The 143251-nt window shown below is 39.4% G+C and overlaps 8 protein-coding genes across 14 annotated transcripts in view; 4 read left to right on the forward strand and 4 right to left on the reverse strand.

Annotated features, from left to right (window-relative positions):
- Positions 1-3943: 3943 nt before the first annotated feature.
- Positions 3944-16989, reverse strand: baz1b (bromodomain adjacent to zinc finger domain, 1B). The gene is made up of 21 exons (XM_077565981.1): positions 16245-16989; positions 15322-15438; positions 13562-13706; positions 13197-13389; positions 12841-12962; positions 12515-12712; positions 12250-12438; positions 10849-12148; positions 10558-10701; positions 10327-10465; positions 10101-10234; positions 9510-9621; positions 9311-9409; positions 8967-9144; positions 8613-8795; positions 8027-8174; positions 7703-7850; positions 7499-7617; positions 6922-7052; positions 6681-6787; positions 3944-6064 (listed from the first exon to the last, which is right to left on the reverse strand). Exons 1-21 carry the CDS (start codon positions 16361-16363, stop codon positions 5392-5394), a joined length of 4698 nt encoding a protein of 1565 aa, XP_077422107.1. The 5' UTR covers positions 16364-16989; the 3' UTR covers positions 3944-5391.
- Positions 16990-17255: 266 nt separating this feature from the next.
- bcl7bb (BAF chromatin remodeling complex subunit BCL7B b) lies at positions 17256-20627 on the reverse strand. The gene is made up of 6 exons (XM_077566908.1): positions 20471-20627; positions 19970-20045; positions 19795-19882; positions 19548-19706; positions 19279-19382; positions 17256-19172 (listed from the first exon to the last, which is right to left on the reverse strand). Exons 1-6 carry the CDS (start codon positions 20581-20583, stop codon positions 19101-19103), a joined length of 612 nt encoding a protein of 203 aa, XP_077423034.1. The 5' UTR covers positions 20584-20627; the 3' UTR covers positions 17256-19100.
- Positions 20628-29555: 8928 nt separating this feature from the next.
- hip1 (huntingtin interacting protein 1) lies at positions 29556-75027 on the forward strand. 3 transcript variants are annotated; one of them, XM_077566112.1, is made up of 32 exons: positions 29556-29844; positions 46803-46866; positions 49002-49144; positions 49300-49356; positions 52006-52086; positions 52964-53040; positions 54174-54235; positions 55537-55677; positions 56201-56258; positions 56350-56425; positions 57455-57598; positions 57941-58038; positions 58251-58323; positions 58451-58634; positions 59559-59647; positions 60507-60623; positions 60817-60918; positions 64636-64830; positions 65065-65212; positions 65297-65383; positions 65479-65586; positions 67099-67235; positions 67333-67443; positions 67580-67638; positions 68483-68576; positions 70195-70295; positions 70466-70571; positions 70667-70790; positions 70922-70983; positions 71820-71937; positions 73273-73321; positions 73436-75027. In XM_077566112.1, the coding sequence occupies exons 1-31, from the start codon at positions 29728-29730 to the stop codon at positions 73281-73283; spliced, it is 3144 nt and encodes a 1047-aa protein (XP_077422238.1). In that variant the 5' UTR covers positions 29556-29727; the 3' UTR covers positions 73284-73321; positions 73436-75027. The 3 variants fall into 3 exon arrangements, with proteins under 3 accessions (XP_077422238.1, XP_077422237.1, XP_077422239.1); XM_077566111.1 differs by having other exon boundaries at positions 73273-75027; XM_077566113.1 differs by lacking the exon at positions 29556-29844 and adding an exon at positions 37721-38158 and having other exon boundaries at positions 73273-75027.
- An 8862-nt stretch (positions 75028-83889) lies between these two features.
- On the reverse strand, positions 83890-102765 carry ypel2b (yippee-like 2b). The gene is made up of 5 exons (XM_077566488.1): positions 102540-102765; positions 94737-94968; positions 93730-93773; positions 93190-93298; positions 83890-86029 (listed from the first exon to the last, which is right to left on the reverse strand). The coding sequence occupies exons 2-5, from the start codon at positions 94851-94853 to the stop codon at positions 85940-85942; spliced, it is 360 nt and encodes a 119-aa protein (XP_077422614.1). The 5' UTR covers positions 94854-94968; positions 102540-102765; the 3' UTR covers positions 83890-85939.
- Positions 102766-103841: 1076 nt separating this feature from the next.
- On the reverse strand, positions 103842-111276 carry gdpd1 (glycerophosphodiester phosphodiesterase domain containing 1). The gene is made up of 10 exons (XM_077566879.1): positions 110796-111276; positions 110487-110529; positions 110275-110410; positions 107819-107864; positions 107496-107617; positions 107275-107364; positions 107042-107175; positions 105330-105389; positions 105146-105197; positions 103842-105008 (listed from the first exon to the last, which is right to left on the reverse strand). The coding sequence occupies exons 1-10, from the start codon at positions 110929-110931 to the stop codon at positions 104874-104876; spliced, it is 954 nt and encodes a 317-aa protein (XP_077423005.1). The 5' UTR covers positions 110932-111276; the 3' UTR covers positions 103842-104873.
- An 841-nt stretch (positions 111277-112117) lies between these two features.
- tmem120ab (transmembrane protein 120Ab) lies at positions 112118-115314 on the forward strand. Its single transcript, XM_077566191.1, has 12 exons — positions 112118-112282; positions 112355-112473; positions 112598-112705; positions 112836-112895; positions 112986-113081; positions 113163-113252; positions 113340-113405; positions 113516-113577; positions 113659-113751; positions 113866-113930; positions 114168-114236; positions 114565-115314. The coding sequence occupies exons 1-12, from the start codon at positions 112202-112204 to the stop codon at positions 114676-114678; spliced, it is 1023 nt and encodes a 340-aa protein (XP_077422317.1). The 5' UTR covers positions 112118-112201; the 3' UTR covers positions 114679-115314.
- Positions 115315-116672: 1358 nt separating this feature from the next.
- On the forward strand, positions 116673-135480 carry porb (P450 (cytochrome) oxidoreductase b). Of its 4 annotated transcripts, none has more exons than XM_077566322.1 (16): positions 116673-116788; positions 119912-120092; positions 127367-127415; positions 128093-128221; positions 128546-128698; positions 130097-130221; positions 130415-130504; positions 130698-130796; positions 131053-131169; positions 131268-131386; positions 131728-131909; positions 132494-132643; positions 132720-132987; positions 133195-133340; positions 133622-133707; positions 133822-135480. In XM_077566322.1, the coding sequence occupies exons 2-16, from the start codon at positions 119920-119922 to the stop codon at positions 133964-133966; spliced, it is 2031 nt and encodes a 676-aa protein (XP_077422448.1). In that variant the 5' UTR covers positions 116673-116788; positions 119912-119919; the 3' UTR covers positions 133967-135480. The 4 variants fall into 4 exon arrangements, with proteins under 4 accessions (XP_077422448.1, XP_077422449.1, XP_077422447.1 ...); XM_077566323.1 differs by having other exon boundaries at positions 116781-116800; XM_077566321.1 differs by lacking the exon at positions 116673-116788 and adding an exon at positions 117802-117850.
- A 1785-nt stretch (positions 135481-137265) lies between these two features.
- The window catches only part of taf15 (TAF15 RNA polymerase II, TATA box binding protein (TBP)-associated factor), a 7521-nt gene continuing 1535 nt past the window's right edge, over positions 137266-143251 (forward strand). Inside the window, exons 1-11 of one of the 2 annotated variants that reach the window (XM_077565040.1) lie at positions 137268-137410; positions 138066-138090; positions 138179-138212; positions 138306-138405; positions 138483-138555; positions 138687-138823; positions 138900-139083; positions 141622-141656; positions 142163-142195; positions 142353-142462; positions 143113-143242. In XM_077565040.1, the coding sequence (XP_077421166.1) occupies positions 137401-137410; positions 138066-138090; positions 138179-138212; positions 138306-138405; positions 138483-138555; positions 138687-138823; positions 138900-139083; positions 141622-141656; positions 142163-142195; positions 142353-142462; positions 143113-143242 (871 nt within the window). In that variant the 5' untranslated portion in view covers positions 137268-137400. Of the gene's footprint in view, positions 137411-138065; positions 138091-138178; positions 138213-138305; positions 138406-138482; positions 138556-138686; positions 138824-138899; positions 139084-141621; positions 141657-142162; positions 142196-142352; positions 142463-143112; positions 143243-143251 lie in introns of both variants that reach the window. The other variant, XM_077565041.1, reaches the window with a different exon arrangement.

Raw genomic sequence — 143251 nt, forward strand, 5'->3', positions numbered from 1 at the left:
AACATATATGTCTTGTATTTACCTTTGCCTCGAACGCTTTGAGGTTGAAACTGACAGAATTTGAGAGGGATCGATCTGATTTCCCACTTTCCTCAAATGCAGCATTTTTCCTAGGTGAAACTACGCTCGTTGAATTATTGGACTTTGGGTCCTTGTAATTTGATTTATGAGGATTATTTTGATTTCAAAATTGTGATATGTTGTTAGACTACTATAACAATATGCCAAGTTTGTACGCTAGTCACAGGCAAAAGTAATACCTACGATACGCCATGGAAATGAAGCATTGCATTGTGGAAATAGCAGAAATGTCAGAATGTTCGGAATTATCAATTGCTAAAAACAAGCCAAACATTAAATCAATGGGTTTCTCTTAATTATCTATGCTTGGAGCTGTACCGAAATCTCAAATAGACACTGTCACACATGACTGGTATCAAGCTGAATTGTTGTACCTCCAAAATCACTTTTCAGGAGACCCCAAAACGACATGTTTGCTCAACCATAAACAATGCATAAACATAACAAGCCATTTTCAACACTTAAGAGTGGTCAATAACTTGTAAATATAACAACATCCACACATATGGACTGACCATTAGTGTAGATTTATGAAAAAATATGAAACTATATCAAATTGTGACATAGGAGCTGGTTTTGGCTAGATGCCAGCGATATTCTAGCTATTAGCTAGCAAAACTAAGCTAAGCTAGTTTATCCACCAAAATACAAATGAAAATAGAGAAGTCTGCTAACTAAATAAACATAAATATACTGTAGAGCTTTAAATTTACAATCCAAATATGAATCTTTTTATCATATGTCAATAATGATGTGACCCCATCCTCCATGTACTACAAACTAGATGATTGGTATTGAGGTAGTTCTAGCTGGTAGGTGGATAGTGAGCCATAATTTCGCGTCACTTTTTTCATGCTAAGCTAATCGACTTAAGTCTACAGAGGCCTATTTATTATTCCTTTCTCTTACATCAAACATCCATATAGTTCCTAATTGCAAAAAATAAATAAAAAATGTGAATCAAAAAGAATAAAAGCGTGATCTGTCTGAAAGGCACGTGTTGTGAAAGGGAACTGAAGCACACAACCGTTGGAGAAAGTTAATTACATTTTTGCTAAGCTTTACAATGAATTGCGAGATATATTTTGGAGCTTGACTGAGCAGGAAGATGAAGCCTTAGTATGAATCATAAAAGGCCTCATCCCACTTATTACATCGACAAGTCTGACTGCCTTTCATCTCCCCCACAGCACGCTCATCCAATTGTTTCCGCCACCGTATCTGGATCCCTGAGTTCAAAGAAATCCTCGGGTGACTGGGTTTATTCTCCCAGTTCCTTTTGCTTATGTGCTTATTTTATCAACATGTTTCAGGAGGACTGGTGAAGATGTGAACAGCAATACCTTACACATACACTAGTTGTTTGATGAGAGGCCAGACATGGCATATCAAGGAGCGCGCATCGTACTGTTGATGTGTGTGGTTGAGAGGATAAATGACTGATATGCAAATATTCTGTTTGGGGGAGTTCAGTCTATGAGAAGGCTTCTTTCAGATGAGTGCCGGATCCCTTTTGGGAAGAAAACTCCCGAGAGAAAATGGCATCCTCAGAACTCCTCCGTTGCTGCGTTCACCCACTTTTCGTCCCTCATATTTTGGTTATATCATCAAAGCGAGAGGAAGCACATCAGTGGAGAAAATTGAGAGAGAAGACTGTGATTTTTTTTCTCTTCATAATGCATTAATAATAACTCGCGCTTGCAAGCAAAAAGGGAGAGAAATTTAGAGCATTTCACTTCTCAGTCATGTAAGATGACACATGATTTTCAGGGCACCTTTAAGCTCTGCAAGGGAATGTGTGACTTCTTTTTTTGGCACAGTTGACTGAGCTCATTCTGTAGTGTGCCTTGATATGACATAAATCACATTTACGCTCACAGCTCCATGGTTCCATCATGTGTTGCTTTTTGAAATGGGATCGGTGGGACAGGTGTCAAGATGCATCAAAAAGGCCACGTTGTCACCCTGGTTTGTATTTTACTATATAGCTACTCATGCGTGGTTATTTCAAAAAGGGAAAACAGGATGCTCTTGTTTAATGATTAGATTGGTGCGATAGAAAGTGTCCATGTCTGATGATCACATACTGTAGTGAGATCGGGGCAGCACGGTGGCTGACTGGTTAGCACGTCCGCCTCCCAGTGCAGAGGACGTGAGATCGAGTCCGGGCTTCGGCCTTCCTGGGTGGAGTTTGCATGTTCTCCCCGTGCTTGCGTGGGTTTTCACCGGGTACTCCGGTTTCCTCCCACATTCCAAAAACATGCATGGCAGGTTAATTGAACTCTCCAAATTGTCCCTAGGTGTGAATGTGAGTGTGGTTGTTCGTCTCTGTGTGCCCTGCGATTGGCTGGCAACCAGTTCAGGGTGTACCCCGCCTACTGCCCGAAGCCAGCTGGGATAGGCTCCAGCACCCCCGCGACCCTAGTGAGGAAAAGCGGCCAAGAAAATGGATGGATGGATGGATGTAGTGAGATCACAAAGTGTTGACCAAAGCTTTCACTATAATGGATTTATTAACCAAATAGGTTAAACTTGAAGTGAATCATTACAGATAGGAACTTTGTGACGTCTGATGCTGGAAACCACAGAGATAAGAGATGCCTGTAAACTGAGGTTAAATTGGACTTGAGTATGAAACACAGTCACATCCCCAGTTATAAAGGGTGTGAGCAATTGTGCAACCACACTTCCCCTCTATAAAGGATTTGTGAAAAAAATGGCATTTGAACTGGGGAGTGGAGACATTTTACATCCACTGTAGACACCAAGCAGCCACAACTATATGACCAGATCTGATTGTCAGCTGCATCAAAAGTGATTCCTTTGCAAAGGTAATGACGCTGACTTCTGATTGACAGATGTCATATTTTTATTAATTAAATCCTTTGTTTATTCTTATTATTATGGCTGTAGCTGTGTAGCTTGGTGCCGCAGTGGTCCGCCTATAATACCTTGCATATAAATATAACATCTGTGTCAATTAAAATGAGGCATTATCTTTGAAAATAGATTTTTGATACCACTGCTGTATTAGATTTTAGAGTGTCAAGTTGCGTACATCATGCTGCGTGTCTATTATATACAGAAGCTAGACTGGACTGCAATGCATTTGGCATCATGCCTGGCAAGTCAACACACTTGTTCCCTCCTCTCCATTCGCACCCCCACGACTGACTTTGACCTCAGGTAAATATTTGCTGGGTGACTTGCTCCTCCACAACCACACGCCCCACTTGTCAGTTTGTGTAGAGTTCAAAGGTCAATCTGCGCACGACCTGTTTTTTTTTTTTTAAGAGCTGCTGCTGATTTGAAACCTTAAATTTGCACTCATTGCTGTCAATGCCTTCAAATGAATTGGAAAATGTCAATATTTCACTAATTTCTAATCACATTTGAACAAATGTGTGTGCCTTCTCCACTATTGTGATTCACTCGAAGAATTTAAACCGAAGCAAAATGACTGAAATTAAGTTCAGTCAAGTGAACATGATTTTTCTGCCTCCATTTGTTTTTCACCATAGAAAGGAACTTGACTGAAATGTGGTTTTAGAGGGATGACGCTGTGTCACCCATCACGTACATGTCTAGTAATTTCCCTTTCACACATCTTTCGCTCCATTGCAACCTTATTCACATGTTAACAAATAAAGATGGCTTTCTGAATCAAAATGTCATTTATTATGGCTGGACACATGTCCAGTGTCATCTTCTCCTAAAATTGTTTAACTTGCACAAAGCCATACTCATATATAACTTAATTCATTTTAATGAAATAATCATTAATATGCTACCACTATAAGCAGCAATTAATGATTTGACAAAAAGTACAACCAGAATGGTGACGATACAAAACAAGGAAAACTCTTGCTCATAGCCTTTATTGGAAAATCTTTACACGTAAATTACTCCTTAAACCTGCCTAAACTATACATATACATAGAAAAGGGGTTGTGTAAAATACAGTCAAGTCACATCTTGAGACGGTCAGTCCAATTTCACTCATTGGTTGTGGAGTAAAGCAGAAACTAACATCCAAACATTAAGGCATGAGAAAAGAACACTATGATGAAATTACATAACAGGACGAACACAAGGAGGCTATCTAGGCTGGTCGTGTGACAGAAAATCTACGCAGAAGAATATTCAAGTGAGGTGAGAGTTTTCCTTCCCTGTATGACCTTAAGAACAAAAAGTGGCTTGCTACAAAGGTATGAGCAGAGCTGTCACTGGGTCCGATATAGGAATAATAGTAAGAAAAATATAGGAGAGGAGCGCCACCTGGTGACTCAGTGAAGACATCCACCGAGGAGCTGCTTTTTTTGATTGTAAATCGTTCTTGAGGTGTTCTTTACAAAAACGCACGACAAAACCGGCCATTTCTGCCAGGGCAGATGACTTTTAAAAACAACAACCCAAAACCCTAAACACGTTTTCTGCACAACTAGAGAAGTCCTGATTAAACATTTATGCAGACGTGACTTACAAAACCCAAATGAAATGTGCAAAAAATATTAACTCTTTAAAAATATCCATATTGATAATAAACAGTTATTGTTGTACAAATGCTTATGCACATTATTTTAACAAAGTGGTCCTGCAGCTGCTGGCTTGTTTGGTACATTTTACACAAAGTAGTGCACTTGACAGAACCTTGAGGTACCGCTTTGTTTAAAGTGGCAGGCCACTATAGAACAGAAAATCCAAATGATGACACTTATGGGTTAGCTTGCTGGTTCAATACTCACATTAGGGCAGTAACGCACATCACAGCATGTGACCAAATGAAGAAAACAAGTTTACTGTACAAAACTTGCATTTGACAGGGGCCTCCTGCAGAGATACCTAAAATGTTGTCGTCCTTCATACTGTACATTATTTAAAGTGTGCATGGTATGCATAGCTGCATGAACACCGAATTGGGACTATTAGCCCCCCCCCCCCCCAAAAAAAAACACAAAAATCGGTACACTGCTGTGACACTGTTGAACAAGCCCCAAGAACGTGGCAAGGATTCATGTGTTTCAAGTCCAGCCGATTCCGTTCCAGCGGTATTTGAGAGGAACGCACTCATTTAGAGAAAGAAAAAAAAGTTGAAGGGCTGTGAGGCCCTTTCTAAAGTGTGTCTATTTTTTCAACAACAACAAAAAAGCAAATCAAAAATAAAACACCAATAAATGTTACAAATATAAATCCTTTTTGAAAAATATGAACAGAAATTCAATAAGACAAAGAGTCATTGTGAGGTTTGATTCCCTGCTGGCTTGGAACTAAGAAATCAAAAGGATGACAAAATCCAAAGCTTCCTGCGCTTCACGAGCGTTTCTGTCTCTTGGAATGTCGCTGCCGGCCTGGCCTCTCGTCATCGCTGCTCTCCCCGTCGCCCTCAGTCCGGCCCCGCCGTTGCCGAGTTCTACGAGTGTCGCGCTCATCGTCGCAATCCTGCTCCCTGTAATCCTTCCCGGCTGCTTTGGAAGAGGTCCTCTTACTTCTCCGCTTGCCGCTGTCCTCTTCCTCCTCACTCTCCTCATCCTGTGCTCCCCGTCTGTTTCTGCTTTTCTTTGCGTTTGACTTGCCATTCTGAATTCTTTTCTGCGGTGGTGTCTGATCCTCCTCCTCCTCTTCTTCTTCTTCTTCCTCCTCCTCCTCCTCCTCCTCCCCTTCCTCCGCTTCTTCATCCTCCTCTGATGAGGCAGGAGCTCGAGTGACACGCTTGCGTGAGCGTCGCCGCAGGTAGCTGAGGCCGGGTAGCAGCTTCTGGATCAGCTCCATGAAGACCGTCTCGGTCTTGATCATGCAGGAGAGCACGGTGCTGCCCTGCTCATTATACTCCTCCGCATTGGAGAAGACTAGCTTCATGTCCTCCATGAAGTCGTTGGCGTGGCGATACGAGCTTTGGCTGAACTTGCTTTGCATGGTCTGGAAATCCATGGGCTGCGAAATGATGTCCAGATAGTCCTCTGCTTCCTCTGTGGACACGGGTTCCCTGAGGGGAGTAAGAGCATTCAAGATTAGACACAGCAAAGTCAGTATGAAATCACCATTAATGCCTTTTATGGAATCTATGTACTATGGGTAGGATCGATTGGAAAGACATTAAGACTAGGGCAAGACAAATTGATGTTAATTAGAATGGATTTAGACTGCCGGTCAAAGTACCAATTCCAATTTAATGCCGATATCGGCAGTGACATATATCCATTTTGACTGTGTTTACATTGACGGGACACATGAAACAACTGCGTGCACAAACGCCCACGCAAATAATTTCACAGACAATGACTTCTGTGCTCTATTTTGCATTGAGGTGAGTCAGATCGGGTCGCTTGGGCATGTTGCTGCCCCTGTGACTTGACCACGGATAAGCACAAGAAAATGGATGGATGGATGGATGGATAAATAATGTTTTTGATATACTTTTCTCACATCTGAAGGTAAGGTTTTGTAGTACTGTAGTCTAATTCTAAAATCAATGTAGGCCTGATGACTGAAGCTAATTTGGTTCCTTTGTGGACATCTTATGAATTGTGACAAAATATATACCGGTAGTAAAAAGGTCAATGCGTGAAGCTCCATTCACATCGGTAACAATGCCCTCTCACCTAAAGGGCCAGCTGTATCGGAACTTGGTCACTTTTTTAAGGATTTCCTCACACTTCTCCAGCTCCAGTATTTGTCTGCGCACTCCTGTCTGGGAGCTCTGACGCACCTTCAGAAACGACACATTGGCAACATTTTTAGAACATCCCGCTAATACCAAATGAATATTTTGACAGTGTCTACAATTTTGTAAAAAACACAATTCAGTTGACAGCGAGTATCAGGATTGATCTGTTTTCTCACCAATTCATCGATGTCAGCGGGGTTACTGGGGCCAGTCCTCTGCTTAGCACTCTGACTAGAAGAGGACGACTTCTTTTTGGGTTTACTTTTCTGCACGGCTGAAGACTGCTTAGCTTTTTTTCTTGGCCTCACTGTCAAACAAAAATAAGAGACAATTGAAGACATGGAACACTATTGAGAAAATGGTGCGGATAATGTAATCTCTTTGACTATGCCTTCTAGATTCTTGGTTGAGAATTAGGATGGAAAATGTACACCCTAAAAAACAAAACCTCCGTTCGCTGTGAAATGGGGGAGGAGGGCCAGGAAACTGTGTGCCACTCACTGCTGTCTCTAATAACTTTTACTCTCAACAAAAATAAATAAATAACTCACAAAACTAAATTTTTGGTGCTGGGGGATGTTTTGGAACTAGGCCGAAACGGATTCAATTGAAAGTCCAACTGCTGTACAGAGCAACATGACAGGGCAAAAAGTACTAAGGTAGATTTCCAAAAATGGTCGCTTTAATTGGCTGCCTTTTTACTCCACACTCAGTTTGTAACAAAGATAAAGTGTTGCTCTTTGTGACACTCACAGCTGTGGCCCATGGCCTTGTATTCAGACTCTTCCTCATCATCTTCATCCCCATCAGAGTCTTCCTCTTCAGATTCCTCCTCATCCTCATCATCTTCGTCGCTGTCTTGTTTGTAGTTCCTGAAGAACACAACTTTATTGCCGACATTTTCACTGCAGCATTTAAGGGCTACTAGTCTCACCACTCACTGATATGAACACTTACCTCGAGCGCGTGCCCCGTCTGGCCACTGTGGGCTGACAGGCCGTGCACAACCACTCGCCTTCGGGAATGCGGTGCAGCACGGGTCTCAGGCAGAAAAGATGGAAGGCCTTGTTGCATTCGTCACAGAGGATAAGTTTCTCATCATCGCCTGAGCAGGATTGAAAGTTTTGTCATTTAAATAAGACTGCCTTAATAATTCATTCACAATTTCGTACTGTTATGTGATCCATTGCTAATGACCGTGGTTTATCATCACCTTAAAGCTTACACCATACTGTGCGCATTTACAATAAACAATTTTTAAAGACCGGTTATTGTGTTTACCTTTTTTCCGACAAACTTTGCAACGGGCATTCTCGGCAGACATATCCCACTTTATGCAGGCATCCAACATTCCCAGGAGCACATGCATGCGGGAGAAGGTTTGGGCCTCACGGATAGCTGTCCTCCACTTCTCTATTGCTGTTGCCACCTGAGGAGATGCATTTAAAATAAAATAATGGTAGACCAATCCTGGTATTATACTGTACTTGCTGGCTGCGGTTTTTGCTTTCGCCAACACAACATCCTGTTTCAGCCATATTTTTTTCAGTTTTAATTGTCTTTAAGCCGAAAAGCGGAAATACAATTTTTTTGTGGCCAAAATTTTGGTGCATGCCTAGTTAATATATACGTGCAAAATGTAATTTACAGCTTTTATATAAATATGTAACATTTATATTAAACCCATTGGGGAGATTGATGGAATGACAACTGCTGCCGTTTTTTTTTTGTGGCATTATATGAGCCCTGACTCATTGTGGGGTAGCACAACAACAAAGAGCCGTAGGCAATGCTCATCTTAGGTGGTGACACTTGACAACAGCCAGGTTCATCCATAGTCACGTTTTTCTTCCTTCCTTTCACTTACCTTGGCCTCCTCTGCCAGTTTCTTTTCTTCATCCACCTCTTCAACTTTGTTTTCTTCCCCGCCAGACTTTTTCTTTATTTTTTGCTTGGGGGCCATGAATCCTTGCAAGAACTTCTTGATCACACATGCCTGAATGCTGATGATCGACTCGCCTAATTCTTTCAAGTTGTCATTTTTTTCCAGCTGTGTACAGATAGTGAAACAGACAGACAAATCAATGACAGGCAGTTTGTGCAAAATTTTAGGACCACAAAGGGAAAAAAATGTTTTTCCATAAATAGCATAGTTATGTCAGTCTTCAGTAAAAGCCAATACAAACTGTTGCAAGTTACCAGACACAGATAGCCTGCTCACCTGGTCTTCTATGTCCATGTCATCATCAAAGTACCCCAAGCCACCCTTTAGGAGGCGTGAGGCTATTTCCTGAATATCACTGCGTAGAAATTTCAGCAGATCTGTGTCCTCGTCAGGGACTCCGAGGCCAACTTTGTCCTTCCGGGTTAAATTGATGGAGTGTAAGATGTCCTGGTAACTGTACAAGAACAACGGGAACATATTTGCTGTTACTTTTGAGTTGCAATCGAAAATGGTAAATGGTTTGAACTGATATAGAAATAAGGGAAACGAAAGGGCCAAAGCAGATACAAATGGAATAGAAATAAAATATGTAACTATCCATCTCTTGAGCATTCATTCACCTGCTTTCTATCTTTGCTTTCAGTTCACTTTCTCTTACTCCATGAGGATGAAGACTGTCCACCAATTCCTCTAGTTCAGCAGGACTGTCGCATATAAACCTGGAAATATTAGGAGGTTAGAAAGCAGATATGGCCGTGAAAACAGCGTACAAATACTCAAACCAAAAAGCAAAGAGAAAGATAAATGTAAAACACGAACCAGAGATTCTGCCCCTGCTTAGGAGATGTAGTTTCTATACAGACGTCTGTTGTTGCCCCCAGCAGGGCTCCTTCATTATTAGTACCATCAGTACTTCCATTATCATCCGCATCTACAAAAGCATTTTGATCAAACAAGTTTCATAACGTCAAAACATATTTTTTCTTATTTGCGCAATAAATGTTTTCAAAACGTTACGGTAGATATGATCTTTTTTTTTTTTAACAATTTCTGTCTGAAACATTTTTTGTATCCCCTATTTAGATTCATAAATAAACATTTGCAAAAAAATATGTCAGTGGTTACCTCACCTGTTTTGTGAACATTTTATAATTTTATATAGCAGCCCTACTGAATGCATTTGTCTTTTGATGCAGATCTGTTTAATCATTTAAAAATAAAACAAGAAAATAAACAGTCATAGTGCGTTGTATTTTTTTTTTATATATAGAAAACCTGAAAATATATCGCCGCATATCGTTATATAACATAGCCTATATCGTGACAGTTTTTTTTCCCATATCGCCCAGCACTACGTTACTTGCCTATGGCTACGAAAATATTTTCTTCTTTGTGCCACGGCAATCTTACCATCGTCTTCGTCGTCCACATCAGGCTCAGTTGCTTTTTCTTCAAGGGGAGGTGTCCAGCTGTAGTCTATGCTGTCATGCACCCAGCCTTTCTCCACGTACAGCCCAGGGATAACATCAGAGAAAAACCAATATCTGGACAAACAAACATGTATTAATATTTTTGCCTTATTTTTTTCAAGTTAATTGACACGCCTTTATTTTATGGTTAGACCAGTTTCTCTGACCTGTTATGATTTCTGTCTGTACCCAGAGGAGTTCTACGCAGGACCAGTTTGGCTTTTGTTATACCCTCTTGAAAATTCTTTTCCGCAGTCACTCTTTGTCTGCGTAGTCGCTCTTCTTCAGCTGCCTCTTCCATGCGTTCTATGGGATGATAATTTAGAAACAAATAAGTCCCCAAAGCCAATTGCCTACTTGACTGATTTAAAGCGTATCTAGCAAGAAGCAAGAATCACCTTTGTTCTGTTTGTCCAACTCCTCTCTTTCTCTCTTGGCCTGCATGCTCATCAGCCGCCTGCTCTTGACTGAGCTGATCAAGTCCACCAGCTCTACTTTTACTTCTTTCTTGATCTCTTTCTTTGGATCTTTTTTCTTCTCATCTGTGGCCATGAAAAAAAATACATTGGGGTGTGTCAAAAGCCATACCATTATTTTTACTGAATGCACAATAAATAAACAAAATACATTTTAGAATAATTTATGGAATTTTCAGCTCACATTTAATTTGTTAGATAATTTCAAATTACCTTTGCCCTCAACTTCTTTTTGCTTCTTCTTCTCAGCCTTCTTACGATTGACCTCTTTCAGCATTGCGACGCGCTCCTTCCACAGTTCAGCGGTTCGTTGCTGCATGCCATCAACATGGTCTTCCACCGAGTATGTCATGAGAATGCGGTGGCACAATGCTACCAGCAGGCTGACTTTTTCTTCTGGGTCAAGCTCAAAGACCTCGACAGTTTCAAGCTTCTCCAGGAACTCGCTAGTCACCACATCATCAAAGTCACTCATGGCCAAGTCCACAGACCCCTGACCACTCTCCTCACCTTGAGCATCAAAAGGACGCAAACACAGCCTGGCCAGCTCTGATACAGAGTGCAAAGTAAGGGGGATCTCAGATAAGGGGATATCAAGCTCACTGTAGCCCTCTGCGAGCTCATCTTGCAGCAGCGTTTGAAGTAGCACTACCAGCACACGGTTCAGGTAGTGGAAACCCGAGCGCACTCCGGCCAACGATTCCATCAGAGCAATAGATGTGATGGGATATTTGTCATCTGGCATTAGCAGGCCAGCATAGCAGTGAAGAAACTCCACAACCATAGCAACATCCCCAAACAGGGTGTTGGGCAGTCCCTCGGGCATGTCAACAAGCTTAAATGTCGGCAAAGCCTTGCCCCCTTGGATTTCCTGGTCCTCGTATCTACGCGACTGTTCAAGACGGAGTTGCATCTCCTTCTCGCGACGTTCCTTTGCTTTTTCTCGAAGTTTCTCTTTGAGATCATTACGCCGCTTCTTCATTTCTTCTTGCTTTTCCTCCTCACTCATGGCCGCCCAGCGTCTCTTTTGCTCCAATCTCTCCCAGCGTTTCTCAACCAGCTCTTTCAGTTCATCGGGTAGTCTGTCGCGGTCATCTGGTGGCAAGGCCTTTGCAGCCTTGGAGAGGAGGACAGACAGGAAATTCTTTTTGTCCTCTTTGCCCTTGTTCTCCTTATAGTAACGAAGAAGGTGGAGAGCCATTGGATGTAATGGCTTCCCTAGTTTGGGAGTGCCCGTGCTACTACTGCGGGCTCGTTTTTTGGGGCTGCCTGCAGCAGGGCTCTTGGCAAGATGCAGCAGGGTCATCTGCTTCATCTTTGGTGACTTGGCATTTGCTTTTGCATCTTTTCTAAAAGCTTTAAGAATATCCTTATCACCAGGTGTCTTTCCATCCTTCTTGTCGCCAGATTTTTTAACAGATTTTTGACTGGAAAGACCTGAGCTTGTACCTTCTCCTTTCTTGGGTGTTCCAGAGTTCTTTACTTTTAATGGCGAACCATTCATTTTTATTTTCTATGTGGGAGGTGGGGGGAGCAGAGAAGACAAGTCCATTATGCTTCAACAACACCACAACTGATTACACAGTATCAATGTTTGCATGCAACTGAGTTTACCTGCACATGGCCCCAGATGGTGGGACTAAGGGGCTTCCCGAGAGCATCTTTCTGGCTTTTCCTCTTCTTTTCCCCTTTTTCATTTCCCAAGGTCTCTCCCGGCGTACCGGGTATCTTCTGCCTCTTTCTAGCTTTACCTTCAGGAGAAGTCAAGCTCTTGCGCTTGGCAGAAGGATTCTCAGCTAAAAACTTCAGTCAAACAAGAGCGTGAGCTGATATAATTCACAATTATAAGCATATAAAAAAGAAATGACCAGTGCCGTACCTTGTGTGGGTCGAGAAGAAAGTCACTGAATTTACTGGGCAGATTAAACTTTTTCACCAATTCATCTTCAACCACCCAGGGTGCACTCTCGCCCATGCCCAGCCTCTGTGCATAGTGTCTGATGAAGTAACGGATGATCTCTTTGGTTGGCGGGCGCTCTGTTCTGAAAAGACTGTCTGCTGGCACATCACTGATTACCTGTGGTACAGGTCATAAAGGTTTGTCGTCATTTTGTGTTTAAGTAAGCAACAAAACAGTTCTAAGACCAATAATTGCATAGTAAAAAAAACAAAAAATGTCAACAAGAAAAAAACAACCATACATACCTTGTCCTCACTGACGAGCTTGACGTCGTACTTATGAGGAAGGAACTTGGGAATTACCCACCTCTTCCTTTCTTCCTTCATGGCAGTGGGAAGTTTTCTTGGTGAACGCCGTGCTCTGTCACCTGAAAAAGGAGAGAACAATGCCACTGACATTAAAGTATCAAGTAAAAACACAACGAGCTGTAAAACATGCACTGCAATGCATGGATGTGCATGTTATACCACACATTAATTTACTATGTGGATTAGAATCGCTTTTTTACATACCGAACACAGACCGCGGAATACTTGCAACTCCAAAACAATCCTTTTCAATGAACAAAAAAAAAGAAGAAGCTGTTATTGCACAAACTTACTGAGACTCTCTCTCCTGCTCTCCTCCTCTCTGTGAACAGGTTCTTTCCTCTGGTTTTCTTGACTGGCATTCTCTTTGTCACTGGATGGAGAATCACAGGCACCTTCAAGCTTCTTTTCTCCAGCTTCACCCTCAGGGTTCTCAAGGGCATGAATCTTTACCACCTTCACTTGTAAGCTTTTGCCTTGGCTCACCTGAATTAAAATGTTTGTGAGTATCTTAACTAAGCATCAAGATTTTGATCACACTTTTCCTTATTGAATTTAAACAGACGGATTGAATAGTAATCAAGCATTGAATACTGACCAATGCTTAAGAGGTACTATCTTACAAAACAGACAAGAAATAACTGCAGATTAAACTGACCGTGAAGTCACACTCTTCGCCGACAGCATACTTTGTGAGGATTTCTACCCAGGCCATTTCAACCAGCTTGTCTAAAGACACTGTGTTGTGGTGGACCATCTCCAGGATGGGCTTCTCAAACCAGTGAGGATATTCCTCCTGAAGCCTGCACAGATACAATAGTTAGTCCTTTTTGTAGTTAGAAATAAACTAAAAAAATAAGTATATGTACTTTTCACACATATTACATAGGTAGAAAAAGTGCTCCTAAAAGGCACCATTTAGTGAAATATTTTAATAAACACTATTGATCAATTTATGTGTTTTCTATCACATTGTAGGCATTATACAACCTTACCCTCAATACTGAATTTAGCCTCTAGAGGCAGCAAAATGCATTCACAGATACAATGGACAAGGCTTAACAGAACAGTGAGAAATAATTGCATCTTACAAATCCTTTTGATGCCATGTTGTTTTGTAAGACAGCAAGGGAAAATATATTTACAGTATACTGTGACCCAGACCACCCATTGTATTAGTGTGCAATATCGGAGAACAATCATGTAGTATTTATGCAAACACAATGACATAAGATGCTTCGATGTGGATGTGTTTATCACACTTTCCTCGCCTAAGCTTGTGACTGCCACATGTTTCATTTCCGTTGGCCCAAAGATCCTGTTCAATTAAACAAACTCGTTTTTGTTTTTTTAATATGAAGGCTAAGGAGGGGGGTGTTTTGGTCACTCGTTTGTATAACAATACAATTTAACTAGAGTATTAGCTATGGCCTAACTTTTTAAAAGGGCCATTGGAACGGAAGCTTTTTTTAAATGCTGATGATAACATCATGTAATAAAAAAACATTTGGGTGAATAGTGACCTAACTGGCTAAGATGATGTGTGAAAGAAGCTAGTTCCCTTCTGATGTTTCTCAGGCTTACAACTGTCACATGTACTGTAAGCAGAAGTTTTGTAGTTTTTAACAACATTATTCTTATCAGAGCATCGCCTAAGTTGAACAATTAATGTACAACCTACATTTGCTGTAGTGGGGGAGTCTTTAAACAGCCATTAAAATTAGCAACTTACTTGCCTCTCATTAAACTATGGCCTCCGAACACTTCAGTTTTTCAACAAATGCATATAACAATAGTCTATTTTTATGCACAACTGTGGCTTACAATTAAAATATAGTTCCCAACAATTACGGAAGCTTGAGAGCAGAAAGAAGCATCACAATGTAGTTTTAAATACGGCTCGTAATCTGGAGCAACTTCTACATCACTGCATAATTCTGTGCTTTGTCATGACACATATCTGCTGCACATGTGGTTCTTGTGACAACGCCATACTGTGAATTTTGTCCTTTTTTTTTTTTTACATTTCCATTTCACTGATTGCAATAAGCGAGCTTTTCTAAGACCACAGCAGTGTTAAGATGACTCGATCACACGCACATCCTCCAAAATAGAAAGAGAGGTGGAGCGCTAGCGTTATCCAATCACAGCACAGCTGAAAGCCTCACGACCTTCACTAGTCTGGGAGCACGGCTTTGTCTTCACACTTGTGAGATACTGCCACAACATTGATTTTAAAATTACAGACAACTGGAGATTGTGGCTAAAAAGTGAAACACTGCTTGCAAGTCATTTACACTTTGGTTTCATTATGACATCTCCATGAACAATCCGTATGATCATATTTGTACCACTACCACTCAGAATGTTACCATTGTACCTTTAAACACACACACAAGCGCAAGAATCAATACTTACAATTCTGTGACTTCTTGTTCCTCCTCCCATGCTTCTTTGTGTGTCAGCTGAATGCTTCCAGTGCTCTTGCACGTCCAGATGCGCTCTTCATACCTCTTCAAGCGGGCCTCATACTCACTATTGTCATTTTGTCAAGGACAACTTTTATATACACGAGCCATCTAGGATTCATGTGGTCACAAAACATCAGTCAAAAAAGAATCATGAACTTCATTAACACTTGGATTAATGTGGGGTTCAGTTTATGAACAAATACATTAGGACAATCCTAAAAGGAAGAATTCTGACTTAAGTCTATCAGACTGATACTGAATTGTAAATAAGTAATTGTTTTACCGTGTCTGTGAATATTACAAGTGCTATACATGTGCTCATCTGTAGTATCACCGCAGACTGTGCCAAAAACTACTCTAAATGGGAAAGTAACGGGCTGTGTCCTTCATGCAGGTATTCTGTACTATCTTCAGTCATCATAACTACACCTCGAGTTGTAACTTAGAGTTGCAAAATCACACTTGAGACTTTGCGTTAACTGATATGAACAGGCTATGGTGACATAACACCAACATTAGCATTGTGCTAGCGCACCCGGTTCGCCATTATCTTTGACAGCCGATTCACAGAAGCTACGTAATAGGGGCGCTTTCGGAATATATTCGATATTGAACTGATGAATCCAGCTTTTAGTAATTTGTTGTTTTTAGCAAACGCGTACAGAAACTAACACGGTCGCCAACGAGAAGTAACAGTGCACGGGGAGCAGCTAAAACGATGGAAAATGTCAGATCATAACAAATTATTATACGCAGCTGCGCACATTTGTACACGGGAATGTGTGATCTAACACCCTCATCAAGGGACCAAAGGCTGATGACGTACGGTTCCAAATTGATAAGATTACCAGCATCTAGTTTAGAGGATACTCTTTGTTCCTGAAGGCCTCCTTGGTGTGCTCGATGATGTAGACCTCCTCTCCTGGGCCTGGCGGCTCAGCTAACGGCTTAGCTAATGGATAAGGCTTCCGGCCCAAAAGCGGCGCCATTGTAAATCAAATGGCGGCTGTGCAATAAAATAATCACTTTAACACTCTGGTGTAAAATAATATGACGTTAGTTTGTATCACAGCGCCTGATAGCATGTATCACGTTTTCACCGGTAGGCCTGGAACTCAACGTGCAGCAGCTCGCGGGCTAGTTAGTAGCCAGGTTTGCTATCGCGTTGCAAAACAAAACAGTGTCCCTTCTTCCTCGCCTCCTCATCGAATTCTTCTTCTCTGCTTCAGCAGTGATGCCATAGCTGTTCCGAGGACATTCCCAAACACACACAAGCGTTTTATTCTTGTGTCGAGGTATTTGGCGAACTTTTATCTTTTCGCTTGACCTGTCAGGATGCGATCCAAGCCGAAGTCAAATTCGCGGCAACAGCACACAGTCCAGCAGGAGGTCTGGCGCGAAGAACAATTCACTCGACTGTACAAGCCGAGGTCTCGGTCTTTCTTCAACTTCCCGACTGGTCCTTCTTCGTTTTACGAAAGAAAAAAAAGCCTAATGTTGGTAGCTCTTAAAAATGATGTCGTGAAGAGGTTAATTCCTTGTCCAAATGGCGGGAGTTTCACGAACACCGGCACTATTCCGCACACCCTTGACTCGTTTCCCCGGCAGCAACCAGCGTAGCAACAGAGAACCGCCCTCTCTTGGCAGCCATTGGCTCTCTTTGCGAGGCGGCGTTGTCAAACTGGCCTGAAGTGGCGTCCTATTGGCTGTCATTGAATGTTCATTGTTAGTCAAGAACAACCCAACATTTGGAACATTGCAAGACAAGCATTTCGATTATTTTATCAGTATCACAAATACACAAAACGGTAACAGCCTCATAAAGCAATGCTATAATTAATTCAGTGATTGTCTCAGCGTCTGATTAAGAACAAATTCAAATTAAATTTAAATTAAAACATGTTTATTATGGTTAAAGCATCCATTATAAACAAGTGCAGAATTGGAAAAAAATAAAATAACAGCATTTTAATTGTGTTTAGCTAAAAAAAAAAAAAAGATATGCTCATCAATGGTATCACGATTGTCTCTCAAAGCATGAGCTACACATTTAACTCATTTTCAAAGCGTACTGCAATTAAAATCAATAATGCACAATGATTGGTAAATATGCGAAGGCAAACGTCAACAGCATAAAGACACACTTACATGTAGTCTTGTACAATATGTAAATGGAGAGCACAGCACACTGTCCATATTCATCAGTTTAAAAATACGTCAACAAGCTTAACGTTTAGCAGGGAATGTTGCGTTGTCAGTTATAGTATATCAATGAATAGAACATTTGTCGTATGTACACTCAACGGCCACAAGATTAAGTGTTCCACAATCTTATAATAACCAAAAATTCCACCCCCCTTCCCCCAAAAAAAAAATCTTCGTTTTTGACAGTGCCCAATACATATTTAACAATTGCTGACACCAGTGGTTGTAATTTACAGTGTAAAGCTGCACTCATCACAAAGAGGTATCTCTAATATTAATTTTGTGCAGTTTACATGACAAAAATAACACAATGGATTTTTTTTTAATGATGTAATTCAGCTCACTGCTGCAAACTACAACAATAATACTGTACTATTACGGTAAATTAATACTATAGATTTGACATGATGGGTAACGTAGCAGCTTATCACACTATAAAAACGCTAAGCTCTTCAACTGGGCTGCATTACTTTCGTATTAAGCCATAGTCAGCTATTATCCCTTCTCAAACTAACATCTGCATTATCCATCCATCCATTTTCTTAACCGCTTTTCCTCACAAGGGTCGCGGTGGGCGCTGGAGCCTATCCCAGCTGACTTCAGGCAATAGGCGGCGTACACCCTGAACTGGTTTCCAGCCAATCACAGGGCACACAGAGACAAACAACCATACTCACAATCACACCTATGGACAATTTGGAGCGTTCAATTAACCTGCCATGCATGTCTTTGGAATGTGGGAGGAAACCGGAGTACCCGGAGAAAACCATCTGCATTATGTGTTTCAGTAAATGGACAGACAGGCAAAACAAAGATGTTGTTGTGAAACTCCTCTACAAAAGTTATTTCATGTTTCCAAGGTGTTATTCCAACTGCGGCATGTTCGTTTCACAGCAACAACGCAAACACTTACTGGTGTCCAAATATCCAAAATGTGGTCTAACAAAGTAATTTGTGGTTCCTTTTAATCTAAGCACTTTTATCTTTGAGTGTATCACTGCATGTTAGAACCAGACAGTCAAAGATTCCATTTATGTTGTGGCCCCAAAATTTGGAAGTTGGGAGTATTTGATGAAGAGATACTTGCCCATTTCCAGATAATTATCAAGGTACTCATGCACAAAACACTAAACTAAGGGGTGGGACACTGTTGCATAAAATCTTCTTGCTTGACATACAATTTGTGCATACTGTATGTGTGCATTGGCTCTGTGCGCAGGCAATAAGATATGACAGTTTACAGAGACGCTATCTTGTAGTAATTAATATAAGTATATTCAATTTAGAAAAAAGCCCAAATATGTATGTGTATACATAGATAATAAAAGTACAAGGTCAAATTACAGATTACTAACTGTGGACCTCTGATACAGAACAGATTAGGTTGTGCAGGTGTACCAAGTGAAGTGCAAGGTGAATGCATGTGAAACAAACAACAGAGCCTTAAAACCTGAAAGTTCAACATTCAGCTGAAGTGAAAATAACTGTGGACAGGTTATGTGTACATCTTCACATAGAAAACTATCTTAAGACAGCATTTTCTCTTGTGCAAATCTTCTTTAAAGGAGGTGCTCCTGATTCGTCTGATTCTTCCTGTGGAATAGAAAAAAATAGACACTTAGCATCACCTTTACATAATGTCACTGAGACAAATGCTGTTTTTAATCAGTTAAACCGCTTAAGGAAAGTGGTATGAAACCTGTGTGTGTATGGCACTTCGTCTGGCACTTCCTGACGACAGAAGATCCTCCTTGATCAGAGTTGGAGGCTCATCTGCTCCATCCTGTCCAGAGTGAACTGGATCTGGAGTCATTAGGGGACATCAGCATCAATTATGTGCTGACAGTGTCAAAATGTGTATTTCTGCTTTTGATTAATATTAACACATAGATCAAGAAAATCCCAGCAAACGTCCCTTTCACATAAACACTTTAAAGTAGGAGAATTGTGAGAAGGTCATTAACCTACCATCCACGCTCTCCTGTCCAAGCATTGGTGGTTGGGAGTCTTCAGTTCGAAGACTGGAAGTATGCGGAGGGCTGACCTGCTGCGAGCTAGAGTTGCTGCTGCTGTTATCCATTTTAGGGTGGTAAACATCAGACAGAAAGCTCTGGTTGCTGTTTTCATCTGATGTAAAGAACACAATATTCACACTGTGCATTAAATCAACTCGTGTTTGGTCATACTGTACTTCTCATCACACCATTAGACTCACCAGTCAAATCTGGCAAAGAGTTAGTGTTTTCAAGGACCACGTCTTTTAACCCTCTGGTTTCTCCACCAGTAGATTTGGCGCGATAGATCTGATATTAGAAATGACAATGATGAAGTCAAACACACAAATAATATAGAACAGGGAATCCTCAAATAATATATAATTGAAACGCCACCTGCTTTGTTTCTGTCACGGGCACCCACTTGAATATGCGCAAGGACGTGTCGCCAACAGTCACCCATTTTTTCTCCCTGGGGATTAAAGTAGTTTGTCTATATTTAGACAAAAGCTAACAATGATCTCCTCTAATCGGTTCAATTTGATCCTCGACAGATATAGATGGTCACGTTTTTTGTGTACCCAGATAAAGTACTTATCTCTAGAATGAATGTCACGCTGTCATATACAAATGATCGTGTTTATTATTATCATTGTGAAACGTCAACTGAATCGAGGTCGTAATTAGTTGTGCAGAGCTGCAGCCATATTGACAGCTCCTGGCGGAAAAAAGAATCCGATAGCCCCGCCCTTTTTCACAAACAGGGACACCGATTGGCTAGACGCTATGTCAATTATCTAACTTTTCCGACTGAAGTTAGTTGAGCGACGTAGCAGCTAACGACTGACGGTCCGCTGAAGCATTTCCTCTATATTGTAAACTAGACAGCCTACGTACCATTTGCGAACTTTCTCGATTGCGGCCAGAACCTTTTTAATGTCGTCCTTGGCGCGACTCCGGGTCTCAGCGCGGCCTGAACGTCCCGACATCTTGACGCTGATATGAATCATCTAATGATGCATGAGGAAAACTTCAGGCCTAGCCCCCGCTTCTTCTATACTGTGGTAGTCTCGCGAGAATCTCCTATGAACTCTTTATTCCCCCAGCCCCCCTCCCCCCTCCTTTTCTCGCATATGTGCTTATATGCTAGTACAGTACAGTACTTTACACTGTACTGTACTACCCACAGTATTTAAGTAGTAAAGATAGATAGATGGATGAATTGAAGTACACATACTATGCTTCATTATTATCAGAAAGCGGCAGTGGTGATGGCGTCACATTTGAGTTCGCGTAGCGCCATAAATGCGTATATTTATTTGAAATATTTATATTACAAATAATGTTATTGGATTGGTATTAGCTAAACAAGTGCTACGGAATTTTTCCAAAAAGAAATTTGAAATATGTATATCTCTTTTTGGAAGTACACTTAAAATATATATTTTATATAAATTCCAGAGATGTTACACACACACACACTCTCACACACACACACGCACACGCACACACACGTATATATATATATGTATATATATAATGTGTGTGTACAATATTCATATTATTTCAAAGGAAATGTATTAAAAGAAGTATCACGTTGTTTGTTTAACTGTAGCATTCCTTATCTTAAGTACACCCAAAACAACAACAAAAACAGCCTGTATTGTCCGTTTATAGATATCACAGGACCAAAAATAATTTTTCCGTGACCAAAAATGTACAGTGCTTAAGTAAGTGTGTGGAAGAGACAGCCCACAAAAATTAGCTCACATGAAAGAGTAAAGAAGAAAGAAGATTTGACAGTGCAACTGTTCAGCTTAAAATTTAAAAGAAAATAAAAAGACAGATGCAGGGTTTGTACCATCGTTGCTTCGCCCAGCTTGAAAGTGGAGGTAGGCCTAAAGTACGTTGTCACATACATATAATTCTCTTAAAATAACATTAGATTTTAGAGCATTTGGGTATCGACAGTCAGGTTGCAGGCATTATGTTATCCGTTTTTGGCTACAAACCCTGCAGTCATCCGTTGGGGGATAGAGTCTGGAAGCACTACTATGACCCTTATTGATATGCAGAAAATATCCAGCAGATAAAAAATGTTTGTTAAAATAATACTTAAAAAAATAATAAATGACAGACTGGATGTAGTACTACTAGGAGCACGATCTGGGAAGTTAAGATTCTGGGGCGCGTACAATTATGTGTACGTTATGTTTTTTTTGTTTTGTTTAACGTAGTGCATGTGTCTATTTATCAGTAACCATTATAATATAGACGTATACGTTCAACATATTTTAAATAGCGTGTGTTTCAAGTCCACAACTTGGTCTATTTATCACATTGCCGTCTTTGTCCTGGTGGGGGTAGTATTGAGCCATGCAGAGCAGAGCCGTATGTGGCGAGAGTTTTGCCAACTCTGCTTCGGCAGGGTAACAAGATGGCGTCCATATGTAATGAGACCAGCAGTTGACCAATCACGCTGTGATTGGTCACGCTGTTATTGGTCAACTGCTGGTCACATGACATAAGAACGCCATCTTGTTACCCTGCCGAAACCGAGTTGGTCAAACTCTCTCTATATACGGCTCTGATGTAGAGTGTACATAGACAAATAACAACTTTATCTTGTAATTGAAATATGCCATAAAAATAGGCAATAGACAGTTTATTTATCCCTGAAGAGTAGACCTTACAATACGAGAAGTGCTTTATTCAACAAATATTCAACCAAATGTCAGCCCTTAAAATTAGTTTGAGATGCATTTCATACCTTGGTGTAGCTGTTTTTGAGCCTTGTGGCTCTAGACCAGAGGTGGGCAATCTCGGTCCTCGAGGGCCGGAGTCCTGCAGGTTTTGGGAGGTTTCTCACTTCCAACACAAGCTGATTCCAATCAACAGGATCACTATCAGGCTTAGGCAGAGCTTGATGATGAGCTAATGATATATCAGCTGTGTTGGAGAAGGGCAGCATGCAAAACCTGCAGGACTCCGGCCCTCGACTAAGGTTCACCAACCTTTTTGAAGCTGAGAGCTATTCTCCTCTTTGTACTGATTATGTGTAGGACTACCAGTTTGAGAAACACTACTGTATGCAATAATTTGCTCTAATTAACTATTTAATGTCATTATATGATATTAGTAATTATTATATTAATTTATTTGAAGACACTGCTCATGTTTATGAATTGTCAAAAATAATTAGGAAACAGAGAATATTAATGCTGCACTACACTATTATTGCCAGTGTTTACATTTTCAAATGGTCACTTCAACAACATTCCTAGGAAATCGCGGAATGTCCCATCACTGTTTAGCTATTTTTAGAACAGGCCTACGAGATACTCATGTGGTCTTTGGGGGCTACCTGGTGCCCACAAGCACCACATCAGTGAGGTAACCCCTGCCTAGAGTTTAGTGTGCTGTGTCGATTTCTAGAAGGAAGGGAGGAGAAAACTGAGTGTCTGGTGTGGCAGGCGTGCCACTGGCTTTCTGCAGTAGTCTGCCAGCGTAGCTGTCTCTGAGGATGTGCATCCACTCTGCTTCTTTCACCACCAACTGCAAGTCCATTCTTTCCTTGGCAGTACAGCTGCTAAACCAATTTGTGATAGTATCAGAAGGCCCTCCTTGGTAACTGTTTAGAAGTATATCAGCAGCTGTTGGGGTAGCTGCGCTTGGCATAGTTTCCCAAGAAAGTACTTTAAAGTTCTTTACTACCACATAAAGTACTTTCAAGTACTTTAGCAACTTTGGCGTGCTTTCCTCACCTAATGGAAAATGTTGGTTAGGTCTGTAGATATATAGACTCTGAGGCAGACCTTACCTTGTCTACCAACATCTCCCATCAGGTGAAGAAAGCATAGCAAAGTCAGGAGTGACGGACTCAATGTCCGTTGGTCCGTCACCGACGGACCCCAGTTTTGCTGACGAATGACGCGAAACTTGAAAAAATTGGCGGACTACGTAATCATGGACGTGTTTGCGTCCGTCAGTGTAAACAAATCACAGACTTATACACACACAAATGGACTAAAATGTCGCTTACTCACATCGGAGAAAGTGAAACCACCGGCGACCATCTTGCGTAGCCACTCGCCAAGCGAGTCTAACTTTACTCCACAGAATTTAGCTCAAGACTTGTTCTAAAGCACATGTGTCAAGATCCGGTCCTCAAAGGACTGAGTACTGCATGTTTTCGAGGTTTCTCTATTTCAACGCATCTGAGTCAATGATCAGGGCAAATATCAGGCTCCTGCAAAGCTTTCTGATGAGCTTAAATATGAATCAGCTGTGTTGAACATGTGAAACCTCTAAAACATGCAGGACTCAGGCCCTCGAGGACGGGACTTTGACACCACTGTTCTAAAGCCTTGATTTGGCGGAATGCCGTTTTAAACATTGATCAAATTGTTTTCAAATTGTCCTTGTGACAAGGAATACTGTTTGCAAGTATAAAAACGGTTTGCATTCAAGGCTCAAGGCTCAAGGCTTGTGACCTTGGGGTCTACTCGTGGCCAAAATAGATCTACTTCAAGTGGCATTCATCAACAAGCCACCAACGGACAAACAAACCACTTGAAAGATACTCAACGCTTTCAGTCTTGTTCATTTCATTCCCTCGTTTGTTTACATGGGCACTTTCCAGTTTCACTTTATTGATTTTATTCAGACATGTTCACAAACCATTTACTCAAAAAACATCATACATGTTGGCTGAAACGGAAACGTGACAAAAAGCTTCAAAACCCTTTATGTCAAATTTCTTGAAAATGTTTTTCTTCAATTACAGAAATTGTGCTTACGCTTCACATTGCTGGCACTTACACACTTGTGGACTGAATGGCGTGAAGATGTCTCACGCTGACATTGTCATACAGTTGCATGGCTAATGTAAACAGTGGACAAGGAACAAAATGTGGCAGCACCAAACGCTCAAAGAAACAAACTAAAGTAGCAGCGGTCAGACGGCGACGTCATCACATCAGCTTGACACTGTCAATGATGCGCTCCACACCTCCAGCCACCTAACGCTTCGCTGGTAGCTAGATATCATTGAAGGTCAGGTGGAAAGCGTTATGATCACACCGAATGACAATATGGACAGTGACGAAACAGCGCTCACGTCAAAAACAGAAAGCTCAGACATCTCCACTTGTTCCCACATCAACCATTGCAAATGTTGCAAGGGGATTTTTTGGATTTGACCAATGTCGAGCCTTTTTCCTGCTTCCTGGACGATTGGAAGAACTTGGCAGGTTGGAGTGAGTACAAGTGCCGACGTGCGCATTTATTTGCGTCAAGATGGGACGCCGACGTGACCTTGTGAAGTCGATCCCGGGTCCAAAGGGGCGCATTCTGGGAAAGGCCTCAGTCCGCGGCTGGCCTCACAAGTTGCTCTCTTTGGAAGTTAGCATGATGCTTGCAAAGATCAACTTGAGGCACAGCGCCACAGCATCGTTCTTGTCGTTGTCGAGCTTACGCACCAGAAGGTTGACCGTGAGAGTGCCGCACAAACACGCCAAGATAACACAGGTTTCTTTGCTGGGGGCAAGGGGCGCCGCCCATTACCCATCCACAACATTGAAATTAGCTTGTCCTCTGATGAGGAAGGCTCCGGTTGACGCTAAGACCGCCGTTTGAGCGCCACTCGAAATCCACCGAGGTACGCAACAGAGGAAGATGACAAGCGCACAAACATTTCCACACATGTCCTTAATCAGGTCCTCTTTTGGACGTAGCTGATCACTTTGCAGTTTTTGTCGCAGGAACGCTGACGTTCTCATAGCTCAAAATGTACGGTTGGTTGTGGGGAACATCCCAAGTGGTGGACGGATGATGTGCTTGAAATTTGAAGGTGTTCAAAAAGCGGGAGAGTAAAAATGCTTTCCAGGGTTCACAGCGCAAAACCGTTGACTCACCGAGGTGGCAAACATGACCAGCAGGCACAAGCAGGTGACGTCGTGGGAGGAGCACAATCTCTGACTGGTGGTTGTTGAGCACATCTCTGGCTCCCGATTGGTCGGAGTCAGCAGGTGGGAGGAGGGATTGGGCTCAGGACAAGTGGGGCAGTTACAAGGAGCAGGATTACAGGTGCAAGGAGCAGGTTCAGGACAAGGAGCAGGTTTACAGCTACAAGCAGGACATGGGCCCTGATCTGAAAGGAAACATTTATGAGAGAGCACTTTAGAAGACATGCAAATGTTTTTGTTGTTCATGCACTTCGACATTTGGCCATGAAGTGGCCAATGGACGCTTTTGGATGGGATAGGACCTGGTTTTACTGCGCCAGTCACGAAACTCTTCTCAATATCCAAAGCGTCAAAGAAAACAAACCGAGCCCGACTTTGCTGTGACGTCTTTCACCATCACTTGCTCGCATGCTGGCGGGCGACTGTGACTAATCCTAGACGCATCCCTGAATCTCAGCATCGTAGCAACAAGGTGTGGACTCACCCAAGGCAAGCTCGCAGATGAACCTCTTATCACGTTTGCATGGGAACTTGTTCCAGCTATTCTCCACTGTTGATGATTTGGACATTGCAACGCAGTCTCTGCCATTCTTGCGAGTATCCTACCTGGGCCTGAAACAGTCTTTGACCCAGAGCCGGTGGTGCCAAAAAGCCGTGGCAGACAAGAGCTCGCCAGCCAGCGGCTTTTCCCTTCGGCCACAAGGAATCCCAGGGACGAGCCGCCAGCCTGTGCACACGATTCAACCACGTCAAGTGACACTTGCTTCCCAAGACATACCGGCAAAAAGCGGACAAATACTCAATATGAAGAACATAGAGTACGGTCTTGTGAAACCGCCAGGTACGGTCTTGCTCAGAACGTAGTCGAGAACATTCTTCCTAAGAATGTGATTTTTTTTGTAAATTGGAACAGCTGCATGTGTTACCCTACTTGTTAACTCCCAAAAATCAAAGGCATGCACATCCTTGCAAGCCCATATCCACACTCACTCACAACAAATAGGCCAGGATGTGTTCACGGCACGCAACGCACTTTGTAGTGCTCAATGGCAGTCATTTAGTTGCCACCGGAAAACTATCGTAATTGCACTAAAATACAATAAATGACACTTCAAACCTCGACGATAGATTTACACTCTGACAATTCAACTCCACTTTACTTTTGGCGAACGCAAAGTCAAGCCAAAAAAAAACAAAAAAGGCCACTTCCATCCCAAGTGAATATTTGCTCACCTGCACAGGTCATACACAGGTCCAAGATGACGAGCAGCGTCGCGGGGAGTGATGTTCTCATGCTAACTGGACTCGCCTGTGGCTGCCAAGCTCAGTCAAAAAAGCAGCAGATGATCCAAGTGATGATGATGCGGCTGTTGTGTTCGAACTCTACCTCCAGTTCCTCCCGTCCCCTGGACACGAGGCAAGTCAATAAGAATTGATGATGCCGTTCGTGTGATCTACTGGGCTGAGGAGAAGGAGAAGGCTGCGACCGCATGCATGGTAACATTAAAGCATCCATCCATTGTCCGAACAAGGGTCGCGGGAGTGCTGGAGCCTCTCCCAGCAAATAAGTCAAAATAACATCAAGTAAATAATGGCAGCTCAAGCCAACTCATCAAAGCTTCAACACGTCAGGAGGAAATGATGACACTTGAGTTTTAGAACCATTCGATGACTGAATGGATCTTCTATGAGTCACAAAGTCCATTTGACTTAACCGACTTCAAAAGTCTTTCAGGGTGAGCTAATCAATCAATCAGCATGCAATTGATTGGCGATGAGAAAATGACAGAAAGGAGAAGGAATGATGATCCCGATCAAAAAAAAGTGTGCACACCCCATCTTAACGATTCACCCCGAGAATAATTGAGGGGAGAAAAACAACCCAAAGTCAAATCACGTTAAATTTATTTCTATAGTCCTTAATCGTAAAAGAGTCTCAAAGGGTTTCACACACCCACAATTGACAAATATTAACAACATCCCCTGATCTTAACCCCAAGAGGGTAAGGAAAAACTCCAAAAAGCCCATCAGGGGAAAAATAAGAAACCTTGAGAAGGGACTGCAAATGTGGGAATCCCCCTTCCAGGCTGAACAGGCTTGCATGGATGCCAAGTGGGCAATATGCTTTACAACGTGAACTAGAATAGTGCACACATACAAAGCACACATGATAATGTTGTGCACGCCCATCTTTTTTTCAACCTTTCACTCAACATCATTTACTTCCAATTAAAAATGCCCAAAGTGTCATTGGCGTGTTTTGCTCGCCGCGGGTCAAAAATCATTTCTCAGGAGGCCTTCGTTTTATTGAACACTTTTTGGAACCTTTAGTGAAAAGCAAAAGGAAGCTTCACTTTCCAACCAGGTGTCTTGGACTGTGATGCCAGCATACTTTGCATTTGGGTCCTGTCTATGCTCCAGACTTTGGCAAGATCAGTTGGACAAAAGCTCTGGTCTCTCCCCGTTGCTGATTCGAGGCCTCCATTGATCTGCGGACGCTTCCTTCCCCCTATTTGGCTAATGAGTGCATTTGAACTTTGATCTATTTGCTCTCTCTTAACTTAGAGAACACACAACTCTGGAAGGGTACGAACGTGGAGTCCTCGGGTCATGTGATCATGGGGGCTCAAAAAGGGAAGCTGGCATGAGGCACCTCCTGGAAATCGCAGCAATGTTTCTTCAACAACAATACATTTCACAGACACATAAATACAAATACTTCTGATTAAAAACAACAACAGGATCCATTTGGACAGTGTTGGCAACTTGGCGACTTACTCACTAAATCGAGCGACTTTCCAAAGTCTCTTGGCGACTTTTTGTGTCAAAAGCGACTAGCGACAAATCTAGTGACTTTTTCTGGTAGACAAAGCATTTATAGCTATTAAATTTTTAATAGCTACTGCCATTTGTGACCGAAAAATAAAACTGCACACTCTCCTCTCACGTACACAATAAGCACATGACGTCACATCAGTCATCTGCAAACAGAGGGTGGGAAATTCAAACCCGAATCCAGTCTGAAAACTATTGGCCAGAGGCTTGCAGGAGTACACTTTGTGAGCAGCTAAGTTGTTAATCTATTTAATGCGAAGATGTCTCATAAATGATCAAATAAAAAGGAAATTCTAAAGATATTTTTGGGTAATTGTTGTCACCTGTTGATGAAAAATTAAACTGCACACACCCAGTCATAAATATTACAATGAGCAGTTTTAAGTCATGAAGATATTTTGAGAAGTAATAAGATGGCCTATTTCAAAGGCAAAATATTTTTTTTTATAAACGTAAAAAAATAAAATTAAATAAAAAAGAAGAAAGTTAATTTGTAGTTCTAAATATATTTACGGTGTTTTGTTGTTTTTAAACCTAACTTTTTGCCTCTCCCACTATGTTTCCCCCCTCTTCAAGCAATCGGCTTGATGATACCATAAAATACCGACCAATGAGAGGAGCCTGTGGGCGGGAATGGTTGGTCCTCCAGCTGGTGGCTGCCAACGCTGGGACTGGGAGGAGTTTTTGCCCGTTGCTAGAGGGAAAAATTCCAAGAGCGACCCTGGTCAATAAATACATAAGCTGCCTTTGGTGTTTATTTATAAAGTGTTGTATTTTCCATCGTATTCTTATTAGTACATTTACATTGTTGTTTCTTTTCTTGAAACGGTCAGAGGTCGTACACATGTGTTTGGCTGCAGGCAGCAATGCGCATGTGGGAATTTGTTAAGTCACAAGAAGAAGGATACACACACTATTTCCGTTATGTCGGTTTGGCCTCACAAAATAAAATCGTTTAAAAATAGCATCATTCAAATTATAGACCCCCTCTGACGAAAATTGACATTTTAGTTTTCTTTGGCTATGATCATGTATCATATTGTATTTACTACTTTTGTGCTAACTGTAAAACAATGGGCGGGGAGTGTTTACTTAAGGGAACTAATGTGTGTTGTTTTTATTTTGAAATAATAGAAGGTAGAAGAAGCTTTCAATCTTGTGAAGATGCACTTCAACTGCTGCTGTCATTGACTGGGGTGTTTTTTACAGAGGCCAATGGTCCGTTGAACGGAACGACGAGTCCAGTACAGCAATGGACTGCTCCCCGCCATAGTTAATGTAGTTTTCTTGTTTTTACACTCGAGTTTCTCAACGATCGCCTTTTTCTTGGCGTGTTTTATCAGCCTGAGACGATGGATCGAGTGAAAAACTCCATGCAGCAAGTACCCAACGCCATCCCTAAAGTGATTCGACGCACTGGAGGCGCCAACAGTCTGGAGCTGGAGAAAGAAAACTTTGAGAGAGGACAGGTGTGTAACACAACAGACAACACATTTTCATGACAGCTAGATTAGTCGTATTGTAAAGTGGGGATGTACGATGGTAATGAAGGCAAAACAAACGTGTCCGAAATGATAGAGAATATATATAAAAATAACCCCATGTTTTAGATGTGTGACAGTGACACATTATGCAGATTTTCTGCACCAAGCATGTCGGTGCTGTGTTCATTGTCAGTCACTGTTTGTGATCAGCAGATACCAATGAGTACCCACAACAAAAGAGCTGTTGAAATGTAGGTCAGTGGCCTTTCGAATTCAGATAATTGTACTGTTTAGCCTACCAGCTGGATACAAACCGTGCATGAGCGTTGTGTATGACTTTCTACCCTCACTACACAAGGATCCATGCCAAGCCAGACCTGCATTGTCATAAGGGCAATGAATGAACATGTGCTGTTGGGATGAAGATGCATAGCAACAACAAAGATATGACTTGATCACTCATGCTCCCATTGAGCATGCATGCTGCTGTTGTGTTATGGATCCTTCTGTTTCCTGCCTGGTAGTCTTACTCTTACCCTCTCCCGCTGACCAGGCACAAGGGGGGTGGGGGTTAAGTAGGTCAAATGAATCAAGGCAGCCAAACTGCTGCTGCTGTCCCGTTTATAGACACTATTAGACATTGCGTTTGAATGTGAACAGCATCGATCTGACCCGCCTGCGAATAGTCTGTGTCATGCAGTTGACAACCCCCTTGCACCTCACACACTTCTCTCAGGCAAGACAGCAGCAGCCAGGATTAGAAGGATTGTTCCAAGCCACGCGTGGTCACTAGGTCACTGTCAGGCTCCTACGTCATATTCCTTGGAAGTATATCCATCCATTCATTTTCTACCATTCTTTAGGGTCATTGGTGAAGGTGTAGTCCATCCTCGCAATTTTGGGTGAGAGACAGGATGCACTGACCACTCACCAATCACAGGGCACATGCTGTATAGACGAACATTCACAACAGTGGGCGGTTTTGAGTCTTTAATCAACCTAACAGAGACACATGCAAGCAGCAATGTTAGAGGAGTGATTTGAACCCAGAAAATGACTGTGCGACAAATACGACACTAGTCACATATAATGACCAATCATGGCTCAGCTTTAGAAAACAGGTGAGCCGTGATTGGTCGTTACTTGAGCCCTGAGCAACTGTGATGTCATTTTCAGTCGACAGCAAGTGGCAAAATGGCCACTCCTGAGATGGATTAAAAATGGCTGGACACACACAAGATTAATCAGAATACCGTCTTTAGAGTAGTCGGGCTGCATTGAACATATTATTTAAAGAATATTTTGGGTTGACTTCAACTTTAAGCTGCCTAAATAACAAGTACCGTTAAGTGCACCCTGCTGAGTCACAGTGAGAGAAGAAAGTACAGCACAAATTGGAGATGAGGAGCATTATGGTGAGGAGCCTGTGCTTCGAAAAGGGATCAGCATCCATTGTCTGCACTTGTTTCAGATTCAGGGCGAGTGCTGCTAAATAAGATAATAGCATCTTTATTCAGTTAACCCTTTGTAAATTTGAATTTCCTGGGTAAATTGTAGCTTGAATCATTTATCCTAAAATGATAATCCCTTCATTGCGTGAAAACTGTACATATTCTTTGTTGGAAAATAGTGCTTTAAAAATGCAGATGTTTACCCTAACATGAGAAATATATTGATCAAAATGATCGTGATTATGATCGTGATTGTTTACTTTTTTGCCTCCTGGCTGATTTTTGACTGGAGCCGAGTCAAGTGATGGCAGAAATCAATGAATCCTCTTTTTTTCGTGGCAGGGGATCAACGAGAGATAATCCATCTGATCTGTTTTGTTCTAAAGCCGCCTAAATCTGTTGTGTAGTCGATTTCACCTCTTTTGTTGTAAACCAAATTAATCTCTGTGTGGTTTAGATCTCTGCGTTGCCTGTCATCAAGTACAATCAGAGGAAGCATTACACATTCTCCACATGGAAGAAACATAAACAAATATACTGTAACAAGTCTAAATCACAACTATTGTTTGATACGCAGTCATAGGCATTTGGACTGTAGTTGACATGATTTGAGAGAGAATGGTGAACAATAGCTTCTTGTGTCCATCAATTTAAATACAAAACTGTTCTGCATTGTTTGTGCAAGCCCACACTGGGATTGGCATTGTCATGACTGGCTGTCAGTTGGACTCGTCGTTAATCATTTCCTTTTCGACTTGCATGCTTTGTCACATAGGCTAGATTAATTGGTTATTGTTTAGCTTTTCTGGCAAAGAAGGATAAAACAGTTTGACTTACATTAACTATCTTAACTAACTTGATTTAACCTTCTCAAAATAAAAATGCTCAAACTTGCTTTAGGTATGCAGCAAAAAGTTTTCTTATTTAACTTAAATACAATATTACAAACGCGCACACCGGCCGGGCTACAGGTTTGTGTATACAGCTTTGTATGTCATTTTGCAATTTTGGAGCCACTTTCCTGTCACTTAGATTAAGCGGGGTAAACTACCAGGGAGTGCTTTAAATCCTCTCTGTCACTGTGTTCTGTGTCCACATGGGATATAAGAATGGATGAGGGTGGCAAGATGGCGCATAGTGCTTGATTTTAACAACCTGTTTGGCCTCATTATGGCAGCTGACTCTTCCCTTTAGTTTAGTATTTGGATGTTAACCGCAAATAGGTTTGTTTCAGACATGTTTTTATGTTCTTTGTGGATTCACTATTGTGCCTGTGAGTGTGTAAGTAGAAGCATGTGTTGTTACTGCTTTATGTTTGTTGTTTATGCTGAAGATATCTAGTCACTCCTACATTGCTCCACGGGCTGTTTTTTTATTTTTATTTGAGAACTAGTGAAGGTAGTAATCTTTGGATACATGAACCATAATTAAAGCTTGTGAAAGGCTTCTGGGGCATGAGTTCCGCTGCTGGGGTATGCAGTGTGAACCGCTAACTGACATCACATTGTGTGTTGCCAAATCAAGGCCTTAAAATTAGACTACCAGCCTCCTCAGTCTCATTATTCAAACAGTTACTCACTTGCTGTTGTAAATAAGCATGTGTGTTTAGGCTGGTTGTGATATCTACATACCGTTCCTTCTTTAGCACAGTTATGCTATGTTATTGCTGTGAGGGCATGGGAGCAATTTTAGGTCTCCAAATTTCTTGGCTGTCCCCAGCTCTCATTGGACCTCATTCACAACAATGCAAACATATGACACTACATCAATATAAAAATTGTAACGATAATAGTAACTGAAACGGGGAATTTGCTAACGAATTGACTAAATAACCATGAAATGGGCAGTTCTGAGCTGTTCACCTACTTACAGTATTGAATCTTCAATTTAACACAAGACAAAATATGAACATGTAAGTGAAATAAAACACTCATCTTCACAAGTTTACCGCAAGATATTAAGAAATAAATACATCTACATTGATGGGCTGAGTAAGAACATTTCCACATATTAGTTCATGTCTGGACTGTACTTCTTCATATGTTTACGTTTGGTAAATCAAAATCCAGTAAGGTAACACATGGATTACCCATATACACGCAGAAAGCGAGCGTGAAAGAACAAGCCCTGAATGTACTGAGACAGCAGAAACTGCAGGCTGTGATGGTGGCCTCATTGCACTGACTGGACACAGAATAAAAGCGTTGGGCAGTGGCAGGCCAGTTTGTGCAACAAAGTGCACTGATGAGTCCCTGGTTGACAGTACCAATGACTTTGCCTTGCTTCATTGAAGTTTGTACTTGTCATCTTCTGCTCAGGACTACTGTGAAGCAGAAAACTAGAAAGTCGCTCCCAAGTGTTTTCCCTGCATGCACAGTGGTCAAAGGTTACATTACATCTCTGATGTTCTATCCAGTCAAAGTTGAATCCAGTTTGTATAGACCAGTGGTGTCCAAGCTATGGCCTGCAGCCCACCATCTATTTTCAACAGCATGTAACATATACAAATATTAAACATTTGACCCGGCCTGTGTCATTTGCCTGCAATGTACTTACTTAATTTCTGGCAAAGGCAGAATAAGAGAAAAAAAAGGTCTGATCTTAACTCTCACATCCTTGTTTTCATCCAATCACAGATCATTTGGTAAAATCATACACCAGGGTCTGCCGAGCATAGAATTCTCTTGTTTTGGCTCAGAATTTGGAGGTAGGATTGTGTGGTTTTTCAGTGCAGCCGCATCTATTGCAGTGGGCTGCTGGCCGCCTCAAAATCGTGAAAAATCCTTAGCTTTTTGCTTATTATTTACTGGCAGCCTTTACATTTTTTTTTTAAATAATTTATTTATTTTAATCAGCCTTTTAAAAAAAAAAAAAAAAAAAATCTATTTATACCAAAAAATAATATATAATTATTTAGCAGCTTTTTACCTTAATGGATTGATTTTAGCATGGTGAGGTGAAGTATTTAACAAAAATCCGTTAACATTTTCTGAAAGAGGCTCTTTCAAGGTAAAGTTTGGAAGCCACTGGTACAGACAATTATGAATTCATTCATTCTATGTATTTAAAAAAAAAAAAAAGGAAACTGTGATGCTCTGTCTGATATTGTTTATTGGATTAGTTGTTATTTGGCTTTTAGAAGTTTTTTTTAAAATTATTATTATTATTACAATCCTGATATCCAAACGCGTCAGTATTCAACCACATCATAATACTCTTCTATTACCTACTTGCAGATACAGTGAATTTAACTTTAATAGTTTACTTATTGCCAAGTACGTCTTTGTCAGAGGACTTTAATCACAGTCCACTGGGTTTATTGTAGGCAGGCATGACACATGCTATTTTAGTTTGTCAGCTTGGCTAAAAACATGTAAGTATTTTTATTTTATTTGATCAAAGACACTTTTTATTTTGTTCTTTATTTCTTCCTCGTGGATCATGCCATCTTTAAAAAAAATAAAAATAAAAAATCAGTCATCAACAATAATATTCTTGGACAGCTTGTCTTATTTTTTCTTCTGTGGATTATTATGCCCTGATACCTTTTGACTGTAATGCTATAAACATATTACTATTTAGTGTTTGTTGTCACTATTGTTGGACTTTGCTTCAGTGCTGATAGGGAGCAATAGTTGAGGGAAATGATCTCGCTGTGTAGTAATATACAGTGTATTTAAAAAGTCTACACACCCCTGCTCAAATGCCAGGTAGACCACAGTTAGACTAAAATAAATAATTTCAAAACTGTTCCACCATGAGAATTATAACTTGTACAATACAGTTGAAAAATAATTAAACTTTTCAAGAGGGTAAATACAAATATCTGGGAAAATATGGGTGCACAAGTGTGCTTTCCTATAACTAGGGATGTGGTTATATTAAGGAATAAAAATTCACATTCAAATCTAGAAAAAAAACTACTTTGGTTCAACTTTGTATGCTGGCCTTTGCGTTTTTTTTTTTTTTTTTAAATATTAAAAATATTGTATTGCGTTATGTGATATTTTTTTTTTATTAAACATTAGAACGGGTCACATTGACCCATGAACATTGTTAAGAAACCAACACAACAGGAAGGTTAAAGTGTGCCTCTGATTAACCCCCAAGTAAAGTTCAGATGTTCTCCTATGCTTTTTCGGATGTTTTTACAGTCTCATCGCACTTATGGCCTGCAGAAGAGCCCCCCACAGCATCAATGGCTTCTTATTGTTCAAAGGTCAGGAGAAGGGTAGAAACTAATTTCCAAGACATTAAACAAAATATGTAATGAAGTGAATAGTGTCATTATTAAGTGGAGAAAGTATAGCACAATGTTGAGACCCTAACAAAAACTGGATGTCCCTCCAAAACTGATGAAAGGATGGGGGGTCGGGGTGGGGGTGAGGGGTAGGTGAATGGTTATGAAGACTGCCAAAAGGCAGACAGCAACATTGAAGTAGCTGCAAGAATTACTGCTTTTTTGGACACGTGAAAACAATCTCCTGCCTTTTTAATATGGCTAGGCTATGGGGTTTGGTGGCAAAATGGGCTCCAATCTCAAAAAGAAAATATGCAAGTCTGGCTGTATTTAGCAAAATCATACTTGAAATATCCCAGGCCAATGTGGCAAAACGTTTTGCAATCCGATGAACCCAAGGTTGAACTTGTAGGCCCTTATTCTAAAAATCATGTCTGGCACAAACAACATTGCTTATCGCCAAAAGAACATCATACCTACAGTGTTTTGGTGGATTTGGGGCTGTTTTTATGTGAGATGGAGGGAATAATGAACAGTTTGAAGTACCAGTCAGTATTAGTACAAAACCTTCAGGGAGACAAGAAAGCAAAAAAAAAAAAAAGTGTCAGGAAAAGCCTACTAACATGATCTTTTCGGGTCTTAATCAGAGGTGTTTAAATAGTGGCAGCTTGTGTGCTAACTCCCATTTAACATGAGTCGAATTAATTCTGGACACAGCCACGTCACCAGTTATAACCACTTGTACAACCACATCATCTCAGTTGTTTAGTTTTTTTCACAGGGTAGATCACATTAATGATAATAGAAAGGCGTTGTAAATTATAGTCGTATTTAATGCATGTCACAAAAACCTGGCAATTTAACAGGGGTGTTTGTGTGCGGGTTTAAAAAAAATATATATATATTTTAAATATCCACCGCGTATTACAGTGGCACCAGGGAGATGCAGTCTATTTCTAAAATGGCTGACGTCTGAGCATTTTTTTCCCATATTAAATCCTGTTTTTTTGGCTGTGTAACTAACTAGCTGTAATGAAACATTTATTGTCTATAAAGGCATGTTTTAAATAATATTTTAACATTTATCGACTAAGCAAATGAGGATGGGGTTACTAATTGTGTTGCAGATCCGTGGAACAAATCTACCGGGAATCGTTTAACTGTTAACTGTCAAGTTGTAAAGCAAACAAATGTGTACCCCTTGTCAAGGCTTGTCCTTTTTGCGTCATATAAAAAAAAAAGCCAAAGGAAAACATAAGTTAATTTTGTCTAATGGCTGAACTGACCTGACCTCAATAGATTATGTACTTTATATGCCAAAAATGGTCAGTGTAAATGCCCTTGGTGAAGGCCCCTCGTCGTACCAGGAAGTGAAAAGAGACAGTGGAAAAGAAGCTGCATTGTCTTGAACCAGTGTGTTCATTTGTGTGGCTTAGAGATACTGTGCATCACATACTATGGATCATCTGATGGGTAGTAAAAATGTATCAAAAACAAAGTAACGTCCTCAATGAGTGTGACTGTGATGAACTGGCATGGTGCGCGGCTGCATGAATGTGCAAGCTTGCTAGTGAGCAAACCTGAAAATGTATTCAAAGTCTCATCGTTATTTAAAACAATGTGGAAATTCCGAATTTTTGTGAGTTGACCAGGTTAAAATGGAGTTTGAAAATTTGCTTTAAGTAGAATTTTTGTTAAACCAATTAGTGCCCAACAAACAGAGATTATGCACTTATTTTCCCTGGGAAAAAAATACCATTGCACGTTTTCCAAGTTGAGGATCTCAGAGAATCCAGATGGGGGCATCAGTTACCAAGAGTTGCTCTAGATTGATGCTATGAATTGAGTTTTTGTTCTCAAAGCTTGTTCTTCTACACAAACAACTATCCAACAGACAGACAGAAATGTCTTATAAAACACTTCTGCATGTGTACAGAAATCATATTTCTACTCAACAACAGCTTTTGAGGTAACATTTTTGTGAGGTTTAAGAGATGTTGAACATCTTTCTGGGACAGTTTACAGTCTACAGGTAAGCAGGAGAAAGCGGATCATTCTTTCTCCGGAAGCTTGTTTTGGAAGGAATCACCCCCCCCCCCCCCCCTCCCTCCCAATTCTTTGCAGGACCCCTGGTGGGCCCCGGAACACAGTTTGAGAACCTCCGGGGTTTGAGCCATCCTACTATGCAGTATCCCGTGCTGCTATTGTCTCAAATAGAAGCGGACTATTTGCAAAATAAAGCTAGCACGAGAGTCTCGCTCCAAGCTGTGTAGAGACGTGTTGGCGGGCGGGATGTGAAATGTGCTTGTTTTAGCGGCGGTCCTCGAGTCGCGGACACTTCAGTTTCTCCGCGGTCGCATGTTGTATGGAGCTCGCGGAGAGAGAGAGCGAGCAGGAACGCCAAAGGAAGGAAGGAAGGAAGTGGGGACAGGGAGGCATTTTAATACCAAAACGGGACACATGTTGAGCTAGCGTCGCGCTCCTCCACCTCCCCCTTCTTCTACCGAACACATTTGTTGCCTCCCCGCTCCTCGCGTTTGGATCAAGCCAGCGGATCTTCGACCCACCGCTGTAGGGGAGGGAAAGGACCATGGATCTCAGTAAAATTGTAAGTGCTCAAAGGTAGCATACATGTATTTTCATGACATTAACGGCGTTGTTTTAGGTCCTGGTGGTGTGTAAGAAGTCGTAGAAGGTATTCTCACTGCAAGTATGGACCTGTTGTCTACGTGTGGCTAAATGTGCCAATGAGAAGTTGTGTATTTTGATTGTGGGGGGTAAGGCATGGGGGTGCTTTTCATAGAAAGTTGCTTCAGTTCAATGCAAAAATCATTAAAATTACTACCATCATGAGCCAAACAACAGCACAGAGCATCCTGTGTTTTTAACATATATTAACATGATCTTCTTTTGCTTCTTGAACTGTTTTTGGGGAACAAGAGTAAAATGTATTTGCTTAAAGTGTCCAGCTCAACTACAAAGTAATGAACTAACAGTAGTACAGCAAATGCTAATAAAAAAATAAAAAAATCTATATACACATATATTTTTTGAGTATGTGATTAGGAAAATCAACTTTGTAAGTGCCGGCAAGTTATAACTTGTTTCAAGACTAATTTCAAACTATTATGCTGTATGTGTTGGTTTAAATATTCTACTATGATAACCCACCCACCCAGATAGATTCAAGATGTTTAACTGCAGAAATAGCGGCTTTATTAAGCAATCAAATTCTTTGAGTTGCCTACAGCAGTTCAAAATAGTATTTCACTGTAAGCTTAAGAAAAATAAAGCATGTTATTGCGTACAAAAGAATGCATTGTAATTTGAAGATGTGGTGCAGTAGGGCTCACAAAAAGAGACTGACTTGCATCACCCGTGGCAGCAAATGATGGGATGGAGACAAGCGGGCCGTGTCCTGAATGCACTGGAAGCAGGTGCATGTAAGAAACAAGACCAGGCTTTCATTGGAAGCATGTCTGGGATATGCACTTGTAGGAGTGGGGAGGTGAAACGTACACCTAGAACACACCTTCTTTATCCTTGTCAACAAGCGGTACTGCTAATGTGGCTGAGCAGATGATATGAGTTAAAATTTTAGTACCATGATGCTTAATTTGATAACCAACTTTATATATATATATATATATATATATATATATATATATATATATATATATATATATATATATATATAAAATTTTTAGTAGACTAAATCTTTAGTGACAATATGAACTGACGTCTCTTGTGATAGCAATTGGAGTTATTGGGAAAAAGTGTAGTCAGTATACTGTAATTCTCAAGGTTGTTCCTTGTGATTATCTTTGTTTAGGTTGTTGAGCTTGTCTAGAGACGGTGTGGAATGAAAACAAGCCCAACAAATAGTTGATGCTACAAGCTGGGTTCACAACTCCCATTATAATGCTGATATTAGTTGTGAGTTTGGCGCAGGGGTCATCAATATGATGCCCTGGGGAACCAGGTAGCCCCCAAGGACCACCTGAGTAACCGGTGGGCCTATTCTAAAATAGCTCACCAACAATGAGACAGGGTTTTTCCTATGTACAAAATTCAGAGGCGGCTACCTCATTTATTTGCCACCTCTTGCCCGAGCCACTGATATCGCTCAACACAGCTGTGTTGATTGAGCTCAGCAGCAACACATTTTAACTGCAGTTGCAGTGTTGCGCAATTATGAGGCGCTATATCAGCAGCAGTTCACCGATAAGACCTGAAGCAACAATCAAAGAAAAAACGGCTTTCATTTTTATTTTTTTAAACTTTAATGTACCAAAGAAGAAACAGATCATGTAGCAACAGTTGCACACACCTATTTCCAGCGCTCGAGCCATCGGCAAAGTCATAAAAATAGGGTGAACAAACGTTCTCTTTTGGGAGGAATGACCATTTTCTTACTTCCTGTTCGGGCGTCCGGGGTCTTTATAAATTCATGAAAATGTCCGGTTGGCATTGCATGACTAATAGGAGGTGAAGTACACTGTGTAACTGCAACTGTTACCACAATTTCAAGGCCGGGGCAAGTAGCCTTTTTTTGGGGGGGTGGGGAATGGGAATGTGGTCACCCTAAATAAAAACAAAGTATAAACATAATAGTATTTTACAACAACGCTGAACTGTATTTACAATTTAATATGTACTAGTGGATGAATTTTTAATGTGTGTAGTTAAAAAATGGCAAAAATTAATGGCAACTTTGTATTCATAGAATTTCTCATTTCTAGTCCCTGATCGTAAAATGGCTGCAGGAGGGCGGCCGATGATAGTATAGGTGACCGCCATGAGTACTGATACCTTAAAATAAGACCGGTATTGGCACCGATATCAATACCTGGTATCGGTAGTCACCCGTCATAGTCAGGATGATACCACCTCTACCTCATGTTGAGGCAGGAAAACCCCTGTTCAATTAGTTAATATTCATATTAATCTGTTTCCTAACCTACTTATTAAATCGTTGTTCATAATTTTTGTGAAAAATCATTAACTTGGTCAATGTCTTCACATGGATGAATATACAGTAATTTAATAACATATGGATAAAGGTAATTTAAGAAAATTTAGTATTTCAGTGGTGTTAATCAGCACCCAAGAAGTTGCTCTTAGTTTCAAAGACATTTGTGATCCCTGGTTTAGAGAATGAGAAACAATAGAACATGGAACACATCATCTGCGGCAACGCCAAGTACGAGGTGTCAGAAAGGTTCCGGAACTGGTGTTACAAAAGATTTATATCCAAAGTACAAGTATTCCCCTTTGTAGTAATCCACCTGGAGTTGAACTTTCTCAGCCGTCTCTGCCACGTCACCAGGGTCCAATGCAGCACCATCATCACGACAGGCTTTTTCCCAGTATTTTATTAGTCCGGCCGTCCACTAGGCTTTCCTTGCTCCCTACCATGCTGTACCATGGGCTGTTGGGAGTTTTCTTCCTAACAAACTCAGCTGGTGAATCTACACATTAGTATTCCGAAATCGTATTTTCACAGACGAGCTAATTCATTCCAGGTTTTATCGACGTAACATCATATCTTTCACACTTGTTGTGTGGTAGTTGGTCACAACATAATTCCAATCATTTCCTGCGGGAAAACACACCCACACTGGGAGTCTGTAATGGATGGCCACACGTGATGAATGGTGGGTGCATTGACAAAGTGGCCTGAGCAGCTTCATTGAGCTGCACAGATGTTCATTTTTATGATGTGTCCACATGACATCAGCAGTCCTCCCAGAAGTAGAGCTTTAAGAGCTGAGGCTTCACGCGAGGCTGAGGAATGACATCCCGTTAGGAGGGGCTCATAAACATGCCACGGGGGTGTCGGTTTAAGAGTTTAATTATGCTGGATTCCGGCCTTCTGCACGTTTATCTATCTTTAACTAGCTTCTGCTTCTGTTTTTAACTTCTGTTACCCACATTTGACTTACTAATGTTTTCATGAAGCCTTTTGAATAGGCTCTTTAAGAGACATTTGTAATCCACCGTGCCCCTGCATAACCAAAACACTTTTAAACAAGTTACATGATTTACAGTAGATACCTCCCTTCAGACTTCATGTGTGAGCCAGGCTACAATTTACCTTGTGATTAGATCTAAATCAACATAGCATGTTCTCAAAGTGGTGATATTATTTCTGTGTTGGATGATGTATACAGACTTTCCTCCTGTTAATAATGACCTCAGACTTTTTGTAAGCTAAATTCAGTTTGGTGAAGCGGACTGTTTTCCACTACCTTCCTCTCCTCAGTGCCAGCCTTTCAAGAGGTGTGGAGTGACGTTCGAGGGGAACGGATGTTTGTGTCTGATGCAACAAGTAAAATGGTCCTTACACAAGCAGCACAGGGGACTCTTGTTCAGAGGAATGACTTTTAAATGGAGTGGTGTTGCATTTGGAAATGCACCTTAGTTCCACATTGATTTTTGTATTTATTTTAACTTATTTTTTTGTAAACTTTTTTTAGTTGCTGTTGTAAACGTTTGATGATGGCGTGTGTGTTTGAGAAGCATGTTCTGCGAGATTTTAGTGTTCGTAATGGCCATGCATGTTTTAACAGGAAGATGGGTGTGTTATATTTCAAAAAGAATGGCCGTAATTTTAACTCAGCCTGCCAAATTTAGTTTTGATCTTATTTGATTGTAGTATAAAGGAGATACCGAATTGCTCATGTTGTTTTATGAAACAAATCTTTGTGCTGTTTTGCAAACTTATTCACCCCTTTTTTTTATGATATATTTGTTCAATTAAAAGTTTGGTACCCACCTGAAGTATTTGCAAGCAATGTGAGAGGGATAGAATGAATAAAATGTTTCACTTTTGTGTTCCTGCCACTTTCTGGGGGCATTTAACACGCTTTTTTATCTTGGGAAGTGGAGCCGTATATTTTTCAGCAGAAGCTGTGCAGGAAATGGGCAGTGCTGGGTGTGCCAAGACAGGAAGCATGACAAAGCACTTGCAAACATTTTGACTACCATTTGGTTGTTTCAAGATCTAAAACAGCTGATTTGGCAAGAATGAGAATTGGTGTAGTTCATTGAAGATGTAATCAGCTCATGTTCACCTTGGCGCTTATGCATGAATGGGATGACATGAAAGAGGTGCAAAATGGTTCTAACTTAAATATTGAAACAATATCTCATTTAAATATTTTTTTTCTTGACCATCAATGTGTATAAAAAATACTTTATTTGACTATTGGAATTGCCACTCTTGTGAGGTACCCACACTCAAAAAAATGTAGGCTAACTGATGATACAGTCAGGATTGGGAATGGTCAATTCACTGATTGTGGTTAATTCAGCTGGGATAAACTCCAGCACACCTGTGACCATAATGAGGATAAGCAATATAGAAAATGATATGCTGATTGAGTCGTTTGGAGATCATTCCAGTATAAAAAAATGGCGGGAAAGTTTGCAGACTGCCATTATGACACTTCCATAGGCAAAATAATTCTGCTCAATACGACGCTGGCATCAAAATATATATTTTTTTATACCAAGCCGACTTTGGGTGAGAAGCACGGTACACCCTGGGCTGAGCGCCAACCAATCACAAGGTGCATGTAGACAAACCTAAAATATTCACATGTAAGGAATACATCGGATAACAATGTTTATGGAATGTGTGAGAAGGCTGTAGTACTTAGCAGAAACTGTAGTAGTATTTTGTAATAAACTGAGTCGTGTAAGCAAGGTCCAGTGGTTAGCACACCGCCTCACAGTTCAGAGGTCCTGGGTTTGAATCCATGCTCTGTGTGAATTTTTGCATGGTCTCTCCTTGCCTGTGTGGGTTTTCTCCATGTGAACGGTTGTTCATCCATTTGTGTCCTGCGATTGGCTGGCGACCAGTTTAGGGTGTACCCTGCCTCTCGCCCGAAGACAACTGGGTAGGCTGCAGCACACCAGTGACTCTCGTGAGGATAAGCAGTACAGTTAATGAATGCTGTTGAGGGGTGTGGCAAATGTGCCATGTTCTGTTACGGTACTTGGAGTACTCCTGTTTTAGAGTTCATGAACGCACCACGCTGTTTGACAGCGAGGGAGTGAGCGTGTGTGTCCTCCTCCAGTTTCAGTGTCACTGTATGTTCTGTGAATGTTCTTTATGATAATTCGATAAATGTGCTCAGTCTATCTTGACTGCCTCTCATTCTCTAGCATTAGCACTATAGTTTCATTCCTGCATTTACACAATATATTAGTCTGAATCACTCAAGAATGCAGCCTGCACATTCATAATCATTTATCTACTGTATATCGATTCATTTTTTATACCTCTTATCCTCATTAGGGTTGCGGGTGAGTTGGGTTTTTGTTAATCACATGGTTCTAATCTAGGATTGCCAAATTTTCATTTTCATTTAATTTGCCACTCTCACTAAACTTCTAGTGTTTTTTTAGATTGAATATCAACTAAAGTATTCAAGTGAGCTGTTATTTTTCCACAATTATTATTAGTACTGGAGAGTATCAATTTCCCATGGTAGTTGCAATTGCACAATACACTGACTGAGTCTGAGGGGAAAATAGAGACTTTTGAACATATTAACTGCATTTATTTATCTTTGTTCTTATCTAGATTCTAGAGGACAATTGTCCACACTCAAAGTCAGGAGTGGCACTCATTTTTAGACTGGAGTTTCAAGGCTCATACCGGCCCACATTAGTTCACAATGTTTTAATTAAGATATTATAATTTAATCCATATTAGTATATCCGTCTAAAATATATCGTATTTGATCACAAATCTAAATTCAATGTGCATACAACATCATGTTTAGTGTTTATTTAAACAATTATCAGAAAAAGAATATTTGAAATGCAGTGTTTCCCACACCATGTTAATACTTAAACGGGCCACCCAAATAAATTGGCCACCACCCAAGAAGTTTTCAAGAAAATTTATAAAAAAATATATTTAAAAAGAAGAAAAAAACGTGTCGCGACAAGATATTGACCGCTTGCAACGTTAGTTCGCCGTCACTCACCTGTGGATCGTGAGGTTAGAGGAGACGTAGTAACAGGACTGAGACCCACCTCCTCTCCGACCCACCTCCCATCAATACCACCGGAGTTCACCCACCCAAGTAGATTTCAAATCTTTGGGAAACACTGAAATGGACAAAACAAGACCGATTGGCAAGTGTACGCAACGTGGGATTAGACATTTTACACTAAACAAGGCAGTTTTGGCAAATGCTGTAAAGGCAGCAAGCAGCTAACACTCCATCTCCTTTTTGTGCTCTTATTTTGAAACCTATTCACACCGCTTCCAGTGCACTACTTAGCGGACTCATGCTAACTTTATGAATATGATCGCCACACCGCAGCAGTAATCGGAGGAGGCTTTCCCATCATGCTTTGTTGTCATGACAAGTAACACTTCTCTTTTATGCCTCTGATGTGTTATTTTGTGCAGACGTGGTATAATGTCGATACAGTATTGTTGTTTGTAGTCATGTATTAAATTATTGCGGCTTGGTGACACCTTTAGTAACAAACATTGTGCAATCAGTGCCATATTTTTTATCATAGCGTGCCCATGTGTTATTAGGGTATTTGTACGAGAAGGTGATAGTTGGATTCAAGTGTCGTGAATGCACTATATTTGCTGATTTTAAAGCGGGAAGTTGCCAGAATGTCTAGATTACTCACTCCGGGCCTGCATACAGTATTTAACTAGTCTCTGAATTGTATAAATGTATGCAATATGATATCCTAATGCTCATAATGTCAGATGAGTTCATGATCGCTGTGTCTTTCCAGGATGTGCTAGAAATGGATGGAGAATTGGTCAATAATATCATCAAACAGTGTAAAAGACTTATCACTTGACTAAACACCCTTTTGTTTTTCATGCCAAAAAAAACCCGTAACATCCTTTTGAAATTCTAAAAAAAATATTCTGTGGTCTTCATATGACTACTGAGTAGTTTCGTTAAGTAGGCACTAGCAGAAGATGCTTCCTTCCAGTACAGCTAGCCTACCATCAGCATATCAATGCCCTGCTTTTTTTATGCTCAATCAGGCCTGCCAGGGCCAAGTTAACATGCCTTAAAGTACCGTTGGTTTTACAACTGTGGTTTGGAAGAAAAAAAATGTTGTGACGGCACTTAGAAAGTCATTTGTGTATCATTTCTGTAATTCTTGAGTTACTTTTTCAAATGTGTAAGGTAAAAATATAGGCTTGCTGGAGTCTTAAAAGAAAGTAGATAAACTAGTTAACCGGAGTAAATCCTCTCTCTTCTTCACCAAAAAAACCTCACCTCTGACTGTGTTTTTCTCTCTCTCTTCACTTGGATTCGTCAGTCGGTTTCAATGTGAGGAGCTAATTGACTATTGATGCCAGTTAGCCTCCTCAGCCAATTCAAGGAGTCCTGGGCAGCTGCCCCTCTCTTTCAACCCAAAGTACAAAGTGTCACTGTGGACTAACTGGGTCATCCTCTTGTGGGAAGCAGTTGCAGTGGAATACTGTGGCATTTTAAATGGGGAAAAATGGGGGGTGAAAATGTATTCAGAATTGTAACATGCAAAATGCACGCAATCTCAAGTAATAACAGAAGGTATTTGTGTAAAAGCTGATGGTGCAGTGGTACTGAGCTCGCTCCTCCCCTTGTGATCATTGTGGTTTACTTCCTGATCTTGACTGCTTGCATACTGGCACAAGTAGACTCGGGTCATCTGTGGGAAGCGAGATTATGAAACAAGCCTCCCGTGCTCTCCTAACTCCAACTAAATGTAAATTGACAGAATGCCATTTGTGATTTATTTTCTTTTGTCGTTTTGCAGTCTTTAAAAGAAAAGAAAAAATCATGTCTGGATACCAGGAACTTGCATGGAATATATGTGTGGGCTAACCAAATTAAATTGAGTGCTTTTTAATAAGATGCTAAGGTACTGGAGCTTATATGTTATTTTAGACAGGTACTGTACAGTATGATTGAGTCGGGTTAACTGTCTCATATGTTCAGACTGTTTGCTGTCAGCCTCCCATAATCATCAAATACAGAGAAGAGCTCAGTCGGGCCTCTCAGCTGCTCCCTTGAATACCAACTCGACTGAAAATAGGTCAATCACCTTCACTCAAACTTGACTGACTCTCATTCTCCGGGCGGCCTGAAAAGGGAAAGCACTTTTGTGAAAGATAAAAGTGTGTCAAGTTGTGAAATAAAACACTTGAAAGGTTTGGAAAATATATATCTTGGCTGATTTTTCATTTCCTTTCCTCTTCCTCACAGGCAGTGAGCATCAACAAGGCCATCAACACACAGGAGGTTGCTGTCAAAGAGAAGCATGCTAGGAATATCCTTATATTTTGTCTGTATACACAAAAGTGTGTGTGTGTGTGTGTGTGTGTGTTTTTGTGTGTGAAATTGCCATTCCCATGTGACGCGTGTTCTCCGGTTGAGGTTATGTTAGTGCAAGATCAAAACAAGTAACTGAGGGTAGCCTCATCTGTGCTGAAGCTAATTTAATCCTTTGGGATACAAAATAGAAGGCGAGACAGTCGGTGCAGTTCTGTATTTCGTTTACAGCAATGTAGAGCTGCTTAAGATTAATGTTACTGGAATTGATTCTAATATTATTGTCTGTTTGGGTGGACAGACGGACAAAATGAAAGTTCTTGGATTTTTTTCCCGGGAGTTGTTTTCTGCTTTTTGTGTGTGTTGTGTCCCAAACAAATAACAGAACAAAGTCATCATCAATCAGTAGAGTGGACCCCCGCTATTTGCAGGGGACATAAACTAACTGGCCGGAATAGCAAATTCCTATGAATAATTGACGCTCCCCTAAAACTGATTATAATTGCCTATATTGATAGTTTACACACAAACTGACCTCAAAACAATTTAATAGCATTTCAATCACTTATAAAGATTGCTATATCTTAAAAATACAGTACAGTAAACAGCCTACAGCTAAGCTAAGTTACTGTATCAATGCAGTCTGTGAAACGACAAATATTTATTTGCACTGCAGAGCAGAAGAGGGGCAGTACATGACGCCTATACTCCATGGGGTGACCTGTGCTGACGGGGAAACTGCTGCTTAGTGGGCCACTGAGTCTGACCAACATAACAATAGTAGGGGTGGATTTTGGAAAAAAAATCGAATAACCGATATTGAATCGATTTTTCTTTTCGAGCCTAATATCGCTTCATAAAACCACAAATTATTAATTAATTAGAGATTATTTTAATCTCTTTTTTCCCATAAATTCGTAAGAAAATTGAATTTTAAAAGTCTTTTTTGGGGGTATTTTACTGTTTTCTTGAAATTTGCTGTTCACATGAATTTAAAGTATTTTCTTACATTTATGAAAGACCTGAATTAATGCACTTTAGAGCAATGCAGAATATTTGAAATTTATATTTACAATGATTGAATTAGAATTATGAAAATATTTTCATCTCATCCTTGATGATGCCAATGTTTGTGTAACACTTGTGATTATAACATGCTACTTTCATTAATAAACCCAATAACTTAATCAGTTACTGCATCCTAAAAAATTTAATTTGGAATTGAACGTTTGTGGAGTTTTTTATCATGTCCTTGATATTGAAGAAGAATTGATGTTCCATAATTAATTAGTATCTGATTGAATTGAAAGAAATCTAAATCAAACTGAACTCTTGTGAATCGAAATTGAATCAATTGAGGAAATTAGAATGTATACAATTAGTACTACAATTTGTCGCACTTCATTGTTTACTGACCCAAAAGCCATGACAACACAAACTGCCGGTCTCAGATAAGTTGGGCCAGGGATAGGCAAGTTCGGTCCCAGAGAGCCGCAGTCCTGCATGGTTTCGGTGTCTCCTGCCTCCAACCCAGGTGTTTCAAATCATCAGCTCATAATTACGTTCAGCAGGAGCCTCTCAGCTGTGTTCGAGGAGGGAGACATCAAAAACATGCCGGAGGAACGAACTTGCCTACCCCTGGGTTAAGCAATGTTCGACTGAGCAGTTGTTAGAGGTCCCACTGGTTTTGATGCTGTGTTTATCCTAGTTTGGAAAAACTATCATAAGCCAAAGTAGCCGCTTTATATATGGCACCGTCATACAGTACATGTATCATCACCAACACCACTACAATTGAATACTGAAATAATGATTATCTTGGCTCAATCTATTCACAAATGTATTCATTTATGCAGTATGAAATATGAGCGTGTTTGTTTGAACACACAACTTGGAGGAAGCCATTTTATTGCATCTTCTGCCATCTAATGGAAGAACACATAAATTGTTCTTCCTGTTACTATAACTCGTAGAGAAATAAACAAAGATATGTTTTTAATAAGTAATAATTTTCAGACAAATTATGTGCAATTAGATAATTTTCTGCAACATCCCTGATGATCTCTTGGTTGGGAATCAAAGGTTTAGAGAAATAAATCTGCAGTTTAAGTGATTGATCCTTGACTGTGTCACCCTGCATTTTGGGGACTCATCATGAGAAAGGCGCCCACACTTTCTGGGCAGCGGTCAACCGGCTTCCGCTCTCCAGCAATGCAGTCCTCTGCTGGAAGTTCTGTCACGTCTTCCACAAACTACTACGAGATGGACATCCAAACGTACGTAAAGACTACATGTTCCATTATGAATTTAACTATTAATGCCCGCAATTTCCTCTCCATTTATACATTGGGTAATAACCCTTTTTATTTGTATAAACTCCGTTTTTTTTTTCCTTTCTTCATTTCCTCTGTGGCTGTTGCCACCATCCCAGGTGATAAAGGACTCTATGAGGAATAAGGCGGATTTGACGGATATGAGCAGGATGTGGGTAAGCAAGGACACACGACTGTCTGTTCACATCATCACATCTGGTGACTTTGTAAAATCAATATTAATACATGATCAAATCGTAGGTGGTGTTGTGAATGTGAAATTGTTTGCATCTTTTAAGGTCCCTTTCTTTTAGCTTTTAATTTTGTTTTATGATATTTAATTGTGTTGGAAATGAGCAGGATGCCCGTTTTTGAAGGTATTTTCGTTGGTCAGAATATGAGTGTGATTTTGAATGGTCCGCTTTCTCATTAACGTTCACAAAATAGGTAGGGAATGAGCAGCACGAACCGGCTGCTTGAAAAAAAACAGCAGAATCAGATTTATTAATTTGTCTTCACAGTTACAAGCTGTCTGAGAAACATGGAAAAAATAACGGTTATCGGTAATGACGTTAGACTTTTTTTTTTTTCTTCTTGTTTTTACAATGATTTGTAAAATAACTGACCAACAAAGGGAGACAAAACGGGAAGCCTTGCGGTTCGCTTCTTAGCGCCCCGAGTTTCTTACATGGAAAAAGGAAATTGGAGGAATAGGAAAAAAAAAAACAAGGCCTAATCTGTGTTGCTTTACAGGAGAGCACCGTATGGACTTGGAAAAAAAAAATGGGACGCCATGCATCCTGGGCTGACCAATATGTGTGGCTTTGTCGCCTAAAACTTGGAAATGTATTTGTTTAAGGGCTTACGTTTACAAAGCCATCCTTCATGAAATATGCCAGAAAAGCACAATTCTGGTTCCAAATTGAACGTTTCATAGTTTATCCCCAAAAATAAGTTCAAGTGATTTATTTCTCTACTCCACTGAAATAGGCAACTGATTTAAAGTTTTAGACAAAACAAAAAAAAAGTGCAGTTTTTGTCACCATCGGTCATTTTTCCTGAATTGAGTGCGCACGTAGCAACCATGAATTGGGAAAATACTTGACTAATGAGCCGCAAACCTACGATTTGCTTGTTTTTGCCTTTTTATTGATGTCAACCTTAAACCATATCACAGGCCCATTTTGACATGACTCTGACACGAGATTGACACGAGTTTGGCAGTCATGATGTTGTGCATAAAACATTGGAAAACATTGAATTATGATGGAAGTGGACATTTTTCAAAGGTCAATGAAAAGTCTGAAACCACAAATACATGGAAATGTCTCCAGTTTTGCAGTGCTGACACTTCCTGGCTTGTGACCACAAGAACGACATGTGAAAGATCGAAGTAAAACAGAATGCCTGCAGGGTGTGATTCACTTGACTGCTCCAAAAATCAAATGAACTGTGTAGTATCTACAGTACTTGAGGTGCAAAGTGACAGACTTGGCAGCATGTGTCCGCACTCAGATCTCACGCACACAATCATCGCAATGGCTTATTTGGAGGACACTCGCTATAGCATTATTTTGAGTGGATAACATCACACCGCTTTGTAAAAATGGGATTTGGGGTCAATACAGCAGTTGAACCTCCTATGTGATATTATAATAAAGTACATTTGCGCTGAGATTTTTTTTATCGTCTTTGTTATTGTTAGCTACCAATAGAGGTGTTAGAAAAAATCGATTCTGCAATATATCGCGATATTACAGCACGCAATTCTCAAATCGATTCGATATGAGGCCGAATTGATTTTTAACCATCAATGTTTTATGGAAATATTCAACAAAACGTCTTACTTAGGATTAGGATTCACACATTAAGCATGGAAGAATGTTATATTAATAGAACATTAAGCCTTCATATTTTATTTCAGTGCTGTTTAAACATGAAACAGACTGCAAGCTGTTTGTTAAATGCAGTGGCTCAGTTATAAGCCTGAATTTTCAGATAAATAAATACATTTTCATACAAATCTTACAGTGTACATGTACAAGTTTGCTGATTAGTATTTTCAAAATTTGAGTTTAAAAAAATCTCAATTATCAATTTATAGATTTGTATCGGGATTAATCGGTATCGAATCGAATCGTGACCTATGAATCGTGATACGCATCGAATCGCCAGGCAATTCACAACCCCCAGCTACCAATCAAACCAATTTCGACAAAACTTTACAGAGAGGAGTTTGCAAGGGACATGAAGGAAGGTTTTTCATTTTGTTTATTTTTTTCCGCATTTGCAAAATTTGAAATCTCATTAGATTTAGGCCAAATAAAGGTGTACAGTTTGGTTTGGTGCTGATCCTACTGATCATGAATAGGCAGAACTGTTGAATTATGATACTGATACTTTTATGATACTGTTCTACTTTATTTTACAGTAAGCGTTTATTACATCGCTCAGGGAAATACGGAATCTCTTCTTCCTGTTGTGTAACCACCACCGACTGGTGAAGTAATGTGTAGTTGTAGTACAGTACTTCAACTTTGTCCCCATTCTCAGAGTGAACTTATGCTCTTGCATATGAGAAGCTACTGCAAGGTTAACTGATCCTTTTTCGACTCCACTCCACAAAGCAGGCAGATGGAATATTTTGTCTTAACTACGGCTGTAGTTGGGCTCCACCAGACGAAGTTGCTCACACTTGGAATCTTAATTAAACGCCGCCTCGGGCCAACGTGTCATCTCGAATTTCCCAGTGTTCCTTAAGCAGCCAACTTTCTACCCTTCTCCAAATGTTTGCCTCCGTTTGATTCAGTCTTTTGTGCCTGCAGGGTCACCTGAGTGAAGGCTACGGGAAGCTCTGCAGCGTCTACCTCAAACTGCTCATCACCAAAATGGAGTTTCACATCAAAGTGAGTCGTCATGGCCTATGAAACCCAGCAAGACTCCCTCATCACTTATTATCTGTGCCTGAAGTCTCTTTTTATTGCCATCGTTTCTCTGCGGGGGTCACGGGTGGGTCCTCATAGAACATTCCGGCTGTGATGCTAATGGCTTCTCAAGCATCTTAAATGAAGCTTCTTTTAATGGGACGATTGAGGCCAGTCGTAGATAAACAGAAAGTCATGATGATAGCCTTATTTTCCTTCTTTCAAATTTTTTTTTGCAGTACTCTATACCAAAAGGCTTAATTGGCAACATACAGTAGAATGATTCAATTCAGTAATCTAAACATTTATTAACTCATTCACTGCCATTGACGGCTATAGACGTCAAAAATTCATTTGAACTATTTCTATTAGTTTAACATTTTTTTCCACTTTTGCTAACAAGAGTATGAAAACCTAGATTTTTTTTTATTGTACATTCAGAACAGATATACAATTTGTGATTAATCGTGAGTTAACTAGTGAAGTCATGTGATTAATTTCAATTTAAAAATGTCATCGCCTGACGCCCCTCATTTTAAAATGAGGGGCGTCAGACGATTAAAATTTCTAATCGTAATTAATTGCATGACTTCAATAGTTGACTCACGATTAATCACAAATTTTATATCTGTTATAAATGTACAATACAAAAAAAATTCTAGGTTTTCATAAAAATGAAAAAAAAAAGTTAAATTAATAGAAATAGTTCACATGAATTTTTGACGTCTATAGTCGTCAATGGCAGTGAATGAGTTAAATGTCATTGTATTAGTAACATGTACAACCTATTGTATCACAGGTAGAGCATGTTGTAGCACTCATGTTATTTGAGCCTTTCTTGTGTCGTCTTCTCTTTCAGAACCCTCGGTTCCCCGGCAACCTGCAGATGTCAAACAGACAGCTTGAAGAGGCAGGCGAGAATGACGTCAACAACTTGTAAGTAAGGCAAGCTGCCACTTCATTTACACACTGGACCCCGAAAGATGCAAGTTGCAAGGCAGTTTGACGTTTGAATAATCTTCCCCATTTGAATGAATGCAATGCTGTTGGCAGGGGCGATGTTGACGAGAAGAGTGGAGGTTGAGCCATGGGTGGAGTCCGTTTTGAATTATTTGTTTACAATCACAAACGGTCAAAACTTAAGACCCCACCTTTAAAACATTTTTTTCAAAGCAGCATTCATGCAAACATCTTTTAAAAATAATTATTATATTATGTACTGTAAATATTTTAGGAGAATCTAAGTTAATAAAACAAATTTTATATTCAGTAGGCTATTTCATTTTCATTGTTCTAAAAACCCAGTCTCCTCAAGCCAGAATAGTTTGACCCAAACTGTCATATGCCATCTAGGATCACCTGTCAATCATATGAAAATGTTATTTAAATTTAAGTTAATGATTTATTTTTGAGAACAGATCTGTATTTTGATCTGAAACGAGGACACTTAATGGTGATAAATTATTTTCATGTACAATTTATGTAATTTTATTTTATTATTTTTTCATTTGTAATTAAGTTAATTCTTTTATTTTTTTAAGTTTGTTTTAGTCTTTTGATTTTCAAATAGTTCAAGAGAGACCAAATTAATTTCCAAAGTTTAATAAATCAGAAAATTATGGCACAGCACTTGTTTTTCAACCAAAAATGTTTTTCACTGGTTAGAGGGTACTTGGCTGAAAAAATATTACACAGGGGGTACATCACTGGAAAAAGGTTGAGAACCACTGCCCTGGGGGTAGGTAAACTTTCAAGCGCAATTGGACAATGATAAAAATCTCCAGTGAAACGGAGGACTAAAGTTAATTTTCCATTGAGATGGGCACAGAGCCTACATAGCATATGTTGTGCTGCAACTACTGATGTGTACGATTGTTTTTTTTTTACTTGAATCCAAAACTTCTGATTCCGTATTCATTTTGTAATATAGCATCAATTCTTGCACAGTCCTAGTTTTAGCCATCAGTGTTGTATGTGGTACATATATTTTGCATAAAAATAGCAAAACGGAAACATTTGATATACGCTAAAGAAGTGTGAAATGTGCTTCTCTTTGTGTCTGCCCCCAGCTTTCAGTTAACAGTGGAGATGTTTGATTACCTGGAGTGTGAACTCAACCTCTTCCTTGGCGGTGAGCTTTTTTGCACTGATGGGAAAATCTGCTGTGAACACACATTCACTCTGGTGCAAAGTTCCTACTTGGGCAGACGGGAGGGTTGAGTGGTAGAGTTCTAATGCTGTACAAAAATAGACACTTTTACCATCGGAGCAGTGATGCCTCTGATTGAGTGGTTACAGACTCTGTTGTTGTCGGGGTGAGTCATCGAAGGTGCATGTGTCTCACAGTATATGGACATGGCTAAAAATAGGCTGCTGGGATGTGATGTGTGCTGAGAGGAAATGCTGCAAAAGCTGCTCTCATCTACTCATAAATGAATCGAAGGAAATTACATTCTCGTTTCTTTTTATCATGGCCTTCAATCTGTATCCTGTGCTTAGTATTTTCATACGATTCACTCTTTTGGGGGGCCGTTTTCTCCGATAACTCGACGTGGATATTCACTCCAAAAATTGCCTTGAGAGCGAGAGGTGTTTCTAAAACATTTTCACCCTTTTCTGGCAGCTTTTTTAATGGCAGACTTATTCAGGCATATGGCTTAATTAGCATTAACATTAAGCATTACCATTGTGAAAAGAGAATTTTGACATTAATGTTCTCTACAAATCAACAACAGTCAAATTAGTCACTTCTGATCCATTTCCAAAATGTTTCATCATTCAGGGTTTAAGAGGCAGCCTAATATGTCTGTGTTTTTGTAAAATAAAATACAAATAATAATAATAATAATAATTCTGTGAGTGTTTTTGAGTCTGAGGAAACCACACCTCTGGGCAAGGGAGGTTTAACGATCGGGAGAGAGTGACAAACCTGTTAGTGTCGACATTGCAAATACCTCTCGTTTAGAGTATTTTTCCTACCTTTTTCAGAGGTGGGACTCTGTAATGAGTCAAATTAAACAGGGATGCCTGGCACCTCCTTAGAAAAGTAGCATAATGTAATGGCCTTTACTTTATGAAAGAAAGAAAAAAGTCTCAGTAGTCCGTTTTATACTAATCAAATGACATTCATACAGAAAATATTCTCTGTATATTAAGCAAGCTCCATACTAATCTAATTATGAAGAGAGAAAAAATCTCACATTCAGTCATCATTCTTGAAATGCACTCCTTTATTTACATTAAGCTTGTATTCTGGATCAAATGCACAACTCATAAGATTCGAATCCATCCATTTGTTATGATAGCAAAAGTATTGGAACATGTGACTGACGTGTGCTTTGTTGTCAATGTGGGATGTAATGAACGTGAAAACAAGAGATGCCTTGTAAAATGAATTGTGTGTGTGTGTGCGTGTGTGTCCCTCTCTCCCAGTATTCAGCTCGCTGGATATGTCTCGGTCGGTGTCAGTGACTGCTGCTGGCCAATGTCGTCTGGCTCCGCTCATCCAAGTCATCTTGGACTGCAGCCACCTGTACGACTACACAGTCAAGCTGCTATTTAAGCTGCACTCATGTGAGTAACACACAACTCTGTTGCTCCATTAAAAATTAACTCCAATTATTCATTCATTTATTTTTGTAGTTCTCTATAGATTTCATACTTTTTATTTACAACAATCATGGTGATTTAGAAGCAAAGTTTTAAGATCCAAAAGTTATTGTGAAACAAATATGAAGTCGATCAAACTCACCAAACATGAGTGTATGTATATTTGGTGAAGGAGCCAGCGAGGCCAGTTGATGCACATGGACGGAAAAGCAAAATGTGGAAATGCTGTTGTGCAAAACGATTTGAACAAATGAGAAAACAAATCCATCTGCCACCAGAGTGTAAGCAACAGTGAGCTGACAAAAAGCCTATAAGATGTTTGTGGAAAATGTGGAATGTTTTTAATTACATTCAAACTTTCCACTCAATCAGCTCATTTAAATTCTCCCAATATTTTCTGAAAGTCTTCTAATCTGAAAACATGAAGGTAATCTCATTTGTGATTTGAAGGTTTGATGTGTTCTCTCTCTTGTATTTTTTAATGCAGGTCTTCCAGCAGACACTCTCCAAGGCCACCGAGATCGCTTCCAGGAACAGTTTAAGAAGTATGAATGGGCACTGGTGCCGAAACCCAAACGTTGTCGATCGCCCTGTTCAAATGTCATTCTTCAACTCCTTGATTTTGCCTTATTGCAGGTTGAAGAGTCTGTTTTATCGCTCCAGTAACTTGCAATACTTCAAGCGGTTGATTCAGATCCCACAGTTGCCAGAGGTGATGATTGACCCAAATCTCTCCATTAACTGTATGGACAGAAATATTGGAAAACATGACAATTACACGACTACAGTACAGTCAAATGTCCCCTTGTAGTCATGCTGGATCAGAAAAGGACTTTCCAAACTGTTGTCATTTTAGGCATAGAATTGTTAAAGACTGATTCAGCGGGAGTTAATGGGTCTAGTTCCACTCAGACTGATTTGTAAATTAACTCATTCAAACCCAATAACGTGTAAATAAGTTTTTAATACTTTGCCCTTTGCTCCCCAAAAAATATTTATATGTTGTTGTTTTTTATGCAAGAGCATACAGAAGGCTTTGATGCAGCTTTCTGACACAAAGCAATGGTAGGTATTTAAAAAAAAAAAAAAAAAAAAAAAAGGGCCAGCAGGTGGCAGCAGAGTATTAGAGATCAGCCAAGGCCATGTTGCAACAAGCTCTTTTTGTCAGTGTTTTCAAAAGGAATGTCAATAATGATGAAACTTAGCTATATTGTAATGCTGTAAAACGGAGACAGATACAAGTATACTTTTTTCCCCCTGATGTAAGGAGAGACTCTAATCTTTCTTTTGGTAGGTTCCATGTTTTTATAGCAATAGAACACAATATTGTGTGGGCCTTGCAAAATCAGTCAAAATCCAGTAAAACAGCCAGGAGCGAAGGGGGTTGCATCAGTAAAAATGGCTGGGAGTAAATGAGTTAAAAGGTCTGTCCAAAAAGTCTATTAAACACATCCAGATTTTATCCCTAGTCTATACTTATGTAACGGTCGTATCAGAAATGCTAAAGAGTTTAATCCATTTCCAGCCTAAAGTCTATTGATAGTTTACTTATATAAAAACAAATTAAAAAGCCTGTTCTTTTTGGTCTTTATGTTGAAAAGTGCTGGATCATTCTGCTAAGGCCATGGAATGTGAAATGCTTAATGTTTGCCAATGGCAATGTGCAATTTGCTTTCTCTCTTTTCTTGAATACTACACATTCAAAACAACACTTTTAAATGAATGAAATGTTTCCTCGCAGAATCCTCCAAACTTCTTGCGTGCATCTGCCCTGTCGGAGCACATCAGCCCTGTGGTCGTGATCCCCGCCGAGTCGTCTTCTCCGGAATTGGAACACATGGTGGAAACTGACGACCTGGTGGACACCGACCTGCCCGTCCTTCCGGTAAATTCAGGACAAGTGTCTCAATTAAGATGACTGGACAGAGTTTACAATTATGCAATTAACCTAATAACATTGGCTAGTGAAGTAATCGATCACATTTTGAACACACAGCTCTGAATTTTGTTTTTAGATGTGAATTTAAAATGAGATTTAATATAAATATTTCGTCTGAAAATTGATTATCCTCATAGCAGAATTTATTCACATTTTACTTCTTAGTTATATCGCCAATCCAAAGGAATCAAAAATCCCAGGCTTAAAGAAATTATTTTAATAAATTATGTTTGAAATTAAGTACTTTGGATCTTTACCTTTTCATATGTTGTGGTTTTGACTGCTTAGGCGCCAGTGGAGACAAAATTTGATGACCTGTTTGGCAACTCCGCTGCAATTGACCCCTTCAACTTCAACAATCAGAATGGGATGCGTAAGGACGAAAAGTACGTCTTGAAGAAATTGTATAAAAAGTGGAAAAATAATTTCATTTGGTTGCTCACTTGTCATTAGCACAGCATAAGATAAGTCATGTTTATCGAAATGCTCTTTTTTACATTAATTAATGATAAATATGTTCTCAATGTAAAACTTGAATTTCAGAAGAAATATGGTTGGAGCTTTTGATTGACAGGCGCTGCCTTTCTCTATCCACCAGAGACCGACTGATTGAACAGCTGACAAGGGAGATCCAGGCCCTTAAGGACGAGTTGGAATCATTCCGATTGGAGGTAAAAAGGGATACAATCCTCCCCGATCCATAATTTAATCCAAGTACACGATAAATGAATCTGCTCATAATTTCCTTGATTAAGCAAATGTAATTTCATTTTTTTCCCCCTTCTCTCCATCTGCCAGAGTGGGCGATTATGTCAGGCTTTGAGGGGCCGTGTCAATGAGCTGGAGGCCGAGCTAGCAGAACAGAGCCACTTGAGGCTACAGGCAGCAGGGGAGAGTGAGTTCCTGAAGGCTGAGCTTGACGACCTGAGGAGGGTCAGGGAGGACACGGAGAAAGAGCAGCGGAGTCTGACAGAGATAGAGAGTAAGTCCTCGCACTCTTATATTACAGGGTTATTTTTATTTTGTATTTTTTTTATTTTTAACCTGATAGCGCGGAGGAGAATATTAAATGGAGCAAAAGAGCTTGTTGACAAATGTACTTTTGAAGTATGTTACGCGCTCAAAGAAGGTTTCTGAGGGGCGATGGTTAGCTCACTGTTTTGAGCACCCGAACCACGTCCACGTGTAGAGGCTCATCTTCAGAGCAGGCCACACCGGTTCGATTCCCAGGCTGTGTGGTCCTTTCCTGCAGGTCATCCCCCCCTCCCACAATTCCCTGTCAGTTCTTCAGATGTCCTATCGATTAAAGGCTTAAAGCCAAATTATATGCTTAAAAAAACAAAAACAAAGTGGAAATACTATATATACTATAACAATAATTTCATGTCATTCCATTTCCTTTTCTTGCATGTACTGTATTTCAATTAAAATTGAATTAAAACACGTAAATTTTATAGTATTTTGACAAAGTGGGTGCAGCTTTTCGAAAAATAAAATATTTATTTAATTCACTTCTTAAACAAATATAGAGTTAGACAAATACCTACAGTACTTTTTGGGAACAGAGAGTTCTAAAGTGCCTAGAAATGGAAAAATAAGGCATAAACAGATAAAGAAATAAAAATACATTTGTTAGACCACTTTTGAGTGTAAAAATATTTTAGATGGAAACAATTGAAACAACTATAAAACAAAATAGTAATAATAACGCGCTTAATTTGTTGTTTTTACAGGATTTCCAATACACAAAATTGGTCTGTGCATTTTATGTGTACATACATGTATGTAAAAAAACTGTGGAATTATGTATGTACCGGTAACTTGTTTATCACATGCGTTAACTTAATAGGTCAAGGTCCATCCAGAAAGGTGGCTAATGTTTTTTGTATCCTTGGGCATTTTGCAGAAAAAGCTCAGGCCAATGAGCAGCGCTATACCAAGCTTAAGGAGAAGTACAGCGAGCTGGTACAAGGTCATGCAGAATTGCTGAGGAAGGTGAGGAAAAACACCTTTGTTCACATCGTCATCGTCTGTCAGTGGTTCTTAACCTTGTTGAAGGTACTGAATCCCACCAGTTTCCTGTGCGCATCCACCGAACCTTTCTTGATTGAAAAATAAAATGTTTTTTCTCCTTTCAAATTCAAGACCGATATAAAGTTTGCTGGCGAACAAAATAAACAGGGAGAGGAGCCTTTTCATCAAATCTGGCTCTCTTTACCTTGAATTCAGAAAGCGTTGTTCTTGTAGTCCCCATCTCCTTGCAGCTTAAGGAACGGTTCCTTTAGTCTTGCGAGAGAGAGAGAGTTGTGCTGGAATAATAATAATAATAATAATAATAATATTGCATTATATTTATAGGCGCTTTAAAAAAGAGAATTGAATTGTATTGCTCGACTTGGCATTGCAAATCAGTTACTCACTCAACTCAACTCTATATTTATAGTGTTTTAAGAACCACCACTTTTTTCTTTTCTTTTTTTAAGATGGAACCTCGGGGCAGCAGATACAATGAAAACATTAGAAGCCCTAGAATTGAACCCTGTGAAACACCATATGTTCCGTTATACATAAATTAATATTGCATAAATTTGTCCGACCACTTTCTTTTTTTGCTCAACGTGGTTAGTATGAAGGGATCACAATAATAAAGAAATCACACAAAGTGCCATCACAACAGCCACAGGTCGACTACTGAGCGCACAATTCTATGCAGCACAGATAGGCCAAGTTATGTAGCGTCACCTGTGGATGTATCATCACAAACCCCTGAGGCTGACTCACTGAATGCCTGGGGTTCGATCAAACCCAGGTTAAGAACCACTGCCCTAAGTGTATGTTTGTGTGCTGGGTGCAGAATGCAGAGGTGACCCGGCAGATGACGTTAGCTCGGGCAGCGCAGGATGAAATAGACGCAGTGAGGAAAGAGATGCAGGACAAGGTGAAGGCCGCCCAAGATTGTGCAGACAGACAGGTGGGCATCAAAGTCACCTTGACTTTGCTTGTTTTTTTATTTTTTTATTTACTTTTTCATCAAATTCATAAAATGGCTTGTGTAATTTATCTTCAGTAGTGATTCTCAGTCATTGTGCTGCAGCACACTTGTATATTGTTAGAGATAATCAGGTGTGCCACTTTCTTAGAAAAATACCATTTTGTCAACCCAGGAACGAGCGCAGCGGGAGCATGTTGAAGAATTGCAGAGAGAGGTGGTGTCCAGCAGGGCCGAGCTGGATTCCCTCAAGACCACCATGGCCTCCTCACAACAGGTCTGATGTTATTCATCATTACATCAACAACAAAAACTGCTGTCCTTTTCAGTTTTTACTCACTTTGTCAGACTCTTTAAAAGCAATGCATGCTAACTCATACAGTACATACTGTATGTCAATATTCAGTCGGGTTTCTTTCACTCCTGTCAGTTAGCTTGCTTGCTGCTGCAGGAGGTGACACACACACACACACACACGCAGGTTTGTTTTATTATCTTTGTGGGGCCATCTCATTGACATTCAATGCATTTCCTAGCACCTCCCCCGAACCCCAACCACCAAAAATGATTGCCTACCTCTATTCCTTACCCTAACCTCAACCATAACCCAATTCAAACCTAAACTCTAAAACCAAGTCTTGACCCTCAAAAAGAGGTCTAAACTTGTGGGGCCCAGCAAAATGACCCCACATGGACGGTTGGGCCCCACTATGTAACAAAAACATGACCACACACATGTTGGGTTTACATTTCTAGTGGGGACATCTCATTCACATAATGCATTTCCTAACCTTACCCTAACCTTAACCATCACAACTGACTGCCTTACCCTGACCCTTACCATAACCCCAACCAAAACTCAATTCAAACCTAAACTCTAAAACTAAGTTTTGACCCTCAAAAAGAGGTTTGGACTCAAGGGGACCACCAAAATGTCCCCACAAGGACACCTGGTCTCCACAATGATACTAAAAACCCAGAAAATGAACCCCATGATGTGATATAAACCTGTGCGCGCTCACATACACACACACATAGAGTGAGACAGACTGTGTGAAAAGCATTAAAGCAGAGCGAAACAATTAACATACTTGAAGCGAAGTTTTCTGACGGTTGTAGTTGTACACACACACATAGAAATGAGAAACATAGCAGAGTATGTCACGTTGGTGTGAAGAAAGTCGCAACACAATAAACCTCAAAGTCCAAAACATTGTAACGCCTCATTCAAGTACTGTGTTTAAAGGACTGTTGCAGAGTTTTGATAGCTAGTACAAATTGCCTGAAAAAAACTTTGGGATTCCCCAAACAACCATTCCAGTTTAGGAATAGGATAATCTCATTTTATTCTGATGCCACTACAGATAGTGTGTCAGGGGTGTCCAAACTTTATCATTTAAAGGCTGCCTATAGAAAAAGGGAAAAATGCAAGGGCTGTTTTGAATTTGTGACCATAAATTATTAAACACACTGAAATCAAGCAAGCAATTACATAATGTTTATATTTTGTAGTTATTAGTTAAAAGTGCATAACAGCTTTCTGTTCAAGGTGATGAGCCAAATAGTTTAGGATTTAGCCTGTACCACACTAGACTAAATGCATCCCTGAACTCAACAGCAACCAAATCTTCACATTCAGAACAAAAACTGTAGCAAACTGACCATTTTTAAAACACTTGAAGATGATTCATGTTCATAAATCAGACCTTGACACAGAGCAGAAAGTGGAAGTAACAATTTTTGCTTTGAAAATGTCATTTTAAGTCTGTCACGGGACGCTGAGAAATGGATGGCTGGCCACAAATGGCCCCCAGGCCGTAGTTTGGACACACCTGCCCTATGTGGTTGTATGCAATGTTCTAAAAGTAGATTTTCTACGCAAACTAGTTCAAAGTTCAGTTTGCAAATTTTAAAATGAACAAGTTCCGTTCATAATTCAACATTTTGAACTAAGGTCATTGTTCTAAAAAACTAACTTTTTGATTGTTTTTTTGTTGTTGTTGCCACTCATTAAGTTTGTACTAGTAGACAGCTGCAGTTTGAATCTGTTATTTACAGGGCACCATAAAAATCACCCACAGTTAAAACATTTCACAATGAAATCAGGTATAAAAAAAAAAAGAAACACTTAAAAATAATAATAAACACCCAATGGACAATGAGTAAACAGTCACAGACTCTGTGCTAAGCTGTCACGCTCTAAATAAACCTTCCACTACCCACCTGCGACTTGCTGCGACCTCAGCACCCTAAAACCAGCCCACCCAGCCCACAGACGCCCACCCCACCCTTCCTCGCGTCACAAAATACAAAGGGAAAACGCTTGAATGCCTACTAGGGACTAACGAGCAATAACTTACGTTACTATTTGTCACCAACCAGATTTTCCGAGTGAGGTATCTGTCACAGACTCCGCCCACCCATCCGCCCCAACACAGTCATCCTTTATACTTTACATCTTAATGCCTCCATGCAAGTCTCTGTGGCTTGTGTTGCCAAATGCTCATTTACTGTGTTTAGCCAACGTTTTCTCCTGGAAATCTAACGAAAACCCGGCACTGTAAAAGAACTTTCATTTGAGAAATGCTCACTGATGGCAGAATTAAGTGTATTTGCGAAAACTTGCATCACGCAGAAATGCCCTACATTCAGTGCGCATTCGCCCAAAATATGAACAGGTTCATGAACTTTAGTTCATTGAACTCATTCAGATACAACACTGGCTGTATATTATGTGATATTTGTGAACTTACCCTTTATTTATACTTTTCATTGACCTAATGTCTTATTGCTCTACATTCAATGCCAGTTTTCAGTATTCTTTATAATTGAATTTAAATTGCTCTCAACTAGGATGTACCGGAATTATTATGCTCTAGTATCGTTTTATCAGTGGCCTGAAAAAAACAACTGTACTATCGTTTATCATGTTAGTTTGTGAGAAAATATATCGCCCTAAAAAAATATATTTTTATTGACAAACCTGCTTTTATATGCCTCCTGCAACAGCTCTATGCCATTTTTTTTCTCATCCACTCTTAACTTTCCAATAGGGCTGGGAATCTTTGACTGTCTCACGATTTTTGGGCCTGCGATTCGATTCAGAATCGATTTTAGATTAAAAATTATTTGACTGACAATGATTTCTGATTTAATTTATAGATATGCAAAGAATTGTCATGATCTACTCCAGCCTGACTCGCTAATGCTAATTAGCGCGCTACTCGTGGCACTTTTATCACTCAAAAGAACGACTATTCATACAAAACGCTTCAGGAATGTATGCAGAGAAGCATCTTAACATCCTACACTGCAAAAAAAAAAAAACTACTTTTATTGGAATAACTTGATCATGACTTTTTGCTTCTATGTGGCTACAACTTGACAGTAGATCAGAACAAGCGGAACCACACTGCCCCTAAGTGGCCAAATCGTGTACAACATGAACAGGGCTCCCAATAAAGGCACACACAAACAAGGGCAGTATAAAATAATTTAAATAAAATCTATTTTAATTTAATTTAATATAAATTCTGAATCGTACTAAATGAGAATCGCGATTTTTATGAGAATCCTTTTTTTTTTTTTAGGCACACCCCTACTTTCCACCATCTGACCATTTGCTCATGCTGTATTGAAGTCACTTTCATATTTTTAGTGAGCTTATTCCATCGAGTTGCAAAGGCTGTTCACACACAAGCTTCCAACATGCAGGATCTGATGAAAATTTAGTCTGTTGTCATAGTTTGTTTTGCCAAGTTTCCAAACCACAACTTCCCACATTTTCTTTGATTTGACTTGACCGCCACTTAGAGCTCCATGGAGATTGTGTGCCAAGCCACAAACTATAAAAAGGCAGTAGCACTGGAGGTCACTTGTGTCATAAAGTACAACATGTTCGCATCCTCATATTGTCCCGATCAAGACTTCCCATCGTATTTTGCGCTTGTTTATGTGCTCTGTAACACATCATTTATTTTTCATTGTTTTGCAGTCCAGTGAGGCGCTCAGCACTCAACTAGCTGCCATGGAATGTCAGAAAGCGGCACTCGTTGAGTCCTTGTCCAAAGTGGAAGCCGAGCTGGCCGTTCGAGGGGAGGAGCTTGAGCGGGTCCAAAGTTCGTTGGCGAGTGAGAGGGAGAGTGGCGTGAAGACAGCCGAAACCCTGCAAAATCAGCTCAATGACAAGGTGAAAGGTCAAACACTTGGCGATGAAATCAACAGGGCCCAGCTATGGATACGGTTGTTTTAGTTTTTTTGTATGTTTTGTATGCTATGACTACTGTAATGTTGTAATTAGTTGTATTTATTCTAAAAACACGTTTTGAATTATGTCATTGTCATTTGCTTCTTCTGTAAGCAAAGGGGATTCAAATCAGATTTGTGTAACAAATTGGAGCGCCCATATCGTGTGTGTCCGTAGGAGAGCAGGGAGCAAGCATTAGAGAGCCAGCTCGTAGCAGCCCGCTGGTCCAGTTTGAAGGGAGCCGTTGAAGAGGCCGAGAAAATCATCCAAGACTCGCTGGCCCAGATCGACCACCCAGCCCACATCAGCTGCACCAGCTCAGCAGGTTGCCGTGCCTCTCTCCGCTGCGGGTTGCTCGTTAGTGTGACAGTGTGTGTATAGTAATGTCCAATGATGCCTACATCTGCAGACTACCTGGCATCCAGATGTCAAGCGTCCCTAAACTGTGTGGAGCAGCTCCATCCTGCCAGAGACGCCTTTCTAGCTGATGATACAAGTATGCAGCCGCTTTATGCATTGCTTACTTGCTCTATGCAAAGCCCATAAGCAATTGAGATCAATTCTCTTTTGTGTTCCATTCTTATTGTACAGGTGTGTCTCAGTTGCTTAAAGTGGTGACCCAGTGTGGCCACCTAGTGGGCGACACCATTGTTCAAGGCAGTGCTACCTCTCACATGGTGCCTGTGGAGCAGGCTGATGGTGAGTTGCTTATTTTTTGGGCCTGTTATCATACGTTATAAACTGTACATTAGTCTGAAAGTAGTTGTGAGGCCCCTTTGAGTTGAGAGTTCCTTTGGTGGGTCACTATGTTACATTTAGAAATGACTAGCCATCAAACTATCATCTTACTTATTTATAGTCCATCACCTTTAAACCAGTGTTTTCCCAACTTTTCTTGATACAAGCCCACATACTTTACATTAGAAAAAAACCTCATGATACATCACCAAACAAAAATGTCCCAACAAGGGGTGGAACAGTTCACATAATCCACGGTTTAGTTTGTATCTCGGTTTTGTGCTCACGGTTTTTTGTTTGGTTCGTTATGTGCTGACCCTGAGAAAAATCAATCATGTCTTGTATCGTTAGGTTAAAAGAACTGGTGGATTTTACACAGATCTGATTAGGATCGGACGATATTTAGCGTTTGATGTAAAATCTGTGATCGGCTGTAATATCTTCTTTCATTTTTTTCTTTCAAACTTGTTGATCTATGATTGGCCGAAAAATCCCCATCATGTGAAGCCTAGTTAAAAGTGGAAGTATATGTCGACAGCATTATTAATTAATATTATTGTATTATTATTTAACTCATTTAAACTCAAACACGTGAAAACGCGTTTTTATTACTTTGCCCTTCACTCCCAAAAACGTATTTAAACGTTTTTATGCTCAATAGCATGCAGAAGGCATTGATGCATTTTCTGACATGAAGAGGTCGCTTAAAGCAATGGTAGTTATTACAAAAAAACGGCCAGCGGGTGGCAGCGGAGTATAAGAGATCAACCAGGGCCATGTTGCAACAAGCTCTTTTTGACAGTGTTTTCACCAGGAATGTCACTAATGATGAAACTTAGCTGTCTTCTATTGCTAATTGCTGCATAACGGAAACAGATACATATATACTTTTGTACTGTTGAAAGAAGAGACTCTAATCTTTATTTTGGTAGGTTCCATGTTTTTATAGCAATAGAACACACTATTCTGTGGCCCTTGCAAGATTAGTCAAAATCCGGGAGCGAAGTGGGTTGCTTCAGTGGAAATATCTGGGAGTGAATGAGTTAAATAATTATTATTGTTATTATTTAGTTTTTCGACCTGTTTCCTGGCTGCATATAGTGGCGGGCATAATAATAAAAATGCTCTTCAATTAGATGACAAAAGGTACAACCAACCTGCTCCCTGCAAATATAGCTTTTGTGTTCAACTAAACTATACAAACTCAGATTTCACACTAAGTACATTTGTGACTAAACTATAACGAGATCATTATTTCAGTATGCATACCTTTTGTGATTATTGTTTGGTGGTTTCCCGTGAAGTTTTTCTTATGGAAAATAGGGGCCTTGGCTCCTGAGATTGGAAAATGCTACTCTCATAGCGTTCCAGCGGGTTGTAATTCCAATTCAACTGTTTGTTTTATTTAGCCTTTTTTTTTACATATAAAATGACAAGTGTATTTTTTTTTTTTTTATGTGCACCCTGTAACAGTCCTTTCAGAAAGTGTGAAAGCGTGTGGCGCTGAGGCTCTGCTTTTGCTGGGCCACATGAAGAAGAAGGAGAACATAACAGTAGTAGACAACTGCAAGCTGAAGGAGGCTCTCCAAGCCATTATGGCCTCCGCAGAGGTCGGTACCCGTCTAAACGTTGTCCTCTTGGGTGTTAGTGAATGATGGCCACAATAACGAAAAGTTTGCCTTCCCATGTCTTCCATTTTGAATTCAGAAACTACGTCCTCGGGGTCTGGAGCTGCAGCAAGGAGAGCTGGGAGATCTTGTGGAGCAGGAAATGGCGGCCACGTCTGCAGCTGTGGAATCTGCTGCAGCGAGGATAGAGGTGTAGATGCGTTTGTATATTCAGTATGGCCGCTACGCATAACAAACATGCTCATCTTTAGCATGGGAACTGCTCGTTTCACTTTGCAGTCATATTGACTTGAAAATTCTCCACTTTATCCCCTCCCGTCCCACAGGAAATGCTCAACAAGTCTCGAGCAGTTGATACAGGAATCAAGATGGAGGTCAATGAGAGGTAACAAAATCAAACCTCTACTACACATTCAGATTTATTTATGTAAAAGTCTTTAGAGTTCATTTCATATGTCGCATAAAAGGCTTCAAACTTAAAATCAGTGGTAGTTCCCCGCAAGCTTATTGAGGACAATTATAGAAAATGGAAGGATGACAGAATAACAAGTTTAATTTAGCTCTGCTATAAATACAATCATTATCAGAACACACACTTTCTTCAACCAATACAAATAAGCAACAGCAGTCTTTGCTTTGCTTACGCCACATTCCAAGTTGGCTGTCAGATTCACCATTTTGCATTGACGTAGCATTGTTTTGCCTTCAACTAGGTGACGTCGTAACGAGGGCTATGGCAATGCGGGAAATTGATTCATGTATTTCCCCCCATATGTAACACAACCAGCTGCTTTTTACTACGGAGATCTCTGCATTTAGAACTGTCTGCAGTTCAGTTCAAAACTGCCCTCCTGTAATGTAATGCTGTGAATATGAGAAGTGAATTTGTAGAAGTAGCGTTGCAATCAAACTCACATGAGAGCGTGCGATGTATTTCACCACTTGGACCACAAAACCTCTTCGGAATGTGACTGCTTGTTCACCCCATAATGTTTCAACACTTGTAAAAAAAAATTTTTTTTAAATTAAAATTAAAAAAATAAGACACAAGATTTTTTTTTTTAAATACACCACCATAAGCTGTGTCCCTGAGTTGTATGCTTCTTTTGTAGGAAACAATATCAGTAATCGTTCTTTGTTTAGACTGTCTATAAATGATGCCGTTTTTGCTCTCTTCACTCATCTTATACTTTTAATGTTTGTCTGTGCGTGTCTTGTGGCCCCTGTAGGATCTTAGCTTCGTGCACGGATCTGATGACGGCCATCAAGGCACTTGTTCTGTCCTCCAAAGATCTGCAAAGGGATATTGTCGAGAGTGGCAGGGTACGTTCTCTTGGTCTTGGTCCCCAGGTTTGGAAAAGTAGAAGTTGTTTACTCACCTCACCCAATGTTGACCTACCAGCCCAGTTGCTATTCAAGTAATTAACCAAACACAGTAATACATATTTAAACTAATGCTGTCAAAATTAACTGATTAATTAATCACAAAAAATATCGCATTAATCATGAATTCACACAGATTAATCGCACTATTAATTTTGACCATCGATTATCCTTTAGCGTGACAGTGGATGGCTACGTTTAAGGTAGCACAGGTTGTGTTTGAGCAATAAACATAATTACATGCATTAAAGTATAGCATTTAATAAATGTTTGCGTATCACATTTAGAATATTTGTTCATGTCAAAATATTGGGGTCATTTTTTTCCCCATTTTAAATTATTATTAATTAATTGATTAGAAAAAGAGGCGTGTGCAGTGGATAAAAAAATGTTGAAGACGTCCTCATAACATTAAATGTCAAAAGAATTAACACATAACCGGTACTCTTCAAATTTGGTGGGAATTTTTTGGGGATAAAAAAGCCTTTTTGTTAAGCGATTAACCGTGATTATTCTAAAATGTGATTAATCTGATTTAAAAATGTAATCGTTTGACAGCTCTACTTAAAACATACATTTTTCCCCCCACTGTAAGTTAACTGGCAGAAAAATGTTGTAATTCTGTAGAAAGAGAGTAATTTGCACGAGTAATATTGCTACTATTTTGAAAAATTGCTTTTTTTTTGTGTGAATCCAAATCAAATTTCTTTATTTTTTGCCCTTTTGTACAACCAAGCACTATACGATATGTCTCCCCCAAAAAGTAACCAAAACAAATAACAAAAAATTTATATTTTTTAATGCCACAACATATGGCATTAAAAAAAAAATCTGGACATCTCAATAAATTGGATTATCTTTGAAGTAATTTGATTCAAAACATCAAATTATGTTGATTCCCTACAGACAGAGTGAAACCTTGTTTTTATTTTGTAGCTTACTGCTAAAGAAAATCTCAAAATTCATCATCTCAACAAATTAGAACAGTGGTTGTCAACCGCGGTCCTCGAGTAACCCTATCCAGCCCGTTTTCCATGTCTCCCACAAGCAACACAGGTGTTTCAAACGATCAGATAATCAGCAAGCTCTGCGATGAAGCCTGATAACGATCTTCAGCTGTGTTGGCTGGAGAGACATGAAAAACAGGCTGGATAAAGGGTACTCGAGAACCGGGGCTGGGAACCAGTGAATTAGAACATGAATCTAATCGGACACAGTCAAATTCATTTGGTAGGAATTGGCATTTTGAAAAGTGTATTTGGATGTATTTAAGGAATCTTTATAATGAGTTTTTGAGCCAAACAAATGAACTTTTCTGATAGTCTCATTAATGAAGATGCGCTGCCTAATTTAATGAGCTGTGCCTGTAGTGTAACTCTGAAATAAAATGCTGGTATTCTACTAATTGATGCAGAACGTTCATTATTGTCAAACATTCATTTGCTGACAAAGTAGTATAGCAAATGATAAGGCGAGAGCCAGTTGGCAGCTGCGGTTAATTTGTGGTTCGTCTTTTGCCCTCCCTTGATTTGGTTCAAATTCCTTCTTTGTCCACCAGGGTGCAGCATCCACTAAGGAATTCTATGCCAAGAATTCCCGTTGGACAGAGGGCCTAATTTCTGCTTCTAAGGCGGTTGGATGGGGTGCCACTGTCATGGTGTAAGTAAATGATCTTCTAATTAAATTACTCCTTAATGACTTAAGCACTGATCTTAACAGGAACAAAACACGCAAATGTGAGTCATTTTGTAGCCACTTCTTCCAATTTGAACATTTTGATTATTCATATGAAGGTAGTTGACGACGTTGCATTTGTATTGTCTTTCCAGAGACGCAGCCGATCTTGTGGTGCAGGGCAAAGGGAAGTTTGAGGAGTTGATGGTGTGTTCCCGTGAAATTGCGGCCAGCACGGCGCAACTTGTTGCTGCTTCCAAGGTGAGTGATGAGAAATGTTAAACCGTCTTCTTTCATCATTAAAGGAGGTGCGAATCGAGATGTGCTCCGGCGTTTATTGATTTTGTCCTCCCCAGGTTAAAGCGGACAAAGACAGTGCCAACTTGCAGCGCCTGCAGCAGGCATCTCGAGGTGTCACCCAGGCTACCGCTGCTGTTGTGGCCTCCACCAAGTCTGGGAAGTCCCAAATTGAAGACAAAGGTAAGAACATTTCAGCGTCACAATGGTTGCTTTTAGATCCAGACAACAATATTAAGAGCCTAACCTTAAGCAGTTTAATTTTTGGTTGCATACAAGCAATTGATGGCTTTTTGTTTCGGATTGCGCTGCAGATACAATGGACTTCTCCAGCATGACGCTGACACAGATCAAGCGACAAGAGATGGACGCCCAGGTTGGCAGCAATACGCGACATGCGTGCACCAAGTCAAAAGTCAAACGATAAGCAGACCTGTTTGGGAATGCGCTCATTGTTCCACATTTGACACTTCAATTGTTTTTCATCCAGCAGGAAGTTGAACTTAAAGCTAGACAAATAGCACACGCACTGTGTACAAGGATAAAGAGAAAAGGAAAACAAAAGTAGCCAGACCTTTGTCACACATCCACACACAAACATTAAAGAGGGAACTGCTATTGGCAGAGAGTGCATTAAGCGTATTTACAGTAACCTAACTTGAGTAAATAAGGTCCTAAAAATACAGTGAGCCACTGATGGTTTACTTCATTTGTTATTTGTTTTTCTAGGTGAGCATTTAAGCACTCAGCAGTCAGAAGGTTGCCAGTAAACTCCAAAAACTGTAATACAAAGACATGAAAAGGCCCAATAAAGAAATGAGTTGAGGCTTGTGTAAGAATAAAGCTTACTTACTGTGTGGAGTTTGCATATTCCCCCTTTGTTCCATGTTCCAAAAACACGCATGTTAAGTCCCTAAATTGAGTCTAATATTTTGAAATCTGAGTCAGTGCTGCACTGTAAAATTACAAATGAATTGCAATAAGAGCAATAATTTGATTCTCTGCAGTATTATTTTTTTTTGCTTATTTGTTAGCAAGTCTGTATGACGTAAAAAGGCTCCTTTGTTCACTTTTTCTCACTGGCCAGATCATAATTTCCTGTACGTGACTCATAAAAATAACCCTTTCAGGATTGTTGTTTTTCCGCTATTTGCTAAGGGAAACTTTGTGACAAGAGTGTGTCTGTGTGTCTGTGTGTTTGTGTTTGTACAGGTTCTGGTGTTGGAGCTGGAGACACGTCTGCAGAAGGAGCGCGAGCGTCTCGGGGAGCTGAGGAAGAAACACTACGAGCTGGCGGGGGTAGCAGAGGGCTGGGGGCCCGACGAGGAGGGTGAGGGCCCAACGCCGCTACACAGTGGAACTTAGCAGCATTAGATGGCCTTGTAGCCTTTACCTTTAAGTTGCTAATGTCTCTGATTTTCTTTTTAAGAGACCACTCGCTTGTTTGCTTCGTCTGGTTCATGTTCAGTGTGGTATATACCATGACACCAAACAGCAGTGACTACTTGTTATTCTTGAATAATAATAATAATAATAATAAATCGGTGATTTTCAACTGGTGGGTTAGTAAAGAATTAGTAAAGAAATACAAATACACTACAAATACAATAAAAAGTCTGGATACAATTTTTTTATTTTCACAATAGTACGGTAAGCGCCAGGAAATGCTACTCACTTGTGCTCTAGTCGCTAGCTACTTAAAATAAATACAGAGCAGCTCAGCTTTTGGCTAGCGTATGTCATAGCTAGCAATATGCTTTTGGCGCTATGTCAAGCTCATTTGAAAATGTAACATACTTTAAATGTATTTTCAAACAACAAAACAAAACTTTATTTTTCTTAATGTCTATAAAATGGGTCACAACTTTGCAACAATTAGAAGATGCAGGCCCCAAGGTGAAAACTGTTAACCACTGCTTTTACCGGACAGTGTGTAGTATTTAGTGCCATCTAGCGGTGAACTAATAGAATGCAATGATATAAGTTCGACGCGTGTGCTACGGTTGCTCAGAATGACCACACTTCACAAGCCAAGTGAGCGAGCAGGAGCTAAGAGGAGCGGCGAATAAGAGTGGCTAGCAAGAACTCGCTGGAGCGGCTAGCGGGAGAAGCTAGCAAAAGCTGGCGAGAGCAAAGCAGAGGGATTTTTTTGGCATAATATTTAAAATAATGTTTTTTAAAATAAGTGAATTACTAGTTCACCAGTGGATGGCGCTAAATGCTCTACGCTGTCACTTAAAATAGGCTGACTGACTTGCTCACAAGTTTGAAGACATTTGTGATGCTAATAAGAGGACGCACCTCTGTATGGTCAAATTCTTCTCAATCTTTTCATCTTTTGTGTGCGTGTGTGTATTTCTGTTGAAACACAGTTCAGCAATGTCTTATTTTCATTGGTTAATTTTCAGTATTTTTTTTATTGTTATTATTTGTTCTTTCCTTTCTTTCTTCTTCTTATTATTATTACTATTACAAAACAGCTAATCTTTCACTTCATTAGCAGAAGGGTACCAACAAGGTTATCTACGTGTATACCTTCTTCCATTTACTCGATTAGTTGTAAATAAATCATTTTGCGGTGGTTCAAGCTTTAAGAGGTGCATTTTTGTTTGAATTCCAAATTGTGCAAGAAACTAATACGATGCCGTTTTCTCCTTCCTTGCAGGCTCAGGTTGACCGCACCCCCCGTCGTAGCCTTCGGCCGGAAGAAACTTGTACTTATACACTCTTCTCCATCTCTGTCTCGCTAGTTTTTCCGCTCGTTTGTTAATCAAGCCAAATGAAACGGTGCTTGCTCTCTAAATCCGCTTCTTCACATCCATGTCTAGAGTCTTCCACGCAGACGGCGCCAAGGGCTCAGCCACCAGGAACGAGCCTGGGATGGAAGGACGACCCGACTTCACGGCATCACGCCTCCTCCTCAAAGAGTGTGTGTGAGTGCGCGTGTATGTGATGTGTGTGTGTATAGAGCAGTCTATCACTTATTTATTATCTGTGCTCCTTGCTCCAAATTTGTAACGAAGAGTTGCATTCGAGACATGATGAGCACAAGTTCCACGTCTAGGAACAGCAAAGACGAGATCTGAGTCTGCAAATCACATCAGTGGGGGGGGGGGAGAAAGAAAAAAAGACTCGTAATCGAGTGCGCTAACAAGCTACAGGAGCCAGAGGTCAGTTTGACAGACGTCACTACTTGTTAAGTCCGTAACGCTTCACTGGACTGTCTGCCTTTTTCACCTTTGTAACAAACCTGACTGTTAAATCAAGCTGAACCACCATTTCATTTAGTTTTTCTTTTAAATAGTTGCTTCCATAGAAAACTGCTCCAAACTGCCAAGATTGGGGCTCACAACCCTTATTCTAAACCACCAAATGTAGCAGGAAACTGATTCATGGCCATTTTACAGTAAGAGTTTTTTTTTTTTTTTACTACATTGGGCTCTGCTGCCTTTTCTGTCCAGCAATTCTGCAGAGATTCATTCTGTAAGCAAAATGTGTTTTCATAAAGTCACACCTTATTAGAGAATACATTTTATTTTATTATTATTATTCATTTAATTTTTTTGCCAAACTAGAGCTTCAACAACTCGCAGTAGCATTGGAGAGCAAAATCCAGAAATGTTTAATCTGTTAAGATTGGACCATCATCTGGTAATTACATTTTCCTCCTTTCTTACTAGCTGTTGTCCTTTTAATGCATTTTTGGAAGTGCAGGTTAGTAAGTCGGGAGTGTGCGTGTGTCTAATTAGCAACTTTCACCATCGTCAAACCTTCAGCTGCATCAATATTTCTCTCTCACAGTCTGCCTTCATTTCATTTGAAGAGCGAAATGCAAATATGATGTCATCATTTTGTCATGTGGCTCATGACCACGTTGTCTGGGTGACATGGATGATCCTTGTGTGTCGAAAACCTCATTTGAGCACAGTTGATCAAACCGTATTTGTAGTTTTTAGAAGAAAAAAAAAAGTTAGTGTTAAATGACAAAGCGGGTGCAAAGATTAGACAAGTGCTACTGCAGTGCTGTTGTTCCTGTTTTAATACTTGCTTTAGTGGTGGTCATCTGTCACTTCACACCTCATACTTGTTGAAAATAATTCCCAGACGAAATATTTTAATTAAGAAGGGGATGATGGATGGAGACGAGAATACATCCGTCTTTGATGATGAACTGGAACGCACCTTGAGTAACCACCGCTTGTATTTTTGTCCAAATGTTGTAACTTAACCTGTCTCGGGTCCGACGTCGTACCAGCTCAGCCAGCCTTTCAAACTGCCTCACACTACTGTAGTTCAAGAAACTACTCACTCGCATAGCGGCATTGACATGTGTCTTTGTATCGTGTACTAAAACTATGTTGGTGGGTTTGTTTTTATTTTTTCAGTTTTTAAAAATAAATATTTCAACTTGTTAATACAATTGTGGGTGTGTCTGTTGTGTTGATGTCCAAAATCAAAGTGTAGCCCAACATTGAATTCTAATGCACCTTTATTGATTTTTAGGGGTGCAGTTAGTTTCCCACTAAAAGCATCGACTCATTTAAAGTGCTTGTTTTGTTTTGAACTCACGATGCAGTTGTATCGGCGACGTAGATCAACTTTGTGGGCTTCCTGTTGCTCAAGTGTTGTGTAATCAGAAAACATTGGGGAGATTATACAAATTTCTGCTTCAGGATCAATGTCTGCTTCATTCGCTGTCATTCAGTGGGTAGCCTACAGAAGAAGCCTCATTAAGTGCATAAAAAATACTTTTTCAACACTACTGTATTATAAACATGCATTTTTGTATCCTAATGGCAGTCACAGTGTACAGTATTCACTTTCCATATCGGTTCAGCAACCTTTACTGTCAAAAGGGCCATTTTAGGCCAAATGAATAACCAAAAGTCTGTCTGGAGCTACAAAACCTTTGAACATTATGATGAATGAAACCGTGCGTTAGTGTTAGTCTAATGTACTGAGGGCCCAAGAGTTACACCATAACAGAAATTGTGCAACATTCAAGAGATTAATTTTGTTCTACTTTTTGGCTTCTGTTTTTTTTTTTAATCAGACCAGTTTTCATACATTTAAAAAAAAAGGGGTGGGGGGAAGACTTTTCTGCCTTTCTGTCAAATTTCTAAAATTTTTGGGCAATTCTGTGAACATAGGTTGGTAATTTTCTATTACTATTTTTTATTTTATTTTTACTTTTTTTAATTGCCTTTTTTGCTATTAATTTTCTGGCATTTTTTGGGACATTTTATAGTTACTTGTTGAATGTTTTATTTTCTGCCTTTTTTTTAAAGAATTTTAGGACTTTTCAATTTTGTGTACATTATATGTAAATTTTATGCCTTTTGTTTCTGGACATTTTATGGTTACTTTTTGAACGTTTTCTTTTCTGCCTTTTAAAAGAAATTTTCTGACTCTTTAAATTTTGTGTACACTAATTTTGTAATTTTATGTTTTTCTTATTTTGGGGAATTTTTTGGGGTCACTTTTTGGACATTTTTAGGTATTTAAAAAAAAAAACTTTTAATCTACCTTGTCAGATTTTTTATTTATTTGAATTCTGACATTTTATATATATATATATATATATATATATATATATATATATATATATATATAATATTTAATTATGCATTTTTAACTGAATTGTTAATCAATTCAAATCATATTTTATCGAAGAAATTAAAATAAAAATGTTTTAAAAATATTATTTTGTTTTTAGAGATCCACAGGAGAGGGGCTCCAGAGCCGCAGATTGCAGACCCCTGGCCTATACAATCTAATGAGGGGCAATACAAGAACTCTGACACTGTCAGAGAGAACATACTGTGTGTGACTTAACTTATTGAGTCACATTTTGACCTGAATGCAACTGACTCCTGATTCTGCGTATGTGAGCAGCTCAAAGTCCTGTCTATAAAATATGAATGAGCTTCTGCCTCACCTCCCAAAATCCAAAGTGAAGCAGAGCCGTTTGTTTATTTCAGTGGTTCTTCCAGGGGAGCTGCTGTTAGGCAGCCCAGCTTAGGACTGCAGAGACTATAAATAGATCAGCTTGTCTTTCTCCCAGGCACCACCCACCCACCACATCGCCCATGTGACACAACAGCAGCCCTGAATACTGTGCTGGTGCTGTATGCAATCACGTCACAGGCAAACATCCCATTTGATAAATGAGGCCCTTAATCACTGAGCGGGGCAGTTGATGAAGACTGGCTGTGATCACTGGGCTCCAAACCTCTAAATGGAGTTACACCGCTGTAGGTCAAGAAATATTTGGGAAAATACAGCGTTTTCATAAGTTGGCCTGCACAATAAAACAGCTGATAACCTTAACCTTTCACCCATATTTGATCTAAAGTAGCCCGGACCAGTATGTCCGTTGCCTAATATTCTATAAATAATGACAGATAATAAATAATTATGTGTACATTCTGAAACTACTGTCATTTATTATCTTACTGTAGACTAATTGAAATTTCTTAACAAAGTTTAAAGTGGTATTCAGTGAGCTTCCCTAGTGGACAAAATTACCAACAATAATTTTACTGAAAACTGCTGTTTGTGTTAGGGTTAGGGTTAGACCCAGATTGGACCCAGTGAAGGGCCAGTTCTGGCCCGCAAGCCGTATGTTTGATATAGCGCTTCAAGTCTCGACTTTCACACTTAATTTAAGGCACTTCACAAAATTATTCTATTTAGGAAGTATATTAGGATGACTTAACATGACACAATTTTTCCTGGTCTTGTGTTCAGAACTATCCATCATAAAAAGGATAATAACCCAATAGAGGCAAAATGATGTAACATGATGGGGTGCTTGTTATTAGGGTTACCACCCAGAACATATTAGGTAAGGGACAAGAAATGTAAATGCCACATGCTCGAGTTACAGTTACACTGTAAACAAACTCACAGCATCTCAGCTTCTGGCTAGCAGGCGTCGTACCTAGTTAAAGTTAAAAAATAGTTCAAGTGGCATCTATATGCCATTTTTATTTTTACACTGCAAACTTATTTTAGTCCAGGGGCTAAAATTGTGATTAAGCTATAATGGAAATTCCAAAATGTTCGCTTAAAAAATAAAAATAATTACCAGTGTACCTGGAAAATACATTTATTATCGTATTGCTGATGTTTTAAATAATGAGAAATGTGAAATTTGTTATACATTTAAAAATAATAATAATTATATACAGTACAAATAGTGGCAATGCATGAAAATATTTTTGCAGATTCTCCCCAAAGAAACTTAAGCAATTAACCAATAACCTCACGAGCCAGATTGATAATTGTGATTCACTCAAGGGAGTTCTTCACATTATGAATCTGGAATTTCACTCGGCAGATCCGTTAGGGAAAGGAGGGACATTCTGTACAATACTTCGAGCTGATTGGACGATGCGGCATCTTGAGCGCGTTTGTTTTGACCAATCACAGCAACAGAAGAATATGTCATCTTCGGTCTCGACAGGAAAAAACACACACCACGAAGCGCTTCTCGATGTTCAACATTCAATAAGGAACAGAATTAATTGCAGCGTTCATTCATCTGTTAGGTTTGTTCGTTTCCCCCTCCCGCCATCGGCGCTTCCTAGTTTCGTCCCGCCCTAAACAACACCTGATTGGTCTGACTTAAAAAAAAAAAAAAAAAAAGGTTGGTTGCGAATGTATCAGTGAGAGCAGTACAAGATGTATTCTCGTAGTATTTGTGAACAAATATCGCGAGATTTCAGCTTGCTGGCGAGGTTTTTTAACTAGTATTTTGCAATATTCCGTGTCTTGAAATAGCCTACATAAAAGTAGGAATAAAAACAAACATAACCTCATGATTAAATGTCTCCTGATTAATTGTTTTAATTTTCTCCCAGCACATGCCACATACAACACTTTATCCGAAACCTGTTGTAAATTAGCAGCAGGTTCCAGTTCTTCACCGTTGTCCCCCCCCCCCCCCCCCTCTTTTTCATTTTGTGCACCCAAGTGACTCTATTTCCAGACATTGCTAATCAATAGAAGGCCCTGCAGCAGCTGAAAGCTCCATCTCTTCTATGAAAGGAATCGTTTGCCTCTAGGGGAAGCAAAGTGCAGTGATTTTGTAGTTTGTTTGTACCTGCATGCATCAGCAGGAAGGGGGAGTGTGTTTCTTCTTTCTGTCCACAGTCTATCTGCCAGATTTGTAGGGTCAGGGTCTGCGGTGACAACTTAATGACACATTCAAAGGCCTTCTTCGCTCGTGATAACTACTTGGGAAGTAATCCGACATTTTCTATTCACTGCAAGAACTTTCATTCCTTCCCAGGTTCGTGTCAGAACTGGTTGGTGATACTAGTTGTGAAATTTGGGCAACAATAAACTAGGCGGTGATGGATGTGATGCAGTTGTGGGCTTGCCATTTGGTACCTTGGCCTTATGTAGGTAAATTCACCTTGACATGCTTACTTCCATGACATAATTCGATTTGACAGGAATAGCAGATGCTGAAAATTGATTACGACAAACATAACCACTGTATTCAACGAGAGCCAAGCATTACGAAACGCAGCTTGTATAATGTAATTATTTTTAGATAGGCTGTGGATGAGAAGAGTCTGTTTCATAATTTATCTGAGAAAGTTAATCTACATATTTTCAGTCTCCCCCTGGGTTGCAAAACAAAAGTGAGTCAACCAGCGCAAGTCATATGATAATTTGATCTTAATCGAAGGCTATGTTCAAGGAAAATCACATTATTAATTATGAATCATTTCTATTTGCTTGAGATGAATTTACCCTCTAGTAATAAGTCATTTTAGGCTTGTGATGATTGATAAAACAACTTGTTAACTAAAAAAAGAAAAAAGAAAAAGACATTTGAATGGCATTCCCAAATATTAAAAGGGAAGTCAAGTCAAAATTGTTATTTCTATGCAGCTCCACTAGTCTAAACAAGCGTTAAGCAGCTGTTTTTAATCCATCTCAGGTGGCGGCCATTTTGCCACTTGCTGTCGACTGAAAATGACATCACAGATGCTCAGGACTCATATAACGACCAGTCACAGCTCACCTTACAAATGTCACATGACCAAACTAAGAAATCAGGTGAGCTGTGATTGGTTGTTACCTTATGCTACATTCAAGGAAGGTGAAAATTGGAATGATCCCACTCGGATTGTCACAGTTCCGACCTCAAAGCATTCGAGGCAAATGTAAACAAAGAAAGCTCACTCTGATAAATCGTTCATTGTCCTGGTTCATCACAACGCATTTTGACCTCCAGCAAACCTTCCTTCATCATTTATTTTGTTTCTGTAAATAAAGGAATATTATGTTCAAAACATGTCGCCAAATAACTTTATGTAGAGAGTAAACAAACGGCATACATCTTCACGCAGTCGGTACAAATCTTGTTGAGTAAAGTTATTTCGAATAACTAAATTAATGTACAGTGATAATAAGTAAGTTGGAGATCGGAAAGTCCGACTCCCCACTTCCCTCGAATGCATCATTAGCATTGAGCAACTGTGATTTTGTCATTTTCAGCCGATAGCAAGTGGCAAAATGGCCACCCCATGAGATGAATATTTTGCTGCTTATTCATATTCCACAAACGCAATATTAATAGGAATGTCGTGTTTTGACATTCTAACCACTAGACTAACGTGCTGCTATGTTCATATAAAAAAGGTAATTGAACCAGCTAAGCCAGTAGCTATGGAGGACCAAAACTGCAAAAATTCCAAATAAATAAATGACTAAATAAATATCTGAAAGTGAAAATAAAAACGGATATAAAAAAATATATAAATTGAAAATTAAATTAAAAAAATAAATATAAATGTAAATAAAAACAACCATATATATATATATATATATATATATATATATATATATAAATTAAATTTATATATACATATATATTTGTATTTAATTTTTGATTTATATTTTTTTACATTCATTTTTATTTTCACTTTTAGTCATTTATATATTTATTTAGTCATTTATTCATTTTTAATCTTGGCAGTTTTGGTCCATACTGCCAGGACGAAATGTTATGCGGATCTAAGCATTCCTTTGAATAACATTTCCACCTGGCAGTATGGATCAAAACTGCCAAAATAAAATAAATAAATGACTAAAAGTGACAATAAAAACAAATATAAAAAATATAATTCAAAAATTAAATACAAATGTATTTATTTATGTAAATATGTATATATATATATTTTTTTTTTCCATTTATATTTTTTTGGGGGGATTTAATTTTCAAATTATATATTTTTTTATATCCGTTTTTACTTTCATTTTTAGTCATTTATTTATTTAGAATTTTTGGTCCTCCATAAGTAACAGCCTAACATTTCTTTGAAAATGCTACTTCGATAACCTGACAAAAAGTGTTAGTAAGCAAATGTGCGGAAGAGTGACCCAGATGACTTCTACTTTTTATCATTTATTATACAGTAGCCTACTTGAGTCAGTGCAGACTGCATGTCCACACATGCTGATGTGCTGGGGTGCTAAGAAGGCACTGGAATGTTTCCTCCTGCTGTGATGAAAGAGACATGAAATAACTTCCATAAACATCCAACATAAAATGTGGGTACGACTTCCTTTAAACACCGCGTGACTCAACCATACCACTTGTAAAAAATGTAGGTCACGTCGGGTTACGAATCACTTTTTTTCCCTGCAGGATAAAGGAGAACACGTTGTCTGTGTCCTGATTTTCTCATCGTACAAGTCACATTGAATCAATACACATTCGGCAAGCCAGACAGTCAGCCCCCTGCCCTGGATTTTTACATGCAGACGTAAACAACATGGGCCTCAACTGGCCCGGTCAATGCAAGATGCAGGGCCAGGGCGAGCATGGCACATCCAGGCGGCGCGTGACGCCTCTCTCTCTTCTGTTCTGCTTTCTCATTGAAAAAAAAAAAAAAAAACAGTGAGAGAGAGAGAGAGAGAGAAAGAGAGATGGAGTTGCTAGGAGACCTGGTCCGATGCAAACACTGCACCATCTGCTGCAGTGAGATTTGCGGAGGTTTAGCCAAGTCGGACGGAGCGAGACGGAGAGCCCCGGAGAATCGTTGGAAGCAACAACAACAACAAGACTGGGAAAAAGATACAGTACAGTAGATGGACATGCAGCGGGAGGCGACAATACAGCAAGTGAGTGGATCTGAACGGGAGTGTAGAGGACAATAGAGTGGGAGGCAGAACAATCACACAAGTGCAACGTGAAATTTGATTCCTGTGTGACTAACAGGTGTGACTTTGAAATCACCCTCCTCCACATATACGCGTAGTAGCCCACTCATGTACACTAACACAACCTACGTTCTCATTTCACTCAGGGTGTCTGTCCCCAAATAGGAACACATGATGTTCTCATCTCCATGGAGACGAGGAAACATCTTCAAGGGTCACAGCTGAGTGCTAATGTTGACTTTTGCACTTAGTTCACATAAACATCAACCATGTGGCCAGTCAGAGTGAAACTTAAGTGTATCTGTAATGACAAATCTTCTGTCAGATTAAGTCCACCACAATTCACTGCAGTCGTTTGATGTAGCCACCCACCCATTTAGATTTTTGACCTGTATGTGCTGCCATGTCGGTCTAATCTGCCCAAGGCCTTCAGAATCAGTAGCGCTGGCCAATCTAACTTCAACTGAATTAGCATTGAGGAATGGGACTGTTTCACATTTCAAATTCATCCATTTTATTCATCCGCTGATTGGTTGGTGTGAGCAAAAGTTGTTGCAGCTAACTTTCAACTTGCAAAACACATAATTTAATCACATTTTCTTTACAATACTATCTTGTATGTGCCCCCACTAGTCTAAACACGGCATTCTGATTAACTCATTCACTGCCATTGATGACTATAGACGTCAAAAATTCATTTGAACTATTTCTATTAGTTTAACATTTTTTTCCCACTTTTGTTAACAAGAGTGTGAAAACCTAGTTTTTTTTAAAAAATTGTATTAAAACAGATATAAAATGTGTGATTAATCGTGAGTTAACTAGTAAAGTCAGGCGATTAATTACGATTAATAATAGTACTTACCTGACACCCCTAATTTTTAATAATCTTTTCTTAAAAAAAAAAAAAAAAAAAAGATTATATAAAAAAAAGAAAAGATTATTAAAAAATTAGGGGCATCAGGCAATAAAAATATATAATCGTAATTATTCACATGACTTCACTAGTTAACTCACGATTAATCAAATCTGTTCTAAATGTACCCCCAAAAATTATAGCTTGCTAACAAAAATTGAAAAAACTAAACTAATAGAAATAGTTCAAATGAATTGTTGACGTCTATAGCCGTCAATGGCAGTGAATGAGTTAATTAATGGAATTACTGGAATATGAGCTAAGCAGCAAAATCCATCCGTTTTTTATCCATCTGTTGAATACTACCAAGTTGAGTTGTAAACAAAACACAAATAGTAGTCTCGCTAATATAAAACACTGGTGTGTTTGGAAAATAATGGGAGCGAGGCACACTTTGTCTCTCCGAACATACACACTCTGTGTAGTGTTTCTGAACGCACCCACAGAGCGTAGTTAACGACCAATCATGGCTCACCTGTTTTCCTAAGGTTAGCCGTGATTGGATCCTAGCTAACCAATCACAATCGCGAGATGATTTGCATATGATGTTCATGTTAAAAAACTTAATATAAGCTTGATACGTTTACAACACTTTACAGCCATACTATCCTGCCGTCCATTATAACAACTAAAAACATGAGATAACCACCCAAAAAACTTCCATGTTGTCAAAATCGGTAAAAAAAAAATACAAATATATTGCCAATCAGAAAAAAAATGCAGGTCTGAAGGGGTTAAAATAATAATAATAATAATAATGCCTGCCACCTGAGATGGATAAAAATGGGGGGATTTTGCTGCTTAAGACAAAAACAGTAATGATGAGAATACCACGTTTAGACTAGTGGTGTTGACTTCCCAACATCTCTAGTGAGCACATGCTTTTATTTTTTACTGTCTGTTGAAAATGAGAGTTGATGGGAAATCTGTCTAACAGAAATAGTCTTGTTTTAATGGGGAAAAAAATAGATTCCTAACTTTTTAATCAAGTCAAGGATAAATTGCTTTTTTGTTTGGGGATATAAAAGAATATATATATATAAAGTCACATCTGTTTCATATAAAAGAGGGTATTAAAAAAACCTCAATGACTCAATTACACTTCACACCTTAAGGGGGAGCCCATGAGCAAAACTAATTATTTCTTGCGTCTGCGTAAGAGAAGAAACAGTGTTGTCGATAGCGATATCAAGGTGCATTTTATTAGATGATGATCCAATAACATGAAGTCAACATCAGCATCCCTCTTTACAAAAGACGTTCAAATTGAAACATTTTGGGTAAAAAAGTCCTTTTGTACAGCCAACCAGAGAGAAAGCCTGACATGACCCAAATCAAATTCATTCATCATCGTGGGGGTTTGTCGATAAAACATGATACATTATTTACATTCTGTAACACGGAGGTTGACATGACTGGTAATCCTCATTGCAAATACAATAGATTCATATATTAAGATCTGTTGTTTACAAAATAAAAGATGCAAAATACATATGACAGACAAGTATTATCCACAGCCTTGGCTTTCAGCTATACACACCCGCGTTTTGCACAACTTTCCCCGAGCAAAATAGGACCTTTTGCTTGTGGTGAGGTTCATGTTGATGGGTGCTTTCTTTGGTTGTGATGGGTTTGAATATGACCTTATACTGCTGCTAACTGGAGAGGTTGGAACAAGCATCAACAAAAGACACTATCACAGGAAGATGAGACGTTCTACTGCCCTACATCTGGATTGCATTTACCTCTGTTATGTTTTTGACATGATGCAGATGGATCAGAAATGATGCCGCTGGCAGAAACCGTCTCAGCTGGGAAGAAGCGGAGACTCAAAGCCAACTGGCACTTTAGCTCATGCATACTGTATATTTGTGGTGCATTCCACATGATGGAAAGTCTAATGGATTCTCTCATTTATAAAAAAAAAAAAAAAAAAACATTTCCATCAGAGTAGCATAAGAACTCTGCTTTTGGAATTTTGACAGATGCAAGCAGAAAAGGAAAAAAAAAAAAGGAGAATATGAGGAAAAACTGCTTTATGTAGCCAGGTATGTTCATGATGAAGCATTAGTTCAATGTGACAGCAGTTAAACAGCAATCTAGACAGAACACATGTAAATGTCACCCACTGGAGCGTGAGAACACAAAAAGACAGCATGGTTTTAAAAGTAGAGTTGAATTATGTGCCATGATATACTCAACATTGCCCTGGGAATTCCTAGCAAGTACATGTGTGTGTGCGAGTATGTATGAACACAAGTCATGCCACTAAAGTCAGCCCAGATCAAAGAAGTAATTTCCTCTAAAAGTGAGATTGCACAGACACGGCACACCACTATGTGAATCATTAACTTTTTAGCATCCACTGTCGACTTCAATGTGGTCATGAAAATAATCAGAAACACGATCAACCCCTAAACTCGTCATACTCTCAAACTCATGGTCACAGTTCCGGACCGCTCGCCATCCAACTGAAGCTTTGGCGACCGGCCGAGACCTTTTCTGTGCTTACACAAAAAAAACTGCAGGTCACTTTAGAGGGGTGTCAAACCAAACGCAAGGTTTTAAAAGAAGCCCATGACGGTCGAGCTATATCTTTCAAAATGGCCACCCTGAGTTGGACCGAGTCTCAACCAGAAGCCGTCAAAGCTCCCGCATTACTGGAACACGATCTTCCCCTCGCCCTCCCCCCTCCGTGTTGAGTGAACGGCCCGCTGAGCATCAATCCCCGCTGCGCTTGGGCGTGCCGTCCGTGCCAAGCCTCGTCACTGGCCCAGCTGGCACCGCCCCAATCATGTCGATTTGCTATAATCATCTTAGGTCATCGCTAGCTACGGTGGGTGTCAGAACAGCCGAGCGAGGCTGACTGCTGGATGCGTTTCCTCGGAGCTGCTTTAGAACACTAGCGAACCTTGCAAAGATACGGAATCGGGTTTCAGTAAGAAAAGGAGAGCTGGCGTCTCATCCGCAGTCAGAGGCCATCCGCCGCAGCTCCCAGCTCGGATGTCCGCGACCTGACGCGTGTCGCGTGTGAGTGTCGGTGTGTTGTAAGAGGCGTCGTAGGGGAGGAATGGGCAGGGACTTACAGAGGTTAATGGTAAATCAGCCAAACCAAAGTCACACACTCACCCACTACAACCCCCTAACACCCTCCCCCGCCCGCCCTCCCCATCCATTCACCCAACCCTGTCCCCCTTCCGCTGTGCTCGTGTCCTGGCGGGCTCGTCGTCGCTCAGTCCCAGCCGTTGTCCTTGATCATGTGGGCCAGCTCGATGATGAACTTGCCCTCTTTATACTTCTGACTGCTCTCAAAGGCATGTTCCTGGAGGGTGCGGCACAGGACAGCAGGGATGACATTTTTGCGCTCAAAGACAGTACGGTAACATTTTTATAGCACTGGCACACAATGGATATAAAAAGTAGACACACCCCTGATCAAAGGTAGGTTTCTGTGAACTGCCACTGACGGCAATAAACGTAAAAAATTCATTCAAACTATTTCTATTAGTTTAACTTTTTCCCCCCCACTTTTGTTAACAACAGTATGAAAACCTAAAATAAAATTACTGTACATTTAGAACAGATATAAAATTTGTGATTAATTGTGAGTTAACTATTGAAGTCATGTGATTAATTACAATTACAAATTTTAATCGCCTGATGCCCCTAATTTTCAATACTCTTTTCTTTCTTTAAAAAAAAAAAATATATATATATATTTTTTTAAATGTCTAGGTTTTCATACTCTTGTTAACAAAAGTGGGAAAAAAAGTTAAACTAATAGAAATAGTTCAAATGAATTTTTGACGTTTATAGCCGTCAATGGCAGTGAATGAGTTAAAAAACATGAGAACAAGATGAATTGTTTACAAACTTTTGCCGTCATTCATGTGGCCTTGAATATATACAGAGGAGGCAAAGTAGTAACGGCCAATCACAGGTGACCTGTTTTGTGGTCATGTGACGTTTGCAAACTGAGCCATGATTGGTCATTACCTGTTTCCTGAGCATTTGTTTTTTGTTGATTATGGCGGCACCTTTGGACAAAAGCGGTATTGATTTCCCTTGAATGAACCACATTTCCCATATTGACCTTTCGCATGTGACATCACTTGCCTGTATTGTAACCATTGAATCTCATACAGCGTAAAGTCCTTTATCTAATCGATTATCTTATAAAATGGTCATATCTTGCTGTGCTGTCGGTTGTACAGACAGACAAAGGAGTAAATCAAATGTTGCTTTTTATCGCATACCTACTAATGAAGACAAAAGACGTCGATGGATAACAACAATCAACAGAAAGGACTGGCAGCTCTCAAAGTATTCACGGATTTGCAGCGTTCATTTTTTTTGCGAGGTTAGTAGATAAATGTTGTAATTAGTAGATAAATGTTCGGTTGAAGTAATAGATTCCATGGCTCTATGGGCAATAATAACTTTTTATTTGTAAAAAAAAAAGTCGCTCCGGGTCACGTCCACTTCCATTCCACAATCATTTCCTTCCGCCGTCCGTCATAGGGCAGTCACGTGCTCACGTGACGTCGGTGCAAATGGTCAATACACACACAAAAGCTGCGCTCCCCCTCCCTTCCTCCATTCCCGCGATGCATTCACAAGCTGTCGTAAACAAGAAAGCACACAACTTTTAAGTGTTGCGTGGCTGTTCGGGTCAGTGTGGAAAGGCGAACTCAAGCTGATGGCTATTTATCGCTAGCACGTAATTTTCCGATAGCTAACATTAGCATAATTATTTTGACTAGTTCCCGCAAAGGCAGCGTCGGTTAGAAATCCCCCTCGTCTTTCACCTCACGCCAGCGAGTGAAATCCTGTACTGTGCTATCCACATCCAGGTAGGCATGATTTTATCATTATCGTTGTCACCAGTGAGGTTAAAGCACTCTCAGTATGTTGTAGGTGGAAAAGCGCTATAGAAAAGGAAAATTGATGTACGTGGTTGTTTTTAGAATAATATTTATAAAATAAAAATAAAAAACTAAATCTAATACTACAACTAATAAAAACTAAAGTAAAACAAAACTTTTTTTTTTAAATGAGTTTTTACTTCACAATACTTACATTGATGTTTAAAAAAAAAAAAATCTTGCTTACAAGAAGCACACAAAATAAAAGATAAAAATAAAAAAATAAAAAAACAACTTAATCTAATACTAAAGCTAACATAAAACAAAACCTAAAAATATAATAAAAATTGACAAACTCACACTGAAAACTATAACTAATAATAATAATAATAATAATAAATAACCCTGTTCCAATCATCTTTCCTTGACATCTTTTATGGGGTAGATGCCGCGGACTTCCGACTTCCGGGTTTCAAACATCAGCGTCGTTTCCGGCCACTGATGGCCGCGTTCCAACACTTGCACCCCCACCCCTGCGCACCCCCCCCCCAACCGCGCGCTTCCGCCAATTGGCGGGAGTGCGTAGGGCGTCTCAACTATCTGAAATACTTCCGACAACTGAGACAGACACACTACACACTCGCACCCGTCGACGGGAACGCGCAACCGAAGGGCACAAAGGCGGAAGCGCAAGAACTGGGACGCGGCCCACACGTCGCAAACAGGAAACGGAAACAAAGCTGATGTGTGAAAACCAGGAAGTCGGAAGTCCCGCCTCCTCCGTGGCATATACCCCATTGATTTCTAGCATAAACCTGAAAGTTTTATGCTAACGCTGCTGCTATTTAAAACTGTTGATAATTCCCTCCACCTTGTCTCCAAGTGAAGAAAAAGTCATCAGTGTTCTTTTGGTGATGATCAGTGTTATGTTTGGACATGCCATGCTCACATTGGCCCTTTTGGCATTATGGCCAAAAGAGTCAACCATGGTTTGATCAGGTTGGACCAAAATCTCCCATAAGACGTGAAAAATAAAAACACCTGAATTGTACTTGGAGTTTATCAGAAGCACTTTGAACGGTAACAGGTGTGTGCTGACTCCCATTTAGCATGAGTTTGAATCCCACTTATAAGAGGTGTTGCTTTACATGAGTGTATAGACTTTTACTATCCAATGTAAGTAATGGGTTTAGAAAAAACTAAACAATAATGTCTTGTTAGGTTAAGGATTGTCTCTGCATCAAGTCCTATGGAGGCCACTCATTGTAGTCATAAGCTAACAGATGAGAATACGCAACTAAAATTCTATCTGGCTTGGATGCTTCATAGTTTTACAGGGTTGAATTTTAGGACAAGTCTGCTCTTATTTTGCAAGCTGTAAGATTTATTTCTATGGTTAGATGCCTGGCATGGTAACACTATGTCTCCTCTATTTATGTCAATGTTTGCTTCTATGGAGTTCTAACTTAAGTAGACTGGACAGAGTGTTTGGAAAGTGCACTTAGATTTTTATCAAGAGACATGTTTCAATATAGAATGCATACAGTATGTCCCTCTTGTATTTTATTTTTCAAAGATGTATTTTAACAAAAAAAGAAGAAGAAGTGCTCAGGTACTTTTTGAACCCCCTGTACTGACTACATTGTCAGACAAAAAAAGAAAACATGATGTAATATTATCATTAGTGGGGGGGAATCTGATTAAGTATGTTTATCAAGAACTATATTAGATTCCACTTTGCTTTATGTTAATCTGAACGGTTTAAGAGTTTTCCAGAGGATATAAATGACCCTGGTGAGAGTTAATGATTTTGAAATGATTTTAGCCAACAATAGCATCAAAATGGTAAATGTGGTGTGTACACATCCAACCTTGAACACTTTTATATTCTCAATCAAGAGGATAGAAGTTGGCTTTATGGGGTATCCCTTCAACGTTCAATAATTCCACTGAACTTGAAGGGAACGTTTTCATTTCATTTGGTACACTGGCGCGCCATCATACTGGAACAGAAAAAAGAGACGTCTTAAACTGTTTCTAAAATGCAATTGTCCAAAATGTCTTCATAAAATGAATAATTAAGGGAACTAATGTAATTGATTATTTAATTATGTCCCGATTCTTTAGTCCACATATTGTTTGAACATCAAGGCAAACTTGACCAGTTTAGTAAACTAATTCAAAGAATGAAATGCTTATTACATAAATTCTCAACACACGGTAAAATGCTAGATCTTTTTTGGCATCATTTTGATGGTCATACCATACAGCTAATGAAAACACCAAATTCACCGGCTAAATAAAAATACATAAGAAACTTAAGAAAATTATTTTTAACTCATTCACTCCCATTGACGGCTATTGACGTTAAAAATTCATTTAAACTCTTTCTATTAGTTTAACATTTTTTCCACTTTTTTTTTTACAAGAGTATGAAAACCTAGAATTTGTTTTAATTGCACATTTAGAACAGATATAAAATGTATGATTAATCGTGAGTTGACTATTGAAGTCAATAATTAATTATATTTAAAAAATTTAATCACCTCACGCTATTCTAAAAAAAGATGAAAAGATGATTAAAATTTTTAATCGTAATTGCATGACAAGTTAACTCACGATTAATCACAAATGTTATTGTATTGTATTAAATCTGTTTTAAATGTACAATAAAAAATTATAGGATTTCATATTCTTGTTAACAAAAGTGGGGGAAAAAATGTTCAACTAATAGAAATAGTTCAAATGAATACTTGACGTCTGTAACCGTCCATGGCAGTGAATGAGTTAAAATAGAAAATAGGGTTGAATTGACCCTCTGAAAGAAAAAAATATCTATATGAATTTCACTTTTTCAATTGAATTATATAAACACAGTGTATGAACTTTTCTCTGATATTCTAATTTCAATATATTTTAAACTTCCTCTACAATTGTCACAAAACAAAAGCTTCAATTGGGGCCAGTTTGGAGCATGTGTGCCAAGTGTGGCCGACCATGTGATCATACTGAGGCGCAATGACTGCTGCCTTCTAATCCGGCGTCATTTTCATCCAGTCCCATGTCACAAATCCCCACCGCATTTAAACACTAAAACTAAACAAACTGTAGTTTGGCAACCAAAAGTTCCAATTAGAGGATATACTATACTTGTGTTAGATCCTTGACCAGATACAGAAATGGTTCACTGTGGACTGGCGTCTGTCTACCTTGTTTTGTCTTTGACAGTGTGGACTTGGAGTGTCATGATCAGATATCTGGTATATAAGGGCAGTGGGTCAAAGCCTCTTCACAGAACTTTGATGACAGCAGAAAATCGACACAGCTGCCACTGATATGCGTGTCATCACCCCCAACCTCCAATTAAGTACTATTTCATGTGTGTGTGTGTGTGTGTGTGTGTGTGTGTGTGTGTGTGTGTGCACGCCCGCCATGTGTTCGCTACCTTTTGGGGTCGGCGGTACAGGAATAGAACCTCGGCCGAAAAAATAACCACCCGTAAGGTTGATGTAGGAAAATGTTTATCCTGGGAATGTTACAGTTGGAAGGGGAGGCCCAGGCAGGCGGTCAATGGAGCCCTCTCAGGGGCCGAACAACAAGGATATTGTGTGCTTGTGCGGGTCCACCAGCAAGGAATACGCTCACGTGCCCTCCAGTGCAAATTCTCACCTCCGTGCTGACAGGGTTCACCTCTGACAACTGCACTCAATCAGCTATGCTGATATATGAAGTTAGATAACGTGTGGTGCCCATTAAATTGCCTTGACATGGGACCTAAAATACAACCCACGCTAAATACATGCTGCATGTGTCGTTTGACTAGTAAACAGACTAAGAGTCAGGTTATTCGTAGATGAGGTCAAATAAAAAGTTGGAATGTATATGTAAAATAGTTTACTGAATTTTAATAACAAATTCGCATTTTTGCATTTTTTTGATCAACTGAATTGGAAGTCAAGGTACCACCATATTTAGTCATACATAGGAATTCAGCTCCAATGGGCCTCTGCACACATGCGAGAGTTGGGAATATTTATTCATCGACCACACTGGTTGCTGTCTCACTTTCAGTGTTGTGAACATTACTTTATAAAAGTAATTAGCTATACTTACTCATTACTTGCTTAAAAAAGTAACTGGGTTAGTAATTGAATTACTTAAAGCTACTCGTTTTCAGGCAAAGTAACTATTTTCACTACTTCAAAAAAAATCTAATAATTTGGATTTGTAATTTTTTAAATTATTATTTTATATTATTGTTATATTATTAGATTTGTTATTAGTTTTATACAAGGAATTAAAGTTATGTCCACACTAGGTTTTCATTGTTTTTTGTGAATATCTGTCACATAAATGTCTCACGCCATAATGACAGATATCATATATGTTCTACCACCGCTAAGCAATCATAATAATAACAATATATACTGGAGAAAGATACATCACTACATACCTTGGATGGAAATGGGTGGAATCAATGTCACAAATTGTTTCTTATGAGCACATGTTAGGCTAGGATAAATGATGACGTTGAGAACTTCAGGCTAACGTGGGACCGGTTTCTCACATTTATTACTGGGATGACGTAATGGTGACGGTTTCGGTTGTTTTGTTGTACTGTACATGCCAGTGATTTTTTGATTACGACAGTCATGTATGGGGACATTTGATATGGGCCTTTTTCATGAGAAGTGACAATACCGTCTGTGATTTGTTTTTATTCTTTATTTTGTTGTTGTTGGCACTATTAATTACACTAGGCGAGTGTTTCATGAGTATGTCACTATGACTTGTCTTTTCTGCTGCTGTCACGGTATTTGTGGAGTGGCGAAGTCCCGTAATGGTTCTTGGTGGAACAGAATTCAATTGTCAGCGAATTGCTCCTAATGGCGGACGTTTTTCGTCAGATCTCTAACAATGTTATTTTGACCAACGTCTTGCCAAACCCAGAATCAGTTCCAGGCTAGGAACGTGGCCTCTTGCTAAAATGCTAACATGTTTATTGTGCTAACATGTTTATTGTGAAGGAAGACACGCCGTTACACGCTTCCCGCGGCACCTCCAAAATAAAAGTAACTACACGGAATGGTTAACCTTTATAGTTTAAAATAATTTACTTTACAGAACGGAATATTTTTCCTCTTTGGTCCCATTTTAAATACATCTACATTGTTACTAGCCTCATCCTAGCTAGCGCTAAGCTAGTTATTTGTAAAAAGTAATAATAACAGGAAATAGTTTTATGAAAAACATTTCTAGAAAAACCCAGTTCATAGCCAATGTACAACTGTATTTAGAGTACAATTACAAAAAAAATCAATACAAAATCAGAATTTTACATGTTGTAATCTCTTGTGAAAGCAAGCTGGTCTCTTAAAAGGCCATCAGTGTATTCAAGTTAAATGTCATACTTTATTCCCAACCTGCCAAATTGCACCCCCAAAGATAAATAAAGATGCTTATTACTGAATCCTGCCTGCAGCTTGACTGATTCCGATTGAGGAGGTTGTCCAAATATAATAGGAGGTGCAAATAAAATTAGGACGCGGCTGTTAATCACCTCACAACCTTTGAAGGGGTTTGCGTGCAGTACTGAAAATAAGCCAAGGGCACTCACATATTTCCAGCCCAGGGTGGTCTTGCAGTTCTCACAGTAGATATCTGCTACGGCGTGCAGACCTGTGAGCAGAACTCTCTCCTCTGCAGGACCACACCCCACGTTCACCCTGCAAAAACAAGAATGGGTACAGAGAGAGAGAGAGACAGACAGACAGAAGCGAGTTTAACTTTCAGTTTCATACAGAGTGTGATGTGCACAGAGTGAGTGAGTCACTGAATCCCACCCACTCGCTCTCACAGGAGAGAACTGGGCTGCCTAGCATTGACTCAAACAGCCTTATTTTCTGACTAAATTCATCTGATAACGACAGACCCCTGAGGCATGCTTGCTACCCGTCTACACTGCAGCCGAAAAACAAAAACAATGTGCCAACCTGGTGGAACAATATGCATCGCAAACTTCCCTCCCTAAATAACAGCATATGGAAAATTGCTCATCTCCCGAGGGTAGCGTGCATAGGAGCTTATTTCCGACCAGCCAAAGTTAAGCCAATTGAAAACAGATGGAGGGAACAAAGAACAAAAGACGGACACTCACACTGAGTTAAACAGGTAGGCTCTGCCCTGGCTGCCCTGGAACGACTGCAGAGGCAAGAAAAAAGCAAGATGAGTAGGCTGCGACACACATGAACCCTTTTAAATTGCTGGAATGGCCTCTCACAGACGGTATTAATGAAAACAATCAAAGCCGTGCAGTTCCAGGTCATTTATCCGCTGAAACAGAAGGTCTTTGTGTGCTAGGTGAGTGCTGTTTTCATTGCACGTGTAAAAGTGATTCATTCATAATACAACTCACTAACCATTTTAGAACATAATCCAGCCACAGGGAATATAGAAGAGAGGCCAAATTGCCTATTCACTTGTATAATCTTACTGTAAAATATAAAAGTATTCAAACATGGTTACTGTTTTAAATGCTAGTAAAAGTGAAACATATCTGTAACTCAAGGTTCTTTTCTAAGGAAGCATATTGCTTTCACGTTTTCAAAGTATTTTTTTGTGTTTTGTTAAATATTTTTTTCTTGTTTTATGGAATATTTTCTTCTGTTCTGTTTCTGAATATTTTTTCCCGTTTTTTGGGGGGGATACAGAAAATTGTTCTGAAAAAAAAAAAACATTACCCTATAAAACGGGAAAAATTTGAAAAACTGGAACAAAATATTTTAGAAAAAAGGGGGGAAAATACAATAAAAAACATATAAACAAATTTTCTGAAAAACAGAATGGGGGGGGTCTAAAAATCAGGGGGGGAAAGTCTTCCAAAAAACAGGGGGGGAAAAAATCCAAAAACAGTAAAGAAATATTCCAAAAAACGGAAACAAAAACTATTTCAAAAAACTAAAAAAAATAATAATAATAATTAAATCTCGCCCACTCCCCCCCAAAAAATAAAAAGCAAAACAGCAAAAAACTCATAGACTGGAGTCCCCCCAAGTGAATGCAATACGCCTCCGCACCTTTCCTTATTGCATGTACAGTAATTCCATTTAAATGTAAAATGAATGAAATGAATGCAATGAAGTGCCGCCGCCACCCGCCGGTTACCTTGGAGATGAGCTCGTCATGGTTGGCTAGGTGGGCCCGGCAGTGGATGCAGCTGTACGTCCGGTGGCAGCTCGGCAGGTAGGCCTGGAAGGTCTTGGAGCGCGTCATTCTGACCATGGGCGGGGTTGGCGGGCGGTGCAAGAAGGGACTGCCGGCCCAGGTCGGCTCACAAGGGAAGCACCGCAACACACAGGTGAGGGCCGTGGTGGGCGGTGGGTCGGGAGGCAAACACCTGCCACGAGAGAAAAATGAGAGAGCTCATGGTTCCACGGTTGCACAACAGCTGTTTCCGTAAACTTGCTGCATGTGTGTAACTGTTGTTACATGTGCAGCTTGAATCATTTGGCATTTCATTGGAGCTTGAACACACATCACGAGCATTTAAGAGGCCCTTATGTTGTTTTATTTTTGTTTAAGACTGAAATATTGTGTTCTTTGCAAATACTTCCACTACATTTCAATTGTAAAGAAACACTTTTGAGCATTTTAGTACAGCGGGTGATGTAGTGAATGCAGAGAAGTGTTGTTTGGTCACTTCATGTAGACAACTTCATATAATTGGAGACTTATTGAAGCCGGTTGACATTTATCTGTGATTTTATTTTCAAAATTAAAAAAAGGAAGATCATGGACCATCGCGAGTCTCACGTCCCCAAACAAGAGCTACTGTAGTACCAAGACTGGCCTGTGATGGGCAGCACCAGGGCATTCAGTCTGCCGAAAAATACAAAGAAGAAATAGCAATTGTTTTTTATTTTTATTATTATTAATAAATAACAAAATTCATTAGTACGGTAGTAGTAATAGTAATAGAAGAAGAAGCTAGGCTAACTGTTTTATGTGGTAACATAACATTACACTTGCAAAACTGCATCCTTGTCATTGTTATTGTTGTGTATGACTTGTGAGACACAAAACACAACAAGTGTGCAAGCAATATAAAATAGCTATTGCTTTTTCAAGTCACAATCATTGAGTCCGTTGTTTGGCCCAACACTGTTTTTGACAGCACACATAAGGATTTAGTATTTGTTAAACAAGTTTAAAATTTGTGATTATTGACCTAGACTGTTCTCCAAGCGGATAGTAGAGGAAAAGTCCATCTTGACATTCTCCAAACTACAGTAAAGTAGTTCAAGATAATCCGATACTCATACCTTTTCTGACTTTAATTAGAATTAGGCTCAATAAAAAAAAAAGTGTTATATACTGTATTATTCAGCAGTTTCAATTCGGGATATAGTTTTCAAATTGTAGTGACAGACAGTCGCATGATTCTTTCAAGATAAAGAGAAGCAGATGGCTCGAAAACACAAATAAAGTTGTTGTTTTTTTGTACCCGAGCTGAAAACAACTTCTGCAGACTGGAGCAATTCGCAGACCTCCTCCCCAAGCAGCTGCATTGGGGTGTTTGTCCACACTTGCAGGCACGCTTCCCAATGACCCAACCAATGGAGTCAGGAAAGCGAGCTCACATAGAAGTCTAGCATGAGGCTGCGGAGTTAATCTGCTTAGCCTAACACAACTGTGAACCTCATGCAGAACTCACTCCATGATACCAAATAGACCGAGTCCTTAAAATACTTGCCCGGGTGACTGAGATTAGTGAGCTGGCCTGGACTGTTCTATAGGTTTGGTAGTTTATGGCCAAATTTGCATGCAAAACAAAGTTATCACAAGACAACAGCATGCACAATCTATTAGATTAAATGAACATGTCATTAGCCCCTGTTATCTCATTCACTGCCATTGACGGCTATAAACGTCAAAAATTCATTTGAACTATTTCTATTAGTTTAACTTTTTTCCCCCCACTTTTGTTAACAAGAGTATGAAAACCTAGACATTTAAAAAAAAAAGTCCTTTCTGTTGATTGTTGTTATCCATCGATGTCTTTTGTCTTCATTAGTAGGAATGCGATAAAAAGCAACATTTGATTTACTCCTTTGTCTGTCTGTACAACCGACAGCACAGCAAGATATGACCATTTTATAAGATAATCGATTAGATAAAGAACTTAACGCTGTACGAGATTCAATGGTTACAATACAGGCAAGTGATGTCACGTGCGAAAGGTCAATATGGGAAATGTGGTTCATTCAAGGGAAATCAATACCGCTTTTGTCCAAAGGTGCCGCCATAATCAACAAAAAACAAATGCTCAGGAAACAGGTAATGACCAATCATGGCTCAGTTTGCAAACGTCACATGACCAGAAAACAGGTCACCTGTGATTGGCCGTTACTACTTTGCCTCCTCTGTATATATTCAAGGCCACATGAATGGCGGCAAAAGTTTGTAAACAATTCATCTTGTTCTTATGTTTTTTAACTCATTCACTACCATTGACGGCTGTAAACGTCAAAAATTCATTTGAACTATTTCTATTAGTTTAACTTTTGTTCCCACTTTTGTTAACAAGAGTATGAAAACCTAGACATTTAAAAAAAAAAATATATATATATATAGTTTTTTTTTTTTTTTAAAGAAAAGAGTATTAAAAATTAGGGGCGTCAGGCGATTAAAATTTGTAATTGTAATTAATCGCATGACTTCAATAGTTAACTCACGATTAATCACAAATGTTATATCTGTTCTAAATGTACAATCATCACCATCTTAGTAGACGCGCAACACTTCCACCAACAGTGTGTGCAATCTGTTAGAATGAAAACACAATTTAGCACCAACGATTTGGGATCTTGTGATCTTAGTAAATGAGTACCATTGTTAGCCGTATGAGATGGAAAATCAGAAGGGCTAATTTTTCCTGTAGTCAAATTGGAAAATGTAGTCGAGCCCATCAGATATGACCAGTATTATAGAAGCTTAGTTGGCTAATTAGAAAAAATAGTGTCGTTATAAAAGTGTTGTGCTGTTCCCTAGTGTTATTTCACGCCACTAATGAGAGTCGCAACGAGCTGCACCATTTAGTGTCTCCTTCCTGTCAGTCTTTAAGGAACCATCTGGAAAAACTAATAAAGCTCTGAATGGAAAGACAGCTGTCTGTCCAAGAGAAGTAGAAAGAAAGACCCTTTCATTGGCCTCCTGAAACATGATTGTTATTTTTTTTTAAAATATTGGCCAGAAGCTGATAACGGTTCTAGTAATGAAGGGCGCATGGAGTTATAAATATAAATAAATACCGCAGTGTGACGTGGGACATGCCCTTTTTGCCTTTGTCTGACTTGGAGCCAGCTGAGTGGGATTGGGACACAAAGCGGTGCTCAGTACAGATGTCAGTCAACCCAACACCCCACCCACTTCCACACACACACATAGGCAATAATGATAAAAAGTGTCACAAAACTTGTGAAGTACGAAAGTTAAAAATACATACTGTATATACTGTAGTGCTTAATTTGAGATTTCAGTTACCCCCCTTGAAGAAGGTTATTCATTTTACTACTTTCATGGGGGTGGGGGGGGGGGGTTCTGTACGTAACTACTTTAAACAAAGAGCCCATCAAATCTGTTTTCATGTTTAGTTTTTCCATTTATTTTACATTGTCCTTGATTTCTCATTGAATAATGCCTAAATCATATTACATTATTCCGGCATATGAAAGTGGGAAAAGTGGCCAGAATTTCTCTCAGCCTCTTGATTGGAAAAACAACTGAACACAATCACCGAGTGAATCACTTAATTTTTTTAAACATAATGCATGTCGAGTTCTCCCCGTGTGCATTGTCTTTTACTTGGACTCCTATAGGGAATACTGCAATGAGAGAAGAAAAAAAAACAACTGAAACCTATCTGTCCTCTAGTTCAAACCTTAGTAGCAAATAAATGCTCCAATAAATTGCAATCATTTGTATGCTTTGACATGAATCTGATTTGGTTGCTTTCTGGGTGCCTCCCATTGGAGCAGTTCCAGGCATGTCCAGTCCAGCTGGTAGAGCACCCGAGGGTACACGCACAATACACTACTCAACGCCTCCGACTCCCTGAGGAGGAGCTATAAAACGTTGCTGGGGAGATGGGACACCTGGACCCTGTCCTAGTCGGGTGGTCTTGAAATTGTACCCTGATTACAGTTGTTTGTCATGGCTCACTTTTTTTTTTATTGGGTTGACGATCACAAAAAATACAATGATATAACTGTATGTATACGTTTGTTTGTTTATTTTATTTTTGTCTGAACTGAAAAGGTTTGTCTTTTCACAGTGAAAATGGTACAAGGAAAAATTGATATATTTCTAACCTAAGTTGAATAGGCTTCTCATCAGTCAAGCGACAACATGACAAAGGAGATTTTGATTTAAAAACATAAACCCCATCGTGCCTGAAGCGGGTAATAGTTAAAAACAACACGGCTCCAATTTAAAACAGTTCCCAGGTATCTTAATCAAAGGCTGCTCATTAAACATCCACTCATGACACTCATATAAATGAGCTACTGCTGTATAAGGTACATTTAACTCATAGTGTGGCTATCGTATCGTTGCCATAATGACCAAAGACGTCATGAGTAGGCAAGTGGCTACTTGGGGACTACAGGCCACCATGTTAATGTTTTCCTCCTGTTTTAAATTCCTCATTACTGCTATGTTTAGTAAGCATTAGTTTACTGTAGTTCTCAAGTTTGTTCATTTGACATCAGGCACATTGTTAGACAGCTAAGTGTCCTTTGGTTCGCCATTTTAAGTCAGGCCAGGTTATTGGAAAAGCTAAGGGTCCCAAAAAGGGGAAGTATTGATTTTAGCAATTTATGCTAGCTAGCTAGCTCCCTAGCAGGTAAACGAGCACCATGGGAGCTAGCTAGGGACGGAGCTAGCTAGCACCTGGAGCTAAACCCAAACTGTGGCAGGGTTTTTACTTTCTGGACCTGGATTGGCCACCTCGGGTGCAAATGACGAATGACGAAAACATTACTAGCTGACAAATGACGGATTGACGATTACAATATGGTTCGGGTCGAAATATTGACAAATTGATGATGAAAGAAGGACTTTCATAATTCATTGACTTCACTTGCTTACAGATACATTTTGATAAAGAGCTTGCAAAAAATGTCACATTTGCACAGGGAATGTGACGATAGAATGAAGTGAACGCATTTTGCAGCTTCAGTCGGCAACTAATTGGATGACTGCATTATTAAAGTAACAATTTTGTTTGACAAGAAATGACAGACTCCGCTAAATGATTGTGAGATGGACAGCGACAGATGTAATCAATGATGACATGTCAGAAGCTGTGACTGCTACCAAACACAGAACCTTAGTGTCTGATATTAGTGTTTGTCCATTTTCTATCATTGTCTATTTTGGTCCCCCCATCACCGCCTGTGCTCTCCTTGTCTAAAGGCCTCACCACCACACAATTGCATTTGTTTTTCCTGTGCTGCCACTGTCTATTCATCAGTCCTAACGCGCGTCGTTTGAGGTCACCGCGCTGGCCGTTCTGGTCATTTCGGAGTGTCATCACAAAGGGCTACGTGCCATGAGTCTCACCAGCCGAAAGGCCTCTTGTATATCCCAACAAAAAAACCTTTGTTATATAACCCACTGATGCCGCCGCCGCCGCCGCCGTTTGTGACGATGATGGGGGCAAAGCGAGGGATGCGAGTCAGACGGGGACAGAGTGGGAAGTAGAAGTGTGCGTCGAATGCTGCGCACGAGCTGCACCCACAAGCACAAATCAGTACTCCACCTACTTTCATCGTGTTCCCCGATCAGTGCTACGAATGACATCACTTAGCCTGCCCGCATATCAAATACCACAGCAACTAAATCCCATGCTTTTCTTTCCCTGTGTTTTGTACAACGTGATGATCAATCTATTTTCTCAGAGAAACGATAAGAAGGGATATTTTCATGTATGTATGGCATGATTCACCAAAAGTAAAAAAAAAAAAAAAAAGGCGATAGTGAGATAAGACATGATGTATGGTTTAGAAACAGAAGAAGAAGAGACATTGCTGAAGATGGCAGATTTGAAGATGATGAGATTCTCTTCGAGGATGGGCAGAATCAAGAATACAGACCATAAGGTTTGGAGACAAGGTGAGAGAGGACAGATTGACATACAGAAGAGGTACAGTGGCTATATCGGGAGAAGGATGCTGGAAATATTTTCCAGCAAGGACTTACATTTGAGTACAGTACTCAACAATACCAAGTACGTATACTTAATATGAAAATGTTTTAATTGAAGTGATACATAATCACACCATTACTTACTTACTATATACTTTACTATGTGCTCTGTTTAAAAAAAAAAAAAAAGAAAGAATTGCCACAGTCATCCAAGTAATGGCAAAGCGATCAAAGCAACCATTGATTTAATGAGCCATTCGCAGTTTCACTGAACAAGGTCTATAGGTACTTATACTTGCACGTCTTCATTTTTGAGATTATAAAGATAGGACCAAAGGACAGGAGAGGACAAAAAGACAGGGAGCAAGGAAGAAGATGTGACCCCTGAATAGGGATAAAACCAAAGAGGAAGAAGAACATATAGCATAATAAAGTACACAAAATATTCCCATCAAACATTGCAAAGAGGTGGACCAAGTGGACCAAGGAAGAAGCCATTAAACTTTCTACTGGGTTTTATTTTTGCTATACAGTATCTCACCAAAAAATGAGCCTTCACAAGCGTGAGAGCAATTGCACTAAATTTGACACACTTGCTCCCAATTAACACCTGAGAAGAACGTGCAACTGGCTAATTGGACCACAATTTTAACATTTTCACTGAGAAGTATTCTCACTTGTGTTGGCAGTGCTTTAGACATTAATGGCTGTCTGTTGAATTATTTTGCAGGGACAGTAAATTTACATTGTTATTATGCAAACTGTACACTGACTAACCACAAGGTGTTATTCCTTAAGTGAAAAGGAATTATTTACAAATGAGTGAGCTGTGAGGGGTGTACTCACTTTTGTGAGATACTGTAGGCCTGTGGTCATGATGATACCGTTGCTGAAAATAAACTCTTGACTGACGATATGATCAATAACCACGAGATATATCTGCACAATGACACAAGATGCTAAGGCTGCAAGCTTTTACACAACATAAAACTTGTGTAGCCCTTCAAAAACGTTTTGGAAAAGCATGCCCAAAACTTGCAAAGGAAGGGCTGTGCGTCACCAATTGGTGGTACAGTTACACATCAATAAACACACAAAATTGTGAATTGGTGGGGACGCTGAAGGCCTGCAGTGTGTGTGTGTGTGTGTGTGTGTGTGTTGCCTACTGTATGAATGAGGTCACAGGCAGTGGCACACTTTATCTGGGCCAGAACTTTAGCCACCACACGGAGCCCAGATGGCAGGGATGCCTGAGCTCAGCAATCCCGTGCGCACGCGCAAACGCACGCAGGCAAACACGTACACACTCAAACAAACACACACTGCCATCGGACACTGACTTGAAGATCTGCAGTGACCTGGCAGGTCACGTGAGAGGGTTACAGCCTAACTTGCATCGATCACGTATGCTCGATGCAATGCAACGTTCACGACAAATCCCCGCGTGCACGCGGACTGTGACGCACGCGCTCGGGACAGACGCCACAAAACAACATGTGAGGATGAAGTGGATGAGAAGAGTAAACCTGGCTTTAAAAGTCCATATAAATCAATGCACAGTAAAGGCACGACCCGATAAATACACGTTTAGGGAAACATCAAGGTGCCGACTGTGTTGATAAATAATCAAGCACCACAGACTTTATGAGCTGACATCGACACTGAATCTGCACATAATGATATTGATTAAATGCAGTGTGTCAAAAGAAATGCACTAAAGTGACGACGACAACAACAACAATGCACAGCAAATAGTTTTACCTTTGTGGGGGAGAAAAAGGGACCAACGCGTAGCCTGAAAAATGTCGCACCTCCTCGTTTTCTTCGTGACAGTGCCAATTTTAAACGTTCATTGGCGTTTCTTCCCTGACGAAAACGTCCTCTCGTCTTCTCGTCTCTTGTCTCTGCTCTCCTGGGCCCTGGCAAGTCGTGCTCAGACGCAATGTTTTGACGCGCAACGATGCCCAGCACAGTTTGGAGAGGAAGGTAAAGAGTGTGGACGCTGCCAGCCGGAGCAAGAAAGTTCCCTTCTCTTGACTTCCGCTTTCACTGTAAACTATAACAAAACAAAACATCCATCCATCCATTTTCCATACCACTTATTCCTCACTTAGGTCGCAAAACAAACAAAAAAATATATACTGTGTTCTATACTAATAGTACAGTACTATAGCATTTAATTTATTTTCGAGTTTATTTATTATACAAATTTTAAGAACATTATTGCAGTAGTTTATGGTGAGTAGCGTACACATGGGCAAATAATAATAATAATGCGATATGTGTTTACAGCAAGATAAAGTCAGATTTTGACGTATTGTAAGGTAGGTATCAATTATGTGTTTTTAATTAGTCGAATAACGAATAAGCGGTTCAGAAAATGGATGGATAGATGGACAGATAACGTATTTGTACAACTATCATATCTTCTCTAGCTTTTACAAACAATAGTTTTATTTGAATGAAAAATCAATAGCGTCTATAACGCCGAATCGCATCTAAAATCGCCCATTGTGTCCATGTAAGCCATTAAAACTTTTATTTAAAACGTCAGCGACAGAGGTTTATTCTTTCAACTTAACTGTTAGATCTTTGGCAAGAGATGGATTGAAGAACGATTGGCATGCCGAAAAGCCAATCATCTAAGTGAAACAGCATAGCAACACTGCGCTTATTGGTTTAGAAAGAAAGCTCATTAACTACAAGTTCACTGACTGTAGGTTCACGTTTTACCGTAACATATAGGGGGAAAAGTATATTTTTGAAATGAAGATTTAAAGAATCGTCTTCTTTTGGTGTAAACACCAAGGTCGGTTAAGAAAGCCAAAAAGTGTTTTCATTGGTCATAACGCATTGTTTGCCATCAGTGCTTTAGCAACACTGTAGAACTGTACTGTACTCAAAAGACTTGGGTACTGCTTAGTGCAACTTAGTCTCCCCCTAGTGGTGAAAAACGTTAACAGTCTCTGGTGCGGCGACACTAGCGTTTCAAGTTAGAATGAAAATACCAACGTTTCTGCAGCTGCAGTGGTAGTTATTTACACAGAAAAAGTTTGCTTCTGTTAGAAATAGATCATGTACATTTTATTATTTATACAAAATAAGAGAGATACCACAAACCTCGTCACTTGAGCAAAGAGAAAATTAAACAACATTGAGGTCAGGTCAACAAAACACACCAGGAAATAATCAAACGTGCATGCACAAATTACATACAGTACTGGAATACAAATAATGTCAACGATTTCAGTTGCTGAACTGCAATACAACTAGATGATAAGACTTTGGGGAGAGTACTCAATAAATACCAATAAATATAAACACTAAATTCATTGACAACACTTAACAGCAAATGGCCAAGCAAAAAAATCATCCAACACTACACTCAATGATGACACAAGATGCTTGGTCACTAATCTGTATTGGAGAATATTTGTGGTTTAATTTTCCACTTAAGCGTAGCAAAGTCAATTATGTCTCTCTCTGGCCTCTTTGTTATAATTACAATTACAAAATGTTTGGATTTCTTTCAATACTTTTTCAATACAACAGTACAATTTATTAAAATTAACATGTAAATACTTCCTCATGCAAAAATGGCTCTTGGATTGAAAATGTTCTGCATTCAGGAAAACAGTGTTCCTTAAGCACGACATATGACATTTAATTTAACTTCCCAGTGTTTTTACTCACTCACTGTCAAAACTTGTCTGGTGGCCATTCCTGAATACTTTATTTTTATTTTTCTGCAGCTGTGAAGGCTGGGCTGCTAACAGTGCACACACCAAGGCAGATTTTAAAGCTGGCCGAAATACAAAGCATCTGCCATGAAATAAAACGTGAGGTAAATTGTGATTGGCAGCTCCATCTGTCAGTGTTTGCGTTCATAGAACATTTAAGAAGTAGTGCAGAAGTACTGCAAATGTCTCAAATACATTCAAGTAAAAATAATCAAGCTTCAGTTGTAATGATTTTACATCTAACAGAGAACCTCAATTGATCTTTTTAGGTTCAAAGTTATTGGTAGTGGGAAAATGTGTGGTGTTGAAACACATTTATCTTGGTTATGGTGGAGCTGAGGTGGTTGCAGGCAAGTCACTGAGGCTTTGAAAGGCCATTCTGATCCAAGAAGTCTTTAAGCCTGGTGGGAAAATCAGTCATAACTCCTGTAGCTCCCAAGTCAAATGCCCTCTGGAAGTCTTCTTCATCGTTCAGCACCCAAATGTAGACCTGAAACCAGAAGCAACGGTAGTATTACACTACGATATTTCTGAACATATCAATTTGACAGTGACATCGGGTTACTCCAGGACTCAAGTGGACAACGCGAAAAAAGTGAAGGATGAAAAGACTTGCCTAATCCTCACCTGTATTCCCCGAGCAGTGAGATGCTGGAAGAGCGCTTTCCTCATCAACAAGCTGCAAAGGAAACATTAGAATAGTTATAATAGCACGAGAACTAGCATGAGTGCTAGCAAGTGTAGCTAATTCCAACAATCAGCCACAAAAGTCATTAATTGACTCGGCTGCCAAAGGTGGTGTGTCACTTACCTGTCTGCAAGCCAGGTGAGTAGGCGCCGACTCTTGCTTATTCTGTCTGGATCATAAAGTCTGTAAAGAGGTACAGTTAGCATAGTGAAAAATTCATCGCCCCAAAAAAAGTGTCATTCAGATGCCATTACTTCTCATTAGTTAGCTCAAGTAACGATAATGCTACATTCATTTGTTTTTTGTGGTTGTTTTTTTTTTTATGAAAAAATGGTCTGGTAAGGTTCATTTGTAAATGTGACCCAAAATAATAAGACAAAAAATATAAGTGTGCATGTAAAATTGTTCATCTTAATAAATCAGTCATTTTTAATTCCATCATTTGTAATTACCGGTAATGTAATGATATGAAAATAAATACAAACATGAATAAATGTTTGTTTTTACTTTTGATGTTACTATTTTTTTTTATTACAATCATCTATTTAATTAGATGAATTACTTAGATACATTTCCCCAAAATGCTTTGTTACATGGTTTTCTAGGAACTTCTTTTAAACGGAATTTGCTTCCCTGCTCAGACTGCTACTTCGTGACCCGGGCAAAGGGGAGTAAAGTGGATGGTTTTTGTTAGTTCACTCAGAGCATCACAGCCCAAATGAATAATTCAATACTGCATGTGTGCCTAATAAACCCATGAATCAGTTAAGAGTAAAAATAAGATGCTCTTTGGCCAAATGTGATCAATGAGAATTTGTTAACTGATGCTATCTGCTTCTGATGTGTTTTTTTTTTTTTTTTACTTCAAGTGCATCTGGAAAGTATTCACAGGGCTTCACTATTTCCACATTTTTTATGTTAGGCTCATTCCAAAATGGTTTCAATTCATTTCAAAATTCTACACAAAACATTCTATAATCACAACTTGAACAAAGTTCTTGAGATTTTTGCAACCATATGCAAAAACACAGCAACTCACATGACCATACCAGTAATTTTGCAATGAAACTCGAAATTGAGCTTGGGGCATCATTCTTTTTTGAGATTATACATCTTAACTCATTCACTGCCATTGACGGTTATAGACGTCAAAAATTAATTTGGACTAATTTCTATTTTTTTGGGGGGCATTTATCTTTTCCCCCCCCCCCACTTTTGTTAACAAAAGTATGAAAAGCTAGAGAAAAAATGTATTGTTCATATAGAACAGATATAAAATTTGAGATTAATTGGGAGTTAATTAGTGAAGTCATGTGATTAATTACAATTAAAAATTTTAAGCGCCCGATGCCCCTAATAAAATAAAAAAGATTATTAAAAGTTAGGGTTGTCAGACGATTACATTTTTTAAATTGTAATTAATCGCATGACTTCAATAGTTAACTCGCGATTAATCATCCATTTTATATCTGTTCTAAATGTACAATTAAAAAAATTCTAGGTTTTCATACTCTTGTTAACAAAAGTGTGGGGGGGGGAATACTTACTAGAAATAGTTCCAATGAGTTTTTGACGTCTATAGCTGTCAATGGCAGTGAATGAGTTAATTGGAGCCCACCTGTGGTAAACCAATTTGATTGGGCATGATTTAGAAAGGCACACCTGTCTATATGAGTAACCCACAGATGAAAAAGGAATGTGGTGTTTGTTGAAATTTTTTTAGAAAAATAAATTTGAAATCATTTTTGAAATAAGGCTGTATGTGTAAAAAATGAAGCACTGCTAATATGGATGATGACAAACATTACGTCTACTTTTGCTATACATATACTTACTTGTTAACGATATTGGGCATTGGGATCTCTAAGAACTGTTCCTTTAAGGGAACAAAAGGGAGAAGGCCAGTATAGAAGAGGCCCAACAACTGCAACACTCTGGGAAAGCTAAACAACACAGGAATGCGAGGGTTCTGCAAAAGATGAATCCAAGATGGTGAGGGATTTCCGCGGTCGACAACTACAATAGAAATTTTGGCTGATGAACGGTGATGTGGAAGCAGCAGACTTACCTCTTTGTAACATTTCCTGACTATCTGGTTGCTGGCGTTGCCCCATACCGTAAGATGCTCTCGGTCATATTTGACGACCAGCTCGGACACCTGACACAAATACAGAAAATGATCTAAACATAATCTCAATGACGAAGGAAACGTGTATATGACATAGAGCTGTCACAGAAAAACTTAAGGAGCATTTCATGCTCTAGAGCAGCTTAGACACACACACGCACCTTCTTAATGAGCGTGTTGTTGTTGACCTTGATGTCAACGTTAACAGGCGTGTTGGGAAACGCTTCAAAAACATCCTTGAGCAGAGGAATGCGTTTGTCCTCTCCCCCCTCGCAAATACACTCTGTACACACAAGGACAAGTTGATAACACGGTCAGTTTCAGGCGACGTGACGGTCAAGGCCACATCCACCGTATCAAAATGATTGTAATTATGTAATAGAACCTGCGTGGGGTGTTTATCAGTTTACAGTGTGGGCAGTCGGATTAATTGCTCCGACTGACTAGTGAGCGTGATGGGAGGGCACCGGTCGGAGATACTCACCCCTTTGAAAGGTTACAGCCAGCTTGCACAGATATGTTGGCAACTCCTGCACACACCAAACAGTAAAGGAGTGGAAACATGAGGTCAAATATGGAGGTCAACCCAAAATGTTTTTCTTATGTTCTAAGCAGCCCCACAAGTCTAAACACGGTATTCAGATTAACAATACGATTGTGGAATATCAGTAAAGTGGCAAAATCAACCTGTTTTTATCCATCTCAGGGACGGCCATTTTGCCACTCGCTGCCGACTGAAAAAGACATCACAGTTGCTCAGGGCTCAGGTAACAACCAATCATCGCTCACCTGTTTTCTAAAGATGAGCCGTGATTGATCATTATCAGAGCCCTGAGCTATTGTGATGTCATTTTAAGTCAACAGCAAGTGGCAAAATGGCCACCCCCTGAGATGGATTAAAAACATGAGGTCCTAGGGCAAGGTACCACAATTACTAACTTAAACTACAACTCTGAGGCTTAAGAACCATGCAATTTTGTGTGTGTGTGTGAGTGTGTGCGCGCGGGTTTATATAACATCATGGGGACCATTTTCTGGATTTTTACTATCATTGTGGGGACCACGTGTCCTTGTGGGGACATTTTGATGGTCCCTATGAGTCCAAACCTCTTTTTGAGGGTCAAAACTTGGTTTTAGAGTCAAGGTTTGAATTGGGTTTTGGTAGGGGTTAGGGTAAAGGAGTCAGTTGTGATGGTTAAGGTTAGGGTAAGGGTCTAGGAAATGCATTATGCCAATGAGATGTCCCCACTAGAAATGTAAGCCCAACGTGTGTATGTGTCAAGAGAGAAGGTTTCAGCTACCGGCAGGGCTGGACGGGCACAAAAAAAAAAAAGAATCGGCCCTGGCATTTTAACTTAGGCGCAACAGCCCAGCCTGACTCCTGCCTAACATGTAGTTCTGCCACTGATATTTATTGATGATGTTTCAGTTTGTGATCTATATTCCAACTGGATTACCAAACTAGTCCGTCTTAATTGTGGGCCAGTCTCTTTGGGTAAAATGTAGGAAAATAATAATCAAAAAGCACTGCATCGGCCCCAAAAGAGGCCGGCCCACCGGGCATCTGCCCTGTATGCCAGATGGTCAGTCCAGCCCTGGGTACCGGTACTCACGATGGCGGCCGATACCTCTTGTTGGCATTTTGGGATCAAGTACTAAAGCCATACATGTTTTACAGATGCCCATTTAGATATACAACCACATACTATGACTGGGACTTTTTCTGGACACCGAACCATTAGTTTCATTTTATTTATTTAAATTTATTTTATTGTGTGTTCTATACAAAATATGTATTCATAAACAAATAGAACAAAACGATAACAGAAAATTGACATTAATTTCATGCAATTTAGAGGAAAAATGCTATATAGGTCTTTATTTAAAATTGTCTTTTTTTATGTATCAAAATTACTACTGGTATTGATACTTGTTATGGATACTTGGTATTGGTCTGAAAAAAAGTGGTATTGAAATTCTGTAGTTGCTAAAGTGATTAAAATTGTTAAAACAGTCTACGTTTTAGCTAAAAAAGCTGGAAAAATAATTGATATAGATTGCTCCTTATATAGTAATTGATAATAATAATTATAATAATAATAAATGTAACACAGTAAAAGAATGAACCATGTATTTTGCAAAAATAACACTATTTTTTGCTGAGCTGCAATAAGTCATAGGTGATGATAGTACTACTACTACAGCTAATAATAATATTGATAACATACGGAGTGGTGTTTCCATTAGTTCAGTTAACTTATTTGACTACTTTTAGAGTATAAGGCAACTAAAATAATATGCACAGTACGAGAGATGGCACAGAATGGTACTAGTGATGGCAAGTATAAGCATGAAGATGACCGTTGAATATTTACAGCTTTATTTTCACTTGTATGAGAGTTAAGGATCTTAAAATACTACTTCATATTTGCCTGTATAGTTGATAAATGTTATATAAAGGCAACAGTTTGAACTTGGAAGAAAATGAATTTTCATTATTTCCCACAGGGTAGAAATGATTAAAAATGAAACTAATTGGCTTTGGCTGTATACTGAAATTTTGATGACTGTCAACAGCTAAGTCTGGTTAAAGGTCATCATGTGACAATCAGCTGATTGCAGTACATGTTAAAACATGCACAAAAATCTATTCACCTTCAACCCATATTCTCAAGTATATACCGCAAGTCCGCAACATTGACATGTTTCACAAAAAGCATAAGAACTAAGGTGAACTGGACTTAGAACAAGTTTTCTACCCTGAGCAACTCTTTCATAACCCAGAAAGACATAGAAGCCCTAACTGCGAGGGGCGGCATCCTGATTGTGCAAATTTGTATTGTTCAATGAGAGCGTGTATACATTGAGTTTGGTGCAAATTAATGGATTGCCTTTGTATGCTGTTTTAACAAAAATATATGTTCAAAAGCAGCTACTTACCTCATATGCCATGTCAGAAATGTAGGCGTTAAGACCAGTTGCTCGCTGCAGATGTGGGTCATGTGACACCACAACCTGCTCATCCTTCGTCAGGTGGCAGTCGAGCTCCAACATGTCTGTGCCAAGAGCCACGGCGCTAGGAGTACCAACACAAACACACGTTGTTCAGCTGCAGACTTTCACCTGGCGCTGTGGTTCGAAGTTTAACTTACTGTTTGAAAGCCGCCATTGTGTTCTCTAGGTTCTCTGCTGCTCCTGCAATGCAGATAAGAGTATCACATTAGATACAGCTGCATATTATAATAAGATCCACAGGTTCCACACAAAAGACAAACTTTATCTATCAATCCATTTTCTATTGCGATTTCTTCATTTTTCTTTCATCATACGGTAATGGAGTTGAGTCAATTAACCACCTTATGTATTATGTGTCTTGAACTGTATGGGATCTTATTGCAATAAATTAGAATGTTAATGTTAAATCATACACATTGCTGGAGGGATTACCACAGGTCACTTACCTCCGCGATGGGAAATGTGCTTGCTGTGGAACCTCTCTTTCTTCTTGCGGTGCAGTAGAGTTGGACATTTGAGCAGAAGTGCGGAGGTGAGGACGTAGCCCGTAACCGTGGACAGGACGTAAACAGCACCATACATTTCCCCCACAAATTGCGGTACACGCACAGATGCGACCTGTTACGAATATCCTAGTGCCATCCGTTCAATAGCGTATAAGTACATCTTTTACGTCGTTGTATAATGCAACATAATTAGCCGGCTAGCATCCTTAGATACGAGTCAAGATTCTCCAGTCTAACACTTATCCATTTCTTAAGAGTAGTGGAGCGTCCCTTCTTTAGCTGTACGACGACCGTTTTAGTCCCAGTTCACTTGGTAAATGTCTTTCTTGGTCAGTCCGCTGCTGTTTCTTGTCCGATCAGCTGTGCGTGACAGACAACACACGGGTTTCTGAGTTGATGTTTGTGTAACGAGTACTAGCTTCTCTTCTTTGCGGGCTACGTCATTGGTGCGTTCAAAGCCACCATCAAGGCACGCTATCACCCCCTAACGGATAGATTGAGATATGTTGACGTGAGCCACAAGTAATAGTATTTTTTTGGTGTTGTGCAGCGATGTGTTTGTGTCCAATATACCTTTAAGAATTGTAGCCAAATAGTTCTTCCCCCTCACCCCCATCAAAACTTATCACACTTTCCTTCTTGTGTTTTGGAGAGTTGAAGTGCTTTCTATTTATTCATTTGGAAATTGTGTGCTTTCTGGTACAACCATATAGGCTAATCATCTGAAACAGTTATTCTTCGGTTATCTAGGACCTGATTGTCATGGGTGACCCCGCCAGGAGCATAACAAAGTCCTAGGCAACTTAGCTCCTAGGATCATTGGGAGTCGGACACACAACCCCCTTCACCATAATAAGGTAACTGCTCACAGAGGGGCAACTGGGCAAGTGCATTTTAATTTTCTTCTTATCCCCTTTCGGACCAGTGGTACACAGTGCTTTTTGTATGGGATATTCATACTGTTGATTTTCCATTTCTTTTTATTCTTTTTTCTTTTTTTGCATGTTAAAAAAAACAAAAAAAACCTCATATATGATCAATCAAAACTGTTCCAATCAATAGACATTATCTATGTGATTTAATCTGGATTAACCACCAGTTATAGCTGTGTTTGATAATGGCACACAGAGCTAGAGAGAACTTCCTTCGAACAATGTCCAAGTCTGAATTTTCATCATGTGTACCAGTCAAAGTTCACTGGGTGCAATAAACTATCCGTGATAATGACATACACACCCTGAGGAATAATACTTCGGCACACATCATGTGCAAGTCATTTAATGTGGACAAATAATTACACTGACATTTAAATCAAATACTTTAGTGACAATTCAAGGGAACAACAAATGACTCACAAAATGGCGCAAAGTTTAACAGATGTTCTGCAGCAGTGGGAATGTCTGGAAGAAGATTATCAGCATGCTCAGGTAAGTAACCATAAAAAGTCAACAATGCTAACATTATTTCCTATGGTTATTGATGTTCTGTTTATCATTCAGGAGACACACAGGATCTACCTACAAAAACTGGATGACATTTCCAAACTCCAAAAAAACTGCTCGTCCTCCATTTACCGTCAACAAACACGACTCAAGGAACTGTCCTCTCTTGTGAAAAAGTAACTGTCAACTCACACACCCTTCACTGAAAAGGGAGACTTTCAGACAGGCACATGAATATGCACACACCAACACACTCGAACGCAGCGATAACCCTGGTTGTGTTTTTATATCATCAACCAGATGCAGCAAAGGACTGTCAGAAGACGCCCTTGATGAAATACAAGGGAAAATAAAGATGCAAAGCAATGCTTTCTGCGAAATGGAAGCCTTCCTCCCAAGGAAAAATGGGTGACAAATTCGAATAAGTCAACTTTGCTAAAAATATATTTAGTATAGCGATGAATACATGCTCATCATAAATAGTTAAAAGCATGTTATTGGATTATCTTCTCAGGGTCAATATGATTTTGTATTACAGGCTATACCTGAGTCTGGTTCTTGGAAATGTGAATGTCACTTTGTTCAGCAAACACTTAAAGTAAGGCATCTGACTAACTTCCTCTAGTCCACATGGACCTGTGCGGTTACGGATATTTCTGCTTATAACATTTTAAATCCTCATTATTAGATTTGCCTACAAAGACGACTATGAGAAGTTCAAGCTGTACCTCACAGTCGTCTTGCTGCTGTTTTCCTTTATGTGCTATTTCTTTGTGAGCTACAGGTAAGCTTTCCCAGGAAAAAAATGCTCTCCATCCCATATATCGATGGAACATTTGTGTTTAATTTCTGTACGTGGCTTCAGATTTCTTGATGCGATCCTCAACTTCCTGCTGGTGTGGTATTACTGCACATTAACAATCAGGGAAAGTATCCTCATTGCCAATGGCTCCAGGTCAGCCCTATGTATAGTTATGAAGAAATGTTACTTTAAAAATATATATTTTGGAAGTTAATTCAACACGTGTCACCTACATTACAGAATTAAAGGCTGGTGGGTTTTCCATCATTACATCTCAGCTTTTTTGTCTGGTGTAATGCTAACATGGTGGGTAAATACTGGAAAGTCCTTAACAACCAACGTGAAACACACAGACTTTATTTAAACTCAGGTTTCTGGCATTGTATGGTTGAAATGTCCTCCCTTCTGCACTCAAGGCCAGAAGGAAACTTGTACAAGATTTTCAGGAACCAGTTCCTGGCTTACTCCCTCTATCAAAGTAAGGTCAAGTCTTTGAAAAAGTAAGTTAAACCAGATCTTTCTTCCACTGTCATCTAATTATCTCCTCATGAACGTGCAGGTTTTGTTCAATGTCTGCAGTGTTATTATCAGAGTGGATGTCTATACAGACTCAGAGCACTGGGGGAAAGACACAACATGGATCTGACCGTGGGTAAGGTTCACAAACACAGAGCATGGTCACCGAACAAAGATGCTGTCTTCATCATGTCGTGTGCATGTACAAATAGTTAGAACTTAGAAGTACATGTTTGATTTCTGTTCTTAGAGGGATTTCAGTCCTGGATGTGGAAAGGACTGACATTTCTTTTGCCCTTCCTGTTTTTCGGTCATGTGAGTATACTGTCAATGGAACGTCCGCAAATAAGTCCCGCATGAGTTTGCATTAACAATTACGCTTTGTCATGGTTTCGACATGATACACACAATTGCATGCACGTGATTCATGTAAGCGTTTTGCATGTTTACATGATAAGATTTGATAGGCTTTGACTTTTTTGTATAAAATGTTTGTTGCATTTGTCTTTTGTCATTTGTCACATAAAAACAGACACTCATGTTTTGTTGTAGTTCTGGCAGCTCTTCAATAGCCTCTCTCTCTTCAGAATGGCTCAGCTCCCAGACAGCAAAGAATGGCAGGTCAGCCCTCTTAGTGCTTTCATTAAACATTTAGACTCGTCAATTCAAGAGGCATGGCTTACTCAGTGCTTTTAGTTAACCATTTTGAGTTGAGGATTTCCAAGTTTACTTTTCAAGATAAAGCCTGTCCAGATTGCACTACAATGTTTGAGCTAACCAAATCAACATTTTTTATCCGATAGTCTCATATCGGAAGTGTTTATACTTTCGGTTTTAGATAGTGATAAGTTTAAATTACAAGTATCTACGTGTCTCTCCATCATCTATGTTTCTGAAAGTGAAAATCAATCAGAGCAGTAATCCACCTTGATTTTGTTATTAATGCCAGGTCTTGGTGTGCAGTCTCTGCTTCTTCATTCTGTTCATGGGAAACTTCTTCACAACACTTGCTGTGGTCCATCAGAAGGTAAAGCGGAGGAATCAGAAAACGAAGATTCTGTGATTCAAACAGTTCTGTACTAGTAGGTAAACTTAAGTAGGGTGCTGTGGCACACTAGTGAGCCATTGAAAATTATCCACTTTAACTTCACCTGTTTAAAAGTTGTTGTGTATTAACAGAGCTGTATAGTGACAATCAGAACACTTAAATGCTACTCCATTAGAAGGCATAAGGTACAATAAACCTGTTTATTCACCTGGTGCCGTTCATACAACAAAATAAATCATGGCTTTCTGTGATGATCAGCATTTTGTTTAATTCAACATGGCCAGATTTCATGCTAAGTACATTTGTGAGTAAATTGAGACAATCCCATCATTTGTATTTCCGTATTTATACTTTTTTTGTGGAATTCTTGTTTAGTGGTTTGCCAATAGATTTTGTGCAATGTAAAATTGTTACCTTGGCTCTATAAATGTTGTGAAACACTGGATTAGTTCAACATTTTTTTAGATCAACATCTGAGATTTGATTTTTTTGATTTTTATGAATTGGCCTTTTATCTAATGTTATAAATTATTTAGTAAACCTCTGGTTTTCTCATTCCTCAAGGTAAATATATTAGTAGGCTACATGTATGAGTGTACTTTAATTTGTTTTTCTGTGTGAGGTAAATAAATAATAAAGGCATACACCTTGCATTGTTGTTTGTATTTTATCCAGTGGCGAAAAGTAACAAAGTACAAATACTTGGTTACTGTACTCAAACAGATTTTTCAGGTATCTGTACTTGATTGTTTATTTTTCTCATAACTTTTTACTTACTGATACTTCATTAATTTTAAAACAGATTGGACTTTGTACTCCTTAATTTGTCAAAATGGGGTCAGTATTATTATTTTTTCAACCTCCGCAGATGGCAACAGAACGTCATGTAAAAAAAAAAAAAGGGGAGTGGTCACAGATTCTGAAACGCAAGATAAGACAACTGTTTGACGTCTGCTATTCGCAATTTATTCATATGTGTTGTGTCAACAGCATGTCCTTGTGCTATATATTGTGCTTTTATGCATTAAAAAAAAAAATACAGATAGGCTTAGATGATTTTGTTTTACAATCCAGTTCCACAAACTGACACCTTGAGTTGAAATACATCGTTCTTTTTGTTTTGTCTATATTTAGGTTTGGAAAAAAAATGTCTGTTACTCTTAATTTGTACTCACTTTCCCTTAAAAAAAAATGTGATTTGTATATTGACTGGTAAAATTTCATGATGTTCTGATAGCATAAAAATCTAGCCAATGGTAACATGATCTCTCCCCCTTCTTGTCAAAATGACCACTCATGAATAAAATACATATATAAATACTATGAATAATAAATAATTAAAATAAATATGAAAATATAAAATAAAAGATTTAAATTTATTTGTGTGCATATTTTTCTCTATCGATGTGCCAAGATATCAAAATGAGTATTGGTCAGTAATACTGTAACTCTTTTTTATATTATTGTTGTAAATGTCAGTACTATTGTTTTACTGAAGTATCAGGAATTAAATTTGTACCTCTGTACAGAGTGTGAGCGCTTTGCCTGACGCTGCACTTTTTCCATTTGTTATGGTGAGGCTTCTTCACTAGATTTATACTGGTGTTCAGATTGGGAGTCGGGAATGAGGGGGATTAATCACATACGGGGCCATTCCTAAAAAATCTTATGAATATAAACACATAAAATTGGGGGGACGATTTTGAGCAGTCACTCTTAGTTTGTCAGGGATACACAGTGTATTCTTTTGACTAGATTATATAACCATGACCCCTGCTCTCGAATACCTCAGCAGTTATATATCATGGTAGGTTACAATAGTATAAAGACATTAGGTAATGCTTTTCTAGGGGTATCTACTTCGAAACACGTGTCATCTTTAAAGTGTTCGGATTGTAAAGAATACGTTTGATGCCATTCACGGTCAAATGTATCTAACAAACCGCTAGAATATTATTCTCGAGTGCAAAAAAGGAGCGGAGTAAATAGCAATTTTTATAGAATTGACTTGGACTATCCAACGTGGCCACCCCCGCTGTAAGGACTGAGATGGTATCATCCTACATGGCGTAAAGTTTCCTTCCGCGTTGTGAGCACTGTGAACGTGAGTTTGAGAGGCGAGAAGGTAAGGTCGCGGGTATGACAACATTTATTGATTTATCTTTGTTGTGAGTGAATGGCAGTTAAATCGAGTTACATTTAGGGAGGACGCGGTCGTTACAAACCCTAAAACATAGAGTAAATGTTCCGTTTTGGGCCAAAAGTAGCTGACCAATGTTATGTCTAGTTACGCAATGTGAGGCTAAAGTCAGGGTTTCTTTACCTTTGTGTGCGATGATGACCACTTTATGCCATGTGGCAGCTAATCGTAATTTCTCATAAAACTCGGGTTAATTTAGGGGCAATGCGTGTATGCAATGTTTTTTTTGTTTTGAGAATAACGGGGGTCAAAATCAAGTCCTGCTAGCAAGTTGTCGAAATTGTGTTTACATGTACCTCGGTACATGTAAAGTAAAGTGGTTGAGAGTAACGTGTTAACCTTTTGTCAGCACATCCAGTTACTCATTCACATGTTGTATTTGTTCTTTGCGAAATTGTGACTTGTGTGGATGAACAACGTGTATGTCCAATCCATCGTTCCGTTGAACACGCCGATGGCAACAAGACTTTTAAAGCCTCTTTCATTGGATTTTAATTAGCAACAAACCAAGGTTTCACATGATGGTGACCCCATCCCTTGTGAGCTGCTTTTATGAATGACTAAAATTGAAGCAGGGCTTCACTTTTTTCTAATTTGAGTGATATCGTGGTGATTTCACTCAAATTTCTCAATCACAAAAGTTCTTTTCTAACATCAAATTGTTTCGTGAATGTTGTTACTTCACCTCGAGATGAGCACATCTGCCAGCAGAAGTACACAAATTGATGAGTTTCATCAAATGTTTTGTAGGAATGGACTATGGGCTAAATTATTACCTTCAGACCAAAACTGGATATTTTGCTCTTTTTTATTTATTTATTTAGTGTTCCTATTAATTCAGCGCTTTTAACGTCAGTCATTTACACTGCAAGTAAAACTATTGGGTAGGAAGCACCTTTGAGTAGAATGGAACAGATTCTAAATTAGTGCAACATGTAACATGGGGAACTGGAATGTCATCTACAGTATTGGGAGTTTCTGCAAACGGTGAGAGAAATGAGTTATAAAAGGTATTTTTCCGGTTCTTGTGTGAACACACTCCTGTTCAAATACCAGGCTGTTGTGATCATCAATCAATAACAATTCAACTTAACTTCCCCTAAACATTAAATTTTTCCCTAGTTTAATTTTACTTACTTCTCACTCGCATTGTTTTTTTTCTTCTAAAAACAGGTTTATGCTGGCTTCAGTTGGGTGTTTTACCAAGTGTGTGTTCACTTTCTTCAACCATTGTACCTCTTCCAAGGCTGACACATCTGCCGATAATCTTTAATATGAATTAATGCAATGTCTGTCCTACACATGAACTGATATTATGTGAGTGCCATGCTGCATAGGATATTATATGTGAGGTTGTCATTTGTTGGTGAGTGCACACAAACTTTGGGATTACACATTGAAGAAGATTTTGTTAGCAGGGAGGAACATTGGGATCCTGTTCATGTTGAAGATACGATAGTGGGTTTATTTTTCTGTGAGACATGTGGCTCTGGCAGCCTGTACAGGGGCCTTGAGATAGGAAATCAAAACATGAAAACGCTAGACTACAAGTACTCACAAAACAGTTTCTCAAATGCTATAAGCTTGCATTCTGGGTTATGTCACATTGCATCTGTTGAGAGAACAGTAGTACCAAATACAAATATAGAGCTTGTTAGTCCACACAGACCCTCGTTTATCTGTTGAAAATGAATATTGAATGTTTGTTTGTTTGTTTTTGTTCCCCACTGTATGTATACATACATGTGTATATATGCTTTATGTATCATGTATACATGTGTAAGTACTGTGTATATCACTGAAGTCGGGCCGAAACTTCGTACCGTATGTCACAATTTGGTAAATGTTTTCAAAAATCAAATCTCTACTATTGATCAGTCCACAAGTGTGAATGCTTAATGGTTTTGAACAAAAGTGACAAGTTTGGAGGTACAAGGTTTCAGCCTGATGCCAGCGATATGTATGTGTACAGTATGTATATAAATCTGTGTGTTGCTGCTGTGACAGCCCTATTAACTCATTCACTACCAGTTATTTTAGAACATTTCTAAATTTTCAATACCCACACTATATTATGTTCAATAATTATATACAAACCAAATCTGCCAAATGACAGAATAGACTTTCTCCTTTCTGCTTCGTCCCGTTCTTTTATAATCGACAGTAGAAAAATGTAGGGTGCACAAAATGCAGCCATTACTCCCATGGACTCTGAAACATGTTTATTTCGTATAAAATGGGGCAATGATGCCATCTACTGGTGGTTGTGCATCAGTAAAGTTGGAGCATAATCTGAGTCTTTCCCCATCTTAACCCTGTTGAAAAAAATGTCATTGACAAGTATACTTATACTTTACTTATCAAAGGCAGTGAAATGGTTAAATGATTAAGTAAGCCTGTGGTTTTCATGTTAGCCTGTACTAAGGTGTCCAACTGTGTATATAGCTCGGAACAGTCTTTAAAATAAAACATTATGTTCACCCATAGACTTGAAACATGAGCTCAGAGCACAAAGTCCTTTTGGACCCATTAAAAAAAAAGAGAGAGAGAGATGCTGTTCTTGAAGCTGGACTGGAGATTCCTGTTGCTTTCCAACCAATTGTTCAATAATGCTTGCACAAAAGCAGGCATTGTATAGAGAAAGTAAACGCATTAGCCACATCTGTTAACCATCATATTTCTCAGTGCAGTTGAACTGGTTCTGTGCCACTATCCCTCTTCATTCACTATATCCTTCTCGAAACTGCAGCCCCCCCATCTTACAACTCATCAAACATATTTGGTATTAATTCAGGTATGCTCAAAGCTGGAAGTAAAAAAATAACAATGATAACTTTGATATATAATAATCCTGTTCCTAATTAAGTCACAGAGCCAAAAATGGATATACTGTATATACATTGTAACAGAGCAGAATTATATGATCAGTAAACTTAAATGATTAGTTATTGTCTTATAGTTTGCCAAAAACAATTTATGAGACCAGTTAAGATGATTTTGTCATTGAAGAGATTGTTCAGAACTTTTTATTTATTTATTTGTCTCTAGAAAAGAGGATGGCAGACATGGAACCTGACAGCGCCACCCAACCCATGGCTGACGAGGACGAGCCTCTTTTTAGCAACCTTGACCTCTTCCTCTTCTCTCTGATCGTTGGCCTTGTCATCTATTGGTTCATGTCCCGCAAGAAGCCTGAACCCCTGCCTGATTTTAAGAAGATTGTAACAATGTGAGTTTCCTTCATTTTCTTTCTTTCTTTCTTTTTTTTTTTTTTTTAAAGTATCCTTGAAAAAACATTTTGAGAGAAATATCATGACGTAGTCTTACTTGGAGTGGTGAGAGAGGTGGTTCTTCTTTAAAAGAACACCCACTACATTTTTGTTAATGTTTCATAATTGTGATGAGGCTACTCAAAATGTCATCCAAAAAGCTTTGTGAATTGTACATTCAGTTCATGATTGGTTGATCATTGAACTGGTTATGCAAACTGAAATCAAGCCACGGTTGTTTTAAAAAGTGACATTAGAAGAATCATCCTCATTGTCATAAACACATGCATATACTGTACTTAAAATATGTCTATTGCATTTAAACCATCTCAGAAGTGAACACTAAACTTTGGAACAGGTGCTGACTTTAGCCTGGGTGCGTACCTTCCATATTGGAATGAACGGAGTGAACCCTCTTTAAAGTCTTTGGGGCGAGATGGGGCCACTAGCATTCACATTAAATACACATGCAGCAAGTGCGCTTTGTGAGGACCAAACCAAGGTAACGTAGGAGAAATTAAGTGGAAAAAGGATTACTATGTACATAGCCAAAAGTCGGCCCCCAGTGTAGGAATATTTTGCCTACAAATTAAATGAGCAGTGTGAGTCGTCAACACGGACAAATTAGAGCGCCAAATTTGTTTGATTGTTATATCCTCAAATAGAATATAAAGTGCTATGTGGACACTTAATCAGAAAGGAACCCGTTAAGGCTAGCAGACGAACATCCTAAATCAGGGATAGGCAAATTAAATGCTGGAGGGGGCCACATCGGACCACTTACTAACTAGATGTACGAAAAAAATGCAATTTTGCATATGGGCAAAATACGAGCATATGTGTGAAATATGTACTACTACTTTTATCTTAATATATTTTATTTTTGATAATACATTTTTAAATGTATAAAATGTCCACTCTCCTAACCCAACAACAAAGGCGTTGACGCAAACATCAAAATACATTACTACATACAGTATTTTTTTCCCCAGTGCAAAGGCACCAAACTGTTGAACGAGAAACCAAGATTAAGTGCAAGAACTAATATTTGTGCACCTATTCACAAAAATCAACTCACTCAAAATTGTAATATCATTGCTGTACCCTAACCCTAACCCTGTTTATCATTCCAAATCCACAAATAGTTATAAGCCCTACTCTTGTTTTAGTATTGGGAAGTATAGACTCAGTGTACGGTTAAGCGCAACCAGCCATGTATGCCATCTAGTGGTGATTGCTGATATTACAACATAAACACTACACCTGACCCCTGCATATTTGTAGTTCTATCATATAATCATATTTTCACTCTTGACCTCTTATGAATTCTTATAAGACATTAAATTGATGTAAACCACATACTAAGAAGTGGAAGAAAAAGCACTTGATTTCAAAGCTTGCCAGTTGTCTCATTTCATCATGCTTCAAAATGTTTGTTTTTTTATTCAAGGAGTCGAGTCCATTTACTCCATCTACCAAACAAGACAATGATAATACACTATTGGAACATTTTGTAATATAATTCTGTATAAGGGTCATTCCAGAATTGAAGGACATTTGGGCTTCCACGTTTTTGAAAAACTACTCCAGACTTATTTGGTATTTTAAAACCATTTTCAAGCATTCTTTCCTCTTAGTTTGGAGTCAATCCTTATATAAACTCGCTGATCTGAAAGTCTTATCAAAATTGATTGATTTCTAGTTTGTAGTGGTCAGTTCCTGATCCTGAAGGAAAAATCTAAATTGAAATGCTTTAGGCCTGTGAATGTTTTGGAACCGAAATTGTCCCTCTGTGTCATCAATTCTTGTCACACATGAAAGACACATTTAAGTAGGAGTCCTTACATCTTGAGCTTAAACTTTCAACATGTAGCTTTCATTATCTTTCTTGTCTTTGCGTCTCCCCCCCCCTCAAGTCAAAGCATTCCCTTGGTTGTTCCCTCCTTACGTCACAGCAGACGAGGGATGGAGGCTTGGTTTGTTTCCACTGAACTCTCAGGGAACTGGCTACATTTGTAGACCCTCCCCAACCACAACACAAATTATTTAACCACCCAAAACTATGCTCTCTGAGTGGTTGAAGTTTTGTCACTGAAAGAACTGTTGAGTTTGTGAGCTCTTGACTTATTGTGCGAGGGCTGGTCACCAGAGGAATGACCATCAGGAAGCATTTTGTTACTTTAGTCGATCTGTGAGGGGAGGGGATGCAGGAAAGGAGCATAAAATGAAACAAGCGGAAAGATGGTCTTCTCCCCCATTTAAGAGTACGCTGATTACCTAACTGTTTTGAAGGAGGCGTAGTCTCCATGTATTTTCTGTGCTTTTGTTTTTTTGGCCCTGGAATCAGGAGAAAGTTGCGTGCCAAGCTTCTTTTGTGAGGTCTTTCCAAAAGGTGGACGTTGAGGCAAAAGACAAGCAACCCTTTCTTCACCCGGAGTTACTTTTCCCCCCCAACCTTTCCCCTCTCCCTTTTGTGTATGTGCGTTAGATGAGCTCCTCTGCCATTGGCCCTTGTCACAAATGGAATCCTTTTATGATAAATGAGGTTGCCATAGCAATGGCATTCACCTCTCTCCTCCAGTGATGTGGGGGCGGGTGGGGACAAAAACCTACCATTCAGCTCTTTCCCCGCTTTTAGTGGTCCACGGAGGAGTGGCTTTGGTTAGTGGACTAGCCAAATCCTTAGAATGGATCTTGTAGACTTTTTCGTGCCTAACACCTTTCAGGCCGGAGAGGAAAAGGGGGCGGGCCTGAGGGGGAAGGCTTTTCAGCCCCAGAGTGCTTCAGTGTGTGCTGGTGTGGGTCTGCAGCTCTGCTACATTTTATGGGAAAGTCAGTTTCCCACCATTGTGTCCAGACACTGACAGGGCTGCAGTTGGCGTATGTCTGAGAGCGAATATGAGAAACAGACTGGATTCACGGAGCAGCACAGGAAGAGGTTGAATTCAGATAACGCTGGAGCCACTGAGGTGAAAGGAGACCACTTTTTTTTTAAGTGTCTTTCTGGACTGTGGTTGTTTTTGTCTGCTTGTGGCTGTGGAGTGTTGACATCCTGCTATTGAGACGGAGTGTGGCGGTTCACGGTGTGGCGTTGCCTAGCCAGCGGTGATAGTGGCTGTGCTGAGCTACAGGGCTACATGCCATGGGCTGTGTTTTTTCCCTGCCAGAAGACAGGAGAGATGCTGCCGAGAGGTCAGTAACCTGTTTGCTTGTCTCCCTATCATATATGCACATTAACTGTTACCAAATGATGCTTAGTTTTGGACTCTAGGTAGTTTGTGGTGCTCTTTAATGAAAGATCAGGATGTGAATTCTTAATCTGCTGGATTCAGACGTGACCGAGTGTTTGCAACGTTATTTGAAATGATTAAATGTTTTTTAAACCAATAATTGCACTGTTCAGTTGCCATCAGTAATGAGTCACCTAAAAAAAAGAAATAGAAAATGTTGCGTACATAAGCTTGACACTGTCAAGCTGCATGGGTCAATGAGCTTGTTTTACTTAAAACACAAAACCGGCTCATACTGTTTGAAAGTGCATATGGTAATTATACATCGGACAATTAACTTTTAACCATCCTGTAAGTTTCACGTGTGGGGGGAGGGGCACATTTCCATTTCATTTTGTGACAGAGAGACACAAGAATGTCAAGGAAAAGAGAGGAGGGCTTGGAAGCACAATATTTGAGATGGCTACTGCACAGAAACTCTGCTTTTCATACAATACAACTTTCTCCTGAGAATTCGATGTATTTTTCATGTGCTCAGGTTTGTTGCTTATGATGCAGACATTTCCAAGACCATCTGATTATGTTCTTCGACTCTCTATTAGATCTGACAGGAATGCTTGAGCTTGAGGGCAAACGTCTGCTTTTCGATTTCCATCTGGAGTTATCTTCGCTCCAGAGTACAAGTGTTAACCACAGGAGCCTGTTTTATGGCGTGTTTGGCATCAGATTCTCATGCTTGAATTCTAATTGGTTTCTTACGTTTACAGTAGTCTGGCTAGGCTACATTTTGCAGATAAACAAGCATTATATGATCACCTTTTATATACGGTTGACAGCTAAATAATTAACATCTGAAATCTCATGATTAGATACTCATATTAGTTTATCTATTCGATGTTGTGGCAGTCTATGTGATGAATTATTGTTTGTGATTAATAGGATGGGTTTTAAGGGAGAATGAGTTGAACAGTGGCACAAACAACCCAAATATTTGTGTAGCGCCAAAATCCCAAGGGGAAGCTAATAGCCCAGGAAAGCACATGAATGATGTGACTGAAAGAGGAGAACATGACCTGTGTGACCATTGAGAAGCAGGCTAACAGGCTGAGGACCTTGACACTTAACGATTGAATTTGATTGCAGCATTCTGGGCACAGACTGTATTAAATCATCTTTTGTGTTAAGCGGACTTAGACAACATAAGTTACTGTATAAATGCGCTGTGAAATAATGACAGTGGTACCTTGATGCATGACCACAATTTGTTTGTTCAGCGGTGCTTGTCGAACTTCACTTTGATCTGCTTGCTTAAAAACATTTGCCATAGAGATCAATAACAGTTGTGCTTGAAAGTTTACATACCCTTGTAAATGTACAAAAGATAAACGTCACTTAATGACACAAAAATGCTATGAGTTGTCAATGTGCCACCAAAAATCACATGCACATCTCTACTTATGTCCACTTCAGCCCCTGAAAATATCATAACAATTGCCACGGTATTTTGGATTTTATGGGCATAAAGACTTTTTCTCACCATACTATGTGCTCATAAATTTACATAGCCCTAAAACTTTCAAGCACAACTGTATATTTGCAGTAATTGGTTCCAGAGCCTAAACTGTTGCCATCATTAAACATTTTTTTGGTGCGCAATCTATTATGTAATATTTTTTTTATTGTTAATTTTCTAAAGTATAAGCAGACGACAGAAAGAATTACTTCAAAATAAAATGATTGTTGAAACCAATTAGACACTCTAAGCCTAAAAGATAAACGTGGACAGGTAATACTTATAGTCACTGATGCACATGATGCATCTCATTTTGCCACACAAGTCTAAAATTTCATCAACCACTAGCATAACCTTAACAATCATAAGGCTGTAAAACAGTAAATAGCAGGAAAAGCAAATGTAAAGGTTTGCATCTTCAATTAGTGCTGTTTTATCTGTTAAGCATTAGTCATGCGGGTGCTTTGTTTACAAAAGGTTGGTTAATAATGGCAGCCAAAAGTGATTTCAAGCAAATGAGCAAAACTACCTAACAAAACAACCTTGCAAAATATGAGCATCACTCATCCACTTGGCGGTTGTAGCCAACTATCACGGTAACTTCCGGTTGAGACCTTGTCTTGTTGACAAAAGGCAAAGGAGACAGCAAAAATCTTTGATTACTGAATAGAATTAAGTCAGCTGAGGTGTTTTGTTGGTCATCTTTGTGGAAAATGGCAAAAGGTATAACAGACATCAGTGCAAAGTAAACACATAGAATACACTGTCCTGTTACACTGTTACACTGATTGCTCGCATGCTATGTCATGCAATGTGAGATTTTTTTTCTTCTTTTCTGCAGAGTATGCATATTTTATCAGACCAAACTACAGGTTTTTCCTCAGCCCCCCTCCCCCCCTCCCCGATGCTGCTACTGTTTTTCTGCAATAATACATGTTGCGTGTCATCATGTCTGTTGTTTTGATTTGTTCAACCGTTTATCACCTCGTGAATTTGTTCTGGCTTTAATTGACAATGTGATGAAGATTACAGTGATGCGAGATTTACAAGGACTGTAATTATTCACATAATCTTCTAAAATCTTAGCTGTACTAAAAATAATAGAAACACATTTTTATTTATGTGATTTATTTATTTTTGTTCTTTTGTCACTGAAATGATGAAGATTGGAAAGGCACTTGGTCCTGATGATATACCTGTGGAGGTATGGAAGTGTCTAAGAGAGGTAGCAGTAGAATTTCTGACTGGGTTGTTCAACAGGATCTTAGATAGTGAGAAGATGCCTGAGGAATGAGCCTTTGAGGCTGTTGTTAGAGAAGTACAGAGAAGGTCAGAAGGAGCTGCATTGTGTCTTTGTAGATCTGGAGAAAGCTTATGACAGGGTGCCCAGAGGGGACATACATTTTGTATGCAGAAGTCTGGAGTGACAGAGATGTATGTTCAAGTTGTGCAGGACATGTATAAGGACTGTAAGACGGTGGTGAGGTGTGCTGTAGTAGGTGTGATGGAGGAGTTCAAGGCGGAGGTGGGACTACATCAGGGATCGGCTCTGAGCCCCTTCTTGTTTGCTATGGTAATGGACAGGATGACAGACGAGGTTAGACAGGAATCTCCATTGCTGATGACATTGTGATCTGTAGTGAGAGCAGGGAACAGGTGGAGCAGAAGCTAGAGGCGTGGAGGTTTGCCTTGGAAAGGAGGGGAATGAAGGTTAGCCGTAGCAAGACGGAGTATTTGCGTGTGAATGGGAGAGACCCAAGTGGTAGAGTGAGGTTACAGGAAGAGACCAAGAAGGTGGAGGAGTTTAAGTATTCAAGGTCAACAGTCCAGAGCAAAAGAGTGTGGAAAAGAAGTGATGAAGCATGTGCAGGCAGGCTGGAACGGGTGGATAAAAGTGTCAGGTGTGATGTGTGATAGAAGAGCATCAGCTAAAATGAAAGGAAAGGTTTATAAAAAATGTTGTTTGTTCTGGAGACAGTGCCACTGAGGAAAAGACAGAAGGCTGCTGAGGTTCTCTTTGGGAGTGACCAGGATGGATAGAATCAGGAGTACATCAGAGGGGCAGCACATGTAAGAGGCTTTGGAAAGAAAGTCAGAGTGGCCAGACTGAGATGGTTTGGACATGTCCAGAGGAGAGATAGTGAGTATATTGGCAGAAGGATGCTGAGTTTCCAAATGCCAGGCAGGAGGTCTGGAGGAAGACCAAAGAGGAGGTTTATGGATGTAGTTAAAGAGGACATGAAGGTAGTTGTTGTGAGAGCAGAGAATGCAGAGGACAGGGTTAGCTGGAGGCAACTGATTTGCTGTGGCGACCCCTGACGGGAAAAGCCGAAGGGAAAAGAAGAAGGTCACTGAACTCATTGTGGCACTGTAATGCAATAGAAGTACTGTACAAGTTAAATGTCATATAAGCATGATTGCAAAATTATTTTTCCTATCTTAATTTTCCATCTGCTTTCCCATAACAAGTTAAATATTTTGTCTTTTCCAGAGCACCCCCAACAAGAGAAACCAGTTTCATCGAGAAAATGAAGAAAACAGTAAGTTCTTACCCCTACTAGTCTAAATGCAGTATTTTGATTATTATTGCGCAACGTCATACGACCAATCCCAGAAAACAGGTGAGCCATGTCGTTATTTGAGCCCTTGGGCAATGTGACGCCATTTTCAGTCAATAGGAAGTGAGAGGGCAAACGTTCATTCCAGACAACAACATCATCAAGTTCAAGTGCAGCTAAGGAAACTTGTATAATCTGAGAATACTCTCCAAAGTTAATAAAGCTCAAGTTGAGAGTAAAACTGTCTTAGTAATATTAAGCCAAAAATGTGTTTAATATTGTGGTTATAGTCTGCAGAGATCTGGAACTGCACTGAGGTTTTTTAAATATTTTGCTTGCCTTCTTAGCTTCATATGAATAAGAGCAAATATAATAAACATATTGTTACCAATATGGTAACAATATGTTTTTTTTTTCTCTCTTCCATCCAGTCGTTGTGTAGGTGGATAATTGTTAAAAATATTTAGGGTGTGAATCATGTGGTTTTGCTACAAATAATTCAGATACAGTCGTGATAGCGGAAAAAAAAATTGGCCCAGACCCTGTTGGTCTGTATTGTGAATTCTCATAGCAACTTCGTGTGTACAGATTTGATCACAATTTCACTAGTTTTCTTTTCAGTTTGTCTAAATTGTTTTTCTGTCCATTGTCGCCCTCAGGGAAAGAACATCATTGTGTTCTATGGCTCCCAGACTGGCACAGCAGAGGAGTTTGCCAACAGACTCTCCAAAGACGCTCAGCGTTATGGCATGAAAGGAATGGCTGCTGACCCAGAGGAATATGACATGGTAACTTAAAACTGTGTAGTGTGCAATATACATGTGGAGTTTCTAGTTTCTTGCATTTTTTTATTTTTGCGTCATTCCTTTCCTCCATTTCATCAGATTCTGCTGGGGAAAACTCTAATTTATTGCAAATGTCAGAAATGATTCAAATTCAGTCAACTTTTTTGTTGAGCCGAGCGAGTGTGTGCTATTTCAATAACACAATAAATTGTGAGCACTATAGTGACCTCAGACATTTCCAGGAACAATGTGCACCACAACATTTACATATATGGAAATTGCAAACGTTTGTTATTCACTGCTGTCTGCCTCTGTCATATCCTTCAGGGTGAATTGTCTCGTTTGTCTGAGATCCAAAACTCACTAGCCATATTCTGCATGGCCACCTATGGAGAAGGAGACCCGACAGATAATGCCCAGGATTTTTATGACTGGCTGCAGGAAAATGATGATGAAGACCTCTCTGGGCTGAACTTCACGGTGAGGTTTATGATGGCACGGTTGCGTTCATTTCTAATAAATAGTGCCAGTATGAGATGGCATGCCAATATTGTTTAAAAGGTAGCTTTATTTTGAAGTTTTGCACTGCAGTCACCCACCGTTGTGAAATTTAGCGTCAAAGTGTTCATTCAGTGCCACGTAAAGTTTGCCCAACTCTGAAGCTGCAGAATGTTGCTACCATTGTTTCTGTCTGTCTCGGGGGTTGCTCTTGTTTGTGAAGAATTCAAACAATTTCCTACTGAGTGCTGACAATTATTTTTAGGCCATTGAGCAGGATACATTGGATTTATAGTCGCTCTGCAACCGCAATGATTTTTTTTGACCTGGCGTTACTGTTAATTTTCAAATGTTTTGACATTTGTCATCTTTATAGCAGTACATGAGATTTTATTGGCCGTAATTGCAAATCCCTTCTACATTTCGTATGAAGTCACTACTTTTAAAGCTTTAAAGTTGTTCATCAATGTAAGTTATCCATTTCAGACAGCCAATTGAACAAGAACGTTGTTGTTGCTGTTTGTGAGAACAGTATTTATAAGTTGACCTGCATCAGAAACTGGCAGCTTTGATCACGAGGGCCATAAATGTTTTATCCATGTCTCAGAGGGTCATACTGTGAACAAGCACCGTTAACGCCTTTGAAGACTTGTGCAAAAATACATTTGTTCTTAAATTTTTCAACATCCATTGAAAACGTTTCAAACTTAGTTTGCTAATTAACCATCAGAACAAGAACCACATAAATAGCTCAACACAACTAATATAGCAATTGTTTTTATTTGTCAAATGTCCAACAATTGAAAGTTTGTACACTGCAGGTTGAATACCTTGTGATTCAAGCTTTAGATATTAGAAAATACTAGTTATTCAATCAAATAACATTTAATAACGTGAATAGCATTATCACTAGTTAAGACAGTCCCATCTAGGCTGATTTATGAGCTGATTGAGCCTGCTCAGTTGAGAAGCAAAACCCCTTTTAAGACCACCACAACAGTCTAGTTGCGATCAATTCAGTGGCCTATGAAAGAAATGACTAAGAATATTCACGGGCATACTGTATATGAGCGTTCATACGTTTATTTGCATTTCCTGTCCAAGTGCATAATTGTTCTTTTCATTAATTATTTGAAATAACATACACAAATTTCCATATTTATGAGCAATATACCTTTTTCATAGCAACACTATTATGTATGGTATAGTTAAAAAAAAAAGAAAAGAAAAAAAGAGAGAGATCTAGGTAATGGCATGCAAAGGAACCAATTTCAATACCATATGATGCACTTCAGATGAAATGTCCACAGCTGCAAATATAAGTAGCTGGCTCCATTAACATCATGTTGGACATGCCTGATCAGAATTCTTTGCCTGCAGGTATTTTCTTTGGGCAACAAGACATATGAGCATTACAACGCCATGGGGAAATACGTGGACAAAAGGTTGGAGGAACTCGGGGCCAAACGCATCTTTGACCTCGGCTTAGGGGATGATGATGGCAAGTAAGTGAGAACAAAAAACAAACCTTGCCATTTCTGATAGTGTGAAAGATTAGATGTCAGAAATAACTACAGTCATTTCTCATCAGATAAGCGCAACATATTTCAGTGATCTTAACGGTTAAAATATTTTTGACTGTAAATATCTAACTTCTTTTTTTACCTCTTACCTTATATTTCTTTGTTTTTCTCTCAGTTTGGAAGAGGACTTTGTCTCGTGGCGGGAACAGTTTTGGCCAGCTGTCTGTGAACACTTTGGCGTGGAAGCCTTAGGAGATGACTCAAGGTGCATGTATAGTCTTTGTAATGTTTTATATTGTTCCTTTTCTTTTGATTTGACTAGACGGATAACAAAAAAACTATCTTGCTGCATAATGTTACACAACAAGCTATTTTGATTCATTGTGTGCATGATGCTTTTGTAAATTATGAAGTGTAATTCAAGTTTATGTAAACTAACATAAAGTTTGGTCACATAGCATACGGCAGTATGAGTTGAAGGAGCACACTGACATCAACATGAATAAAGTGTTCTCGGGAGAGATTGGCCGTCTGAAGAGTTTTGAGGTCCAGAAGCCGTAAGTACTGTAACAGAGAAATCTGCCTGCAGCAAAGTTTACTATAGGTCATTAATGGCTTGCTGCCTCCTAGTGGACATTGTTTTTCATTTTTGCACTCTGCAATTTACTATATAAAATTCTGTATAGATGACACTTATAGTGTGTAAAATGTGTTGTATGTACAGACTAAACCTAGAAAAAAAAATGTTACAATGATTTTAGATATTCTTTATTATTACAGTATCGGGTTAAAGTTATGTACTCTGATTTACAGGCCTTATGATTCTAAAAATCCCTTTTTGGCCCCAGTCACTGTCAACCGTAAACTCAACAAAGGTGGTCAGAGGCATCTGATGCACCTTGAATTAGACATTTCAGGCTCCAAGATTAGGTGAGTATTGGGCTCCACGGGGTTGAAGCTAATACAATTGTGAGAGTGCTTTTCATCTATCTGGCCAAAGTCTAACTTGTGGTATTCTGTGATTGCAGATATGAGTCAGGAGACCATGTGGCTGTTTTTCCTACTAACGATGCAGCCTTAGTCAATAAGTTGGGACAAGTCCTTGGTGTGGACCTTGATGTGGTTATCTCTCTGAACAACCTTGATGGTATGGCATTGAAAGCGCAAAGTGCTTTGACTTAAACAGCTGGTCCCTCCAATCCGTCATGAAATTTTGCCCTGATATCTGCACTTACATAATCAGCTCCTTTATGATTGCTGCATTTGTGTGTTATTGGTCATGATGTAATAGTTATAATAATTACTGCTTGAATGAGCAATGATTGATTAATACCAGAGTTGTTTAGGCTGAACTGATAGGGAGTGACTCCATTTACACATTTTTAATACAATATAAAAATGACGAGACGAGACATGTATACACATTTGTGTATACATGTCTCGTCTGTGAGGTAACTAATGTATACATATCCGTTGTTAATTTTTCAGAGGAGTCCAATAAGAAGCACCCGTTCCCCTGCCCCACAACGTACCGCACAGCTCTGACTCACTACCTCGACATCACACACCCTCCTCGCACCAACGTACTCTATGAGATGGCGCAGTATGCTTCGGACCCCAAAGAACAGGAGAATATGCGCAAGATGGCCTCCTCCTCCCCTCAGGGCAAGGTCAGTGTGTGTGTGGTGTTGTTTAAGGTGAAAATGTATGTGATGCATTTAAAATATTCAGCGATAACAGGTGGAGATTGACGTGAATAAATTGCCTTATTTACCTCATACTTGAAAATGTAATCGTATAAAATTAATCTATTGTCATTGTATGAGTTGCCATTAAATAACTAAATGCAGCACATGCTACATATTGTACAATGTAGAGTCGGCAGTGAAATAACATATTGTACATATTTTTGGAACATGGAAAGAAACTGGACTACTTACTGCAAGAGAGCCCACTCAATCACAGCGGGAACATGTAAAGCCCAACCAAAAAAGGCTAGAACTGATACAGATTTGAACCCAGAACCTTTTTTTGCTGTGGTGCAACAATGCTAACCATTGCAGAAAATATATTGCCTCATACATTTGCAATGGCAGAAAAATGCTGAGTGTATTTTTGGCATGAAATGTATGTATTGCATGTCAAGTGCAACAAAGTTATTCCACTCAAGTAATTGTAGTAAACTTGACATATGTGGTTTTTATCCCCAGGGCAATAGCATTTAGCGTCTTTTTGTGTTTCTTCTTCTCTTTAGGCGCTCTACCACAGTTGGGTGTTGGAGCCCTGCAGAAACATTCTTGCCATTCTGGAGGACATGCCCTCATTAAGACCCCCCATTGACCACTTGTGTGAGCTGTTGCCTCGTCTCCAAGCTCGCTATTACTCCATAGCCTCCTCCTCTAAAGTACGTCTCTCATCAATAACAGAATGAATTCAGCACTTAATTTGGATACAGAAATGGTATCGTCTTTGTTGCTCAGGTTCATCCGAACAGCATCCACATCTGTGCCGTGGTGGTCGAGTACACAACCAAGACAAACCGTATCAACAAGGGAGTGGCCACTAATTGGCTGAAGAACAAACTGGTCACTGACAATGGCCACAAGTCTACCGTTCCCATGTATATTCGCAAGTCTCAGTTCCGCCTACCCTTCAAGGCCAGCGTCCCGGTGATCATGGTTGGCCCTGGGACAGGAATCGCTCCCTTCATGGGATTCATCCAGGAGAGGGGCTGGCTCAAACAGCAAGGTATTTATAGATGTAAATGAATAATAATAATAATAAAAAAATAGAGAAAATAATAAATAATACTCCCCAGTATATAGGTATTGTGATTCAAATCAGTGTTTATTGAAATGTATAATTATTATTAGGTGTACCTGTGGATGAACTAGTGACACATGTTGTAGACTCAGTGGCTATTGTTGATGTTTTTCCTCTGCTGTCTGTGTACAGGCAAGGAGGTTGGACCGACAGTTTTGTTCTATGGCTGCAGACATAAGAATGAAGATTATCTCTACCAAGAGGAGCTAGAAGAGGCTGAGAAGAATGAAGTCCTAACACGGCTTAATGTCGCCTTCTCCCGAGACCAGGAGCAAAAGGTAGAATCTGAGACTATCCAATTGCTTGCTTGTATAAAATTGACCTCAAATTACTACAAAACAAACCGACTCTCATCAGATTGTATTCTGACTTGCACTGGTTTGTGTAAACCGCTCACAAGATGTAAGGATATATGCCAGCTAAATAGTGAAAATATATTGTGGTTTATTTTTGTGTTTGTGTATTTAACATACTCTATGCTATAGTTTGTGTATTCAAACCTTCTCTTTTGATATATGCAACCAATACAAGGTTTTCTTATTTTTTTCCGGCATGCAAGGTTTATGTGCAACACCTCATGAAGAAAAATAAAGAGGACATCTGGAAGTTCATTCACTCAGAAAATGCCCATATCTACATTTGCGGGTATGCTTTATTCATTGTTGGTTTATAGTCTGAATAATTCCATTACACTGCTATCTCCTTATTGTTGGACACATGGAAACATGCAAGTCTAACCAGGTGTGTCTTGATTTATAGTGATGCAAGGAACATGGCAAAGGATGTGCAGATGGCCTTTTATGAGATAGCAGAAGAGCTTGAAGGCATGACGCGCACCCAAGCCACAGACTACATCAAGAAACTGATGACCAAGGGACGCTACTCACAAGACGTGTGGAGTTAAAACCCTCAAATCATGGCCTTAATCTCACGACTCAAGCGGTTGTTTTTAATTTGTGGCATCTGTTTTTTTTGTTTGTTTGTTTAGATCGTATTTTATTGTGACTGAATTTGAAAATATTTAACATTCTTTTATTTTCATTCTGGTTCATGAAGCTACAGGTGGAAGCCCTACCTCTGCAGGTTATTTAGTAAACCCATTGCACAGCTTTATTCTACTATTCATCTATGAAATGTTGTCTCTAACTGGATCACCAGCAGTTGCCCTTCAGCCTTCAGCAGTGTGCAGGCCCCCTGTGCTGTTAAATTTGCTGGCTGTAACAAGGTGTAAGTAAAGCGTTATGGCCCTGGATTTTTCTCTCTCTTTAAACATTAAATAGGAATGACAAGATGCAAATCAAATTACCGGCATTTCTTATGTTATTTTTATAATTATGAATTTTTTAGTGAGTGAATTAGCAAAGTCACACCGTTTTTATTGTAAACACTCTTGAAAGAGTGCTAACATAAGCACTACAGTCGACCCCGGCCATTCGTGGGGCTGACGTGTATAATTGACATCCATTGAAATGCATTGGGGAAGAGATATTGTTTCACCTAAAAAAAAAAAAAAAATTAAAACACGAACATCCGATATATGTGATATACGGAGAAATGGTGGGAATGTGTGTGTGTGTGTGTGTGTGTGTGGGGGGGGGGGTAAATATTGGGGGAGAATAACAGCTTATGCAGGAGCCAACTGTATACATACACGAGTTGCCTTCTGAGAAAAATACCATTAAATATGTTAGAAAATATGAAGTTTTGAGGGAAATATTTGTAATTAACTGACATCAAAGAATGATGTAATGTTCAGTTTTATGCTTGACAAGGGACTTTTACTGCTTGGTTTAATCAGTAATTCACTTGAGATGCAGGTAGGTGATGCAAAGGGGATTCTTTACTGTATTTTATTTCTTACAAGCATGCAGTTTTTTTTCTCAATGAAAATGTATAGGTACAATGATAAGTGTTAGAGCATTTAAAAATCTGACCTGTAACAGTGTCTGGCCTCCTGGATGTTTTTTTATGCATTTGACTGAAAAACAAAGTGATTTGTCCAGTGCCAGTAACACTGAAATACAGCTGGCTGTACATTTTGATGCAACTGATGTAAATATTGTCCAGTCGCTTATGTACCACAATAGAGAAAACATTTTTCTCTGTCCCTGCTCTGCATTTTCCCTACTAATTTTACATGAATCATAGATTTGGAGAGTAAACAAATGTTGCCATTCTACCAACCAGCTAGAGTGCAGCCTGTGCCTTTTAAACACTGCCTTACATATTGGATTAGTCAACATCACTTTAACTATTTTTATTTTTCCTTCTGGATGTTTCATGTACTATAACCAGGCTGAGACACTTTACTGAGAACTGTCACTTTTGTCCATTCCTCTTTATGCTGAAATTGTCTGATCGCAAGGCTCACAATTTTTTATATGTAAATTAATAATAATAAAAAAAATGAATAATTTATGTGCTTGATTTCTTAATTGCAATTTAACTGTTGCATTTAAAAACGGATTTTTAAAATTCATTAACAAACGTAATTACTTTTAGAGTAGTGAAAGGTGTTAAAATGTACTCATGCAAATAGGGTGCGATACACTAATTTGCTACACAACTTGATATATAAATCTAAATGTGGTAGGTTTGGTCAAAATCTTACACTGTAAGACATATGAAGATTTTTATTTATTTATGTAAGTGCACTGCTGGCGACCAGTACATTACCTGTAGAAGGTGGCTGAATAGTGTTTCTCGTACTTATGCTAATGTAAGAATGTTCCCAGAGATACTGTTGATACTGGGGTCTGAATAGGGAGTTTTTCATATTGCAATTTCATATTCAGATTTTCTAATAATTCATTTTTCATATTGCATTGGTAACATTTCATATTGACTTGTACCTCAAAAAGAAAAAAAAAGTGAGTGTTGGAACGCGGCCATCAGTGGCCAGAAACTACGCTGGCGTGTGGAATCGGGAAGTCGGAAGTCCGTTTAACTTCACGGGTGGAAATCAAGGTTGAGGGCTGGCTGCTGCACATCTGATGCGGATAGCTCCCACGGATTGTTTTTCCTCACCTGGATCCTGTCTCCATGTCATGTCTCTCCACTCAATAAGTGTTGCGTGTGTGTCTGCGTGCGTGTGTGTTTTCCATTGACTGCAAAGCACATTGTCTTGCATCTTTAGTGTTTGAAAAATATCCATCCATCCATTTTCTACCTCTTATCCAGGGTCGGGTCAGATTAAACAGGGAAGCCCAGACTTACCTCTCCCCAGTCACTTCAACCAGCTCCTCCGGCGAGATCCCAAAGCGTTCCCAAGCCAGACGAGAGCCATAGTCTCTCCAACGTGTCATGGGCCATCCCCGGGGCCTCCCGCTGGTGGGGAATGCCCGGTGCACCTCTCCAGGGAGGCGTCCAGGAGGCATCCGAACCAGATGCCCGAGCCACCTCTCAACGCAGAGGAGCAGCGGATTGATTTTGAGTCCCTCTAAGGGAGACCCCGGACACCCTGCGGAGGAAACTCATTTTGGCCACTTATACGAAAAATATATATAAATAAAGTTTATTATTATTTATTTGCACTTTATAATTTTTTGCTGTTGTAGTTTTTTGAAGGCCTCAATGGTATTCTGTATCCCACTTAGTGTTTTGTTTTTTCGCTTGGAATATTGTATACCAGTCCAATCTTATCATGATGTAACATTTGTATTTTCAGTTTATTGTGCTCAGGGGAATTCATCAATGAATGATCAATAATCAATAGGCCTACTGTATTGTAGCCTACTGGCTGCATTATACAGAGTGCCCCCAAATCTAATTTTGCTTAGGGCCTCATGGAGCCTTGGGCCTTTCAGATAATGGATGATTTGATGAATCAGAACATTTAGGTTGCAAGTTAAAAAGATAAGCAATGCCTCTAACATTGGTTGTAGACTGTCTACACCTAATAATAACTTAAAAGCTTGTCTTCATGCTTTTATTATCAATTATTTTATTATCATGTATTATTATCAAGGGGTCCTTGTAAAAAATTCCCCCCTTTAAGGGGCCCCTGAACTGTACCCACAATGTTTGAGAACACCAAAGACATTAGACTGGTGTGTGGTGTTTTGTTTTAGATCCATAATTACTCAGTAATGTCGAAATGGAGCATGAGAGCAAGGGCGCGCTAACTTTCTTAAACGGTAGGTGGCGGCAGAAGAAAAATAATTTGGATCTTACGTCTATCTCAACTGGTAGAAGAAGAATCTCCATTAAGGGAAGTGCAGCAGGTTAGCCTAGCTAGCACTCAACCGAGTGGCGTTCAGACAGTCACCGGGGCGGATTTTTTTTTTTAAAGCAATAGATTCTCTGGCGAAGCACGTCATTTATTTTTAAGATAGCACAATGGCCACCGGTAAGAATTTCGTGTTATTTTTTTTATGATGATTGATTTATTAGATGTGAATGTAAAATGAAAGTGACTAAATAACTGGCTAACACGCCTGCTCACCGCGAGGCCTAAAGTGGGGCCGGTCTACTTCTTGGATTTGTCATTGTTGAACTGCTGAACTACTTAGGCTTATATCGTCGATTTCTTAATTTGTCGTTTGCTAGTTAAATTCTTGAGTTTTCTTCGGTTGTGAATATTAACCTATGTATTCATTTCAAGTCGGGCTGAAAATTGCGTTCTTCACTTAAACTGGCCTGAGGCGCCTGATGGTCTGCATAAATGTCTCTTTGTTTATAACTCAGCCGTTGTCTCCCGTTTAAAGTCAACAAATGTTGATGCTAATGTGCATGACCTTACTAATTTGTGACGCTCCATAACAGCCCGCATATTCTGTGAACCATCACTGATCCCAATTCTTCGTTTTGTTAGAATTAGTTCATTTTGTGTTTGAACGTTTGCCTCAATCCAAGGTTTAGTCGTAGCCACATTTGACCGCCATTTTCACCGGAACATCGTGAAGGAAGGCGTGCTCAGCCGCTGCTTTCCTTGTAACTCTGGATTATTTTTTACAATAAAGAGTTTGTTATTTTAATATTTTTCAAACATTCTGTTCTTCCAGATTCGGGTTATGGTGGCTCACAGAGGTAAGTTTCTATCGACGTTTTATTCTCTTCACGTGAAGGTTTCAAATCTTTAGAGATACTAAATTGTGTCAAACAATTTGTCTTCCAGTTATGGTTCTTATGGCGGTCAGCAGAGTGGACAGGTAAAATCTGATGTCACCCCTTAATGATTTGGTATTAGATGTACAGTATCCACAAATTATGTACCTAATACGCCCTTGTTCTTGTGTTTATAGGGTTATGGTCAAGGCCAAGGAAATGGTGCAGGTAGTTATGGTGGTCAGCAAAGCTATGGTAGTTATGGTGGTCAGCAAGATGCACCACAAGCATCACAAGGTATTGTATAATGATTTCTTTAAACTGGGTTGACTTTGTACAAAGTCAAATGATGATATATTTTATTTTTTGGACAGAGGGATATAGCCAGTCTCAGAGTGGCTATGGGCAGCAACAAAGCTACGATAATTATGGACAGGAGTCATCTGGGTGAGCCTGTTAAATGCACAAGTTGGACAAAGTTTTTCTTTTTCTGTTTTGCATGCCTTTATGGCCACTCATTACATTGGGGGAAATAATGAACTGTTTCTGTTAACGGACCCATTTGTGTCATGGTACAGCGAGAAGACTTATGGACAACAGTCGTCCTACGGTGGTGGTCAAGGGCAAAGTGGCGATGGATTTGGCCAACAAAGCTCATACAGTGGGCAGGGACAAGGTGGTGGCGGCAGTGGTGGCTATGGAAGATGGAGTGAAGGTAAAGAAATCACTATTTGTAGGTTGTCGTATCACCAAAGAAGTGGATCTTATTTGTCTTTCTGCAAATGTGATAGGTGAAAGTGGCGGACAGGGTGGAAGGTATGGCCGTGACCAAGGAGACCGGACAGAAGAAGGAGGCGGCAGCGGTTACAGAGGTCAAGGTCGTGGCGGCTACGACCGAGGCGGTTATGACCGTGGCGGCTATGACCGCAGTGGTGGCTATGACCGTGGTGGAAGAGGCGGACATCCTGGTATGGGGTAAGTTGCACAGTGCCACTACCCCTAAGGTACTTAAATGTTTTTTAACATGACGCACGACTTCATCTAGCAAACTTCGAATCAACAACATGCATTATATTAGGTCTGAAAACCTGAATTCTATGTGGATCTTTTAATATAGTCGTAACTTGTATACAGGGGGTCCTCGGTTTACAATGGAGTTCTGTTCCTATGGTGACATAATCTCAATGTGTAGACAAATTTAAATACTCTATGATCTGTGACTAATCTACGTTCATGCAGTAGTAAACTCAAAATTACAGTAAGCATTTGTTTGGAAACACCTTTTAAACATGAGTATTGTATAAGATGAATGGAAAAATTACAGTTGTAACCGATAGTGCCTTTGTTGCATCATGACATTCTTGCGTTGGTGTGCAATGTACAAACTAATTCATTTTATGCCATTCGTAACAGTGAAATGTCATGTGTATGGAAAAAATACCCTTCTAAGCTATAAATATGAAAGTCAAATGGAAATTCGGTAAGTATGACAGAAAATGTGCCATTTGCAAACTTGGCGGGAGCAAGTGTCTTTAACCCAAGGCCCTCTGTATTCAATACCCTAGGAAAGGTTAAATGGTCACTTCACACTCATAACTGCTGACTTACTCATAACTGCATTTCAGAAAATGTTAAACCAGTGAAGGTGTTGTCATTATGGGGATGGGGTGTATGGTACACCAATTGTACCAATACTACAGCAGGAGTTTTAACAACATGAAATACGCCACAATGCCTGTCATGGAAGACAATCTGTGGAACATGTTTCACACATTCAAGATTTGGGCAACGTTTAATATTTTATTAAGCAATTGTTTCTGAGGAAAAGAAGTCAGCTTCTTAAGATGAGGGTAAATGGGCATATGATTTTTTTTTTTAATACAAGCACACTCAATTCTCTCTTCTTAGAACACTTAGGCTTTTTTCCCTCCTTCATAAAGGTGTTTTAGCCAGTCCGTGAAGTGCCAGACCGTTTTTGATTCTGCACAAGGTTCCTAGTGGATGTCAGTAGTTTCATTTCATTCCCCTCCCCCAGACTGTTAAATGTGTCCAAACTAGAGAACGTGAGTCAGATCAGCAGTTAAAGCTATCAAGTAAACTGTCAGCATTTGAGGATGTGAGAAATGACTATTTTATCAATTTTGATCCAGCATGGCAAAATGACTGTTACCCATATTTCAAAGATGAGGTTTAACAAACAAAAACAAAAAAGTTGTTGGCATGGTGGAGTTGCTGCAGCATGCTGGCAAATACTTGAATGAATGGCGATAGCCCAGTCAGAGGCCAGTATTTTTGAATCCTCAACTCTAGCACAGCAACAATGCTAGAGTTCATGGTAATTGTTTATGGAAAATCCTGCTGTTTCCCAGCCTAATTTTAGTTCATGTAGGATTCTTAAAATAAGTATGAAATGGCAAAAAGGAGTCGTACACGTTAGACCTGATGCGGGTATGTTGGGGGTTCTCCGCGTGACTATCTGTGAAAATGGTGTAGCGGTTTGTTTTGCTAAACTGTATTTTGAGATAATTTCTAGCTTCTCTGTTGAGTACCTTTTTACAAAATGCAATTTTTTAATAGGTTTATTTCATCATGTAAATAAAACTTAAATTAATCAATGCAAGAGAGTGAAATTTACATTGAACCATTATTGCCTCATTACTCATTTTGCTATGCTGGGTCACGCAAGAAGACACTAGATTTTTTTTATTTTATTTTATTTTTTAAACGTTTGTGCCGCAAGGCTTAAATACTGTCATGAATATATGACACAACACGCAGGTGTAAGATTTGCGCAAATCAAAAGTCACAACCAAAGAGGAGCGTTAACATGCCAATAACTAAGCCTTTCAAGGTTCCATTGAATCTAGAGAGGAAGTGTGAGTGAAACACTTTGGTCTGTCCGTGTTCTGAGGATCATGTAGCTTTTGAACAAGGGACTCTTGGCTGAAACGCAGCGGTTAGACCTGGAGCGACGTCGTCAGCTGCTTCGCATTCAACAGGTTTCATTCAACTATTGTATGTTTGACAATGGCCAACATGTGTGTTCTGTTAACATGGATCTACATTTTATACTACAGGTGTTGACAGTGATTGAACTATAACAAGGACCTCAGTTAAAGGATGTCAAAACCGCACTCAGTGGAAGATTGCGTATCAAGCCCTTCTCACCAATTTGGCCCCTCATGTTAAAACACAAATTTGCCTCACTTTGCCATTTCAACACCATCAAATTTTTTAATTAAATTTTTTGTTTTATTTTTTTGGATAGAAAACTGCAACAAGTATCAAATTGGTTAAACTCTTGGTTAAACTGACTTCACACGTCTGCTTGAGTCAGAACTACCTGGTCATCTGTCCACTGATAATTGTCAAAGACCAATGCTCCCCGTGTGAGACATTCCACATAGTCACACATCCTGGCAGGAGTGCATACTGATGGGATGTAGGGGAGCTTTGAGCTCTCGGTTGGGACACAAAGGAAAAGCCATCATATCTCCAATTTTTCCTCTGCAGAGGTGGTGACCGTGGTGGCTTCAAAAATTTCGGTGGTAAGTGACGAGCATCAGAACTGTGTCGGTGGGGGAGGAAAAAACTTGAGTTAGCACAAAAGGAAAAGTGGGGATAAAGCATCTCTGAATGCCACCAATTTCATGCCAAGATCGCAAGGGATTCAACTTATTGTTATTCGGATTTCTCTTTAGTCTACAGATACGGTAACAGACATGGGGCCTGAGATGTAAAATAATGGTAATGGTTGCATGAAGACAACACTTTATTATTAGCATGAGAGGTGTTCCCGGGACGAAGAGGTAAACTTTCTAGAACGTGAAAAGTTGGTGGTTTAAAAAAAAAAGAAAGAAAGAAAAGCGGAATGAGTCTGTTTCTCGTTGAAAGGTGACTGTGAGCCTACGGTATGAAAACCCCTAACAGAACTGTAAACATGGACTTTCTTAAATTTCTACATTGTTATACTCTGCTAGGATGTGATTGAAGTAAAATGAGATGTTAAAGATCCCTTGCTCATGTGCTCTTCATCCTCTTTCCTGTTTTCCAGGCTCTCGAGACTACGGCTCAAGGGATGACTCGGGTAAATATCGGATTGTGCTTGGACATATTGATTAAAATCACAAACGGTATTAGATTGAGTTTGTTTCTAAAAAAAAAAAAAGATCAGTCAATTTAAAAGTGTTTATGTTGGCTTGTATGAGGATTACTGATAATTTATCTTCCCTTGTTCTCCACAGCTGGGGATCAGGACAACTCTGACAACAACACCATTTTTGTCCAAGGCCTGGGAGAAGAAGCCACGGTTCAGGAAGTGGGCGACTTCTTCAAGCAAATTGGCATTATTAAGGTATTGACTTCGTTGTTTACACTGGTGGTGAACCTACTCTTGTCATCTTCAAATGGAAGTCAAGTCAAAAAATGTCCTTACATTTTTTTTGTTCTATGTGGCCCCACTAGTCTAATAAACACGGAATGATGATGATATTGTGTTGGTGGAAAATACATTTAAGCAAATCCACCCGTTTTTATGCATCTCGTGGGGCGGCCATTTTCTGTCGACTGAAAATGACATCGCAGTTGGTCAGTGCTCATGTAGCGATCAATCACGGGCTCAGCTTGTGAACATCACATGACCAAACTCAGAAAACAGGTGAGCTGTGATTAGTCGTTTACCTGAGCCTTTAGGCACTGTGATGTCATTTTCATTCTGCAGAAAGTAGCAAAATGGCTGCCCTCTGAGATGATCAAGACAGGTGGGTTTTGTTGTTTAATTCATTTTTCACAAACACAATATTAATTAGAATATTGTTACAACTAGTGGGGCTACAAAGAATGTTTGACTTCCGCTTTAACATCCTAATTATGTCACACTGCTGTGTGTGTGGTATCAAAACTTTCTTGATGCAAGAAGCACTTGATTACAAGAAGTTGAAAGTGTCAAAAAGGGGTACCGTCTGGCGAACTTAAGTAGAAGCTGTGAACTTTGGCACTTTTCAGGTGAATAAGAAGACTGGTCAACCAATGATCAACCTCTACTCTGACAAGGCCACCGGCCAGCCAAAGGGTGAAGCTACAGTGTCCTTTGATGACCCGCCTTCTGCTAAAGCTGCTATTGACTGGTTTGATGGTAACGGCA

Source organism: Vanacampus margaritifer, chromosome 5, assembly GCF_051991255.1.
Source record: "Vanacampus margaritifer isolate UIUO_Vmar chromosome 5, RoL_Vmar_1.0, whole genome shotgun sequence".
NCBI classification, from domain to species: Eukaryota; Metazoa; Chordata; class Actinopteri; order Syngnathiformes; family Syngnathidae; genus Vanacampus; species Vanacampus margaritifer.

Excerpts from the sequence above, each read along its gene's own strand:
- gdpd1 (XM_077566879.1), bottom strand. The coding sequence starts at position 110,931 with ATGTATGGTGCTGTTTACGTCCTGTCCACGGTTACGGGCTACGTCCTC. Across the intron at positions 110,411-110,486 it reads ACAATGGCGGCTTTCAAACA|CGCCGTGGCTCTTGGCACAG; the intron begins GTAAGTTAAACT and ends TGGTACTCCTAG. Across the intron at positions 107,176-107,274 it reads TCAGGAAATGTTACAAAGAG|AACCCTCGCATTCCTGTGTT; the intron begins GTAAGTCTGCTG and ends CATCTTTTGCAG.
- tmem120ab (XM_077566191.1), top strand. The coding sequence starts at position 112,202 with ATGACTCACAAAATGGCGCAAAGTTTAACAGATGTTCTGCAGCAGTGG. Across the intron at positions 113,082-113,162 it reads TATTTCTTTGTGAGCTACAG|ATTTCTTGATGCGATCCTCA; the intron begins GTAAGCTTTCCC and ends ACGTGGCTTCAG. Across the intron at positions 113,406-113,515 it reads TCTGGTGTAATGCTAACATG|GCCAGAAGGAAACTTGTACA; the intron begins GTGGGTAAATAC and ends TCTGCACTCAAG.
- ypel2b (XM_077566488.1), bottom strand. The coding sequence starts at position 94,853 with ATGGTCAGAATGACGCGCTCCAAGACCTTCCAGGCCTACCTGCCGAGC. Across the intron at positions 93,774-94,736 it reads ATGACGAGCTCATCTCCAAG|TCGTTCCAGGGCAGCCAGGG; the intron begins GTAACCGGCGGG and ends TTGCCTCTGCAG. Across the intron at positions 93,299-93,729 it reads GCCTACCTGTTTAACTCAGT|GGTGAACGTGGGGTGTGGTC; the intron begins GTGAGTGTCCGT and ends TTGTTTTTGCAG.
- porb (XM_077566321.1), top strand. The coding sequence starts at position 117,817 with ATGTCATCTACAGTATTGGGAGTTTCTGCAAACG. Across the intron at positions 132,644-132,719 it reads CCATAGCCTCCTCCTCTAAA|GTTCATCCGAACAGCATCCA; the intron begins GTACGTCTCTCA and ends TTTGTTGCTCAG. Across the intron at positions 132,988-133,194 it reads GGGCTGGCTCAAACAGCAAG|GCAAGGAGGTTGGACCGACA; the intron begins GTATTTATAGAT and ends GTCTGTGTACAG.
- hip1 (XM_077566111.1), top strand. The coding sequence starts at position 29,728 with ATGGATCGAGTGAAAAACTCCATGCAGCAAGTACCCAACGCCATCCCT. Across the intron at positions 65,587-67,098 it reads GCCTGTGGAGCAGGCTGATG|TCCTTTCAGAAAGTGTGAAA; the intron begins GTGAGTTGCTTA and ends ACCCTGTAACAG. Across the intron at positions 67,236-67,332 it reads CCATTATGGCCTCCGCAGAG|AAACTACGTCCTCGGGGTCT; the intron begins GTCGGTACCCGT and ends TTTTGAATTCAG.
- bcl7bb (XM_077566908.1), bottom strand. The coding sequence starts at position 20,583 with ATGATTCATATCAGCGTCAAGATGTCGGGACGTTCAGGCCGCGCTGAG. Across the intron at positions 19,707-19,794 it reads CTCTTTGCCAGATTTGACTG|ATGAAAACAGCAACCAGAGC; the intron begins GTGAGTCTAATG and ends TCTTTACATCAG. Across the intron at positions 19,173-19,278 it reads GAAGTGCCATACACACACAG|GAAGAATCAGACGAATCAGG; the intron begins GTTTCATACCAC and ends TCTATTCCACAG.
- baz1b (XM_077565981.1), bottom strand. The coding sequence starts at position 16,363 with ATGGCGCCGCTTTTGGGCCGGAAGCCTTATCCATTAGCTAAGCCGTTA. Across the intron at positions 13,707-15,321 it reads GAACAAGAAGTCACAGAATT|GCTTCAGGAGGAATATCCTC; the intron begins GTAAGTATTGAT and ends GTATCTGTGCAG. Across the intron at positions 7,851-8,026 it reads CAAAGTTTGTCGGAAAAAAG|GCGATGATGAGAAACTTATC; the intron begins GTAAACACAATA and ends AATCCTGCTCAG.